This window comes from Furipterus horrens, unplaced genomic scaffold, assembly GCF_987537825.1.
Source record: "Furipterus horrens unplaced genomic scaffold, mFurHor1.1.pri manual_scaffold_13, whole genome shotgun sequence".
NCBI classification, from domain to species: Eukaryota; Metazoa; Chordata; class Mammalia; order Chiroptera; family Furipteridae; genus Furipterus; species Furipterus horrens.
In genome coordinates, this window is record NW_028327183.1 from 36,820,965 (window position 1) to 36,965,143 (window position 144,179).

Consider the following 144,179-nt stretch of genomic DNA (forward strand, 5'->3'; position numbering starts at 1 on the left):
CCTTCCATTGTAAATGATAGTGTTACGGTTACACAGGCGAGATTGAACACACTGAAGCAGTGTATAAAGTAAGCAAAGGATTTTAATAATTGCCGGCAGTCGGGCAGAGACTCTGAGCTAGTCTCTAACAAGCTCTGACGTGTAATGAGGTTTAAAAGCTGGGTTATATACTGGTGATGTTCCTTTGTTTCTTCTTTGGTGGGAAACAGCCTTAGGAAGAGGGGGCTGGGCAGATACTGCAGGAATGTCTTGGCAGTAACAGGAACAGAAATTTGCAAGGCTATAAGGTTATCTTTATCTTGCAGCTGCAGCCTTGTAGTTAGGTTGAATTCTTTGTAAACCAATTAATTTTGCAAAAAGGCTAGATACTTTGTAAGACATAACTTTACAAGAGTTACAAACAAGTTACAAGCAAATGGAAGGAGATAGGGGCTAAGCTGGGGTCTTTTAACTTGTAAATCACTGAGTGGCTGTAACATTCTTTTTTTAAGGCTTTTTAGCAGGCCTTTGCTACTTCTTACAAAGAACACCTGAAGCCCCTACATATTTACATATTTAGCAGACCTCTGAAGCTTTTTACAAAGAATATTTGGTGCCCCTACAATAGCTTTGCTGGATAGAATAATCTAGGTTGTAGATCCTTGCTTTTCATCACTTGGAATGTTTCTTGCTAGTCCTTTCTTGCCTGCAAAGTTTCCTTCGAGAAATTAGCTGATAGTCTTATGGGAACTCCTTTGTAGGTACCTCTCTTCTTTTCTCTTGCTTCTTTTAAGATTCTCTTTATGTTCAGACTTTGGCATTTTAATTATGATGTGTCTCGATGTGGTCCTCTTTGGGTCCAACTTGTTTGGGGACTCTCTGTGATTCCTGGACTTGTATGTCTATTTCCTTCATCATATTAGGGACGTTTTCCTCCACTGTCATTTCATATAAGTTTTCTGTTTCTTGATCTTCCTCTTCTCCTTCTGGCATCCATATGATTCAGATGTTGGCACTTTTGGAGATGTCTCAGAGTCTTCTTAAACTCTCCTCGTATTTCTGAATTCTTGTTTCACCATTTTGTTCTAGTTGAATACTTTTTTTTCCTTATGTTGTAAAAAGTTGACTTGAATCCTGGCTTCCTTCCCATCATTGTTGGTTCCTTATATATTTTTCTTTATTTCACTTTGTATAACCTTCTTTTCTTCCTTTATTTAGTGGCCATACTCAGTCAATTCTCTGAGCATCCTGATCACCAGTGTTTTGAACTCTGCATCTGATAGGTTGGCTACCTCCTTTTTGCTTAGTTTTCTTTATTGAGTTTTGATCTGTTCTTTCAGTTGGGCCATAATTCTTCGTGTCCTCAATTTGACAGCCTCCCTGTGTTTGCTTCTGTGTATTAGGTAGAGCTGCCTCACCTGTTCCATTATAAGGGATGGAGTATTCATTAGTTCGGGGTGACCTGTTTCACCATGTTGTGGTTCTGTATGTGGGAGAGCGGTCTGAGAGGGAACAATGCTGCCAGCACAGCACTCACCCCTTTTCTAGGAACTTCTCCCACTTCCGTATGGGACTGGCTGTTGCCCTGTCGTTCCCAGAGTGGGTGGGTCTGCAGACATTTTAGGACCATGAGGGCCCTTTAAACAAGCAGACTCTGCTGAGAGACCATCAGCTTCTGCCTCTGCCCCAAGCCCCACTGGTTTGCACCATCAGAAGCAATGAGGCTTGATTTTCCCCAGTGCTGGGACCGTGAGCTGTGTGGTCTAGTAAGGAGCAGGAATGCTCCCTAGATGTCCCTCCTGACTTATAAAAATGTGTTACTGTGCTTTCCGCTGGCCTGCTGCTGCCGCCACTCCTGCCACCGCCACAACGCATCCTCTCTGCCCTGGCTCCGCCCCTCCTGCCTGTCTGGATGAGTATTTCTTCTTTATATCTTTGTTTGTTGGACTTCCATGCAGCTTGCTTTACTGGAACTTCTGGTTGTTTCCGGTTTTGAGGTAGTTGTATTCCTTCTTAGTAGTGGAGGGAGATGCAGAGTGTCTGTCTATGCCTCCATCTCAGTCGGAAATCCAAACCCCACTTGCTTTCATAGCCAGAAGCTATGAGGCTTTATTTTCCCAGTGCTGGAACCATGAGATGAGTGGTCTAGCCTGGGGCTGGGTTCGTTCTCCAGGTGTCCCTCCCAGCTTTTATCCACCACACGTGAATACATATATGTGGGACTGCTAGTTCTGCTGGTCACAGCCACAGCCGCAACTGCTGCCTTGCCACCACTTCACTTTCAACACTCTGCATCCTCTCTGCTCCAGTTCCCCGGCTCCGCCCCTCCAACCCATCTGGATGAATATTTCTTCTTTAAATCTTTGGTTGTCAGACTTCCATACAGTTTGGTTTTCTGGCAGTTCTGCGGGTTTTTGTTTTTTTTTTTGAGGTAGTTGTTATCCTTCTTATGGTTGTGCAAGGAGGCAAATTGTTTCTACCTATACCTGCATCTTGGCCAGAAGCCCCAGAATGTTTCATTTAAGATGAGTAGAAGAAGCAAGGGCTCAACAAGAAGGTAGCCATTGACAGCCTCGGTTCCCATGCCATTCCCCCTCTCCCTGCCCACTTGCAGCTCTCTGGGAGTTTCCCATGATAGTGGGGTATATCAACCTGAGCTCCATTTGGCCTTGATCAGCCCTCAGACTCACAGCTGCGAGATAACGACTGAATTCAATAGTTTCTTTTTTCTTCCCCCTATAAAACAGCCCCTCCTTCCCTAGGACCCTGGAGTTGGGCCATTCGCAGCACAGCTTCCTCCCTCAATAAACTTTGTTTTGTCTGCTCGCTGCCTCCTCTTGGTTCTCTGAGTGACTCTGTTCTTACAGCCATGTTTCTAGGAAATCTGAACCCATGGGTGTGAAACCTCAAATTGTGTTGGAAAGAAAAAAAGAGCCTCTTACAGAAGTTTCACAGGATCAGCATTTGGAGGCACCTGAAGAATGGTTGAAAGGTCTCTAATCTCCAAGAAGAATTTGCATAACATATATACTGACATGCAAACCATATTCACTGGGTACATGTTGAACTATTTTTTAACAGTTCAGCTCTGTAAATATTTCTGATCTCTGAGGCATTGTTTGTCTTCTTTTAGTTCCTATTCCTAGGTTGTCATAAAGCTCAATATTATGGTTTGAAAGAAGCAGTTATGTAATCTTTTATGTTAGCGTGGTATTAAAAAAAGAATTCCATAACTGCTTATAAAGTAAATATACTTAAAAATTGTAAATAGCATGAGGAATCCATTATAAATATGAGGCAGGATGGTAAGAAGCTAGGGAAATTCCTTGAGAAGTGGAAGTAAGGGAAACCGAGACAAAAAATTAATTAAGGTCAAACAGTCAGCAATTTACAGCCAGCTAATGAATCACAAAGTTTTATCTTCCCTAACCAAGAACACTTAGGAGCAAGTGGTTTACACATTCCAGACCACCCTGGGGCAAAACGGATTAGGTCCTGGTCCCTCTCCAATGATGTTTTTGATGATGTTCTTTAAAAATGAATCCAGAAAATACCCCTGACCCCACACTATGCACATTTTGATGAATCAACATATTGAAGGACACCCTGAAAAGCTAATGAATATTCTGTTAAGACCCTCCCCCACCAGACCTCCCCTAAGTTTTGGTCTGGCCAAAGATAAAAAGGCTTAAGACAAAGAATCTCTGGTATGCTCTCACTAGAGCATGTCCATGCCTTGTATCTGCTGTTTTTCTCCTAAACTCTAAGGTAGCAAGTCCCCAACCTTCTGGCAACAAGGACTGGTTTCATGGAGGGGGTTGGGAGAGGGGAGACAGGAAGCAGAGCTCAGGCGGTAATTCTAGTGAAGCTTACCTACTGCTGTGCGACCTGGTTTCTAACAGGCCACAGACCTGTACTGGTTTGCAGCCCAGGGGTTGGGAACCCCTGCTCTAAGGGACCCCACAAGACTTGCACCCAGGGAGTGATGGGCAGTGACATCTTATTCCAGGCTTAACCCCTGAACCTGTTTGCTGGCCCTCTTTTCTCGGACTTCCCAGTGAGCTCATTTAAAATTTTTTTTTACTTATTTTTAGAGAGAGGGGAAGGGAGGGAGAATGAGAAACATCAATTCCCAAGAGACACAATTGTTTGCCTTTCGCACGCCCCCAACCAGGAACCTGGCCCACAACCCAGGCATGTATCCTGGCTGGAAATTGAACTAGTGACCTCTTGGTTGGCAGGCTGGCACTTAATCCACTGAACCACACCAGCCAGGGCCCAGTGACCTCACTTTTACTGTGACTTCTATTTCTTTTTTTTAAAAAAATAGATTTAAAAATGTTTCTATTTTTTTCTCTTGTGATTTTTAATTAAAAAATTTTAATTGTATTTTTCCATTATCATTTAGTCCCCTTACACACCCCATTCCCCCTATTTATTTTTAGAGAGCAGGGAAGGGAGGGAGAAAGAGCGGAGAGAAACATCAATGTGATGTTGCCTCTGGCTTGCACTCCAACCAGGACTTGGCCTACAACCCAGGCATGTGCCCTGACTGGGAATTGAACCAGTGACCTTTCAGTTTGTGGGACAATGCCCAGCCCACTGAGCCACACCAGTCAGGTCTATGACTTCTATTTCTTACAGAGCCAAAGCAGTCCGGCCTAGGCTCTAGGCTTTTCTATCTTAAGTGCTTCCTTTGTTTTACTGTCTCCAGCTTTAATAAACACACTCTCAAAATCAGCTGGATTCATATTGTAAAATCTTTGTACACATAGTCAAGAACCCACACACTACCAGTAGCCCAAGCAGACCCACTCTGGGTCCATAACCCACCTGGTAATAAGCATTGTTTGAATGGGACTCATTCTGAGTAGGTTTGCTTGGATTTTGGCGTTAACCTGCGGGCTGGCTACATTTGATTGTTTGTTATGTTTCTCTTCTCTGGATCCATCAGACTTCTATTTACATGTATAATGTGGTCCCTTGGTCACTGTTTCTGCATGCAGATAATCTTTGTAGTTTTTGCTACAGAACTATTGATTTTCAACTTGAGAGGCCAAGCTGACTTGTGTTTTGCAGTGATGAGGGCCTACTATTGAAAATAGCCTAACGCCAAAACTGGATTGAGTGTTCTGGAGACTATTAGCATTGGCCTGCACATAGTAGGCTGCTCAGTAAATATTTGTTGAATGATTACATCCAGCTGAAAACTAAATTCAGAAGATATATCCGTAGGTAACTGGATTACCAAGAGGGGGCCAGCCAATTTAGATGATGCTCTCCACCAGTGTCCACCTACATTCCTGGTGTTGAGGTGTGCTTGTAAGTCCTAATGAACTGTACTGCTTTCTTCATTTCCTTATCTTATACTAAATAAGTAATATATCCCTCTGAAAAAAGAAATCTATGTTAATTGTTTAGGTGTGATATGGGGTTATCCCTTAAAGATGCAATTTGAAGCACTTACGAAATTATATGATGTTTTCATTTGATTTAAAATTCATAGAGGGGAAAAGTGAATGGGAGTATAGATAAAGCAAGTTGCAGAGGCTGGGTGATAGGAATGTGTGTGTTAATTATTCTGTTTGCTCTATTTTTGTGTATGTATGACATTTTCCATGATTAAAAATTAAAATAAACTATGGCTGGGTAGCTCAGTTGGTTAGAGTGTTGTCCCAATATGCTACAGTTGTGGTTTTGATCCCCAGACAGGGCACAGATAAGCAACCAATGAAGGCATATACAAGTGGAACAACAAATTGATGTTTCTCTCACATTCTCCCCCCCTCCTCTTTCTCTCTCTCTCAAATCAATAAAAAAACAAAAACAAACAAAAAACCAACTCTGTGCCAGGCACTGTTTTAGATGCTGGAAATCAGTAGTAAACAACAGAAAAACCTCTACATTCATGTAGCTAATATTCTGGTGGGATAATAATAGCTAACATTTATTGAGAATGCTAGGCAGTATTATAAACTTTTTAGAGTTTTTTATATCAGTACATAAATATCTTCCTCACTCTCTATATTTCTTTTCCAGGTTCATAGTATTACAGTTTATGGATTTTCCCACAATCCACTTAACCAGCCAGTCTGTTAAGGTTAAGTGAACTATTAAAGTAGTTTTTGTTTAAGCAGTATTTATAAATTTTGTTTTTTAAATATCATTTGTCAGTTTTTGTCTTTATTTGGTCATTTACATTTAACTTGGTTATATAGTTGGCTTTAAATTTATTCTCATTTCTTTTACCTATCCTCTTTTCCCTTCCCCTTATTTTTGTCTTATTTTGTACTCATAAACAGTATTTATTATTCCATTTCTTGCTCTTAGCTACTTATTTTTCTCTTCTTAAAGGTTGCCCCAGGTATTACCTGATTAATCCTTTAATATCTTTTTAAAGTACATTTTCTTGATTATGTTGTTACAGTGGTCTCAATATTTGTCCCTTTGCTCCCCTCCACCTAGTAACCCCCTTCCCTCCAGCAATCCCACACCCCTTAGTTCATGGCCATGGCTCATGCATGTAAGTTCTTTGGCTTCACCCTTTCCTATATTATTCTTAACTTCCCCTTGTCTATTTTGTACCAACCGATTATGCTTCTTAATCCCTGTATCATTTCCCCATTTCTCCCCTCCCCTCTCCCAGCTGATAACCCTCCACATGATCCCCATACCTATGATTCTGTTCCTATTCTGGTTTGCTTAGTTGGATTTTGTTTTTATTTTTAGATTCAGTTGTTGATAGTTGTGTGTTTGTTGTCATTTTAATGTTCATAGTTTTGATCTTCTGTTTCTTAAGTAAGCCCCTTTAACATTTCATGTAATTATTAAATAACTTGGTATGATATTAAATAGCAATAACTCCCCTCACATTTGTGATCTCCTTTACCTTGCTTTTTCACCTTAGTGCATACAACCTTCTAACACACTACAAAATTTACTCAGTATGTTGGTCTCACTTCTCCTATTGGAATACAACGTCCATGAAGGTGGAGCTTTTTGTTTGTTTTGTTCACTGCTGTAACCTCAATGGCTAGAATAGTGCCTGGCACATATGAGGTGCTCAATAAATATTGTTGAACTGAGTCAAAATAAAAGTAAATGTGCTCAACCCTTACTATGTTTCAGGCATGTTCTAAGCATATATTATTTATATCCCCACAACAAAGCCATGACCTATAAATAAATTATGAAACTAGTTCAAGGTTACATAGCAAAAGCAAAATAGCACCACTTGGATTTTAACTGAGGAATTCTGGCTGGAGGGCCTATTACTCTGAAGTACCTTTCTTATAGTACTATGAAAAGGGTTATGTGTGTTTCAGAAATGTCCTAGTGGGTAGAAGCAAACTAGATTTCAAAATTATCAGGGATAGGGAGGCCAAGGATAATTCCTGGGCATTTGGCTTGGGGAACTGGTTGGGCAATGGAGCTATTTGTTAAAAGGTCAGAGAGGAACTCGTTAATGGGACTAGAAAGGGCTCAGTTTAAGTATGCCTGCAATCATTTAAGAAACTTTGAATTATGGGATGGCAAACTTTTCCTTTCTGAATTTAGGGTTGCTATGTGATGGAATGAATCTCTGCTAGGTGCATCACATTTGAGTTTTCATAATTCCATGAGGTACTATTATGAGCCCCAAACTAAAGCTTAGGAGCCTTAGGTTATCATTATCTACCTAGTGATAAGAGTCCAGATCTGGTTCTAAAGCTAATATTTTAGAAGTGGAAGATAAGGTATCAGAAGTCTTAGCTGACAGCTGTTTCTGGCTTGGGAAACAAGGCAGACTGTGACATCATTAAACAAGATATATTAGAAATATGAAAGAAAAAAAGGATTTCTGGTTTTAGATATTACACTAGAGATGCCTGAGGGATGCTAGATGGAGTAGTATAGCAAGCTGTTGCATTATTAATGTTATGAATCTAACAAAGAAACATTATTTCCAAAATTAAAATATGTGAATTCTTCAGAGTGATTTGTGAAATTCTTCAACTACAGCTTAAGGCAAGGTATCCCACCTATGTCTTCTTACCATAAAAATATTCTATCATTTGTTTAATTTTTAACTCAGTCACTCAACAAATATCTGACTGCCTTTTAGGAGCAAAGAAGCAGATACAATTCTCAATACATCAAGGATTTAGAGTTATGGTAAAGCTGTACCACTTCGGTCAATTCTGTTTAATACAAACAACAAAAACTCATTTACATTTCACAGCTGCACTTGAAAAAAAATTTTTTTGAAAAGAGAGAACTTTAGGAAAAAAATGTTCCTAGGAAAACCTTTTCGCAAACTCCCAATTCTCTTAACACATATGAAACAACTTTCTCTGCAATCACAATAAGAATCAGCATCAAGCCATATTTTGGTAGAAAATTTTATTGTTCTCCCTTCCAAAGGCTCAAGATTATAGATTCGTTTTTTGTTTTTTTTAAAAGTATCTTTTAGATTTCTTAGTATATATTCCCAGAGGTGGGGTTGCTGGGTCAAAAGGCAGTTCCATTTTAAATTTTTTGAGGAAACTCCGTACTGCTTTCCACAGTGGCTGCACCAGTCTGCATTCCCACCAACCATGCATGAGGATTCCTTTTTCTCCACATCCTCGCCAGCACTTGATTTATTGATGATAGCCATTCTGACAGGGTTGACGTGATATCTCATTGTGGTTTTAATTTGCATTTCTCTGATGATTAGTGATGTTGAGCATTTTAAAAAATATGTCTACTGGCCACCTGTATGGCCTCTTTGGAGGAGTGTCTATGCAGCCCCATTGTCCATTTTTGATTGAATTGTTTGGCTTCCTGGTATTGAGTTGTATAAGTTCTTTATACATTTTGGAAATTAACCCCTTATCAGATATATTATTGGCAAATATGTTCTGCCATGCAGTGGGTTTCCTTTTCATTTTGTTGATCATTTCTTTTGCTATGCAAAAGCTTTTTAGTTTGATGAATTCCCATTTTTTCCTTTTTTTCCCTTGCTCTAGAAGATATATCAGCTAAACAGTGCTATGTGAGATGTCTGGAATTTTACTGCCTATGTTTTCTTCTATGATTTTATGGGTTTGTGACTTACATTTAAGTCTTTTATACATTGAGCTTATTCTTGTGTATTACTTACAATAGCCAAGACCTGGAAACATCCAAGTGCCCATCAGTAAATAAGTGTATAAAAATGCTGTGGTACATTTACACAATGTACTACTACTTGGCCATAAAAAAAGGAAATCTTACCTTTTGCGATAGGATGATGGACCTGGTGATTATTATGCTAAGTGAAATAAGCCAGTCAGAAAAAGACAAATACCATATACTCTCACTTATATGTGGAATCTAATGAGCAAAATAAACTGATGAACAAAACAGAAACAGAGTCATGGACACAGGGAACAGACTGACAGCTGTCAGAGGGGAGGGTGTTGGGGACTGGATGAAAGAAGTTGAAATGACTAAGCAAAAAAAAACCCCAAAACCAACAACATATATATCTATCACAAAGACAACAGTGCGGTAATATATAGCCAGAGGGAAAGCAGGGTGGGGGTAAGGTGGAGGTGGGCAAAGGGAGGTAAAATAGGGATGGAAAGACTTTGCTTGGAACAATGGATGCACAATGTAGTGAGCAGATGTGTTACTGAGTTGTACACTTGAAATCTGTATGGTTTTGTGAACCAATGTCGCCCCAGTAAATTCAATTAAAATGTATCTTTTAGAGATAATTACTGAAATATTTACAGATGTCATCATATGACATCTGAATTCTGCTTTCAAAAGAATCCAGTGGAAGAAGTGGGTATGAGTATAGATAAAACAAGACTGGCCATGGGTTGATGGTTTCTATAGCATGATAAGAATATGAGGGTTTACTATATTATACTTTTGTGTATATTTGAAGTTTCCCATTATAAAGTATACATTTTTAAAACCTAAGTAACTAGAAATATGAAAACCGATCACACTTGTAGTTGAATGAAGGTACTAAAAATGTTTTTCCTTTTCTATGTTGTCAGTATTCTTTTATTTGAATGTTTATTTTTCATAAAGACAAAACAAATATTTTTATAAAAGATTCTTGTTCTTTCATATCTTTGCCACTTTCTGTGTTAGGACTATAAACTGACGGCATTTTTTCCTTTATAAACTGACAGATTTTTTTCCTTTTCAGTCACACATTCTGAAAGCTGTATACATGACACTCTACCCTCTGCTGCCCTTGTCCTTGAAATTAGGATTCTCCATTTAAGCAGCCTTGGACGAGCTACTTAATCTCTTAGTCTCTCAATTTCTTTATCTCTTCAAGTAGAAAAAAAAAGAAACATAATTGACAATGTATGCAAGTAACAAGGCAGGGAACTAATAGTTGGTAAATTTCAGGCATTGTGCTAGGAGCTTTATACACATTTACTCCTCTCAAAAACAGTTTAGTAAGAAAAATATGACTGCCCCCAATATTAAATGAACAAAGGCTATGAACATAAAATTTATTCAGTTGAAAAATATTTATTGAGCACCTACTATGTTTTAGGCACATGCTAAATGCAATACCATTGGTCAAGAAATAGGTAAACAAAAATTGTCATGTCTATAGTAATCACAATCTAAGGAATGCAAGTGAAAACAAAAATGACTTTTCCATTTTCATTTACCAAATGGTCTATGTTCAAAATAAACATTCTCTCTAGGGTTAGAAAAGCGTGGTGCTTTGAGATCTTTTACTGCAAGTAGATGCATAGATACATAATCTTCCTTAAGGCACTTGAGCAAAACGTATAAAATAGCTTACAATGTATATATTTCTAAAATATGTCCAACCAGGAGAGTGAGATTGCACTCCATTGTGGTTTCCAAATACCATTTGGGAAAAATACCAAAATATCAAAAAGAAATAGAACTCCTTAGAAATGGCTGCTTCAAGGTGAAAGGCAGGAAATAAACAAGATGAGCCTCACACATCTTAGACAGAGAGCAGGCAATTAAAGACTACTTTAGCCCTGTCTAGGTAGCTCGGTTGCTTAGAGCGTTGTTCTGATATGCCAAGGTTGTGAGTTTGATCTCCAGTCAGGGCACGAATGAGAAGAAACCAATAAATGCATAAGTAAGTAGAACAACAAGTTCATGTTTCTCTCTCTCTCAAATCAATAATAATAAAAAACTTGAAAGACTACTGTGGCCATCTCAAAAGGATACAGGAGCCAAATGAAAGGGCCATCCACACACCAAACATGGAATAATTTGAATATCAATAAAGTTAAATGGATTTAAACATATTAAATACACTTTATCCCCCTCCTCCCAACTCACTAGTTACCCACGGCAAAATGCTAGGGAACCATCTCATTATTTTAAAAATCAATAAAGAGTAAGAAAGAAGCATTTATCCTGCCTTTCATTAGGTAACCAAATAGTAGTTGAAGGGGTTTTTCTCTATAAAAATATTCTAGCTGACAAATGAAGAATAAATAATAGGATATCATTTTGCAATCCCTAATGAATGGATTTATCAATTGAATATCAGTGGCTGCTAAATCATATAAAGAAAGACATCTAAATATCGTGCCTCTTAACTACCTACAAGTGGTCTTAACAAAAAATTAATTTCAATATGAGTTAGCTTCTAGATACCAACTACCAATTAATAAGAAATACCAAGGATAGAGGAACATGTTGAACTACACCACAAGAATGCAGCCAGCAAAGAGCAGGCGCTGAAAATTCTACAAGGCAAATAACTTTGTTTCTTCAAAAATACATTGCAAGAAAAAAAAAAAGATGAGGGAGAGTGTATAGATTGAGACTTAAGAGACATGACAAACAACTGCAATTTGTGGACATCTGGTTTAAATTAACAGTTATAAAATAATTAAAAACTATCAGATATGTAATGACATTAAGGCAGTACTGTCAAATTTTTAAAGGACTGAGAATCTTTTCTAAAGTTTGATATATTTAGAGATGCATACTGAAATATTTATGGATGAAATAATGTATCTGGGATTTACTTCAAAAATATTGTAAGATTGCGGGAGAGGGGGTGGGTTGGGTGGGGGAGAGAAATTAGGGGAAAAGGGGACAACTGTAATTGAAAAACCAAAATGAAAAATATATATATTGTAACATGGAGGTAGGGGGAGTGAGACTACAGATAAAACAAGACTGGTGTGGTTCAGTGGGTTGTGCATTGTCTCACCAACTGAAAGGTTGTCAGTTCAGTTCTGCCAGGGCACATGCCTGGGTTGCGGGTTCGGTCCCCAGCTGGGGGCATGCGAGAGGCAAATGATCAATTTTTCTTTCCCTCGTTTCTACTTCCCTTCCCCTCTAAAAATAAAAATAAATAAAAATCTTTAAAAAAGAGACTGGCCATGAGCTGGTAATGACTGAAGTTGGCGATGCGGGCATTGGGGTACATTCTAATATTCTGTGTATTTTCATATATGTTCACATTTTCACAATGAAGTTAAAAAAAATACATTTTAATCTAGCACTTCCGCTTCTAAAGATTTATGTGCACGGACATTCATCATAGGATTGTTTGGAAGAGGAAAAATGATAAAAATTAAGGTTTAAAATTATGAAACACACACATGATGAAATACTGTGTAGCTGTTAAAAATAAGGCAGCTACGTATGTATTGATATGGTCCAATCTTCATGTGCATGGATAAGTAAAAATAGCAATGTATAGAGATTAGCTACCGTTTGTATAAATTTTTAATAGTGTGTTATATATAACCTTATGCAAATATAAAAATGAGGAAGTACATATAAGACCTCGATACCAGTGATTGCTAAATAATAGTGGGGTGAAAAGGGGGCACAGATAGTATGGAGACTTATGTCTGTATACCAAACTGTATTCAAAGTGACAATTTTTAATGTCATAGCTATGAGCCCCATCAACTATACATCCTAATCATTAAACTGCTTAAGGAAAAATGACATACAGAATGCTGATTTTTAATCCTGTGTAGGCAGAGGCATATGCAGATGATTTTATGGAACATTCAGGATTTCTGAGAAGATGGATGGTATTTGGGGTGCAACAGGCCCCTCTGCCCCCGAAGCTGCCTGGCTATTCCAAGGGCTGAGGGGACCTACTTCTTGAGATTCCTCAGATTCACAAGCCCTGATCCAAATGCCATTGGGGTTGGATCAAGGCTCTTTTCCCCATCATGTCATCACCTGCAGTTACAATACCAAAATTCTAAAGACATAATTAATTCAGAACAGGTGAAATCCTAGATATCTCATTTAAAATTAGCTTCTTCATTTTAACAGATTGGATTAAATTAGAAGAAATTTTACTTATATTAATCTTTACAAATGATAACCATCTACAGTTTGTTTTGTGAGCTATCCTTGTCATTTTTTAATAATAATTTTATTTAGCCTTGAAAATGAACTGACAGATAATCCCTTCTCTCAGGGATTATCTATTCCTTGTCTCGGTAGGTGAAACTACTTTCTCTGAAGGGACAGAGACTTTGAGGACTTTTTATGTCCTTTTACAATCACTGATTTATTCAGGTATTTTACATTTTCTTGAACCAATTTTGATATTTTTGTAAAAACAGGTTGTCTCTAGATTTCAAATATATTAGAATAAAGTCATGCATAGGAACTACTTTAAAAATCTGCTCCTACCTCATTTATAATGGTAAATGTGTTGTTTCTAGGTCAGACTTGTCAGTCGTCTTATATATCTTATTAAATAAACAACCTCCAGATTAAGTCTTCAGTTTTCTACTTTATTTTTTCTGTTATTTTCAATAATCATTTTTTTCTGTTGACTTGGGTTTTAGACAGTAATTTTTCTCTTACTTTTAGAGTTGACCATTCATTCCATGTGCTTGGTTTTGTGACTTGCAATGACTTGAAGTTGAAGATCAACATTTGGAGAACAAAACTCCTAACTTCAATCCTTGGCTTCTAACAGGAGTACAGCTTTGGCTACAATGAACTGGTTTTGATATGTAGAATTCACTGCTGTTTATTTCTAGTTTGTAATTTTAGTTTTGATTTTTCTTGAAATCAAGGTATACTTGGTTTTATTAATGGCAGATTTCTTTTGGCTCCTTTTCTGTTAACTTCTAATCTTCTGATTTTCTTTTTTTTTCTTTTAGTTAAAAGACAGGTGAGACAATGCTTTATTGACTTGGCTCTTATGAACAGATAGCTATAGGTACCCAGGACTAATCTGAATTTCTAACCTTTTGAATGAAATACTTCTCATGATAACCATAGTTTATTAGTGTTTCCCATAATGAATTATCCTAAAAAGTGGTTATAAGGGCTTTTTGATATTTGACACATTCACAAGGCCCTCCTTAATGGTAATAATGCTTATTAATGAGTAATAACTAGCATTTATTCAGCATAGGCTTTACATAAAATATCTGACAGTCCTCACAAAAACTCTATTAGGTAGGTGTAATTATCACTGCTTAAAAATAAGTAAACTGAGGAACAGACAGACTGCATAATTTGCCCAATGCTTTACAGTCATTAACTGGCAGAAATGAAATGTTAAGTTAGGTATATGCCATGGCAAAAGGCACATTCACAAAATATCTTAATGGGGTTATTTTCTGTTAGGAATTCTCAGAAGGTCAATACATTCTGAGTGGTAACAGAAGACTTTTTACATTCATATTAATATATTTTTTTCACTGTAAGTTATCTGATACATAGTAAGTAATGAGTGTGAGGCAAAAAGAATTCCCACATTTATTAAATTTTCTTCTGGTATGAATCGTCTGATGTTCCACAGTGGAAATGACAAATGAAGGTTTTCTGATATTATACTGCATTAGGCATTACCTAATATTCGTCGTTGGCGGCGGCAGCCGTCCGTCTCGAGAGACGATGGTGTAGCTTCTTAAGAGTCTATCTGCACCGCCGAGAATGGTTGTGCAGTCCGACTCGGGAGTGACACGGTATCTGTCTCCTCCCGTGTTGAATCGACGTCTTGCGATGACGCTGGAGTGTCCTCTCCAGTGAAGCTGAAGCTACAGAGCCTGGGCAGGGTGATATGGAGGGTCTGCTGTTGCCCATGCAGCAGACCCCCCCCTCTCTTCGCAGCTGAAGGGTCCAAGGGAAAGACGGAGTCAATACAGCTTGGCTTCAGGTGCGCCGCAGGAGTTGCCGGTGTTGACTACAACGTCAAACCGCCTTAGGGACTCCGGCTCCGGATTTTCTGTCGGGGTTTACTCCCTTAGCCTTTCCCCTGAAGAGGTATGCCGCAAGGCAGCGGAGGTTTTTTGGAGTCAGAGTTTTCCTTCTCTGATGTTAAGTCAGGTGTAAACGCCATATAAAAGCTTTCCTTCATCCCTAATATTCAAGGCTTTCTAACAAGTATGGATTCTGTAGTGTTCAATGAGCTGTGCACCAAGAATAAAGGCCTGCCCACATTCTCTACATTCATAAGGTTTGATACCAGGATGAATTCTCTGATGTTCAGTAAGTTGTGAACTACGAATAAAGGCCATTCCACATTCCCTACATTGATAGGGTTTCTCACAAGTATGAATTCGCTGATGATGAGTCAGTTGTGAAACACGAATAAAGGCTTTCCCACATTCCTTACATTCATAGGGTTTGTCACCTGTATGAATTCTTTGATGTTGAATAAGGTATGAACTACGACTAAAGGCCTTCCCACAGTCCTTACATTCATAGGGTCTGTCACCAGTATGAACTCTTTGATGTCGAGTAAGCTGTGCATGCTGTCTAAAGGCCTTTCCACATTCCTTACACTCATAAGGTTTCTCCCCAGAATGAATTCTTTGATGTCGAGTAACTTCTGAGCTATGAATAAAGCCCTTCCCACATTCCTTACATTCATAGGGTTTCTCACCAGTATGAATTCTCTGATGCACAGTAAGTTGTGAATGCTGTCTAAAGGCCTTCCCACATTCTTTACACTGATAGGGTCTAGCACCTGTATGAATTCTCCGATGAACAGTAAGTTGTGAGCCGCGAATAAAAGCCTTCCCACAATCTTTACATACATAAGGTTTCTCACCCGTGTGAGTTCTTTGATGCAGAATAAGTTGTGAATGCTGTCTAAAGGTCTTCCCACATTGTTTACAGTCATAGGGTTTGACACCGGTATGAAGTCTCTGATGTAGAGTGAGTTCTGAAGTACGACCAAAGGCCTTCCCACAGTCCTTACAGCCATAAGGTTTCTCACCTGTATGAACTCTCTGATGTTGAACAAGGTGTGAGGCACGACTAAAGGCCTTCCCACACTCCTTACATTCAAAGGGTTTTTCTCCAGTATGAGTTTTCTGATGTTGCATAAGGTGTGAACCACGGCTAAATGCTTTCCCACACTCATTACATTCAATTAGTTTCTTGCCAAGCTCATTGCTCTGATGTAGAGTGAGGGATGTATGATGCTCAAAAGTGGGTATGTTTTCATATGTGATTTTCACTTGCTTGAAATAACATTCCTGATTTACTTGTCTTTCAAATTGGTGTTTATATTCCCAGTCTTCTTTAAAACTAGAGCCTTCAAAACCACAGCATTTAAGGCTTTCCATTAGCTCCCAACTGAATGTCTTTAATTCAAAAATATCTTTTTGTGGAAATTTCTCACACCTGGACTCCAAGTCTGAAAAATAAAATAAAATAAAATAAAATAAAATAAATAAATAAATAAATACAAGCTATTCTCTTCTAAGAGAAATTGAAACCAAACAAAACAACTCTACAGACTACAGGGGAAAAAAATGAAAATAATAACTATAAAAGGTGAATAGCTTATATTGAGGCAGGATGGAAAGCAGTTAGGGAAAACTCCCTAAGTGGAATGAGAAAGTAGGAGTGGACATCGCAGGCCCATAGCACTAGGTCCTCTCACCAGAGCCCCAGGTTCCATGCATGATCAAAGGGAAATAGTTTATGGCAGGCAACTTCTGCTGTGGTAGTTGCAGAGGTCAACAAAAACCAAAACCAGCTAAAACTAGATCAATCCAAGATGAAAGAAAAACTGACCAGAGAAAGACCCATAATGAAAATTAATAGCACAGGTAAAAGGGGGGGGGGGGGGCTAAAGGGGCAAATGCCATGACACTTCCAGAAGTACATTAGGGATGAGGCCCCTCCAAACCAGAAGATGGAGTCAGAATTTGGTGCCACGAAGTCCAGAAACAACCTACCCCTGGAAACATATAAAATGACCCAGCATGCAACTTATTCCGGAGTTCACCCGTGCCCACTTGCATGCATACTTTTGCTTCTTTCACAGCAGTGTCCTGTGAGACTTGCGACCAGGGGAGTAACAAGCAGCTCAACCCCTGGTCCTGTCTTCAGGAATCCACATCCTACCCTATTTGTCTCTACCTGAATAAAATTTGCTTTTGCTCTCACTCACTCTGATTCGAACTTGTTCTTGAATTCTTTCCTGCATGAGTCAAGAGCTGGAGGTCTTGAACCATACCACCCCCTGGCATGAAACTGGTCTGGTCACAATGTAAGTCTCAGATACCACTGTGCAATTTCTAAAACGCACATGAAAGCACAAATATGAGAGTTTATATGATGCTAGAAGGGCATGAAAACGTATTAAGCCAGGGGTTCTCAATTTTGATAGGAATCAGAATTATCCTGGAAGCCTGTTAACAGTACAATGTCCAAGAACCACCCCAGACTGAATCAAAATCTCTGGGAGTAAGGCGAAGGTATGTGTGTGAATATTCCCATGTGCACATACCTGTGTACATTTCTCTATACTTTAGAAGTTAGATATGATTCATATAACATAAAAATTGTTCATTTAACCATTTAAAACAATTCAGTGCTTTGAAAAACACTCCTAATGTCATGCAACCATCTCAACTATCTAGCTATAGAAAATTCTCATCACCCCAAACAGAAATCCTGTGCTCACTGAGCAGTCACTTCCCATTCCTCTTGGTTCTGGAAATCACCAATGGTAAGGAACCACTAATTCTGTCTCTTATGAATTTGCTTATTCTGGGAATTTCCTATAAATAAGGCATCTATATTTTTAACCCTTCCTAACAAATGCTGATGCCACTTAAAATGAAATTCTCTGATTAAACTTTTTCACAGCCTTCCCACTTGCACTAAAAATAATTCTAAACACATTGCCATGTTCTCAGGCTCTTGGCAAAGCAGATCACTGATTTTCATTGCTGTTAACCCTGTCTCAACCAAAGACAGTGCATCTTCATACTGAACAATCCCCAGCCTCCTTTCTATGTACCTAAAACACAGGCTTCCTTCAAGAATCTAGACTGGACTTCCAGCCAAGATGGATACGTAGACAAACACGCTGCGTCTCCCTCCACAACTACGAAGGAATACAACTACCTCAAAACTAGAAACAACCAGAAGTTCCAGAAAATCAAACTGCATGGAAGTCCAGCAAACAAAGATATAAATAGAAGAAATACTCATCCAGACAGGAGCGACAGCTCTACCTCAGACATGGAGGCAAACAAACACAGGAGCCTGTCAGAATGAGAAGACAGAGAAGTATGGCCCAAAAGGGAGAACGGATCAAGGTTCCAGTGAGAGAACTAAGCGACGAAGAGATAGCCAACCTAACATATGCAGAATTTAAAACCCTGATGATAAAGATGCTCACAGGCTTGACAGATATGGTTGGGTATGGCAGACACATAAGAGAAGAAGTGAAGGCTATGCTAAGTGGAACAAAGGTAAATCCACACAAAACCAATGGTGAAGGGAAGGAAATCGGGGTTCAAATCAACAATTTGGAACGTAAGGAAGAAATAAACAGTCAACCAATGCAGAATGAGGAAGCAAGAATTGAAAAAAATGAGAAAAACTTCCCAAGTTTTGCAAAGGAGATGGACATACAGGTCTGGGAAGCAGGGATGGTCCCGGGCGAGCTGGACCCAGAGGGGACCACACCAGGACTAATCGTATTGAGATGCCAAAGGTGAAAGATAAAGAGAGAGTCCTGGGGACAGCAAGAGAGAGGTGGACAGTTGCCTACAGAGGGGTACCTATAGGACTATCAGCTGATTTCTCAAAGGAAACTTTGCAGGCAGGAAAGGACTGGCAAGCAGTATTCAATGTGATGAAAGGAAATCTGCAACCAGGATTACTCTATCCAGCAAAGCTATCATTTAGAATGGAAGGGCAGATGAAGTGCTTCCCAGACAAAGTAAAGCTAAAGGAGTTCATCATCACCAAGCCATTATTATATAAAATGTTGAAGGGACTTAGTTAAGAAAAAGAAGATCAAAACTACGAACATTAAAATGACAACAAACTCACAACTATCAACAACTGAACCTAAAAAATAAAAGCAAAATCCAATTAAGCAAACCAGAATAGGAACAGAATCATAGGTATGGAGATATTTGGAGGGTTATCAGCTGAGAGGGTGGAGGGGGAGAAATGGGGAAATGGTGCAGGGAGTAAGAAGCATAATTGGTTGGTACAAAATAGACAGGGGGAAGTTAAGAATAACATAGGAAAAAAGGGTGAAGCCAAAGAACTTATATGCACGACCCATGGACATGAACTAAGGGGTGTGGGATTGCTGGAGTGAAGGGGGGTACTGGGCAGAGAGGAGCAAAGGGAAAGAAATTGAAACTACTGTAACAACATAATCAATAAAACATGCTTTAAAAAAAAAGAATCTAGACTTAATCTCGGTCTTTTCCATCTTAGACCTCTCATCAGGTTCTTCCATTTATCACGAATCCTCTCCTGGACTCTTTGTATGGCTACTTTTCTCATCCTTCTGGCCTCAGAGTAAAAGGTGCACTTTCAAAAAAGCTCTCGACTTGATAACCCTAGGCATATACCTTGATTCTCTCTCCCACATCTTGTAACTCTTTTGTTTTTTTTAAACTGCAGTTAGCTTTCTTTTATCATGTCAAGTTTTTTCTGTACAGCTTATCTTTTTATTTTATTTATTTTTAGAGAGAGGGGAAGGGAGGGAGAAAAAGAGGGAGAGAAACATCAATGTGTGGTTGCCTCTTGCACTCCCCCAACTGGGAATTCAGCTTCCAACGGGGAATCTGGACCAGAACCCAGGCATGTGCCCTGACTGGGAATTGAACCAGTGACCCTTTGGTTCCCTGTCTGGCACTCAATCCACTGAGCCATACCAGTCAGGGCTTTGTAACTCTTTTATCAGTTGTAATTACATTTTCATTTACTTATTACACTGAGGAACAATTTTTAACATAATTCCTACTCAGTTAGATTTTTCAGCTGTTTGTCTTAAATAGGCATGCTGATTTCAAAACTGCAGTTAGTTTTCTTCTGTCACGTCAAGTTTTTTTTCTGTACAGCTTATCTTAATGTGACCACTCTAGGCTGGATCGAGCCTGGATTGAGGGAAGCACTAATGCTGTCCTATTTGCTGAGAGCAAACCTCCCTTGAGTGAGGAGGGGTGGGGGACAACCTTGGAGATCAGCAACAGGTTCATACTTGTCTAGGCTATTCAGTTACACACAAGACAGTGTGGTGAGAGGTTGTGTGCCGCTCTATATAGTGAATCATATTCCGAAGTGTAGTTCGAGTTCTTGTCTGTATACAAGGAGTTAGCAGAATTTATTTTTCTATTTACACACATACTTATTTCCTTCCTTCAGATCATGTCTGCCTCTGCTATTTCTCATCGTAAGTGCCTAAACAACTCTGATTTGTTTTGTTATATCTGTCGCAGTTTCACCATTCCCAAAGGACAAACATCAGCGCATTTGTCAGGCAAGGCTATTTTGCATATTTTAAAGTAAAACTTGGTGATCAAGATAAGTCTTGGGTCCTTCACAAGGTGTGCAGCAGTGTGTCGAGAGTTTACAGATGTGGATGAAGGGAACATGTGATAAATTGCCATTTGGTACACCTATGGTTTGGTGACAGCCCAGAGACCATTCAAGTGACTGTTACTTTTGTATAGTGAAAACGTCAGGATATAACAACAACAAAAAAAAATAAATGTAAAACGGAGTATCCTAGGCCACCATCAGCTATACGCCCAGTGCCTCACTCAGCTGAAATTCCAGTGCCAGTTTTCACTGAACTACCCTCTCTTAAGAAACAGGAGTATGGTGAAGAACTAAGAGACAGCAACGATGAAGATTTTGAAATTGAAGATGACTCAGTTTGTAAGGGATTTGATCAGCACGAGTTGAATGAATTGGCATGAGATTTGGGACTATCCAAAGAGGCTTCAGAGACTGCATAAGAAAACTTGCTTGAAAAAGGAGCAAAGGTATCCTACTTTCAATCCAGAGAAAGTGCATTTCTGGAGTACTTTCGAAGTGACAGTGGCTTTGTGTATTGCCATAACATAGATGGTTTAATGGAGGAATTGGGAATTCCAATCTATAATGCAACTGAATGGCGACTGTTCATTGATAGCTCAAAGCAGAGCTTGAAGTGTGTCCTCCTCCACAATGGCAATTTATTTGGTGCAGTCCCAATTGTCCATTCAGTCAGTTTTTGTGAAGAATATGAAGACAAAAAGAGAGTCATTGATCTGTTGCAATATCACAAGCACAATTGGATCATCTGTGTTGACCTTAAAATGGTCTGCTTTCTTCTTGGTCAGCAATACAGACACACCAAGTATCCCTGTTTTCTGTGTATGTGGGACAGCAGAACTCATTGGGTGGAGTCAAATTGGCCTCCAAGATCTGACCTCAAACATTCTACATGAGTCACTTGTTGACAGAAAGAACATTATATTCCCACATCTGCACATAAAACTGGGTCTCACAAAACAATTTGTTACAGCTTTGCCAACTGAAGGAGACTCTTTCAAGTATCTCATTTTGGCATTTCTTAGCCTGTTATTTGAAAAGATAAAGGCTGGTGTGTTTGATGGTCCACAGATTGGCAGCTCATTAAAGATGAACATTTCATCAGGACAATGTCAGAACTCCAAAAGAATGCTTGGTTGTCATTCAAAAACTTTGTCAGGGACTTTCTTGGAAATATATGAGCACAGAATTACACCGAAATTGTCCAGAAACTCTTGGAGAGCTTCAAAATGTTTGGCTACAACATGAGCATCAAGGTGCATTTTCTGCATAGCCATCTTGCTGACTTCCCAAAAAATCCTGGTGCAGTCAGTGATGAGCAAGGTGAACGACTCCACCAAGACTTGAAGGTCATGGAGGTACGGTATCAGGGTAGGTGGGATGTACATATGATGGCTGACTATTGTTGGAGCATCAGATGAGATTGTCCACAGACTGAACACTCCAGGAAAAGCTATAAGTGTAAAATTTTACCTTAATATGTATGTTTGGTAGCAGAACTTTATTACTTGTACAGAATTGGACTTACAGTAACAATATATAGCTTTTTTATGAATAAAATAACTCTAAATAAACAATATATTCAGGTAATTTTTTCTTTATTTTCCTTTGTATGTACATTTTGTATGATTTTGGGGACAAAGGGACGGTATCCTGTACCTTAAAAAGTTGACATGATAGAGAAAAACTGGGGTCATTTTTGAATTCAGATGCTAAAAGTTAGTCAAAAACAAGTGTCAGATCTAACTCACCCAAAATTGTGTTTCCCAGTGTTATCTGTTGACCTGTTTGCTTTCTTGCTCTTAAGTCTCCTCAAAGACAGAAACAATGTTTTTCTCATTAGTCACTGTCACAGAAATTTAGCATATAATTGGCTTTTAATAATGGATTGTTTGATGAATAAATACTAGTTTCTAGAGACAGACCAATGGAACACAAAAAGAAAAGCCAAAAGTAGAATGATGTTTATATGAAAATCAAATTTATTATAATGGTGGTATCTCAGAGGGGATAAGAATAGTTTTTGTAATAAATAATGGGGTAAAAGATAAAAGTGGCTCCATACATTATGCTACCATACACCAGAATAAACTCCAAATTGAGGTTTACTCTTAAAAGAAAATAGAAAAAAAAAAAAAAAAGAAAATAAAAACCATTTAAATACTAGAAGGAAACCTAATGGTGTTAACAATAAAAAGGCTTTTCGAATTGAGAGACAACAAAGTGTTTATTTGAGATCAGTGAGAATAGCTATTTGGAAAGGGGAATCATCAATCTAGGTAAAAGCCCAAATAATGGTGTTATTGAACTTAAACACATTGTTGCCTCTCACTTCAAAGGGCCTTTTTATTTTATTATTTTTAAAAAGATTTATTTATTTATTTTTAGAGAGAGGGGAAGAGAGAGAGAAAGAGGGAGAGAAACATCAATGTGTGGTTGCCTCTCGCATGCCCCCAACTGGGGACCTGGCCCACAACCCAGGCATGTGCACTGACTGGGAATCAAACCAGCGACCCTTTGGTTCACAGGCTGGATCTCAATCCAGAGCCACACCAACCAGGGCAGTCTTTTTATTTTTAAGTTATCATAGCTGGTGTAGTAAATAGGATCTAAATTGGCCTCATCTGCATGGTCCAGTGTTCCCCGTGAACCTGGAATGGTAACTGCAGAGCCTCTTTTTGTGGTCACCATTCCCATTGACTGCTGTGTCCTTGACTGTGAAGCCCTCTTACATTCAAACCTCCCTCCTTTTTGTTGTTGTTGCTGCTGCTGTGGTGCCTTTATTTGTGCTCAGGAGAGGTTTTTTCCCGGGGTGGAGGGAGCAACTGCTAGGTGCTAGCAAGTGAGGAAATACCATAGGAGTTTACTACTGTATGGAAAATCTTTTTCTCTCAGGAGGGAATTTTCACAGCCCACTCTTGTAAAAAGTGCCCTGGGCGGTGATGAACAACTCTACAGGGGGCTCCCTGATGGCTAAGTACTCATTTAATTTTGCATCTGTTTGTTTCCTTTTCTTGTCTCTATCTGTTATGTTGTTTGTCATAAAAAGTTTACATAAAGAGAGAAATCCAAAAATCTCATGGACAATAAAATACATTCATTAATTGATAAACAAAAGTTTTCAAAAGACAATTTCTAAATAAACCCTAAAAAAATACCTGTGGCCATCTAAACAGGTGTTTTAAAATCTCTTAATGCTTGTCCTACCTGAAACCTGACAAGATATTTCAAAAAATTTAATAACTCTATGTTCAGAAATTTGACATAATTAAGTCTAATAGAATTTTTTAAGTCTTTTCAGAAACTTCCAAAGACTTTCTATTGATCTCAGAAACGTAAACAGTCCACAACTGCTTCTGACTAAACACCAAAGAAAAAAAAAGGAACCCTGGCTAGGCATCTCAGTTGGTTGGAGCATTGTCCTGGACACCAAAAGGTTATGGGTTTGATTCCCAGCTGTGGTACATACAGGAGACAACTCACTGATGTTTCTCTCTCTCTGTCTCCCTCCCTCCCTCCCTTCCCCTCTCTCTAAAATCAGTAAGCACATCAGAGAAGGAAAACTCTGACTCCAAAAAACCTCCGCTGCCTTGCGGCATACCTCTTCAGGGGAAAGGCTAAGGGAGTAAACCCCGACAGAAAATCCGGAGCCGGAGTCCCTAAGGCGGTTTGACGTTGTAGTCAACACCGGCAACTCCTGCGGCGCACCTGAAGCCAAGCTGTATTGACTCCGTCTTTCCCTTGGACCCTTCAGCTGCGAAGAGAGGGGGGGGTCTGCTGCATGGGCAACAGCAGACCCTCCATATCACCCTGCCCAGGCTCTGTAGCTTCAGCTTCACTGGAGAGGACACTCCAGCGTCATCGCAAGACGTCGATTCAACACGGGAGGAGACAGATACCGTGTCACTCCCGAGTCGGACTGCACAACCATTCTCGGCGGTGCAGATAGACTCTTAAGAAGCTACACCATCGTCTCTCGAGACGGACGGCTGCTGACGATATTTAAAAAAACAAACAAACATAGGTGTCTGAAAAGCCTCCATTGATTAAGCAGTCCCTACGTTTCCAATCTCCTTAAAAAAACTTTATCAAGGACAAATAAAAATCTTTTTTTTTCTTTTTTTGCGTGTCATCCTTGCGCAGGGGCCATGCTAATCTTCTCTGTATCGTTCCAATTTTAGTACATGTGCTGCTGAAGTGAGCACAAATAAAAATCTTAAAGTCTTAGCCACCTAAATAAATAAACTTATTATAATATTATAAATGACAGCTTTTTCTTTTTCTTTTTTGCCATTACCTGTCTCATGGCTAAAAATAATTTCTTTTAAATACAGTTATCAGTATCAAGTCTCTGGCTGTGTCTGTGTGTACATATATGTGTATGTGTCTGTACATGTATCTACCTCCAAAAAAAAATTAATAAAATTGACTTATAAGAAAGCTGTTTAATTGGCTTAATAATTAAATACTTAGAGAAATTTAAAAAATTTAACAGAAACTAACCCAAATGTACTTCAGTATCATATTATCTAAAAAAGATTTAGCAAAACTGATTAAACTTAGTTGATTTGATTAAAACAGACAAGTCTTAAAATTATCAACATTTAATTAATAAAAAATTAATATATGTTTTCAATAAGACATATAATAAATAAAGATATGTTTTTATTAAAGAATAAAAATAATTTTGTACTGGTTATTTCAAAAATTTACCTTATTATTAAGCTAGCTTAAATTAAATAGTTAATATATAGGGTTTTTTTAAATCCTCATCCAAGGGCATCCTTATTGATTTTAGAGAGAATGGAAGGGAGGGACAGAGAAGGGGAGAGAAACATTGACTGGTTGCCTCTCATATGTGCCCTGAGGACCAAACCTGCAACCTAGATATGTGCCCTGCCAGGAATCGAATGATCCTCCAACCAACTGAGCCACACCAGCCAGGGCAATATGTAAAGATTAAAAAAAAAAAATTTAATATCAATGGTGTACTTCTGTAAAGCTAACACATATTATTTCTCTGCTAAAAAATCCAAAAATTTCATGTACTCTTGTTAGCATAGTTAGCTAGTTATTAATAAAGAAAGGGATCTAAGGGAATCCAACATTGAGCATAATAAACTAGGAAGATGAATCCAATATTAAACTTAATAAACTGGAAAGCTAAAGCAGGCTTGCTTCACCAAGAAGTTGCAGAATTCCATTGAGCTTGATTTACTAGGCAGTTATAGCTTTCACAGACTCATTCACACACTCTAGGAGACTGCTGCTACATCCTCTGCCCTTTGGACTTAATCCTCAAATGGCAGAAAGGGTCATTACCTGGGGAGAAATAAAAACAGCCAGGGACATTCTTCTGCTGGGCGCATGCCCAGTAGAAGCCAAGATGGCAAAGGGGGAGGTAGGTGCACTTTGGGGCACGTACAGCAGGAACATCTTAGGTGACCATAAAGGCCTGTCTGCCTAGCCTAAGAAATGGATCAGATTGGATAAGGAACACAGAATCCTGGAAGATCTAGGAAATGGATTGATTAGGGAGAAGAACCAGCAGAAGCCCATGAAAGACTGGGAAGTTGATCGGTTAGTTTGAAAGGGTGGCTGGTCCTTCCCAAGCTGAAGATAATGTAACCAAACTTAACAAAGCTCTCTCAAGTTCCTCCTCTCTCTCTCACCCAGTAACATGCACTTATCCCCATTAGTTCAAGAGTTCTCTCTCCATAGTAGCCATGAGGCCCTACCAGCTCCCTGGGACCCATGGCAGACAACATGGGTTTCAAGTGTGGGCCTGGGCACTGTGCCAGTCAGAGTGCAGCCAGGAAAGCAGACTAAACTAGCTGGGAGAGGACAAGTGATGAACTGAACCGAACCAATGGCACAGAATCTCTGGACCTTAGCCTTTGTACTGGGCTTGATGAAGACTAGGCTGGATTTTTTCCACAGTGGGAGAGATGGCAATGAGACACTGGGAGCCTAGGGGGAGTCCTTTGATTTGCTTCTAATCTCACTACTCAACCTCATCCTTCCTCACCTGAGTCTCTGGAAATGTTTTTCTTGCAGGCAATGAAAGGACACCATTTCCACCAGCAATACTCTTAATGAGACTATAAATAGACCCAAAGATTTTATCTTATTTAAATGGCTTCCTGTCTTTATCATCAGCTCTTTGTTTCAGTACACTGAGTCTTCTTAATACTAAAAAACTAAAATTTTGCTTACAACTATGTAACGTTCTATATTTGTCTTTAAAATCTTTTATTGTCATTTTGGTTAAATAAATAACTTACGTATTGTTCCACAATGACCTATAATTTTACTTGACCAAATATTTAAACATTGACAAGCTTCCTAAGATTAAAAAAATTAAAGTCTTTTCTTTGACCCTTGAGATTTTTTAAAAACTTCAGAGTTTTTTCAAAAGAAGGCCTAAATCATTTCAAAGATTTGTTCTCTTTATGAAAGAAAAAAAGTAAACTAATCAGGCCTATTTAGTATGTTAAATTACATGGGATGATTGTCAAATAAGTAATGCCAAAACACTTAGTCTTTCTCTGTCTCTTAAAGTTGTAACTCCTATCATGTCTTTAATATGTAAACACCTAGGAACTAACCAAACATTGCTAACAGAGACTGAAAAAAAGTGACCTTTTAAAAATACAAACTACTTGATAAATTCCTTTACAAACCTGATTTGTAAAAAGCTATGATTTTTTCTACAAAATTACTACAAAATAATAAAAAACAAAATAACTGTATATAAAAAATAAAATGTATGTTTTAGGTATAGAGAAATATATGAAACATAATGATGAACTTTTGTTGAAGAAAAAATGTTTCTTAGATAAAGAAAGATATAAAGTATATGGGTTTATTTTTAGGTAAAAAAAGAAAAATTTTGTCCTGGAGTAAAATTATTATTTCAAAATTTAAAAAAACGAAACTAAAAAATATATGTATGCTACAAAAGGTGTGTATACTTATAAAAGGTTCTTGGATGAGAGATCTTAAAAATATTTTATATATGGTTAAGCTAACTAGGATTAGAATAGATAACTAAGTCAATTACATTATTTATATGTACATATGTATGTAAACTCTCATCAAATCTTTAACCTTAGCCATTAAGTCTTTTGTCATTTACAGACAATTATTGTTTTACTCTGATGTTTTCACAAAAATGTTTCTACAAAGATGTTTTATCTTTAGAGATATTCATGGAAAAGCCTGTGACTCTAAAATACAAAACTTCAGGAACTCTTAACTGACTGATATGTAACCAAATTTAAAGATGCTGACTTGGACTCATGCTTCCCAATTTAAAGAAAGCTCTTATACCTAACTAGACTGCTCAGTCAACAGAGGATTTAAATTTTTTAAATTACTACAAAACAAAACAAACAATATCTATTATGAATGACTAACCCAAGATTCTGGATGAGGCTTATATAATCTGCACCTTTCTTTTCTCCTTTCCACTTTTTCCCTTCACTTTAGAATCTGCACCTTCCTTTTTTTCCATTTCCCCTTTTCCCCTCACTTTAGTCCCTTCTTATTGCATAAAAAACATGAAAGTCTAAGTACTCACTGCAATAGTTACTGTTTCCTTTTTCCTCTTAATTTCTATCTGAAAAGATAACATTGGACATCATCTTTAAACCTATTTCACAGGTCAAAATGTACAACTAGTTACACACATAGCCAAGGATGTTCTAATGCCTGTGATGTCAGCTGCAATGAAGGTACCAGATTTAAAAGAGTATTTTTTCCTCAAGACACAATGAAGAAAGAAAACTACAGGCCAATATCGCTAATAAACATAGATGCTAAAATCCTCAACAAAATATTGGCAAACAGGATCCAGCAACACATTAAAAAGATCATACACCACGATCAAGAGGTATTTAACCCAAGGATGCAAGGATGGTTTAATATTCACAGGGCAGGGGGAAAAAATGGGACAATTGTAATAGAAAAATAATAGTAAAAAAGAAGAAAAAATAATTTTTTTTCCTTAGGCAGGTATTATATTAACTGCCACAGTAATAGCCAACCCAAAAGAAAAATCTTTAAATTCCCTTACAAGAGTTATATTAGACAACAGAATTGCTCTTGACTATATACCTAGCTAAGCAAGGTGGGGTTTGCTCTATTATTAATACTTCTTATTGTACTTAGATAAAACACCTCTGATAAAATAGAGATAAAACTAGATAAAATCTGAACACAAGCCAAATGATTAAATACAATGCCCACTAACACCTCATGGTTATTTAATTCCTTCAACTAACTGCCTTCTGGTTCAGATCCAGTCCTCAAATTGACTTAACATTTTGTAATTATAAAAATTTTGCTTTTGTTTTGTTTGCACACCTTGAAGTTATAAAGACACTCTGATAATGTTGCTCAACATTTTGAGATGATCACTAAGGCCTATGAGATTTCATACTTAAAAAAAAGAAAACCTCAAAAAACTACAGATGTTTGCACTTAAAATGCCATAATGGTGAAGTCTTCCTCCTTCCTGGTGCACTTGTTGTTCAAATTAAGGCTCCTAAAAATAAAAAAATAAAGTATTTTCCCTTCTTCATGGAACATGACATACCAAGAATGACCTTTCCTGGCAATGAGAGGTGAATAATGGCATGACATACCTAAATGAGCCAATTGACAATGGAGGGCCAACTATGCTTTTAACAACTGATTAATGCTGCTTTCTGATGATTCATCAGTGATGCTTTCAAGGAAAAATCTCAATCAAAGAGGAAAAAAGTAAATAGTAATATAAATGAAACCACTTTAAAAGGGAGCCAGAGCTGCCATGCCAGAAAAACTGACATACAAATTTTATGCCTCACATCTTAGGAATGTTAAGACAGGACAAAATAACCTCTGGACTGGGCTTAAGCAATCTTGTGCCTTGCAGAAGAACTGCCTGCAAAATAACAAGAAAGCATTTATTCTGACTAATGGACTGATGGCTACTGGACCGAAAATTAAAAACATTGTTTAGAACTAATATCACCATGTTATGTTATCTGCTACAATAGAAATGCCTTCCTTATATTGATGTAATTGTTCCCCTTCCCTTTCTCATAAATACCTATTGCCTTTGTCTCCTAATGGGACATTACTTGGGCTTCTGTCTGAATTAATGATTCCCAATAAGTACCTACTGCCTCTCACTTTGAAAGGCATTTTATTTTTAGGTGAATAGTGGGATACTCTATAATCTAGGTATGGGAAAACCTAACAACGAAACAATGACTCAAAATCTAAAAGCCAGAAAAGACTGATGTATTCAACTATGTAATGGTGATAAACAAAACAAAGAAGCTTGCACATGAACAAAAAACACCAAAAGCAAAGTCAAAAAATGACAAATGACAGAGAAATTATTTGAAACTGACATTACTGATGAAGGCATGATCTTTACAAGTCATAAAAAGCTCTTGCCCTGACTGGCGTGGCTCAGTTGGTTGTCATCCTACAAAGTGAAGGGTCACCAGTTCAATTTTCGGTCAGGGCACGTGCCTGTCTGTGTTCCAGGTCCAGTGCCTAGTTGGGGAGTGTGAGAGAGGCAACCAATCAATGTTTCACACATTGATGTTTCTCTCCTTCTTTATCCTTCCCTGCGCTGCTTTCTAAAAATAAATAAATAAAATTAAAGAAAAAATTTAAAAAGTTCTTAAAAATTGAGAAATATCCTCAAAAGGCTAAACATATAGTTACCATCTGATCCTAAGTATACACACAAAAGAAGTAAAAACAGTGACTCAGATACTGTACACTAATATTCATAGCAGCATTATCCACAATAGCCAAATGGTAGAAAGAACCTAAGTGTTGTATCAGTAGATGAATGGATAAACAAAGTGTAATATATCACACAATGAAATATTATTCAGCCTTAAAAAGGAATAAAATTGTGATAAATATTATAACATCAATGCACCTTAAAAACATTATATAAGTGAAATGATCCAGATGCAAAAGGCTACATATTGTATTATTCCACTTATACGAGGTACCTAGGACAGGCGAATTCATAGAGACAGAAAGTAGAACAGAGGTTCTCATGGGCTAGGAGGAAGGGGAAATGGAGAATTATTGTTTAATGGGAACAGAGTTTCAGTGTGGGATGATAATTAAGTTCTGGAGCCCTGACTGATGTGGCTCAGTTGGTTGTGTGTTGTCCTGTAAAGCTAAAGGTCATGGTTCAACTCCCGGTCAGGGCACATGCCGGGGCTGTGGGCCCAGTCCCCAGCTGGAGCATTGGCCAGAGGCAATCGATAGATATTTCTCTCACATATCAAAGTTTCTCTCCCTCTCTTTCTCCCTGCCTTCCTCTCTCTCTAAAAATAAATAAATAAAATCTTAAAAAAAACAACTTCTGGAAATGGATGGTGGAGATGCTTGCACAACACTGTAATTAATGCCAGTGAATTGCATAGTAAAAAGCAGTCAAATGACTAAATTTTATGTAATGTTTATCATAATTTTAAAAAGATTTTTTTATCCTTGAACTACAAAGACTTGGAAAATATATCAACCAAATACTCCGTGAAAGATAATAATTATTACGAAGTAAACAGCAATGGGATTACTAGCAATATAATACAAAATTTCAGTGAAGTCATACTATATACACTGAATTTATGCATACTGAATGATATGTGTTCAAAAAACACAGCATGGTAGGCAAAATAATGACCTCCCTAAAGTTCTCCATGTTTTAATCCCTGCAACCTGTGAATATGTTATGTTACACAGCAAAGGGGAATTAAGGTTGGAGAGGAAATTATGGTTGCTGCTCAGCTGACAATGAGATGAGATCCTGGATTATCTGGGTGGGCCCAGTGTAACCACAGGGTCCTTATAAGTGAGAGAGGGAGGAGAATGAAGTCAGAGACAGAGATCTGAAGATGCTAAGCTGCCAGCTTTTAAGAGGGAGGGGGGCTATGACCCAAAGAATGCAGGCTACCTCTGGAAGCTGGAAAGGGCAAAAAAACCCGATTATCCTCTAGAGGCTCCAGAAAGGAATGCAGCCCTGCAGGCACCTTGATTTTAGTCCAGTGAAATGCATTTTGGACTACTAATCTCTAGAATTATAAAATAATAAATTTGGCCCTGGCTGAGGAGCTAAGTTGGTTGGAGCATTGTTCTGATGCACCAAGATAGTGGGCACATGCAAGAATCAACCAATAAGTGTATAAATAAGTGGAACAATAAAAATTGATGTTTTTCTCTCTCTCTCACCAATTAAAAAATAAAAAATCCTTTAAAATAATAAATTTGTGTTTTAAGACACCAAATTTATAGTAATTTGTTACAGAAGCCATAAGAATCTAATAGAAAGCCCGGCTGCTGTGGCTCAGTGGATTGAGCGTCAGCCCGCGAACCAAGTGTCGCTGGTTCGATTCCCAGTCAGGGCATGTAACTAGGTTGCATGTCAGGTCCCCAATTGGGGGCGCGAGTGAGAGGCAACCACACAGTGATGTTTCTCTCCCTCTCTTTCTCCTTTCCCCCTCTCTAAAAATAAATAAACAAACAAATTATTTTTTAAAAAAGAATCTAACAGATAAAGAAAAACTGAGTAATTCATCAATGTATCACACCTGTCCATTCCTTTTTACTTTTATTTATTTATTTTTAGAGAGAGGGGAAGGGAGGGAGAAAGGGAGAGAAACACCAATGTGTGGCTGCCTCTTGTGTGCCCCCAATTAGGGACCTGGCCTGCAACCCAGGCATGTGCCCTGACTGGGAATTGAACCAGCGACCCTTTGGTTAGCAGGTTGGCGCTCAGTCCACTGAGCCATACCAGTCAGGGTATACCTGTTCATTCTTATCCTTGGAGTGTACCCTCCCAAGGAAATGTAGACTAGAGCTAACGTACAAAGAAGCCAGAAAGTTGGTTCTTATTTTTGAACTTTGAAATGCAAATGTTTTGGTGATTTAAGGCTGGTTTAGGGTCATGGCAAGTGTAATTTTGATTCTACTGTATATACTTTTCAAACATAAACTTTCAACTCTATCTCCAAATCAGGGGATGGCAAACATTTTCTTTTCTTTTCCTTAAAAGGCCAGATGGTATATATTTTAAGCTTTGGGGTCTAAGAGGCAAAGATGAGGTTATTATGTAGGCTCTTATACAATGAGAGAAAAAAGTTACCACAAAGCTTTTATAGATGAAATTCAAAGTATAATACTAATTGATATTATACTTCATTTTTTTGCAATATGGGTGTATGAACGAGAAGAATAGAATTATTTTCTGAGAGAGATAACATTTCACTTAAGTGAAGTTCAAGGTTAGCGTTCTCCAGCATCAAAATTAATGGCAAATGTTCATCTGTTATTGCTGATCTGCAATGAGATTTTACATATTTCATCTTGAAAATGTTTCATATAGCTAGTACTGACAAATACTTATTTCAACCCATGAGCATATAATTTTAATTTTGTATATTCATCCCTTAGAAAGCATTTACAGAATTCAACAGGTTTATAGGTCACACAAAAACAGGTGGCAGGCTAGATTTGGCCCACAGGCCATAGTGTGCAGATAACTGATTTATATCATAAATGTTAGTGAAGAATAACACATACTATAAATTCATTAAATGTTACAAGAACAACAATAGAATGAAACTAAAATTCCAGATCCCTAAAACAAATAGAGCGGGGTGAGAATGGGAGTGAACTCGTGCAGAGGTCAAAAAGCTTTTTTCTTTAAAGAACCAGACAGTAAATGTTTTAAGCTTTGTGGGCCACATAATGTCCCTGTCATAGTAGGGGAGGACCCCCAAAAGCCTGGAATTATTTTCTGGAGGGCAGGCCCCTTGCAATACAAACTTCCCCCATTAGGTGAGTGTTCTAGGAACCCGTCTGTATCAGTGTACCAGCTGGTGTTGTGAGAAGCCGTGTTTGTCTTCAGTGATTTTTTTTTGGAAAACTTTCAACATTTGCCCATTTCAGGATGGGTGATTTAAGAGTGCACCTGCCCACACCGCGCTGAGTGTTCAGCAGTTTTTGACCAAAAACGGCATGACCCCTGTGCCCCATCCTCCCTGTTCACCTGGTCTTGCCCCGAGCAACTTTCTTTTTGTTTCCCCAGATTGAAAAAAGTCCTCAAAGGGAGAAGTTTTGCCAACGTGGAAGAGGTGAAACAAAAAAAGAAAGCAGAAACATTAAAAGGCATCAAAATTGATGCATTCAAAAACTGTTTTGAGCAGTGGAAAATGGTCTCAATAGGTGTTGCATCGAATGGAAAGTACTTTGAAGGTGACTGAAGTCTAAACATGTGAGAATAAATACATACTTTTTTATAAACAAATTCTGTTTTTTGTTTTTTGGTCCCCCCTCAAATATAATATTAAAACCTTTTCAAAATATAAAAACTGTTCTTAGCTGGTGAGTGGTACAAAAAACTGGCCATGGGCTGAATGTGACCCACAAATTGTAGTTTGCCAAATCCCAATCTAGAGAATAGGGAAGTAAAAGATGGTAGAGGTCCTACTTTGCTCAGGAAAAAAAAAAATCAAAGATACTATTTCATACCATTCTCCAATAAAAGAAACCAGGGCTACTTTAAGGAATGGCTGATTTCAGGGATGGGATAGAAAAAATATAAGATAAGCCTAAAATATGTTGTGGTACCAGAAAACACACAGTACTAAAGAATAAAGCCATGCTGAGAGAGCCCAGGAGTCAACCTGAAGGAGTTCCTAATGGCCAAAGCTTGAAATAACTGTTCAATTAATCAATGATAGTAGTGGCTACAACCCACAGACTACAATAAACACCCATAACCCCATACTGATAGAACCAAATCATTGAGTAAATAAATAAATGGAAGAGGGATGAGAGACAGCTCTTCTTTACAGAAGAATGCAAATTAATAAATGTAGAAAAAATAAGGGAAAGAAAATTAGCACTGGACAATACTATTATAATAACTGTTATAGACAAGATCCAACAATAGATGCTAAAATTCAGTAGACAAAATGTATAAACTGAAAATATCTCCTTGCAAGATAATTTCCAATTATAGATGGAAAAGTAAAACTTTACAGGGGAAAAACATAGGAGATACTGCTTTAACCAAGTGATCAAGATTAACACAGGCAATAAACCATTTTAACATAAAGTAAAAGCTGGTATGGTGCACAGAGGCTACATCGTATCATAGAGACATATATATCACTTCTGTGATATTTCTGCCAAAGATGAATAATCTCAATCTAATCATGAGAAAATACCAGACACACACTAGGTGAGAGACACTCTCAAAAATAGTACTCATCAGAAGTATCAAGGTCATTAAAGACTGAAAAACTGTCACTGATAGGAGTATGCTAAGGACACAAAAACTAAATAAAATGGCCCTGGTTGGTGTGGCTCAGTTGATTGAGTGCCAACCTGTGAACACAAAGGTCACCAGTTCGATTCCCAGTCAGGGCACATGCCTGGGTTGTGGGCCAAGTCCTGGGATGGGGACATGCGAGAGGCAACCGATTGATATATCTCTCACACATTGATGTTTCTCTCCCTCTCTTTCTCCCTTCCTTCTCTTCTCCTTAAAAATAAATAAATAAAATCTTTGAAAAAAACAAAACAAAACAAAAAAAGCTAAATGAAATGTGAGATCTGGGACTGGATCCTGAGACAGAAGAAGGACATTAGAAAAAAACCTGGTTGAATTCTAGTAAGATGTGCAGTTAATAGTATTATATCAGTGTTAATTTCCATTTTTGACAACTGTACTGTGGCCAAATAAAATGTTAACATTATTGGAAGCTGAGTGAAGGGTATATGGGAATTCTCTGTAACAATTTTGCAAGCCTAAAATTATTTCAAAATAAAAAAACATTAAAAAAAAAAACCCTTTAATACAAAGAGAAAAAAAAACTATTTCAATCTTGAGGTGAGTAGATAAATACAGGTTTAAGCATAATTTTAAAAGTAAAATTAAAGACTATTCTATTACAAAGCCCCAGGAAATACAACTTCAGAATCACCTGATGGTAGAATCATGGTAATAAAATGTGAGCAAAATAGGAATAGCTGGAAATAAGAATGAGGAACAGAAAATATAAAATAAAATGGCAGGAATGAGGACATACTAATTATCACAATAAATGAGAATAAACTGAATTCCCTTATTAAAGTCAAGGAATCGCAGACTGATTAAAAAAGAAAACTCTAGTAGAATCCTGATTACCATGGACACACTTAAAATAAAGTGGCAATAAGTTTTTTAAAAAGAGAAGCAAAGTTATTTCAATTTCAAGTCAACAAAAGGAGGGCATTTTTTATTAATATCAGAAAAATAAAACTCAAGGTTAAAAGCACTAAGTAGGAAAATAAAGGATGTGCTGATAAAAGTACAAATTGCATGAGGATCTTATTTCATTTTTACAAAAATGTAATTGTAGTAGCAAAATATATAATACAGTTCTCAGAATTTGCTAACCGAAGTACAGAGAAAGTTAAAGAATATGCAGATTCTGAATTATATATTCAAAAGATTTGTAGTTAAACAAAGAGGTGAGTGCCTTATCCAAAGAACTTTAGTTTTAAGTATGTATGACACATTTTCCAAAACTGGAACAATCTGACTTATCAACATTGGAAGAGAAAAGGAAGTGGAATGATTTCTTCTTTGAGATGAGAGAAAATTCCTGCCAAAACAGAATTTCATACTCAGTGAAAGTATCCTGTAATGAAGAATGAAGAATGTAGAATGAAGACATTTCCATGAGGTCAAAAACAGAGATTTTGTGAACTACCAGGCAAGATGGAGGTGTAAATACACACGCTGCTTCTCCTCACAACTAAGAAATGTACAACCACTTCAAAACTAAAAAAAAAAACAGAAAATCCAAAAAATTAAAACTATAGAGAAGTCCAGCAAGAAATAAAGAAGAAATAATCAACCAGAAAGGTAGCAGGGGTGGAGCCGGGACGGAGAGAAAGAGGAGCAGAGCAGCAGTTGCAGGGCGGTGCTTGGTGGCAGCATGGCTAGAGGTGATAGAGCTCGAGGGAGAGCAGTGGACAGGCATGGCTAGCAGCAGCTCTGACAAAAAACACAGTCATACCGCTTAAACCCAAGAAATGATCCCAGCCCCAAATTAGTCCACACAGCTTGCAGTTCCAGAGCCTGGGAAAATAGAGCCACATTGCTTCTGACTGTGAAAGCAAGTGGGGGCAGGGATGGAGGAAGAAGCTGCCAGTCTCGAAAAGGAGACAGCTTGCTTAGTACAGAACGGGGAAGGAGTGCTTGGAAAAGTGGCAGCAACTGGCACTTTTCCCTCTCAGACCCCTCCCCCACATACAGCACCAAAACACTAATGAATACCTAAGGCTCTGCCCCCTATAACGTAAGAGGCGCAACAGCCCTTGTCCGAATCACAGAGGTAAACACAGAAATATGAGGAGACAGAGAAGTACGACACAGAAGCGGAGGCAGGTCAAGGTCCCAGTGACACAACTAAGCAATGATCAGTTAGCACACATAACAGATGAGGAGACAGACAACTTAACAGATGCACAGTTTAAGGTATTGGTGATTAAGATGCTCACAGACTTGACAGCAAATATTAAACAGGACGGAGAAAGAATGAAGGCTATCCTCACTGAAATGAAGGAAAATCCACATGAAACAAGTGGTGAAGGAAAGGAAACCAGGATTCAAATAAACAAATTGGAACATAATGAAGAAACAAACAGTCAACCAGTACAGAAGAAGGAAATGAGAATTTTAAAAAATGAGGAGAGGCTTAGAAACCTCTGGGACAGCCATAAACATGCCAACATCTGAATCATAGGGTTGCCAGAAGATGACGAGGGAGAGCAAGAAATTGAAAATTTATGTGAAAAAATAATGAAGAAAAACTTCCCTAATTTGGGGAAGGAAATGGACATACGGGTCCAGGAAGCACAGAGAATCCCAAACAAACTAGACCCAAGGAGGACCACACCAAGATACATCATAATCAAAATGCCAAAGGTTAAGGATAAAGATAATCTTAAAAGCAGCAAGAGAGAAGAGGATAATTATCTACAAAGGGGTACCTATAAGACTGTCAGCTGAGAGACTTCTGGCCAAGATGGAGGCCTAGACTGACACGCTCCATCTCCCTCCACAACTAAGAAGGAATACAACTACAGCAAAACCAGAAATAACCAGAAGTTTCAGAAAATAAAGCTACATGGAAGTCCAATTTATGAAATTATAAACAAGTGCTCGTCCAAATGGGTAGGAGGGGTGAATCCGGGGTGGAGAGGTCAAGCTGTGTTAGCGGCGGCGGCGGCAGCAGCAGCGGCGATGGCAGCGGGACTGTGGTAAGCACAGACACCCGTATTTAAGGGGAGGCAAGAAGCACCTGGGAAGCAGCTGTAGCTGCAGATCAAACCCATCACCTCACGATTCCAACGCCGAGGAAGGTAGACCCCCATTGCCTTGGACTGTGAGGCCCAGAGGGTGTGGGGACAGAGGAGGAGGCTCCCAGTCTCTCAGTGGAGAGAGAACGGCAGGAATCCATCTTGGACCCCCGCCGCAACACGAAGGGCCACAGTGTGGTGAGAAGGGTCACCCGGTAGTGATGAGTGCATGGAGCTCTGCCCCCTATAGCATAGGAGTGTGACAGCCCCGCCCAGGAAGCAAAAGACTGCCAGTATGGCAGGGATAATGATAGAGATCCCAATCATACAGCTGACCAGAAAGCAAATACATGAATTAACAGACAGATAGATAACCTTTCTGAGGCTCAGTTCAGAGCTATAGTTATAAGACAACTTACAGAACTAACAGAGGGACTTAAGATGGGGAAGGAATGAAGGCTAGTCCTGCTGAAGTGAATGAAAACACATACGAAACTAGTGGTGAGGGAAGGAAAACCAGGGATCAAATCAACAAATCGGAACATAGGGAAGGAACAAACAGTCAACCAGTGCAGAAAGAGGAAACAAAAAGTGAGAAAAATGAGGAGAAGCTCAGGAACCTCTAGGACAATTATAAGAGAGCGAACATCTGAATCATAGGGTTGCCAGAAGGTGACGAGGCAGATAAGAAATTGAAAAATTATGTGAAAAAATAATGAAGGAAAACTTCCATAATTTGGGGAAGGAAATAGACATAAGGGTCCAGAAAGCACAGAGAGTCCCAAAAAAACTAGACCCAGGGAGAACCACACCAAGACACATTATAATCAAAATGTCAAAAATTAAAGATAAAGAGAGAATCTTTTTTTTTAAATAATTTATTTGTTTGTTTATTTATTTATTTTTAGTGAGAGAGGAAAGGAGAAAGAGAGGGAGAGAAACATCACTGTGTGGTTGCCTCTCACTCGTGCCCCCAACGGGGGACCTGACGTGCAACCTAGTTATGTGCCTTGACTGGGAATCAAACCAGCGACACTTGGTTCACAGGCTGACGCTAATAAAGAGAGAATCTTAAAAGCAGCAAGAGAGAAGAAGAGAATTATGTACAAAGGGGTCCCAATTAGACTATCAGCTGCTTTCTCAAAAGAAACTTTGTAGGCAAGAAAGGACTAGCAGGAAATATTCAAAGTGATGTAAAGCAAGGACCTACACCCAAGATCACTCTATCCAGCAAAGCTGTCATTCAGAATGGAAGGGCATACATAGTAAGTGCTTCCCAGACAAAGTAAAGCTGAAGGAGTTCATTATCACCAAGCCATTATTATATGAAATGTTAAAGGGACTTATTTAAGAAAAAGGATATCAAAACTACAGATATTAAAATGAAAACAGTATCACAGCTATCAACAAAAGAAGCAAGGAAATGGAAACAAAGGAAACTAAGCAGACAGCCAGAGTGGGAACAGAATCATAGGTATGGGGACCATGTGGGGGGAGGGCAGTTGGGAGGGGGAAGGGGGAGAGGGAGGGAAATGGTGCCGGAATTAACAAGCATAGTAGGAGGGTGGGGAATGGACAGGGGGATGTTGAGAAGAGCTTTATGCACAACTCATGGACATGGACTAAGGGTGGGGGACTGCTGGAGGGAGAGGTGTTGCTGGGTGGAGGGGAGTAAAGGGAAAAGAAATTGGGACAACTGTAACAGCATAATCAATAAAACATACAAAAGCAAAAACAAAACAGATTTTGTCAGCAGACCCTCACAAAAGAAAAATTTTAAGGGTGTTCTTTAGATAGAGAAAAAAATGATTCCAGATGAAAATAAATAATGACAAAACAGCAGATTAGTCGGGGGGGGGGTGTGGGTAACTGATAGTTAAGTATTCAAAAGTTCCAGTACTGTCTAGTAAGTGTCAATTAATACTTGCTAACATTTTTTTAGTAGTCATGATTGCCTGACACTATTCTGGAAATTTTCACATTATTATTAATGCATACAAAAGCCACAAAAACTACTTAAGACATTATTTTTATTCCATTTGCAGAGAAGAAAACTGAAGCACAGAAAATGTAAATAATTTACCTAAATTCACAGATGTGGTAAGTGGCAGAGCCAAGATTTGAATTCAGGCAGTCTGACTCTAGAGCTGTCCTCAGCCACTACAACTCTTTACCTCTAAAAGTTTATAGATGATGGGCAGAGGAGGGCAAAGGGGAAAAACTGGGACAACTGTAATAGAATAACAATAAAATGATTTAATTAAGAAATAAATTTAATAATAAATTAAAACATTTATAGATGAATTGATGAATGAGGTAAAGTGAGAAGCTGATTTAAAAAAATAAGTATTTTTAAAGGGATGAAGGGACTTGCAGAAAAATGGATCCAAAGTACAGGTAACACATTTGCCTCTGGGGAAGATGGGAGCACATCTCTTTTTGAAATGGGATAAAAATATGAGAGAAGATTTTTATTTGCATCTCTCTGATGGCTAGTGATGTTGAGCATTCTTTCATATGTCTATGGGCCCTCTGTATGTCCTCTTTCAAGAAGTGTTTGTTCAGGTCCTTTGCCCATTTTTTAATTGGATTGTCTGTCTTCTTGGTGTTGAGTCATATAAGTTTTTTATATATTTTGGAGATCAAACCCTTGTCTGAGGTATCATGGGCAAATATGTTTTCCCATACAGTTGGTTCCCTTTTCATCTTGCTGATGTTTTCTTTTGCTGAGCAGAAACTCTTTAGTTTGATGTAATCCCATTTGTTTATTCTTTCATTTCCCATGTCTTAGGAGATATATTGGCACAATGAGATACCACTTCACACCAGTCAGAATGGCCATCATCAACAAATCAACAAACAAGAGCTGGCAAGAATGTGGAGAAAGGGGAACCCTACTGCAATGCTGTTGGGAATGCAGACTGGTGCAGCCACTACAGAAAACAGTATGGAATTTCCTCAAAAAACTAAAAATGGAGCTGCCTTTTGATCCAGCAATTCCATTGCTAGGATTATACCTGGAGAATCTTGAAACCCCAATTCAAAAGAACCTATGCACCCCTATGTTCATAGCAGCCCTGTTTACAATAGCCAAGTGCTGGAAACAGCCTAAGTGCCCATCTGTAGATGAGTGGATCAAAAAACTGTGGTACATTTACACAATGGAATACTATGCAGCAGAAGGAGAGAAGGAATGCCTACCGTTTGCGACAACATGGATGGAACTAGAGAGAATTATGCTTAGTGAAATAAGCCAGGTAGTGAAAGACAAATACCATATGATCTCACTTAATACAGGAAACTAATTATCAACACAGACAAATAGGCAAAATAGAACCAGAGGCATGTAAACAAGGAGCAGACTAACAGTGAATGGGGGGAGGAGGGGGGAGGCGAAAAGGGGTAAGAAGGGGAAGGGTCTAGTCAAGGAACTAGCATAAATGACCCATGGACATGGACAACAGGGTAGGGATTGACTGTGGGAGCGGGGGGCAGGTTGGGGGGAGCAATGGGAGAAAAAGTGGGACAACTGTAAAAGAAAAACAATAAATAAATAAATAAAATACAAGAGAAGAAAGAACAGAGAGGAATTAACAGGGATAAGGACAAGGTTCCCTTGGAAGCTGAGGCTGACAAGGTCTTTGCTCTTCCTGTATTGGGCATTTATTTTCCTCAGTTTTTGGTAGGGCTTTGAGGGGAGTTTTCCTGACAATAGCTCAAATTACTGTTATCAGTTGACTCACCTACTGGGCTGTTACTTCCAATGACCTCCCCCACTGGATTAACCCTTGCTCACCTGAGAACCATGGTCCTGCTATATCATTTGCAACCATCCAGGGTTCTTTCCCTTGCTCCAGTAAGGAGATGACATCAGGCTTAGAAAAGGAAAGTCCTGTTTATAGGAAGAGATATGGGGAATGATCATGTTGTTCCAAAATGCAAACCTAGTGTCTTAGTTCCTGAGGAAAAGAGGCAATTACATAAAGTAAGGTGTGAAGGTTGTCCAAAGGATAGGAAGATGGAAGTGTCAATGAAACTACCCACTTACACTTCCATTCCTCGCTGTTCCTGACTCTGCTCTGTGCCCTGGACAGTTTCCTTGTACAGGACTATATTATACTGGTCCAATCATTTTTTACTGGGTTTGTCAGACGGAAAGCATCAGCAGATCAGCATGCAGGAGAAAACGTAGTTCAGGCTATTTCTTATCCCTCTCCCTCCATTGTTTGACTCAGGAGTTCTGGAAGTAGCTCAGCTGCTGCCAGCCAGGCCCTTCTCCACAATCTTCTACTGTTGTAGTCCCTGGGAGCCTTGTTTCTGTCTGGCCCTGTAGTATACAATATCCTTACCTAGTGAGACCAAGTTACTGAAGTTCTCCAAAGTTACATCCCTGTACAAGTCCCTCTGGGCAGGTTCCAGACACTTCCATTCTTCCTGAGAGAACTCTATGGCCACATCCCTGAATGTCACCAATCCCTGAAACAATAAACCCATGCATTACTAGTAAATGAAAGGGCTTTTTTATTTTTTCATTTATTACAAAAAAATTTCAAAATACACAAAGGTACAGAGAATAATATAATGACCCCCATAAATCCATCACTGCTTCAACAATTACTGTAAAAAGAGTTTGCATCTGGTTTCATCTCTTCCTTTCCATTTTCTACTCCTGGTATATCTTGTGGCAAATACCACATACCAAACATCATAGTATTTCATCCACAAATACTTTAGTATCTAACAGATTATATATTTTTAAGGCATAGCCAGAATATCATTATCATACTTAGTAACATTAACAATAATTACCTAGTAATCAGACCAAGTTTCAAATTGCCCCAACATTCTGAAAAGTGACTTTTTTTTTTTACTGTTGATTTGTTCAAATCAGGATTCAAACAAGGTTCACACACTGTGTTCAGCTGATTGATATGTTTTCTAAAGTCTCTCAAATCTCTAACAGTCCCCAAAGGTCCTTTAACATTTTTATTGATATCTATTTATCAAGAAACATTTAAAGCAGTAGAATTTCCCAAATTTTGGATTTGGCTGACTGCATCTTCATGATGTAGTTTAACACATTCTACTTCCATATTTTCTATGAAAGGTAGTAAGATCCGGAGGCCTGACTGATGTTATTTTTTGAGGAGGGCATGCATATGTTAGAGGTGGTTCTGTGTACTTCCTGTGGTGTCCCAATAGGAGGCACATAAAAACTGGTTGTCCCATTTTTAATGAGGTTAAAATTGATGAGTAGGTTCAGTCTTTAACCTGATCCATCCAGGAAAATGTCTTTAAGATGGAAAGAGAAGGGTGCTGTAGGAAGGAGGTGATGAAACAAGGTAGCTGGCTAGGGCTGAAAGTCTATGCCAGGAAGGATGTGTAAGAAGCAAATTTACATGATGAAAGGCCTGCATGCTTTAGAATATTCCTGTGGCTACAGATGAGAAGGATCTCCTCTACTATTTTCCAAAAGGTCTGGGAATGAGCAAAATCTAGCTAAGTGGGGTCTTATAAATAAACATATACAAAACACACAGCAAACGTGAGCCATTAAAAGTGCATCCCCTTTTACCATTTCTTTCTCCCTTGAGATAAAAGGAAGAAAGAATCCAAAACATCTTATAAATCTCTATCTTAAAATAGAGGATACAAAATTTCTATGAAGAAATTTTAAGTCTATCCTGAAGACTCAGGGTCATAAGTAGTCTGTAGATCTCAACTTAGGTTATACCTTCTCCTTCAGGATACACTTGGGACCATGCAGAGTGTGGGCTAGTTGTCACAATATTAGGGGAGATGAGGCTGGGGGGTGCAGTGTGCTAATGACATTAGTGCTGGCGGGCATCAGGAATGTTAAGTGTCCTGAATTAGCTGTGCTATTTACCCTGGACAGTCTCATACAACAAAGAACAATACTGCTGAAACTGACAACAGTGTTCCCACTATTTCTGTTTGCTGGACATCATGAGTAATTTTTGGTTATGGCAAATTTTATAATAAACACATTTTATTTACCTTATAATATTGCACTTTATGTCCTATAAGATGTAATCATTCCATTATCTGGAGGACACTGAGTTTAAACAGGATTTGTTAATATTTATCACCCTTCACTTCTACTTTTTCCTGAAACAGAGAGTTGAAGGAGGGTGTACTTCAGTCCTATAAATGTGGCCCATAACCAACACGGATTGTTCAACCTCAGTTTATCACTTTACAGTTATTCATGTCTCATAAATTCCCTTGCAGTGCTGAAGAACTTCTGATAATGTGAAATATTTTATGATTTTTAAAGAGGGGGTGATATTTAAAAATAGAAAAAAGAGAAACTACCCAGGTTAATGAAAAATATCAAAGTTATCTTATCTTTGGCCCCATTCAACCATGGTTCTAAGAAGGGAGGCTCTCAAGAGAACTTATTTCTGCTCCACTGGTGTTCTGGTAAAAGCACTGTGCCCATATGTGACCACTGGTGGAGAGGGCCACTAAGGGAGGGGAGGCACCATCATTCATTCCCTGGAATGGAGGAAATGGAAGCAGGTTGCTGAGTGGGGTTCAGCTCAGACAGGGAAGTTTTAGGGTAAAGAACACAAATGTTCACATAATCTGGAGGAAAGATAGGTTATTTTAAGTACAGAGGGAATTTCAACTTACCTGGGCCATGGCTTTTTAGAACTACCTGACCTGCTCAGATTTTTCTAGGTTCTTCTCTTGGACAAGTACAGAGTCCTGAAAAAGCAGAGTAGGGGGAGAAGGGGCAAATCTCTCATAAATTTAGCTTGCCTCAACAATCCGAAATAGATGAGCTGAAAAACAATTGAACTTCCAGTGTGCCTGCTCTACTTCCCCTGACCTCCCCATGTCTTACCACACAACATTAATTCTAAGAACAAAACCCAGCCCCTCCTTAAACCCAAGGGAAACCAAAAGATGGATTCAAGGCAGATGTGCTCCAGCACAGACAAAAAATCCATGCACCTCAGCAGGAGGGATTCTGGCCTGAATGTTCATTCATCTTGTTGCTGCTAATCTATACCCTAGATGGGGCCTAGATAGCTTCCACCTGTTCCAAGCAGATCTTCCTTTGCAGCTGCAGCAAGGAGGATCATAACTCGGACTCACCCACTTTACCCTCTAAGGATGAGGACAGTGTCAGAATAGCATAGCTGTGCAGGCCAAACCTTGTGAAAAAGACATTCTTAAACAAAGTCTTTCAGCTTTTGTGAGCTCAACAGGTAAAACCTTTTGGGTAGCTCCCTGACTACTTTCTCTTTCTAAGTCCAAAAGGGGGCCATACCACTCATACTGGAGGCTTAGTCAAAGCCTCCCGCTCCAGCTGCACTCACCAGACAGGAACAAGAGAACCACAGTAATATAGGTTATCTCACAAGAATACTTGCGCATCCAGAGTACTGATCTGAGTGGGAACTCAATTTGTAGCAGACTCTTTGCCCAGCACTTAGTTTTCAATTAAACCCTTCCTATTGCTTTTCTACAGAATGTCACTTCCTCACTGGCTGGCAGTTGCTGAGGCTAGAGTTCTGCAGAGAATGGCCTGTACCTCCAGGTACTGAGATCTCAGGGGTTTTAAGGAGGATAGCAAGGCTGGTTTTAATTAGAGGGGCAAGAAGCTTCCCATGGTGGGAGTGTCAGAAGAAAGACTAATTTAATCAATGGGGATGGTGTCATGGAAAATTTCCTATAAGTTATAGAACATGACCTGGACCTAAAAATCAGAAAATTTTAATAGAAAAGGGAAAGAAGGGCGTTCTGAGAAGAGTGAAGAGCAGTGGCAAAACAGTGGACCAGAAGTATATGGTGTGTTTGAGGAGTAAAGAATAATCTGGAATGACTTGTATAGTTTGGGCAAAGTCTAGATTAGTGTGTGTTGGACAATAAACACTCTGTGATGACTGAAATCTGTGCCATCAATAATGTAGCCATTAGCCTCATTTGACTGAGGAACTAAACTTTTTACTTAATTTTAATCATCCAAATTTAAATTTAATTAGTTTGAGAACCCACAGGAAGATACTGCTGGAGATTACATTAGGGGTTGGAAAATGAAGGTGTATGAATGAAATAAAATAAGAGCAAGGACCAAGTCTCATCATCACTGTGACTGACACTTGCCATGGTGTCTGAAGGATATAAGTGATCAATGAATACTGACTGAATATATAAAAGTTTGGTTTTCATTCATTAATAAATGGAAGGACACTGAAAAACTTAAAGAAGGATAAGGCCAATATGACTAGATTATTTTATTGGAGATAAGTAAAATTGAAGTCAGGAATATCAACTAAAAGGTGCTTATACTTTCCCAAGCATACCAAGGATCTGACCCCAGGATAGTTAATGATAATGGAAATGAGATGGAAGGGATGAATTCAGGTGTAGAGAAGAAGTAAAATCAACAGCCTCTGGCATCTAATTGGATATGGAGGGAGGCAGAGAGAGAAAGAAAGGGGAGTAAGGAACTCTCCCATATTTTACTAAGTTCCTACCTCAAATGGCATGGTCCCATTTGTGAGGAAGATAATAAATCCAGTCCCTGTCCCAGTGGATCCCACATTCTAATGGAAAAAGGCAGTAGCAAATACACTGATACTGCTATTTATATGCCAAGTGGCCACAGTATTATGGAAAAAAGAAAAAAGAATAAGGGGGTAGAGAGTTTGGGGGGCATGGAGGGTAGCCCGAGAAGGTTTTTCAGTGAGAAGGTGCCACATAAGAATGGAGTGAGTGATTAATGTAGATATCTAGGGGAGGTATATTCCTAGCAGAGGGAATAGCAATTGCAAAGGCCTCAAGGCAGGAGCAGGCTTTCTTTGATCAACACAGGAAGGAGACTAGAGTGGCTGAAGTGAAGTATATGAGAGAAAAGAAGGTCAGAGGCTCATCTGGCTCATAGAAGTAGCTGAAAGTTGGATCACATGGGGCTTGTAGGTCATTGTAAGACCTTAGGTTTTTACTCTTGAGTAAGACACGAAGCCACTGAACTGTTTTAAGCCAAGGAATGGCATGATCTGATTTAGATTTAAAAGGATTACTCATGGCCCTGGCTGGAGTGGCTCAGTGGATTGAGCACTGGCCTGCGAACCAAAGAGTTGCTTGTTCGATTCCCAGTCAGGTAACATGGCTGGGTTGCAGGCCAGGTTCTCAGTTGGGGACGCGTGAAGGCAACCACACAATGATGTTTCTCTCCCTCTCTCCCACCCTTCCTCCCTCTCTAAAAGTAAATTTAAAAAATCTTAAAAATAAAAGGGATCACTCATGAAAAATGTATAAAGAGGACAAAGGGGTGAAGGAAGCAGGGAAACCAGTGAGAAGCTTACTGCAGTAATCTAGGCCAAGGGTGAGTATGGTGGAGGCGATGAGAAATGATGAGATTCTAGATATCTTCTGAAGGTAGAGCTGACAAGATTTGCTACTTATAGGTATGTAAGAAAATAAAGCCAGGATGACACTAAGGTCTTCAGCTTGAGCAACTAGAAATATGAAGTTGTCATTTTTTAACACAAAAGACTGTGAGAGAAGCAGGTCTGGAGTGACTATTATGATTTCTGTTTTAGACCTTAATACTTGAAATGATTATTACATACCCAAGTGGAAATGTCAAGTGTCCATCAGACATTTGGTTCTGAAATTCAGGACTAAGTCCAAATGTGCAAATATAAAATTGGAGCCCTGGCCAGGTAGCTCAGTTAGTTAGAGTCATCACAGTACGCCAAGGTTGCTGTGGATTCAATCTCTAGTTACAGCACATACAAGAAGCAACAATGAATAAATAAGTGAACTGAATAAATAAGTGGAACAACAAATTGATGTCTCTCTTTCTCCCCTCCTTTTCTTTCTCTAAAATCAATCAATAACAAATATTTAAAATAAATAAATTTGTAAATTACTGATGTACAAATGGCATTTAAAGCCCTGAGATTAGATAAGTTCACCTACAGAGTGAGTGAAAGTAAGGAAAATGTAAAAATATAAACAAAGCCACCCGAAAATGGAGTCTGAGCTGACATCCCAGAGGAAGGGCTTTGTAGTCTTACTCCTCAAACCTTTGGAATGTTAATGCTGGGAGAAAGAACTTTTGGACTGGGCTTAAAGCAACACTGTATCACAAACAACTGTTTGCAAAGATAACAGTAAAGCAGGTATTATGATTACTGAACTGAAAATTAAAAACATTCTTTAGAATTAGCATTAGTATGTTAGCTTATCTGAAATGCCCTACTTCTGTTGATGTAATTTCCCCTTCTCTTTCTCATAAATTTTCCCCTGCCTCTGTCTCCTAATCAGAACACTGATTCAAGTCTTGGTTTGAATCAGTGCTTCCTGAATAATTATTCATTTGGATCTCAAATAAAAGCCTGTTGGCTCTTACTTTGGCCTTTTGTTCTTAGGTTAGAAGGTCCAAGACGTGAGCCCAGGGACTCAAATTTAGAGAACTGGGAGATGAAAAGGAAAAAAGGAATCTGAAAAGGAGACACCATTGGAATAGAAGAAAAAATAAGATAATTGGGCTTCACTAGAAGCCCAACGAAGAAAGTATACCAATAAGGCAGGTAAGAATCACAGCATGGCTTCCTCCCTGCTTGCTATTTTCTCTCAATAAACTTCTTTTCTTCTGCTTGCTTCGTCCTCATGGTTCTCTGAGCAACACTGTTCTTACAGAAAGTATACCAGTAAGGTAGGTAAGAACAGTGGCCAAATGAAAGATGAAAAATGTCCATTGGCATTACAGAGATTAGAAGTCTGGAGAAAAGCTGATTCTCTGGAGTGCAGGATACAAAAACTTGGCTGGAGTAGGGTTCAAGAGAGATTAGAAGGACAAGAAATGGAGAAGAAGAGTCATCTCTTTCAAGGAGTTGTGCTGAAAAACAGAGAAAACAGAGTTAGAGGTGGATATGTGGTCCAGGCAGGGTTGTTTGTATTAAATGTGGGACAAATTACAGCATGTTTCATAGTGATGGGAATAATGCAGTAGAGAGAAATTAATATGGCAGGAACATAAGAGACAATTGCTGGAGCAACAATCTTGACTAGGAGGGGATGGAAACTAGCACCCAAGTGTTGGGGACTGAATTACAGAAGATCACAGATAGCTTATCCTTGGGGAAGGCAGAGTACACAGGTAGAGAAATGATCTCCAGGATTCCAGGGTGAGGTGATGTGGTGCTATTCATATATACTTTTCATTTACTTTTATTTTTACAACTACCCTGTGGGTTAAATAAAGTTGACTGTATTCCCCACATCACACAGAAGAGAAACTACAATGCCTGAGAGGTTATGAGATTCACCCATGGCCACAGTGCTAGTAAAATTAGAGATGGGATAAAAACCCGAACGTTCTATGTTGATACCCATGGAAGTTTCCATCAGAGTAAACTGGCTCCCTGTGGTTGCTGCCATTAATGAAGGAATACACAATAAATCCCAGAGTAGCAAGGGACAAGTGAAAGAGTTGGGGGTTAATGGGAGAAGGAAACTAGAACCTTTTCTAAGTGCTTTGCTAGAGAAGACAGTTCTGACAATAGTTTGTTCTAATAATTATTAGAGAGGGTACCAGATGTGTTAGAAATTGGGGTTGAGGGAGCCTAAGAGAACATCTTAGAATTCAGAGGAAAAAGACACAGAAGAATGGATTCAGAAAACAAAGGTTAGAGATATGGGAGAGATCCAGAAGACATAAAATATGTATAAAAGTGGATAACAGAACAGCTGGAGAAATAATGAATAAAATGTTTTCTGAGGAAAATGAAATACTCGAACCTTTAAATGAAAAAGAATTCTTGAGAGCTTATAAAAATTTATAAAGAGCCACACCTGGATGCATCCTGGTAACGATTCTGAAATTGTACTTACTAATAGAATATTCATTATTCTTAAATGTACATAGACTATTTAGAACTCACCATATAATACCAGGCATGTTCCCTTTGGAAGCTTTGTTTGTTCTTTCTGGAATGTTCCCCCCCTAGATAGTCAAAGAGCTGGCTTTCTTCATTTATGAAGGTTTCTGCTTAAACTTCACCTCTGTAACCAAACTATTAAAATATTACCTATTGCCATTCTTTCTAGCCTTCCCTGCTTTATTATTATTTTTTTTTATAGCTCTCAGTGCTACTAAATGCTGCATTATATATTTGCTTGACAATTACTTGACTCTTTACACTAAACTTAAATGCAGGGATCTTGTTGGTTTTGCTCATTATTAATTCCTCAAGATATAAAACACTGCATGGAAGGCACTCAAATACTGCAATGAATGCACAAGATCACAATGAAAACCTTAAGAATTTATAAAAGTAGAAATTTCTCAGCCTTTTTTTTTGTGGTCATATCATAAGCCAAAAAGAAGTTCTATACCTGTGAAGTATTTCAGACAAATATAATGTATTTATATTTTGTGGACACATGACATAAAAGGCAGGAAAACAAAAAGAAAAAACATTTAATTGAGATAAAAAATTCTACCCCCAAATACTAAAATCAAAATGAAAAGGCAAATGATAAAGGAAAAAAAAAATCGTTAATTCACAAGTCAGAAAAACTACAAAAACCCTTCAAATCTAGTGCTTTTAAAATTAAAATTTCAGAAAAAATGCAGTAATTTTAGATAAATGAGCAAAGGCTATGCATGGGTGAATCACTAAATAATAAAGTGGCTCAACCTATCAAGTTGCATTAAAGCAACAAGAAAATACCATTTTACAGTGATCAATTTGGCAAAATTTAAGACTAATGACACTCTACAATAACATGAAATAGACACATACAGTAGGCTGCAGCTAGTGTAAACTTTCAACAAGGCAATGTTAGCAGACATTAAACCACTATGTGCTCTAATGAAGCAATTCCATATCTGAGACGCTATCCAAAAGATGTGTGTGTGGTATATAATGGAGACCCTGCTGACAATAGAAACAACTTGGAGAGAACTTAAATGTCCTGCAAAAGACGAATGATTAGAACCACTGCAGTGTATCCATACAATGGAAATACTGTTGCCTAAAAATGTTAAAGATGTTAAAAAAAACAACAGTGAATGAATGAGGCAGGTAATAATAAAACAGTAGAGGGTGGGGCAAATGTAGGTTTATAGTTATTTGCATGGAAAAGAATACAATAATTAATAAATAATAATATAAGAATAACTGTTTCTCATACTCACAACTGTTAACCTATTTTTGCCCCACTCTGTGTAATGAAACCCTATTTTATAGGAAAAAAATATACATACGAGGTCTGTCCGGAAAAAGTTCAGCCATTGTTAATATAACAAGAATGGTTTGTACAACACTGATGTAACCTGGCAGCCAAGAAGCGTGGACTGGAATGGGCATGCGTGAACCATGATGACTACATTGTACTGGTCAGTGGGGGTGTTAGATACCATTGAGTGAGCATGTGTACCGTGTGGCTGTCACATTCAAATGACTGAGAAAGTAGAGCAACAAATCTACATAAAATTTTGCATTAAGCTTGAACATCCCTCCTTGGAAACTATTCAGATGATTCAGGAGGCTTTCCAGGGTGATGCAATGAGTGCAGCACAAATAAAAGTGTGGCACAAATACATCAAACATGGTCGAGAATCTGTTGAAAGTGATCCACACTCTGCAAGGCCTGCAACAAGCAGAACACCTGAGAATGCTGAATGTGTATGGGTTGCAATCAACAAAGATTGGTGACTGACAGTGCAACTAGAAGCTGATCTGGGGATTCCAAACACTACTGTGTCCGAGATTTTGATGAAGGATCTTGGCATGAAATACATGTGGCAAAATTGTTTTGCGGCTTCTGCTACCAGAGCAGAAGGAACATTGTGCTGCAGTTGCTAATGACTTAAATCAAACCGCTACCAATGAACTAATTTCTTCAAGAAGGTCATACCAGAGGTGAATCGTGGGTCTACGACTATGATCCAGAAATGAAGGCCCAGTCGTCCCAATGGAAGTCACCTGGTTCTCCATGCTTGAAGTAGGCATGGCAAGATCAAGACCACGTCAACTGTGTTTTTCGATTGGGAAGGTGTTGTCCATCACCAGTTAACAAGGAGTACTACCTCAATGTTCTTTGTCAGTTGAGATGCGATATGATGAAAACGACCAGTTATAGGTAACTGGTGATTGGCAGCTTCATCATGATGTGCCTGATCACGTATCACGTCTTGTGCAGACTTTTTTGGCAGAACATAAATCACCCAGGTGCCTCAGGCCCCCTACAGCCCAGATGGTGCACTGAAACTTCTGCCTTTTCCCAAAATTAAAATCACCTTTGAGAGGTAAGAGATTTCAGACTGTTGATGAGATTCAGAAAAACATGATGGGGCAGCTGATGGTGATTCCAACAAAGGATTTTGCAGTGTTTTGAATGGTGGAAGAGATGCTGGGAGAACTGTGTGAGGTCCCAAGGTGCCTACTTTGAAGGGGACTGAGGTGTCAATGTCCTATATACAACGTTCCTTGCATCTTGTATCTTTGTTACAAAAAGGGGGTGTCCAAAAACCCCCAGAACTTGCGGCTGGGGGATGGGAAAAAGGAAGCAGCTTTCAGGATGCCTTCACATGCCTGAGGCTGGTGGCTGGTGTCTTTTTTTATACAAATAGCTTGGATGCTTCCAAGGCCTCAAGGAGATGGGAGGGGTCTTGGACTGGAGGATGGTATGGAAAAAGCACACAGAACCTGCGTGAGGTTCTGTGAATGGTCAGAACTGGGGACCATGCTGACTGCGTCACAGGACGCAGTCAGGGATTTAAAAATAAGCGGCATTTTTAACTGGGTTCTCCATACGGATTACAAAGGACTGACCATGTGGTTTTGGAAAGGAAAGGTTGGAAATTCACGCGGTTCTGGATTAAAAGCTGGTGAGCCCCTTAACAGACAAGACCTCCCCCAATCAGAGTCGAATGATTGGCAGCTACCAGTAAAGCTGAACTGTGTCTAGGAAGTAGGGAAACGGTTTCTCTAACTTTTCTAAAACTAGCCTGGTTTGGTAGGGGGAGGCTGAATTATGTATTTGTGGGTGTTTTAAGGAACATAAGACTTAATGGCAGAAATCCGCAAATAATCTAAATCTATATAACTGTTAAATATAACAACTCTTTTTCTTTTCACTAAACTCTGGTATTAAGAGTTATAGTTCTGGCGGCGGGCAATCGGGCCCCTAACTAAACAGCCCGTGGGTGCTAGGTTTCAGTTGGAGCAGCCCAGGGGTTCTGTAACATGTTCAGTAAATGTCTCTTTTTTATAGTACATGGCTGGATACCTTCTGGACAAACCTCATGTATGTATGTATGTGTGTACATAGAAGATGGACTGACTTTTTAATTCAATTTTCATAACATTTGTCTCTAGGTAAATAATTATGGGGGATCTTTGTTTTTTTCTGTGTTTTCAAGTTTTCCCTTAAGCATGTTTTGTAATAATAAATAATACAATTAATCCCTTCCTTCTCAATGGGGGTGTTGTATTACAAAAGTAAGTATGAACTGAGTGATTCATGAGTGACAGTGAGGTAGGTGACTTTGGGAACTTGTATGCTGAAGGAGCTTGATTTTCTCCAAAGCCCTAGAGCCTCTCAGGGGAATATTCTCAACTAACCAAGTTTCTGACTTCCTACAGAGGAGGTGAACTTTCATGTGAAAGGCTTCCTGATTCCTAAACCCTCTCCCTCACCTGTGCACAGGCCTCTTGTTAGTCCTCTTTCATAGTCCATGATGTCCTTGCTACAAAGAGAAGTCACACCCAATTTGCAGAAGCAACTTTCTACATATAGAAAAAGAAGTGGGTCATAGCCAGAGTGGTAGATATTAATAATTTTATTACTGTTTCATCACCATTGTCCAGTTTTCCAATTATCCAGTTTTCATCTCCTTCTGGGCACATAGAAGATAACATTTTTCAGACCCTAGCAGTTAGTCAGGCAAGGCCATAAACTGATTTTGGCCGATTAAATATGAGCTGATATTTTACTAATTGTATTTCTGAGTTTGAGGCATTGGAAAGACTGCACGGTTTCCTAATCTTTCTATTCCATGATGTGGTTGGTGGCTGTGTGTTACAAGTGGTACAGCTATAGGTTGGTGGAATTTCCTTTGGTCTGGGACCCTGTAAATGCTGGCTCACACTGGACATGTAACATGAGCAAGAAATAAAAAATTATTTTTAAGTCATGAGATTTGGGGTTTGTTTGCTAACAGAGCATAGTAGCTTGTCCTAACTAATATACTAATTGAGTTATACTCTGGCTATATCTAAATTCATACTCGGCACCTTAGTCAATGAGAAAAAAACAATTTAAAAAAAAAAAAAAAGAGGACACTACAGAAATAACAGAGCAGAGCTGTCCATTTCTAACTCTACATATCTCAAAGGGATTTTTCACGAACCCACAATGTAAAACAAAAGGCCCAAAAAGGCAGTTTAGGAATAATGGGACAAGTTGATCTTAACCTAGCAAAACCATACTCATCTAGATCTCTAATGTCAAATCTTTGTACAGTACAAATCCTTTTGAGAAAAATTCAGTCATCTATATAACACCTAGTAAAGCTTGAAACTATATCACTGGATTTTACCCTATCTCTAAATTGACAGACAGTTTTACTTTTTAAGAGACCATACATAGGTCCTACATCACACAGGATCTGGGCAGGGGGTACTGGAAGACTGGCGGAAGTTGCCAGGTCACGAGAACTAAACATTATATACATCTCTCCACCTTAACTATTCCTGAAAAAGCAATTTTTCTGAGTAAAAATTCTAACTGGAGGCCTTTTCCCCAATATTTAAAATGTGAAAAATATAATGCATCACATTTAATGCAAACCCCTCAAATTATTTCCTAAAACATAATTAAACACAAGAAAACACCTAGGCTTCCAGAATCTTCTTCCTGACCTGCTGATCTTGGTCTTTATGTATCAGAGCCGCTGATAGCAAGATGTCTCCCGGAAGTGCTAAAACTGGGCACCCTGCCCCCAACTTCAAAGCCACAGCTGTTATGCCAGATGGTCAGTTCAAGGATATCAGCCTATCTGACTACAAAGGAAAATATATGGTGTTCTTCTTTTACCCTCTTGACTTTACCTTTGTGTGTGACTTTACCTTTGTGTGCCCCACGGAGATCATTGCTTTCAGTGACAAGGCAGAAGAATTTAAGAAACTCAATTGCCAAGTGATTGGTGCTTCTGTGGATTCTCACTTCTGTCACCTGGCCTGGATCAACACACCCAGGAAACAAGGAGGACTGGGACCTATGAACATTCCCTTGGTATCAGACCCCAAACACACCATTGCTCATGACTATGGGGTCTTAAAGGCTGATTAAGGCATCTCATTCAGGGGCCTCTTTATCGTTGATGACAAAGGTATCCTTCACCAGATCACTGTAAACAACCTTCCTGTTGGCCGCTCTATGGATGAGACTCTGAGACTAGTTCAGGCTTTCCAGTTCACTGACAAACATGGGGAAGTGTGCCCAGCTGGCTGGAAACCTGGCAGATACCATCAAGCCTGATGTCCAGAAGAGCAAAGAATATTTCTCTAAGCAGAAGTGAGCACTGGGCCATTATAGGGTCATGGCAGCAGTGTACAGCCATGAGAACAAAACCTCTCTTTTACTGTTGTCATGCTTAAAACACAAGACCTTAGATTTAAGCCAGATGTGGTATGGGACAGGACAGGCTTTTCCTGCAGGATTTGGGGAGGCCAGCTTTTCTTTTTCTGGAGGAAATGCACTGAACTTAGGGAGCAGGCCAACTGATGTGTACACCAGTGGGGCATCACCTCTTATTTTTTGTAGTTTCTATTAAACTTGAACTGAGAAAAAAAAAAGAAGAAGAAAACACCTACATCTAAGTTAACAGACTATTGTATTTGGACAAAAATTTCTTAAAACATCACTTGCTAATCACCAAACATCTGATTGCCAAACAATATTATGGTTATTAACAGCTCGTTGCTTTGTGTGCAATAACATGGCCTCTCTTAGTATCATGAACATCTGCACATCCCTTTTGTTGATATGCCATTCTATATACTGATCAAAATATTTACATAACTGATATTTTACTAATTGTATTTCTGACGTAATTTGAAACTTTTCCTATATGTCATATTTTAAAATGCTATATTGAATTATATGGATGTAAACAAAATTTTCCAGTATACACATCAACCAAAAATCAATATATTTAGTGATGTGTACATTCTCAGGCAATGTTCAGTATTCTGAGTCATACAACAGCAGGTTAAAAAAAATGAAAGATTTCCATAAAACAGTAATTCTGAGAACTTACAAATTTAGTAGTAATGGAATAGTCAACAACATAGAAATTGTTCAAAATATTACTAGTAGGAAGAAAGTAGATTACAAAACAGCTGACCCCGGCCAGTGTTGCGGGTTTGATTCCCAGTCAGAGGACATGCCTAGGTTGCAGGTTCAGTTCCCAGTCTCACATTGATGATAATCTCCCGCTCTCCGCCCCCTTCTCCTCTCTCTAGAATAAAAAAACAAAAAACAGAAACAAAACAAAAACAAAAAACAAAAAAAGGACTCAAGGACATGGACAACAGTATGGTAATTGTGGGTGGTGGTGGGAGTAGAAGTGGAAGAGGATATACGGGGATAGAGAGTAATAGAAAAAATACAATTAAAAAAAAAATTCCTCTGGTTACTTCTGGGCTGTGATCTTCAATTTTCTTAGTTTTACTTAAGTGTATTTTTTTCAATAATCATGCATTAATTTTTTAATGTGTATTTTTTAATTCTATAAATGTAAGCTATACCCAAATAGCAGAGAAAAAATACTTTGTTTTAAAAACAATTTTCCTTTGAACATGAAGTAATAGCTCAGTATATTCTCAAAACAGTTGTATTTTTATAGATGGTTTTTGTTGTTTTTGCTTCATCAGCTTCCAATAGTTGAAAACGTACGATTTGGTAACTATATTCATGTGTACTGAAGTCCTGCCTGGAAAAGAACTAAAAGTCACGTGCCTACGTCCTCTGTATAAGGGATGCTTCATTTCAGCCCTTCTTGCCAGATGGGCTTATTAAGTTTCTGTACCTGTCCTATTTGTCCCAATGTTCTCCAAACAGCTATAGAATCATCATATTCCATCCATTTCTGGTAATTAGAATGAAAAGTGCAGGGAATATAGGTTAATTCAAGGAAGTGAATGCATCTCCACAGAATTCTTATTTAATCAGCTGACTTAGATATTATTTGATATGACAACAGCTACTCTTGTCATACAAATATCTCTCTTATGAATTCTCAAAGCATACTATCAGGATAAACTAGTTCCCTTTATCATCCTTTACTTTGGACATTTGTATACAAGTTTTATCTCCCCTATAACATTATTTGCATTTTAAAAATAGTGAACATAGCTTTAAAAAAATATATTGTCTCACCCTGTCTTGTGGGGCTTAGTGGATTGAGTGCCGGCCTGCGAACCAAATGGTCACCAGTTCAATTCCCAGTCAGGGAACATACCTGGGTTGCAGGCCAGGTCCCTAGTGAGGGGCATGCGAGAGGCAACCACGCATTGATGTTTCTCTCCCTCTTTCTCCCTCCCGTCCCCTCTCTCTAAAAATAAATAAATAAAATCTTTAAAATATATATATATTCTCCATGAATTCTAGATTTTTCATATTTACACATTCTTAATAAATATGTAATGCCCAACCCCAAAGGACTTCATTATAAAAACACAAAAAGTTGTATGCACAGGAAAAATTTGGGGTACGATCTGGGCAGTGGGATTGCTGGACCAAAAGGCAGTTCCGTTTTCTCGGAATTTCCGAGAAAATTCCATACCATTTTCCAAGGTGGCTGCACCAGTTGCATTCCCACTGACAATGCACTAGGGTTCCCATTTCTCCACATCCTAGCAGCACTATTGTTTGAGTTGTTAATCTTGGCCATTCTGACAGGTATGAGGTGGTATCTCATGGTGGTTTTAATTTGTACCTCTCTGATGGCTAGTGATGTTGAGCATCCATTCATATGCCTATGGGCCCTCTGTATGTCCTCCGTGGAGAAGTGTCTGTTCAGGTCCTTTGCCCATTTTTTAATTGGGTTGTTTGGCTTCCTGGTGTTGAGTTGCATAAGTTTATATTTTGGAGATCAAATCCTTGTCCGAGGTATCATTGACAAATATGTTTTTTCCATATGGTTGGTTCTTTTTTCATTTTGCTGATGTTTTCTTTAGATGTGCAGAAGCTTTTTAATTTGATGTAGTCTTATTTGTTTATTCTTTCCTTTATTTCCTTTGCTCTAGGAGATGTACAGTATTCCCTCATTTATTGCAGGTACTACGTTCTAGACACCCCCCCACGATAGGTGAAACTCCATGAAGTAGGAATCTTACATTTACTTTAGTATTTATATATATTTTAAGGCTTTATAAACCCTTCTCACACACTTATAAACTGTTCCCAGTCCCTTATTAACCTTTCCCACTTTCTTATTAACCTTTTCCACACTTTTTCTAAAGTATATCTTATTGATTATGTAGTTACAGTAGTTCCAATTTTTTCCCCTTTGCTCCCCTCCCCCCAGTACCCCACTTCTCTCCAGCAATCCCATCCTCTTAGTTCATGTCCATGGGTCATGCATATAAGCTCTTTGGCTTCACCCTTTCCTATATTATTCTCAACTTCCGTCTATTTCGTTCCAACCGATTATGCTTCTTAATCCCTGCACCATTTCCCCATTTCTCCCCCTCCACCCTCCCAGCTGATAACCCTCCAAATGATCCCCATACCTATGATTCTGTTCCTATTCTGGTTTGTTTAGCTGGATTTTTTAATTTTTTAGATTCAGTTGTTGATAGTTGTGAGTTTGTTGTCATTTTAGTGTTCATAGTTTTGATCTTTTTCTTAAGTAAGTCCCTTTGACATTTCATATAATAATGGCTTGGTGATGATGAACTCCTTTAGCTTTAACTTGTCCAGGAAGCACTTCATCTGCCCTTCCATTCCAAATGATAGCTTTGCTGGATAGAGTAATCCTGGTTGCAGATTGCCTTTCATCACACTGAATACTGCTTGCCAGTCCCTTCCTGCCTGCAAAGTGTCCTTTGAGAAATCAGCTGATAGTTCTATAGGCAACCCCCTGTAGGCAACTCTCCACCTCTTGCTGCCCCCAGGACTCTGTCTTTATCTTTCACCTTTGGCATCTCAATCATGATGTGTCCTGGTGTGGTCCCCTTCTCCAGCTCGCTCAGGACCCTCCATGCTTCCCGGACCTGTATGTCCATCTCCTTTGCAAAATTTGGGAAGTTTTCCTCATTTTTTTCAATTCTTGCTTCCTCATTCTGCACTGGTTGACTGTTTTTTCTTCCTTATGTTCCAAACCATTGATTTGAACCCTGGTTTCCTTCCCTTCACCATTGGTTTTGTGTGGATTTTCCTTCGTTTTACTTAGCATAGCCTTCACTTCTCTTATGCGTTTGCCGTACTCAAGCATATCAGTCAAGACTGTGAGCATCTTTATCACCAGTGTTTTGAATTCTGCATCTGTTAGGTTGTCTATCTCCTTGTCACTTAGTTCTCCCACTGGAACCTTGATCCGTTTCCCCTTTTGGGCCATGCTTCTCTGTCTTCTCATTCTGACAAGCTCCTGTGTTTATTTGCCTCTGCGCCCCATGTAGAGCTATCGCTCCTGTTACGTTGTAAGGGGCAGAGCCTTAGGGATTCGTCAGTACAAGGCGACCTGTTTCACCATGTTGTGGCGCTGTATGTGGTGGAGGGGTCCTAGAGGGAACAATGCCGCCAGCCCAGCACTCGCCCCTTTTCTAGGCACCTCTCCCACTTCCACACCGGACTGGTGCCCCTCTAGCTTCTGCCCTGGCCGTCATTCCCAGAGTGGGTAGGTCTGCGGACTTTCTAGGACAGTGGGGGCCCTTCAAACAAGCTGACTCTGCTGAGAGACTGGCAGTTTCTGCCTCTGCCCCAAACCCCACTGGTCTGCACAGTCAGAAGCAATGAGGCTTGATTTTCCCTGGTGCTGGGATCGTGAGCTGCAAGGTCCAGTGAGGAGCTGGGAATGCTCCTCAGGTGTCCCTCCTGACTTTTTAAAACATGTGACTGCGCTTTCTGCTGGCCTGCCGCTGCCGCCACTGCTGCTGCCACCACACTGCATTCTCTCCGCCCCAGCTCCGCCCCTCCTACCTGTCTGGATGAGTTTTCTTCTTTATATCTTTGTTTGCTGGACTTCCATGGAGTTTGATTTTCTGGAACTTCTGGCTGTTTCTAGTTTTGAGGTAGTTGTATTCCTTCTGAGTTGTGGGGGGAGATGCAGCGTGTCTGTCTATGCCTCCATCTTGGCCGGAAGTCCTGCTTTCCCTTTTCCACACTTTTATAAACACTACTTATGTTCTTAAACATATTCTGTACTCTTAAACCTACGTAACTTTAACAACATATGTATACAGTATCGCAAAATCCCGCGAAAGAGCGAAAAATCCACGATAAATAAATACAATATATACTTTAAATAATTTAATTGTTTGTGTATTTATTTATTCATTTTTAGAGAGAGTGGAAAGGAGAAAGAGAGGAAGAGAAACATCTCTGTGTGGTTGCCTCTCGCGCCCCCAACTGGAGATCTGGCGTGCAACCTATTCATGTGCCCTGACTGGGAATCGAACCAGCGACACTTGGCTGCAGGCCAACGCTCAATCCACTGAGCCACAGCAGCCAGGGCTTAAATACAATATTTTAAAAAATCTTGTGATACAGTGAGGCCACAATAAGTGAACCGTGATATAGAGAGAGACCTCTGTATAGGTGAAAATATTGCTGTGTGCGATATATGAAATTTCACTGCCTATGTTTTCCTCTAGGACTTTCATGGTGTCATGACTTATACTTAATAACCCTAAACACCAATTCAAAAGCGCCTATGCACCCCAATATTAACAGCAATATTATCTACAATAGCCAAGTGCTGGAAACAGTAAATCAGTGGATCAAAAAACTGTGGTACATTTACACAATGGAATACTACGCAGCAGAAAGAAAGAAGGAATTCCTACCCTTCGCGACAGCATGGATGACACTGGAGAGTATTATGCTAAGTGAAATTAGCCAGGCAGTGAAAGACAAATACCGTGTGATCTCATCTATAAGTGGAACCTAATGAACAAAAACAAACAAACGAGAAAAATAGAACTAGTGACAAGGAAATAAGAAACAAACTGACAGCGACCAGAGGGGAGGGGGGGAAGCGGATAACAGGGGGAAGTAGGGGAAGGGTTTAATCAGGGAACAAGTATAAAGGACCTATGGACGTGAACAGAGTGGGGATTGACTGTGGGAGTAGGGGGTGTGTGTGTGGCAGGGGAGAGCAACGAGGGAAAAGTGGGACAACTGTAATTGAATAATAAAATAAAATAATTATAATAAAAATAAATAAGTAAAAGAAAATAGACATTCCTATCCTGAAAATATTTCTATTTTTTCATGCTAAATTAAAAAAATAAAAAAAACAACACACACATAGAAATCAAAATGGAGGACTTCTGGCCAAGATGGAGGTGTAGGTAGACACGCTGCGTCTCCCTCCACAACTAGGAAGGAATACAACTACCTCAAAACCAGAGACAACCAGAAGTTCCCGAAAACTGAGCTGCATTAAAATCCAACAAAGATATAAAGAAGAAATGCTCATCCAGACAGGTAGGAGGGGTGGAGCTGGGCAGAGAGAATGCGTTGTGGTGGCGGCGGCAGTGGTTGTATTAGTTGCGGCAGTGGTTGTATTGGTTGCGGCAGCAGCAATAGCGGCTGTGGCTGGCTGGCGGAAAGTGTGCAGTCACACATTAAAAAAAGGAAGGAGGGACACCTGGGAGCACTCCCAGCACCAGACCAGATACAGGGTTCATGGTTCCAGCACTGGGGAAAATAAAACCTCATTGCTTCTGACTGTGAAAACTAGGGGGGATTGGGGCAGAGGAAGAAACTGCTGGTCTCTTAGCAGAGTCCATTTGTTTAGAGGCTCCCATTGTCCTAGAACGTCCACAAACCCACCCACTCTGGGAACCACAACCAGGACAATAGCTGGAGAGGCACCAGTCCCATATGGGAAGTGGGAAAAGTGCCTGGAAAAGGGGCAAGTGTTGAGCAAGCAGCGTTGTTCCCCCTCAGACCCCTCCCCCACATATAGCACCAAACATGGTGGAACAGGTCGCCCTGTACTGATGAATATCTGAGGCTTGGTCCCTTACAACGTAACAGGTGTGACAGCTCTACCTAAGACACAGAGGCAAACACAGTAGCCTGTCAAGTTGAGGAGACAGAGAAGTCGGGCCCAAAAAGAGAGAACAGATCAAGAGTCTAGTGGGAGAACTAAGCAACAAGGAGATAGCAAACCTAACATATGCAGAGTTCAAAACACTGATGATAAAAATGCTCACAGACAAATGCATAAGGGAAGAAATGAAGGTTATATTATGGGAAACGAAGGAAAATCCACATGAAACCAATGGTGAAGGGAAGGAAACTGGGGTTCAAATCAATGATTTGGAACATAAGGAAGAAATAAACAGTCGACCAGTAGAGAAGGAGGAAACAAGAGTTGAAAAAAACAAGGAGTGGCTTAGAAACCTCTGGGACAACTTTAAACGTGCCAACACAGGGGTGCCAGAAGGAGAAGAGGAAGAGCAAGAGATTGAAAGCTTATGTGAAAAAATAATGAAGGAAAACTTCCCAAACGTGGTGAAGGAAATAGACATACAAGTGCAGAAAGCACAGAGAGTCCCAAACAAACTAGACCCAGGGAGGACCACTCCAAGACACATCATAATTAAAATTCCAAAGGTTAGAGATAAAGAGAGAAACTTAAAAGCAGCAAGAAAAGAAGAGTTACCTACAGTGGGGTTCCTATAAGACTATCAGCTGATTTCTCAAAAGAATCTTTGCAGGCTAGAAGGGAATGGCAAGAAGTATTCAAAGTGATGAAAAGCAAGGACTTAAAATCAAGATTGCTCTATCCAGCAAAGCTATCATTTAGAATGGAAGGGCAGATAAAGTGCTTCCCAGACAAGGTAAAGCTAAAGGAGTTCAACATCACCAAGCCCTTATTATATGAAATGTTAAAGGGACTTATTTAAGAAAAAGAGGTAAAAACTATGAACAGTAAAATGACAAGAAACTCACAACTATCAACAACAGAACCTAAAGAAATAAAAACAAGAACAAATTACGCAAAGAATCAGAACAGGAACTGAGTCAAAGGTATGGGGATCATTTGGAGGGTTATCAGTTAGGAGAGGGAAGGGGGAGAAATGTGGAAACTGCAGGGATTAAGAAGCATAATTGGTAGGTACAAAATAGATAGGGGGAAGTTAGGAATAATATAGGAAGGGGTGAAGCCAAAAAACTTATATGTATGACCCATGGACAATGAACTAAGTGGGGTGGGGTTGCTGGAGGGAAAGGAGATACTGGGCTGAGGGGAGCAAAGGGAAAAGAAGTTCGGACCACTGTAACAGCATTAGCAATCAAATATTATCTTTAAAAAAATAGTAAAAAAAGAAGGAACTCAAGATGGAAAGGAGAATTCAAGTAATTTTATTATCATTTCCAAATGCATTAATACAAGCAAATAAATTGCTAAGCTGATGTTAATAAAAAGGAATACTTTTGGGTTATTTCACAATTAAAATATAGAAACATAAGTACTCTTTAGTAGTATTTAATGAATACACTAAAGTATATCTTAATAATGAAATACTATACAGTGATTTTAAAATGTAACTACTTCCCTGGCCAAGTAGCTCAGTTGCCTAGAGTGTATCCTGAAACACCAAGGTTGTGGGTTGGATCTTCAGTCAGGGCCCATACAAGAAGCTACCAATGAATACGTAAATAAGTGGAACAACAAATCAATGTTTCTCTCTCCTTTCGTCTCTCTCAAATCAATAAATAAAAAATTTTAAACAGTATCAAAAAATGTAACAGTACCATAATCAATGCATTATTAAGTGAGGTAGGCAGGTTACAGAATTTATAAAGTGATACCACAGTGATGTCAGCAGCATGACTGCATGAGAGGTCCTCCAGCTCTTTGCCCTTGAAGTTACAAGTTGGACAACTGTATTTCAACAAAGAATTCCCTGTTGAATACACAAACATGTCTGAGACATCCTTCCATTAAAACATCTGAAGGTGGGCATATTTGAGAGAACAGAGGAGGATGGAGACGGGTGCCACAGATCTGCAGTGTGGAGCACACTGCAGCTCCAGAAAACTCAGGAGCAGAGGAGGGGTTCGGTTACAGTGTACACACTTTGCAGCCCTAAGGAGCAGGGGGTAAAATCAACATTCCTGCCTGAGTAGTCAGCACATACTGCAATTGAATCCAGTGATGGGGGCAGAGAGGAACATAAAGGTGTAGCAGCTGTGATCTAGCAGCTGCCATTACCAGGCAGAAAACAAAGCCCCAGATTCCTAACTGCCTCCCCTCACCTCCCAGAGAAGTGCCCTAGCAGATACTGTAGCTGCTAAGTGTTGGGCTGCAACACACTCTCTAGGCAGCCCAAAGACTAGAGAAGCGGAAACATTTATCCCCAAGCAGCAGGCACACTCTATGGCTAAACCCACTGACAGGGGTGGAGACAGGTGTGTCAACTGAGGTCTGGTGGCCACCATTACTGGGGGGAGAACAAGGTCAAAACTGCAGGACCAGGTCCATTCTGTCCCCATCCATTGCAGTTGAGCCCAGTGGGGGCACCTGGGACACCTCAGATAGTACAGCACTGCTGGAAGCACTTAGTTGCAGGAAGTAGCACTGGAATCTCAGGAGCCCCATCGCCCACTACATTTCCCCACCAGGGTAGAGCCCTGAGGCCAAAGTGACCTATTGATAGAGGGGATGCCCACCTCACCAGGGCATACAGGGCATTTTCCACAGCTGAGGCAATGCCATCCTACAGAGATCCCAGAAGCCCCAGCAGAGCAAGTTAGAAGTTAAAACGTGTGCCACCTACTGGAAAACAAAAGACTTTTACTTAACCAACCTCCTAAAATAGTGAAGCATCCAATACATGTAAAAAAGATTTCATTCCCATAAAAGCTGACACATAATCCATCAAATACCATGAGTAATCAAGGTAACAAGGTAGCTGAGAAAGAAAATAAGAAACTCCAGAAAATAAGTTTAAAGACATGATTGAAATGACAGAATTCAAGATTGCAGTTCTGAAAAACTCAACAGGATACAGAAAACTCAGAAAGACAGTTTAATGAACTCCAAAATAAAATCAATGAACAAAACAAGTACTTCACCAAAGAAACTAGAATTATAAAAATAAATCAAACAAATTCTGGAATAATAAAAGAGGTGAAGAATGAGCTGGTGAGCTTAGGAAACACAGCAGAACAGATGGAGAAAAGAATTAGTGATATTGCCCTGGCTGGTGTGGCTCAGTTGGTTAGAGCATTGTCCCCATACACCAAAGGGTCACTGGTTCAATTCCTGGTCAGGGCACATACCTAGATGGCAGGTTCCATCCCTGGTCAGGTTGCCTACGGAAGGCAACTGATCAATGTTTGTTTGTTTTTCTCTCTCCCTTCCCCTCTTTCTAAAAATCAACAAACATGTTCTAGAATGAGAATAAAATAAACCTTAAACAAAATAATTAGTAACATCAAAAATAGAAATCTAGAAATGACTCAGATGAAGTGAGAGATCTGAGAGTAAAAAAAGAATAACTCTAGGAGAAATACTTGACTCCTCCAGAAAGAGCAATATAAGAATAATGGGTAAACCAGAAGGAGACAAGAGGGAGGAGGGAACTAAGAGCCTATTGAAACAAATAACTGACAAGAACTTCCCAAACCTATGGAAAGAACTGGAATCTGAATTCAAGAGGTAAACACAACACCTAATTACATCCAAAAAGGCATTCTCCAAGGCACATTGTATTAAAACTGTCAAAAATTAATGACAGAGAATTCTCAAGGCATCCATGGAAAAGAAGATGGTAACCAAAAAAGTAAATCTCATTAGATTAGTAGAGGGTTTTTCAGCAGAAATGCTACAAAAACTAGGGAAGAGTAGATTCAAATATTCAAATTACTGAAACAGAGAAATCACCAGCCAAGAATAACTTACCCAGCAAAGTTATCCTTTAGGTACGAAAGAGAAATAAAGGCTTTTTCCAGACATACAGAAGCTGAGGAAATTCACAAGACCCAAATTACAGGAAACTCTGAAGGGTGTTCTTCTACCTGAGACAAAAAGACAAAATAATACAAAGGTATAAATAAGGGGACTAACACACAGACAGAAGCAGAAAATTGTAACCTTTGTTTAAAATAGGATATTAAATAAATACACATAAAGGTTAAAGGAGGTAAAAACATTTAAAAAAAGAACAGTATCTATTGCAAGTTGGAAATGATCTGAAGGCATAAAAAGAGATAATCTGTGAAAACAAAAACATAAAAGAGGAGAGGGTAAAGGTCTGAATTTGCACAAGGGAATGGATAAGATATGATCAGAAGAAAAAGGACTACTGCGTATCTGAAACTAAACTTTCTTTTATATAAACCTAATGGTAACCACACCCCCTCACACACAAATTTAGAACTGAGACCATAACAACAACAACAAAAAAAATAAAAGGAAACAGGAAAAATCATAGAATACCACCAAACTAAAATCACAGATAGAAACACAAGGGAAAAGAAACAATGGAAACACAAAACTACCAGAAAACAAAAGATAAAATAGTTAAGAAATCCCCATATATCTATAATCACCTGAAATATAAATAGACTGAACTCACCAATAAAAAGGAACAGAGTAGTGCGATTAGTAAAAAACCATCACTACCACTACCACCAACACCATCACCACCGCCACCACCAATAACGGCAACAAGATCTATATGCTCCCTTCAGTAGATACATCTTAGCTGCAAAGACAAATGCATAATCAAAATAAAGGGGTGAAAAATGATACTCCAAGCAGATGGCATCCAGAGAAAAGTGGGTGTGGCCACACTTCTATCAGACAAAATAGATTTCAAGATAAATAGGTAAGAAAAGACAAAGATGGATGTTTTATACTGATAAAGGAGAGAATACATCAAGAAGACATAACACTTATTAATAATATGCACCCAACCTGGGAGCACCAAAATATACAAAGAAATTATACTAATAGAAGAACTAAAGGGAGAAACAGACAAAAACACAATCATATGGGGGACGTAACTGTTCCATTGATAGCTGTGGATAGATCATCCAAACAGAAAATCAATAAGAAAATATCTGCCTTAAATGACATATTAAACCAAATGGAGATAATTGATATTTACAGTTTCTCATCCCAGAAAACCAAATTATACATTCTTCTCTAATGCACCTGGAATATTCTCAACGATAGACCATATGCTGAGAAACAAAACCAGCCTTAACAAATTTAAGAAGATTAAAATCATACCAATCATATTCTTCAGCCACAATGCTTTGAAATTGAAAATCAGCTGCAAAAAGAAATCAGGAAAAAGCACAAATATGTGGAGGTTAACCAATGACAGGGTCAAAGAAGAAATTTTTAAAAAGATCAAAAGATACATAGAGATAAATGAAAATGAGAATGTAACATATCAAAATTTTTAGGATGCTGTAAAAAGTGGTAATAAGAGGGAAGTTTACTGCATTATAGGCCCACCTCAAGAAACAAGAAAAATCTCAAATAACCTAACATTTCACTTTTAAGATGTAAAAAAAAAGGAAGAACAAATGAAGCCTAAGGTCAGTAAAAAGAAGGAAATAATAAAAATTAGAAGAGAAAGAAAAGCATTGATGTGAGAGAGAAACATCGATTGGTTCCCTCTTGTATATGCCTCAACAGGGATCAAACCTGCAACCTAGGTATTTACCCTGACCAAAATCGAACCATGACCTTTTGGTGTATGGGAAGACACTCCAACCAAATGAACCACCCGGCTAGGGCCAAAGAACTTGTTCTTTAAAGAGACTGATGAAATTGACAAAATTCTGGCTAGACTCACTAAGAAGAAAAAAGACAAACAAAACCAAAAAAAGAGAGAGAAGTTACAACAGACACCACAGAAATACAAATAACTATATAATAATGCTATGAAATACTTATATGCTACCAAATTCAATAACCTAGAAGAAATGAACAAATGCTTAGAAATATATAACCTTCTTAGGCTGAATCATGAAGAATTAGAAAATCTAAATAGACCAATTAACAGTTAAGGATATTTGAAACAATCATCAAAAACCTTCCCAACGTAAAAGTCCAGGACCAGATGGCTTCACTTGTGAATTCTACCAGACATTCAAAGAATATTTAACACCTAACCTTCTTAAACTGGACAAAAAAAAAAAAAAAAAAAAAGAAGGGAAAAAGAGGCAATACTGTTTAATTCATTTTATGAGGTCAATATTACCCTAACACCAAAACCTGGCAAGGATAACACACCCACACACAAATTACAGACCAAAATCTCTGATGAATATAGATACAAAAATCCTAAAGAAAATACTAACAAATTGAATACAAGAATACGTTAAAAAGATAATACATTACAATCAAGTGGGGTTCACTCCAGGGGGGCAAGGATGGTTCAACATATGCAAATTGATCAATGTGATACACCATGTTAACAAAATAAAGAATAAAAATGATATGATCATATCAATAGATGCAGAAAAAGCATTTGACAAGATACAATATGCATTTATGATTAAAATGCTCAATAAAATAAGTATGGAAGGGAAGTACCTCAGCATAATAAAGCCTATATATGACAAACCCTCAGCTAATATCATACTCAATGGTGAAAAAATCAAAAGCATTTCCTCTAAGATCAAAACAAGACAAGGATGCCCACTTTCACCACTCAACATAGTATCAGAAGTCTCAGCCAGAGCAATCAGGCAAGAGAAAAAAATAAAAGGCATACAAAATGTAAACAAAAAAGAAAAATGTCACTATATTGCAGGATTTTGCAGTACTGTATATGTATGTTGTTAAAGTTACATAGGTTTAAGAGTGTAGAATATGTTTAAGAACATAAGTAGTGTTTATAAAAGTGTGGAAAATGTTAATAAGGGAGTGGGAAAGGCTAATAAGGGACTGGGAACGGTTTATAAGTGTGTGGGAAGGGTTTATAAAGCCTTAAAATATAAATACTCAAATAAATGTAAGGTTCCTACTTTGCGGATTTTCATCTATCGCAGGGGTGTGTGTGTGTGTGTCTAGAACGTAATACCCACGATAAGCGAGGGAATACTGCACAGGCATTATTAAAAGAAATTAAAGATTACTCAAAGAAATGGAAAGAGGCAAATAAGACTTCTGGCCAAGATGGAGGCATAGGTAGACACGCTGTGTCTCACTCCCAACTAAGAAGGAATTTACAACCACTTCAAAACTAAAAAAACCCAGAAGATCCAGAAAATAGAACCACACGGAAGTTCAACAAAGAAATAAAGCAGAAATATTCAGTCACACAGGTAGGAGAAGGTGGAGCCAGGACCGAGAGAAGCTGCAGCCACGGTGAAAAGCGCAGTCATACATTTTAAACCAGGGAAGTGATCCCAGCCCCAGACCAGACTGATGCCAGCCGCAGACCACACTGTGCAGCTCACAGTTCCAGCACTGGGGAAAACAGAGCCCACTGCTTCTGACTATGGAAACCAGTGCGGGATGGGGGTAATGGAAGAAACTGCTGGTCTCTCAGTGTAGGCAGCTTGTTTAGTATGGAAAGGGGGAGAAGTGCCTGGAAAAAGGGTGAGTGCAGGGCAAGCAGAATGTTCCCTTTCAAACTACCCCCCCCAATATAGCGCCACAACATGTCGGAATGGATCACCAGCACTAACGTACACCTAAGGCTCAGGCTCTTACAACAACAGGTGCGACAGCTCTACCTAAGACACAGAGGCAAACACAGAAAGCTGTCAAGATGAGGAGACAGAGAAGTGTGGCCCCAAAGTGGGGGGAAATCATGGTTCCAATAGGAGAACTGAGCAACGAGGAGATAGCCAATTTAACAGATGCACAGTTCAAAGCACTGGTGATAATGATGCTCACAGACTTGACAGAAAAGATTAAGCATGACAGGGAAGAAATGAAGGCTATACTAAGTGAAATGAAGGAAAATCCATACAAAACTAGTGGTGAAGGAAAGGAAACCAGGTTTCAAATCAATGAATTGGAATATAATGAAGAAATAAACAGTGAACCAGTACAGAAGGACACAAAAATTGAAAAAAATGAGGAGAGGCTTAGAAACCTCTAGGATAACTTGAAACATGCCAACATCCAAATAACAGGGATGCCAGAAGAAGAACAGGAAGAGCAAGAAGTTAAAAAGTTATGTGAAAAAATAATGAAGGAAAACTTCCCTAATTTGGGGAAGGAAATAGACATACAGGTCCAGGAAGCACAGAGATTCCCAAACAAACTGGACCCAAGGAGGACCACACCAAGATACATCATCATTAAAATGCTAAAGGTTAAGGATAGAGAATCTTAAAAGCAGCAAGAGAAAAGAAGAGAGTCACCTATGAAGGGGTACCTATAACACTATCAGCTGATTTCCCAAAAGAAACTTTGCAGGCAAGGAAGAACTGACAGGAAATATTCAACGTGATGAGAGGCAAGGACCTACAACCAAGATTAGTCTATTCAGCAAATCTATCATTTAAAATGGAAGGGCAGATCAAGTGCTTCCCAGACAACGTAAAGCTAAAGGAGTTCATCATCACCAAGCCATTATTATATGAAATGTTAAAGGAACTTGTGAACATTAAAATGACAACAAAATCACAACTATCAATGCAGAATCTAAAAAATAAAAACAAAGTAAACTAAGCAGACAACCAGAGTGGGAACAGAATTTAGGTATGGGGAGCATGTGGAAGGGTATCATCTGGGAGGGGGAAGGAAGAAGAAGGAGGGAAATAGTGCAGGAATTAAGAAGCATAGTAGGAGGGGGCAGAATTGACAGGGGGATGTTAAGAATAGTACAGGAAAGGTTAAAGTCAAAGAACTTATATGCACAACCTATGGACCTGAACTAAGTGGGGTGAAACTGCTTGAGGGTGGGGGGCTGCTGGATGGAGGCGAGCAAAGGGAAAAGAAATCAACAAAACATACAAAAAAAAAAAAGAAATAGATATTATATGTTCATGGATTACAAGAATTAAAATAATTAAAATGGCAATATTACCCAAAGTAACATACAGATTTAATGCAATAACATTAAAACCTAAGTGGCATTTTTTAAAAGAACTACAACAACAAAACAATCAAATTTGTATGGAACCACAAAAGACCCCAAATAGCCAAAGCAATCCTGAGGAAAAAGAACAAAGCTAAAGGTATCACACTACCTGACTAAATTATACTACAAAGCTACAATAATCAAAACAGCATGGTACTGTGCTCACTTCAGCAGCACAGATACCAAAATTGGAACAATACAAAGAAGGTTAGCATGGCCCTTGCGCAAGGATGACACGCAACTTCGTGAAGTATTCCATATTAAAAAAATAATAATAAGAAAGAACATGGTATTGGCAGGAAAACAGACACACAGACTAATGAGATAGAATTGAGAGCCCAGAAATAATCTCACATGTATACAGATAAATAATTTTCAATAAGGGAACCAAGAACCCATTGGGTTGGCCAAAAAGTCTGCTTAGTTTTTTCCATAAAATAAAGATATGTTTTTCATTTTCACCTGTAACTTTATTGATTTGGGTATTTTGAATATGTTGGCTATATCCCACTATTGGTTTCTAGTGGGTAGAAGCCAGGGGTGCTGCTAAACATCTTCCAATGGGTAAGACAGCCTCACAGCAAAGAATTATTTGGTCAAAATGTCAATAGTATCAAGAAACTTTGCAAAGCACTTTTAACACATTCAATCAGTCACAGTACCTTCTCCATATACTATACAAAAATATTTTTTTTACATTTCAGTTGTGTTTTTTTACCTTTCTTGAAAAAATAAAACAATATGCTGAAAATGTTGCGTATTTTCTTCCATCTTCAGTATTAAAATAGCTGCACAAAAATTCACCAATTTTGCCAACTTTTAAAAAATGCACACTGATACGACAGTTGTAACAATACAATCTAACATAATTGTTTCACATGAAGTTAAAGACAACTAAGCACTATTAGTGCCACGGTAAGAAAAAAACTAAATGAACTTTTTGGCCATCCCAATACTGTGAAACTCTTAGAAGAAAGCAGAGAAAGATCTTTGTAAGATCTTTGTATTTGGAAATGATTTCTTGGAGATGACAAAAAAGCACAGGCAAAAGAAAAACAAACATGCTGTGGACATCACCACAATTAAAACCTTCTGTGTTTCAAAAGACACTATCAACAGAGTGTAAAGGCAATCCACTAAATGGGAAGAAATGTTTATAAATCACATACTTGGTAAGGGATTGATATTCAGGATACAGAAGAACTTTGACAACTCAACAACAAAAAACAAACAACGCCATTAAAAAATAGGCAAAGGCCAATAAGCATGAGAAAGGATTCCCAATATATGCAAAACCACGAGATACCACTTCGTACTCAGCAGGATCGCTATTATTTTAAAAACGAACAAACACACACAAAACAGAAAGTAAGTGTTGGCAAGGATGTGGAGGAATTGAAACCCTTGTGCATTATTGATGGGAATATAATATGGTGCAGTAGCTGTGGAAAATGGTATGATTCCTCAAAAAATTAAACACAGAATTACCATATGACCCAGCAATTCCACTTCCAGGTATATACCCCAAAAGAAGTGAAAGCAGGGACTCGAACAGATATTTGTAAACCCATGTTCTCAGCCATATTATTCACAAGAGCCAAAAGAAAGAAACAACTCGAGTGTTCATTGATAGAAAAACGGATAAACAAAATGTGGTATATACGAACAATGGAATATTACTCAGATTTTAAAAGGAAGGAGATCTGAAACATGCTACAACATGGATGAATCTTGAAGATATAATGCTAAGTCAAATAAGCCAGTCACAAAGGACAAATACTGTATGAATCCACTTACATGTGGTCCTTAGAATAGCCTAATTAATAGAGATAAAGAGCAGAATAGTGGTTTCCAGGGGCTGGAGGATGGGAGCATTGGGGAGTTATTGCTTAATAGGTATAGAGTTTCAGTTTTAGGAGATGGAAAAAGTTCTGGAGATGGATGATGGTTATGGCTGTGCAACAATGTAAATGTTCTTAATGCCACTGACCTACTTAAAAATAGTTAAATAGTAAATTTTGTGATATGAATATTTAGTCACAAAAACCCATAACAAACAAAGGAGACTGGTTACCTACAATGGGTGACTGGTTACAGCACAGAAAAAAATGGGGCAATGGGACTTGGAGAGAAGAAATGATGAGTGACTGAGTAGATCTTTTTAATTTTGACTTTTAGAACCATATTAATGTTTCACATACTCAAAGACTAAAGACAAAAAGAACTGTATGAGGTATGGGGGTGTAGTTAGCAATTCTTAAACTTTCTTCTTAAGACTGAGCAAATAAATATATTGCGGTTAATTAGAATCAAGTTTTTCAATGTCAGAGAAAGAAATTGAATAAGCCCTGTGGTGTTGAAGCAGAATTGAAGACATCATATGAAATCATGAATCATTTGTATAGGTATACATGTAGATAGATACAGATGTGAATGTGTGTAGATATATACATATTTCATAGCTGAGAGGGTCAAGAAGCAATAACATCCCAATAACAATGAGCACATTTAATCTTGATTTTTAAACATCACTTTCTAATAAAAAGAGCCAGTGTTCCCTCGGAAATTGGCTGATTCAGGGTTGGGGCTGGTGAAGTACAGTATCAGCTTGGTACATTTTGTGGTGTATGAAAATAAGAAAGTACTAAAAAAAGAAAAGTAATAAAGAGAAACATTGAAAGGACATAGGAGCCAATTGAAGAGGCTCCCAGGGGCCAAATTTGGGAAAATCTGAGCAACAAAACAGTCAGTCTAATGGACTATAACCTATAGAATAACAAAAACAAATGCAGTCTATACGTATATATTTTAATAAATAAGTAAATGGGAGAGAAGGAAAATCTCTAACAGTAGGATTCTAATTAATAAATAAAGAAGAAATGATGGAAACAAACAAAAAAGACAGCAATAGGTAAAGAGCTGGTAATAACATTTTCAGGCAAGAATTATCAATGGATTAAAATTAGTAGGTGAAATTAGAATGAGAAACAGGATTTTTAATATAGATTTAAAGTATTTTTCCATAAAACACATTAATTATAATGGGAAAAATAGTGGAAACACCACATTAATCAACTGACTAGTTAATACACTAAAAATGAAACAAATGACTTCATGGGTCTCCTGATGTGGTGTACTGAAAACACATTTTTTTAAAACACATCATTTTGGGGATATTCTTGCCTCAAATGGATAATCCGAATTTAATCACGAGGAAGCAACAGACAACCTCAATTTGAGGAACATTCCACATTACAAAATTTACAAAATAAATGGCCAGTTCTCTTCAAGTGTCAAGGCCATGAAAGACAAAGAAAGACTGAGGAATTGTGCCAGATCAAAAAGGATAAGGAGACTTACCAACTAACTGCAACATATGATCATGGATTGGATCCTGGTTCAGAAAAGGGACACTAAGGGACATTGATAAAAATTTGAATAAGGTTTGTAGATTAGTTATTAATAGTGTATCAATGTTAATCTCCTGGTTTTGATCATGTACTGTGATTATGCAAGATGTTAACATATGGAGAAGGTGGGTGAAGAGTATACAGAAATTCTATTTTTTTGCAACAGTTTTAAGTCTAAAACATTCATAATGAAAAGTTTAAAAAGTTTTTTTAAATGAACATTAGCTGTGCAGTGAGCAGGAAAGCACTTCCAGGGCACCCAGTAATTTACTTCAATGGCACATACTGAAAACCAGAGCATGTTGGCAGGGGGAAGGATGGTGGTGTTAGGCAAGAAGTTTCAGAAGAAGGAAAGAAAAGCACATCTTGGAAAACAAGAAGGGTTTCAGGTAAGTTAAAAGAAAACCTGATACACCTTGAACTTGGCTTTCAGATGTGCAATAGCAATTCTTTCCTTCTCTCAAGATCTCTCTTGTAGAAGAGTCAAGAAAAAGGAATCACGAGGTTCCAAGATATTTTTGAAGGGTCTTCTCTCTACTTTCTACACAGGAGAGAGAGGTCAGGGAAGAGTTGCCATCCTGCCCAATCCCAAGTGTTACAGTTTAAGGCTGAGGTTCTCAGTGTCTAAGGCCACAGTCTGTTCTAATTTCATAGGTTCTGCAGTAATTAGAGCACTGGAGTCACAGACACCTCACTCCCACACAGTTGGTGCTGCACAAATGGTCAGTGTCACACAAACACAACCACACATCCACTCTTGAGACACATAGGACACAACCACACTAATCACAGATACCTCTACATCCTTACACAGTTATAATCTCACACCTACTAAAAAGACACAGTCACAAAATCTCATCACTGTAACACACACACTCTCATGTAGTCAGTCACAGGTTCCCTACACCAACACTCACAAATGCCCTGCAGAGAGACATCACATACCTACTTAGGGGATACACACAACTACTGGCACTCTACTCTGGCCAACTCAGTGTTAACCAGTCAACATTCACTCTGGAGACACACTGTCACACACTAACAAAGACATACCACATCCGCACAACCCCAGGGATACAACTGGGATGTACACGCAGTGTCACTATACAGTCACAGGCACGCAATTGCACATGGTACCACACACGGTCATAACATCATGCAGCCATACATTCACCTTGGAAACATGCAATCATAACCCAGATACGTACACCTATCACACAGTTACAGCCAAACTCACATTTTCAAGAACAAGGCGTGTGGTCATACATACACAACAGGGACAGAAGTATTACTCACACAATCACAAGGACCTCCCCCCCCCCAACACACACTCCAACACAGTATGTTACACGTGGTTACAAAAACACAACCAGACACACACCCTGGAGACAGGAGATCACAACCGCACATTCGCAGGCATCCAACCACAGCCACAAAGACTCATTCAGAATCTAGCAACCTCAGCTCGCTACCGCCAGCCCACAAAGACCCGAAGCTCTGGACACGCCCCATCCCCCCGGGGATTCCCAGACCTCTCACCTTCTGCCTCCCCTTAGTTGTGTCCCGGTCCCTACGGAGATAACGATCTCGCCACCACTTTGAGAGACTTAAGGTCGGGCCGCTGTGGACTCTGGGAAACGTAGTTCAGATGCCGACCACCCAGATAAGATGGCGTCCTTGTACCTCAGAATCTTTGCGTGGTTCGTTTGACACTGCTCTCGGGAGACTTCCGAGAGGGAGTCCCCACTCCAGACCTCTTACCAGGTTTGAGCTGATATTCCTCCAAGGCAGGACCACTCATCCCGAGAGCGCCATAGTCACAGGATGAAGCAACCAAGTTCTTGTAGGAGACAGAGACAGCGTCGACCAGCAAGGCCTTAAGGGAAATGTAGTCCAAGGCCGGAAAAGCCGCATTGCTGTTGATAGAAGGTAATCTAGCCACCCTGGGCCGGCCGTGACGAAAGTGCGTGCTGAGTCGCGGAGACTTGTGGGATTGCTCGGTGGCCCACCGAATGCGCAGGCGCAGCGCACCGAGTGGACATTTTGGTCTTTGTCTGCTGGTCAGTCTGCCCCTGGATCCACGTGGCGCGAAACTAGGAGGTGGGATGTCGTCGTCTTGGTCCAGTCGGGTTCGGGAGGTAGAAGGGGAGAATTCCAGATATACTGGGATGCGGCGCGGCCCGGCGGGCGGGGGTGAGAGTGAGTTTAAGAGCCTTTGGCCTACGTGTGGGGTGGGGTTGGGGGCTTCTGAGGAGGGTTCGAGAATGTGTGACTCCTTTTCACCACATGTTTGAGGTTATTGAGTGAGAAACTGGGGGCAGGGTTGTGTATGGCCGCGTTTGAGAGGGAGCTATAGGAGACCAGCATTGAAGTAATAACGTTTGAGCCGCACTTCCCTTGTCGAAAGTGCTGATAACTGTGCCATCTTCTTGGAGTATCAGTTTTACTTGAAGATTTGGCGGGGGGAGGAGGGGAGGTGCGCTACATTGTAAATTATTTTAAAGAGGATTTTTATATAAAAGAGCATTTCTTTTTAATTGGTGTAGAATGCAATTCACCATGATTTCTTCTATTTTAAATAATCAAGACTGTTTCAAAGGAACTTTTTGTTTGAGAGAGCCTGCTTCAGACGGTTTCAGATCCCCTGATCTTTTGGGGTACTTAAAAAGGGCTGCTATGAAGCCCTAGACCAAAATATCAGCGTTACACTTTGAGAAGCAGTGCCATACAACACAGAAAGCCCAAGATTAGGGGACGCAAGCGGTTGGGGTCCTAGGTTAAACAGTTACTTTCGTTCTTCGAAGAAAACTTACTTTTGTTGTAGTCTTTGTTCATGAGTCTGAACTAGATTCTAGATGTCCTAACTGCTAAGTGAATCGAAGTATTCTCAGGTTGTGTGGATTTTGTGAAGTAATGAATAAAATCACTTCTGTCTGCATAGATGCTTTCTATAAGGAATCCACGGACAATTATCCTTCACATAGTTTTTGATAAGAGAGTTAAAGTTACTGGGTTCCAAATTCAGACAGACAACAATTACAAGACAATAGAAAAACACTATTTATAAGAGCAAAAAAAAAAGTATTGAGGAATAAACTTAAGAAATAGACAAAACTATTAAAGAAGGATTTTAAAGTACTAAGGGGCATAAGATGTGAAAAAATAGATAAACCATGTTTTTCAATAGGAAGCTGTAAAGAAATGTGTGCAAATTTAAGAACATTAATTTAATGTGATCCTAGTAAAAGTATCTACAGTTTTTCCCCACTTTGGACCTATATAAACTGATGCTGCACTTTCTATGGAAAGATAGACAAGCTAGAATAGCCAGTAAAACTGAAAAAGAAAAGCACTTATGTGGGGAAGTGGGTGCCCACTGGTAACATGTGGAAATATAAATCCTTGGAAATTAAATAGCATTGGTATTAGCATGAAGCTGGTCTAGGAATAGCAATTTGGCAATATCTATAACAACTATGGTATTCTTTTGAGCCGGCTATTTTATATCTGGAAATTAATCCTACAAGTGTACTTGCATTTGCATAGAACGATACAGGTACGAGGTTGCTCATTGTGTTAGTGTTTGACATAAAAGATTAGAAACAATTCTTGCCCATCGTTTAGAGACTGGATGGATAAAATTATGGTACACCTATATAACAATAATATGCAGTTGTATAAAAGAATGAAAAGGAAGTTTTCTGTATGACACTTAAAATAACTCCATAAATAAGTAAAAAAAGCAAGATGCAGAATATATGGTATTCCTCATTTGGAGTAAGAAAAGGGAGAAATAAGAAAAGTGGGTTTCTCTGTTGGGGTGGTGGTACAGGGATAGAAAGGGCAAAGGCAAATACCTTTTCTTTTTAAGTATTTTTTATGATTATGCTATTACAGTAGTACCAATTCTTTTTCCCTTTGCTCCCCTCTGCCCAGTACCCCCCTTCCCTCCAGTAACCCCACCCTCCTTAGTTCATGTCCATGGACTGTGCATATAAATTGTTTGACTTCACCCTTTCCTATAATATTCTTAACTTCCCCATGTCTATTTTGTATCAACTGATTATGCTTCTTGATCCCGGCACCATTTCCCCATTTCTCCCCTTCCCCCTCCCAGCTGATAACCCTCCTAATGATCCCCATACCTATGATTCTGTTACTATTCTGGTTTGCTTAGTTGGATTTTGTTTTTATTTTTTAGATTCAGTTGTTGATAGTTGCCACTTTGTTGTCATTTTAATGTTCATAGTTTTGATCTTCTTTTTCTTAAATAAGTCTCTTTGACATTTCATATAATAATAGCTTGGTGATGATGAGCTGTGTTAGCTTTACCTTGTCTGGGAAGCATTTTATCTGCCCTTCCATTCTAAATGATAGCTTTGCTGTATAGCGTAATCTTGGTTGTAAGTCCTTGCTTTTCATCACCTTGAATACTTCTTGCCAGTCCCTTGCCTGCAAAGTTTCTTTTGAGATATCAGCTCATAGTCTTACAGGCACCCCTTTGTAGGTAACTCTGCTTTTCTCTTGCTGCTTTTAAGATTCTTTATCTTGAACCTTTGGCATTTTAATGATGATGTGTCTTGGTGTGGTCCTTTTTGGGTCTAGCTTGTTTGGGACTCTCTGTGCTTCCTGGATTTGTATGTCTATTTCCTTCACCAAATTTGGGGAGTTTTCCTTCATTATTTTCTCAGATAAGTTTTCAATTTCTTGCTTTTCCTCTTCTCCTTCTGGCACCTCTATGACTTGGATGTTGGCACGTTTAAAGCTGTCCCAGAGGTTCCTAAGCCTCTCCTCATTTTTTTCAGTTCTTGTTTCCTCATTCTGTACTGGTTGACTTTTTTTTCTTATGTTCCAGATCATTGATTTGAACCCTGGTTTTCTTCCCTTTACCATTGGTTTTGTGTGGATTTTCCTTTGTTTCATTTAGAATAGCCTTCACTTCTTCCCTTATGTGTTTACCATACTTAAGCATATCTGTCAAACCTGTGAGCATCTTTATCACCCGTGTTTTGAACTCTGCGTCTGTTAGGTTGGCTATCTCCTTATCGCATGGTTCTCCCACTGGAACCTTGACCCGTTCCCCTTTTTGGGCCATACAGTACTTCTCTGTCTTATCATCTTGACAGGCTCCTGTGTTTATTTGCCTCTGTGTCTTAGGTATCACTGTCGCTCATGTTATGTTGTAAGGGAGGGAGCCTTAGGAATTTGTCATACAGGGCGACCCATTTTACCACTTCTGGCGTTTTGTGCGGGGGAGGGGTCAGAGAGGTAACATTGTTGCTTGCTTAGCATCTGCCCCTGTTCCAGGCAGTTCTCCCACTTCTTGTATGGGACTGGCACCTCTCTAGCTGTTGCCCTGGCCCTCGTTCCCAGAGTGGGTGGGTCTGCAGATGTTCTAGGGCCGTGGGGGCCCTTTGAACAAGTGGACTCTGCTGAGAGATCGGCAGTGTCTTCCTCCGTCCCAACCCCCACTGGTTTGCACAGTCAAAAGCAAGGAGGCTTTATTTTCCCTGGCACTGGGACCATGAGCTGTGGGGTCTGGTCTGGTGCTGGGAGCGCTCCCAGGTGTCCCTTCTGACTTTTTAAAACCCTTGACTGCACTTTCTGCCGGCCTGTGGCTGCCGCCACACCACCACCACCACACCACATCCTCTGTGCCCAGGCTCTGCCCTTCCTACCTGTCTGAATGAGTATTTCTTCTTTATATCTTTGTTCGTTGGACTTCCCATGCAGCTTGATTTTCTGGAACTTCTGGTTGTCTCTAGTTTTGAGGTAGTTGTATTCCTTCTTAGTTGTGGAGGGAGACTCAGCATGTCTGTCTAGGCCTCCATCTTGACCGGAAGTCTCGACAAATAGCTTTTTATGTTTTTGTTTTTGTTTTTTTTTAACTATATGAATTTAGTATATACTCAAAAGTTAGTGTGTGTTGTTTGTTTTTTTTTTGAAGGAGGAACTAGGTCATGGAGCTAGACTGACTCTGCTAACTTCTTTCTCTGCCACCTTGTATCTTGGTGTCCTTAGGGAGGCACTTAAATCGTGTGCCTCGGTTTCTTATCTAGTAATATAGACAAAATAATAATATTTGATTTACAGGGTGGTTGTATAGATAATGGAGTTCTAAATTCTATAGAATAGTGCCTGGTATGTAGTAAATACTGGATAAATGTTAAATAGTGCTGTTAGTACTATCTGCAAAATAATAATTCATCAAAAATAGTACAGCCATTTGTACTGTGGTAGAAATTTCTGAAAGATGCTCTTTCCTTATTTCCATTTTTAAACATTTTTGGGTACAGGGCATTTCTTTTTATAATTGGAATGAGGAAGTTAGCTCTCTGTGTTCATTACATTCATCTTAGAAACTGATCACCACTGCTTTCATGAAGTTCTTTGATTTCTGTGATGGTCACTTTATTATGGTTCTAATTCAGAACCTCTGATGGTAGTTTTTAAAAATCCCAATTGTCACTTTTAGGGGGCCAGCATACATGGGAGATGATCTTCAAATTGCATAATATCAGGAGACATACTGTATGACTTGGCCACCATTAATGATTGTATTTTTCCCTTTATGACAAAAGTCTAATGTGTGTGGTTTTACTTTGGTACCCTGCAAATGTCCACTCCCCACCAATCATTCAGTGGATCATTTTAACACCAGTAAATAATTCTTCGCTAATCAATAATTTCTTCAGGGGTTGCAAAGTGATAATTTTCTATTTTTTCCATTCCTTTTACATTTATTTGATTGCTACCTCAAATTGTTTCAAAATTTTCCTGCCTTTTTCATATTTAAGCTTCATTTTAAAGTTGTGTTCTGATAACTGAAACTAGTGTTCTTTGCTACACTCATCACAGTTTTAGCTCAGGGATGTTCTTTCAACTGATTCTTATTTCATTCTGACATGCCACCTTGTAACCTCCCTCCAAGACAAGGAAATGGCCATGTCTCCAAGGAGCTCTGGTTTCTTTTACTGGAGAATGGTGTTCTGGATGTTTTCATTGCTGCAGGAGTAACATTGTTTCAAGGCCATTTCAGTGACAGAGCTAGGAAATAGATTTTAAAAAAACATTTCATACTAGTATCTCTAATTCAGTATAAATAGTACAGTATTTTTACCTAATAATTAGCTCCTAGCTATATTTTATAGTAAAAATTCTGAAATGTTAACACACGTTCTTATTTTCTTAGCTTTGTCCTGCAACATAAAGAAAATGGTTTCGCAATAACAATACTGATATTAATAGTAACCATAAACACTGTCTCATGTGAGAAATTTCTTTATACCTATTTTTGTGGATAGAAAGTATACCACTAAAGATGTGTAGTGAAGTTCTCTGTTCTTAAACCATTTGAGATAAATCTTTTCTTTGAGGAATTACATTACCAAGTTAACAGTTGGGTTCGTTTGTTCAATTTGTTTTCAAGTTCAAGGACTGCTTTTTAAAAAAATGAATTTGATTATTTAGAAAAATTACTTTTAGGATTTAAGTATATTTCAGAGACATCTTGTCTCATTCTGCTCCACTCCCCTATCACATTCTTCAAGTATTTTTTCTTGTTTCATTTCTTGTTTATCAAGTGAATTTTTTGTTTGTTGGGTCACTAGTTTATTTTTCCCTCCTATCCCCCACCCTGTTTACATTAAAGGTAGTGTACTGTATATATCTCTTCCTTACTTTCTTCATTTAACAATATGTCCTGGAGATCTCCTTTAATCATTTCTTTTCTTCTTACAGCTGAATAAATAAGATGTTATTGTGTGCATGTATCATAGTTCATTCTGTTGTGGAACATTTGGGTTATTTCCAATCTTTTGCTATTAGTAACGGCAGTAATGAATAATTTATTTTTTACCTGTCATTTTGTGCTTAATGCAAAAGTATCTCGGAGAGAAATTAGGGGAAAAGGGGACAACTGTAATTGAAAAACCAAAAAAAAAAAAAAAAAAGTATCTCTAAAGTAGATTGGTACAAGTAGAGTTGCCCATGTAGCTAAGTATTTAATATTTCCATTAGCAATTAGCAAAGTACAAGAGTGTCTTTTCTCCCATAACCTTACCATCACAATAGTGTTGAATGGATGATTTTTTTTTTTTTCTTTTTGCCAAAGGCATAAATGAAAATCTGTATTGTTCTAGGTTTAATTTTTTAATCCTCATTATGCGTGAGGTTGAGTATTTTCCATATTATGTTTGTGCCTGGAAGAATAGGGGAGTCAGATGGACCAGTTTAAAGCCTTTAATGAAGGATGTTCAGGCAGGTGGGCTGAGTCTGAATGGACTGCAGCCCCGAGCAGAAGCAGGAGTTGGGGTTTTAAGGGGTGGGGGAGTTGGCAGGACTTTCAAAAGTCCAGATGGAGCTACTGATGGGGAGGTAGGCTCTGAGAACAGGGAAGTTGCTAAAATCTTGTCAGCAGATAAGGTTACCTTTGAAGGACATAGGCAGTCACTGGCACCAGCAGTTACTGTGCGTGAGGGCTTGCCAAAATTTGACCTGAATTCCCGAAACCCACGTCTAAGACATATGTTTAAGGGTCACATATGTTTATCTGAGAACTGTTTGTTCATATCCTGTTACTCATTTTTCCCTGGGGGTGCCTTTTTCTTCTAGGACCTGTTACAGTACATTAGAAAGTTTAGCTGTATATGAAATGAGTTGCAGGTTTTATTTTCCTCAAGTTTTTAATTTGTATTTTTTTTTAAGATTTTTTATTTTTAATTTATTTTTAGAGAGAGGGGAAGGGATGGAGAAAAAGAGGGAGAGAAACATCAGTGTGGTTGGTCGCCTCTCGTGCGTCCCCAACTGGGGACCAGCCTGCAAACCAGGCATGTGCCCTGACTGGGAATCGAACTGGCGACCTTTGGTTTGCAAGCCGTGCTCAATCCACTGAGCCACACCAACCAGGGCTAAATTTGTATTTTGATATTGTTCATGGTAGTCATTTCTTAAATTAACAGTGCAGAATCTGGAGGTTTTTATTTTTATGTAGTTAGATATGTCAATTTTATTTATGGTTATAGAATGCCTTTCCCACTCCAAATTCAGCTGTACTTTGAAATCCTTTTAAGGCAATAATTTTTATAGGGTTTTGTTTTCATATTTATATTTTAAATTCAGTTAGGGTTTATCCTGGTATATGGTGTTAGGTTTATATTCAGATTTATCTTTTTCCAATTGGCTACTCATTTATTTAAGGCCTTAATTATTTTGAGATTATATTTTGATCATATGTGAAATTCTAATATGTATTTAATCTATTTCTAGACTTTATATTCTTCTCCTTCTTTCAATCTATATTTGTATAGCAATAATTATGTCCTTTCTGTTTTTTTTAATCCTTACCTGAAGATATGTTTATTGATTTTAGAGAGAGAGGAAGGGGGAGAAAGAGAGAGAGAGACAGAGACACAGGCAGAGACATTGATTGGTTGCCTCTTGTACATGCCCCAACTGGGGATGGAACCTAGGTATGTGCCCTGACTGGGAATTGAACCCTCAACTTTTTTGTGCAATGCTCCAAACAACTGAGGAACCTGGCTAAGGCCCAGTATTTATGTCTTTATTATTGAGGCTTTATACTTTTGCTTTATTATCTGCTGTAACCAGTCTCTTACTGCTTGCCCTTTGCAGAGTTTCCTAGCTATTCTTATTTGTGTTTCTGTGTGAACTTAAGAATCAGCTTGTCGTTCTAGGGGGAAAATACCTTATTTTATTGGTATTTCATTAACCTTATAAAATAACTTAGGGGAAAGGAATATTACATCTTTATGATGTTAAATATTTCTGTCCATGTACATGCTTTGTACAGTTTTCAGCCCTCTGGGTATTTTTAAATTTTATATAGGTTTTAGACACTTTTTACTAAAATTTGTTTCTAGGTGCCTAATCTTTAATATTGCTATTATGAATGGAGTCCTATATAGGAAGCTTGTTGATATCTATAAATTAGTTTTATTCTCTGCTTAACTTACTGAACAATTGTTTTTATTAAATAATAATTGAGGCAGTGGGCATCCTATCTTAATTCAGAATTTAATAGAAATGCCTCCATTGTTTTTAAATAAGATGATGGTTTTTGTGGTCTGATAGATTATAATTACCTATATAGATATATAGATTACTCATGCAGTATATGTCTCTGGGGATGTGAGTAGAAACAAAAAGATTAAGGTTGAGGCTACTGCTGTGTCTGAGAAACAACAACCAGGAAAGATCATGTTAATCAAGGGAAAAAAATCCCTCCAAACTGTGATACTGCAGTCTTTAAAAAAGAAAAAATCAAACAGAAAAATAAGATGCCCAGTAAAATGTCCACTCCTATTCTGTTTTCTTTCCTTGCCCTCCTCCATTTTTAAAAGCAGTTTTTCTGTTTATCTTTTGTGTTCTTTTTATAGCTTTGTTTAAATTCTGTCTTTTTAAAAGCTCATTTTGTTGTGTTTCATTTTTTACCTGCTTTGCGTCAGTATTTTTCAGATGAGTTTAAGTGTTGGGAAATTATGCTGTTTATTTGCACTGTTTATTATAGCATCCTTTTATGGACACAGTCAAATTATTTTTGACGACCAGATAGATTTTCGTAGATTGTTACGGCTACATAGGCGAGATTGAACACTCTGAAGCGGTGTATAAAGGAAGCAAAGGATTTTAATAATGGTCAGGAGTTGGGCAGACCCTGAGCTGGTCTCTAACATGCTCCAACCTACAATGGAGTCTAAAACGCTGAGTTTTTATACTGATGAGGCCCCCTTTGTTTCTTCTTTGGCGCGGAACAGCCTTAGGAAGAGGGGGCTGGGCAGGACTGCAGGAATGTCTTGGCAGTAACAGGAACAGAAATTTGCAAGGCTATTAGGTTATCTCCGGTGGCAGCATAGCTCTTCAGCCAGGGACGAACTCCCTGAGAAGCAATCTTCCCTGAGAAGCAATCTATCTTCAAAGGGCTAGACATTCTGCAAAGCACAACCTTCACAAATTTTATTAACCAGACAAAAATAAATGGAAGGTGATAGAGGCTGAGGTCCTTTTAACTTGTAAATCACCAATTGCTACACTCCTTCCTACATTCCTCTCTTCAAGGCTTTTTAGAAAGTCCTTTTTACTTTTTACAAAGAACATCTGAAGCCCCTACGTATTTACATATTTAGCAGACCTTTAAAACTTTTTACAGGGAATATTTGGTGCCTCTGCAAGATGAGTAACAGGAAAATGGAGGCATAGTATCTTTCTATGGTTCAATGCTCATGTGCCTCTTCTAGTTTTTATTTTATTTATTTATTTTTAATCCTCACCCAAGGATATGTTTATTGATTTTGGAGAGGGAGACAGACAGACATCGATGTGAGAGAGAAACATCAATTGGCTGTCTCCCACATGTGCCCTGTCCAGGGATCAAACCCATACCCAAGGTATATGCCCTGACTGGGAATCAAGGGTGCACCAACCAACTGAGCAACGCAGCTAGGGCCTCCTTCTGGTTTTTAAAGCAAAGGACTTGTGCATCTTCTCTTCTCTTGCTCAATGATCCTAGCATGGTTGAAGCAGACATCTATCGTTCATAGTACTTGTCTTTTAGTGTGTGATGTGTTTAGAAGTTACTAAATCTGGGGACACCCCACTCCCAAGTACAATAGGTCCTGGAATAATGTTGTTTCCTTCAATGTTGTGTTTGTATGTGTGTGATAATGTTGATGAGATTCCATTGGAACTGAACTCTTGTTTATATTGATTAGCCTATGGTAAAATTGATTACGTTACACATTGTTTTGCTTAAAGTTGCAGAACCTACTGATGATATCAAGTAAGGAGTTACTATATTTTTTAAGCCTACTCTTTCTGCTACCCCTCTTCAGTCCTTTTCTGTTTAATCTAGTTTTTGCTTTCATTCTATAAGGAAATTATCTGCACATTTTTGAACTTTGAAGACCTTAAGAGTCCCTCTCAGCATTTCCAGTATTTTCTAGGCTTCTTTGTAATTTCTTGTTTAGGTCTCCTATTTGGATCTGACTTTGGCAGAGGTTGGCCAAAAATTTCATTTGTGTTTTTCTGTAAGATGGCTCTAGTAGCACTTAGTTGTCTTTAACTTCATTAGAAACAATTTTGTTAGATTGTATTGTGACAGCTTTCGTATGAGTATGCATTTAAAAAATAAACTTATTAAAATTGGTGAATTTTTGTGTAGCCATTTTAATATTGAAGATGGAATAAAATACACAACATTTTTGGCATATTATGCTTTATTATTTCAAGAAAGGTAAAAACACAACTGAAACACAGAAAAAGATTTGTGCAGTGTATGGAGAAGGTGCTGTGACTAATTGAACGTGGTCAAAAGTGGTTGTGAAGTTTCGTGCTGGCGATTTCTTGCTGGACAATGCTGCACTGTCAGGTAGACCAGTTGAAGTTGATTGCGATCAAATTGAGACATTAATTGAGAACAATCAATGTTAATACCACACGAGAGAGAGCTGACTTACTCAAAACATCCAAATCAATAAAGTTATTAGGGAAAATGAAACGTGTCTTTTATGGGGAAAAAATACAGACTTTTTGGCCAATCCAATACATGGTATTTGGGAGGTTATTTTGTCCCTAGTTTAGTTATTCACTCAGGGTGAATGCCTTATCCTGAGAATGATGTTTGCCAGTTATTTCTGAGAACTGTTAAGTTAAGGACTTCTCAACATTATCTAGCCATTCTTGCTACGCCTACCACACTATTGTGGTTCCTGTAGCACCTGTTATTTTGGGTGTTTTGTATCACACTTACATATAATTTAGAGTTAACATATATTCTATTAGTTTTACTAAAGAGGTAGTCTGTGGATTGGCTGGTTGGTGTTATTCCACCCTGTTTATTTTTGAAGTTTGTGTGGTTTTCAAGAAGAAGTATCTGAAAGACTCAAAACCAAACAGCCAGTGTTTCTGTCAAACTTTTTCTTGCCTTCTTGATCATTGGTATTCCTAGGATTCTCTCTGTCCTTGACCATCTTTTTTACATAATGTGTATATTCTCTTTAAGTAGTCACAGTAACATTTCATCTATGTCTTCAGCAGCAGTGACATTCTGACAAATTCCCATTTTGATTCTAGGCCTCCTCTGAGCTCATCTACGTATACAATTGACAAATGGATTTATCTGTTTATATGTTCCTCAGAAACCTGACACTGAATTTCTAGAATATCAAACTTGGTCTCCTTCCTGTTACAGTTGGTCTTCAGCCAACTCACCCTCTGATGTACATTACTGTTTAAAGAAGGCTGTAAGCCTTCCATCTCTGCCATACCCAGGTACAGATTGTTGACCAAGGCTTTTCAGTGTAGACAGTGTGTATGTAAGCGATAACAATTTTTTTTTAGAATTTTGCTTTTTAAATATGATTTCAACATTATAGAAATATGAAGAGTAGTGCAGAAAAGTCCTGTATACCCTTTACCCAAATTCACTGATCATTTGCATTTTTTCACTTTACTTTTTCTTCTCTCTTTCTCTTAAGTATGTAATTCTTTTTCTGAAGCGTTTGAGACTAAGTTGCATATTGCTCCCTTTATCTGTAAATACTGTAGTGTGGATTTTGTAAGAACAAGGATATTTCTTTTTTATAACTCAGAAAATTTAATACTGATACATTACTATCAATTCATCCCATATTCAGATTTTGTCAGTTGTCCTTCGAATAATCTTAAAAATGTTTTTTGAATGAATGGATGAGCATATTTACAGGACATTTCTAATATGTAGTTTTACTCAGAGTATAATGCAAACAAAGTAAATATTAGGATTCTAGGAAGACATTTTGTGAGGTTGTTTTTATTCCTGAATATTGTCAAGAATAACTTCCTACACATTATATACATGCGGCTTAGTTCTGAATAGGTATATGTTACTGTCATAGATACGAGTATTGAATTCATCCAGGAATAAGAGCCACAGTTAACACATTGCGTACGGGTGGCGAGAATTCTTGTCATTTCTAAAAGGCATTTAAATTCCCCGGTATGCAACGTGTTATGATCCACTCAGGACTATGCAGGTATGTGGTACTAGAGAAGAATAGCAACTAGACATACATAAGTAAAATTCTGAAAGTAAATATCCTTTCTTTTGCCCATTTCAGGGTTTGTGGAGGCTTATATGGTATGGCTCTGAAATTCAGGATTCAAATAGTCTTAGTCCCTTTGCTCATATAAGTGTACATTTTTTAAAGATAAAAGGTCATTACTTTCTTCTTTTTCACAGGTCCCTTTTCTTATGCATCCCTGGAAATTGTACCTACCTCATCCTTCAGAAAGCCCTGAGGCCCGAGGGCTCAGGCTGAGTTCTAGAATGGTATTTTGGCCCCAGCATTAACATTCTAGTGGTGTGTTGTTTTCCCAGTAGCAGGTTATAAACTGACCGAGCTGTACCTGATCCTCTGTTGGAGCAAAGAAAAAATTGGATGGTGGAGAAAGAAGTGGAAAGGAAATTTGTTCAGGTGAGTGAATAACCAGACAGGTTTCAGTTGTTCAGTAAGCATTGACCCATGAAATGCTTTTAAGTATGTTTTCTTACAGGCCCTAGTCTTGGGGTATCGCTTGATACGAATTCTTTAGATACTTGAATGCCATTTTCAGTCACCATTTTTTCTGTTTCGGTATTCTACCTCTTTATTTAGATTCTAGAGGACCTGGTTCCCCTGTTATCCTTAATCTGAATATCCACATTTTGTACTTCATTTACATTGCTTCTATGTGATTGTTCCCTCTTTCATTGGTACCTTCAGTCTCGTATATCCCAATGTGTATAGATTGTCTTCTATAGGTTTTGAGTCTTTACATGTTTTGTCTGACATTGAAGTTTTGTTTGTTTGTTTGTTTTTAACTGACCACTCTCATTCTCTCAGTGGTTAAATGCTTCAGAATTATATTTTATACCTGTGATCATGCTTCCTGTTTTCTCATCCACCTCCTCCATTATACAGCAATAAACTGCCTCCCTTCCTTCTGCCCCCATATACCTCTTTCAAAAGTTGTTGCCTTAGAAATCAGTTCTGCCTTTCTGCTATGTGTGTGTGTGAATGTGAATATATGAGTCTGTATTTCTTTTTTTACTATAATACATGAACTTGTCAAAAAAATTTTAACATTAAGGTAAAAAATGAAAAAGTCTTACTAATCTCTGAGCCCTGTTAATATACTTTTTCAGAGATGCAGACACTTAAGAGTTTCACATGTCCTTGAGGTAGTTTATGAATAAGCCTGCATATATTATGTATCTGTGCTGCAAATAGGAATATGTAAGCCCTTAGTTTTCCTTTTTATATAAATGGTGGTATGTGTTATGTATATAGTTTTGTTTTGTCTCCTATTAATGGCCATTTAGGTTGTTTCCAGGTTTATGCTATTGAAGACACAAGCTCATATGCTTGTTCATATCTCTGCAGAAATATGCAGACACACCTACATAATAAATTTAAGTGGAAATGCTGGGTTAAAGTTAGTGAGTAGATTTGGTTAGAAAACAGAACAGATCATTGACTTTGGCTTTTGTTCTGAGTGATTTGGGAGACCATCAAAGGGTTTTGAGCAGAGGAGTGATTAGGTCAGAATTACATTTTGGCTGCTGCATAGAAAATAATGTATGTGGTTGGGGCAGGGGGCAAGACTAGGAGAGTAACTGGAGGCTATTGCAGTAATCTAGGTAAGAAAATGGTTGGAGCTGAGCTAGTGACAAGTAGTCAGATTCGTAAGATATGTTAAAGGACTAGCTGACAGGATTGGCTGATAGATTGATGACTCCAAGGTTTTAACCAAAAGAGAGTAAGTTATGTACTGAAGGAGGAAGACTTCAGTAATTTTGGAGATAGATCAAGAGTTTTCTTTTGGACTTGTTAATTGTGACATATCTACTGATCATCTAAGTACTTATTCAGGTAGGCAGTTGAGTATACAAGTCCTGAATTTGGGGAGATGGAAAGTTCTAACTTTTTCTGTACTGCTGTACTCACAAGCTGCTTTATAAAATGATGGTGTCTCTGCATTTCCTTGCCCGGTCCTACTTTTTCTATTATTCAGGGATGCCAGGTGGCCCACCATGTCTCCTGTATTCAGCTGGCATTCCTGGATTGTGTTGTTAAAAAAAAGGCTTATGTGGCACTTGAGGCTGTGCCTTATGTTTTTGGAGAGCATGGTGCGTGAGAGGCCTCTTTCTAAAAATAGCAATGGCAGCTGCCCACTCATGACCTTTCTCATAAGATGTGAGGATTATAACTTAATTCCTACTCTTAAGAACAATGATGTTTTCCTTTTTCTTTCTTTTTATGCTTTTTTTCTTCACAGATACAGAAAGTGGGCAGAAATGTCTTAATCTTACCATTGTATTAAGTATTTATGTGATATTTGAGTTAACTCCTCTAGGAACTCTCTCCTACTTCTTTCTGCTTGATTGGTGTTTTGATGATCTGAGATGTTGCTTCATCTTTCTCTTATTTCATCTTTTGCTTTTGTTTTTTTCCCTTTTCTCTCTCTTGCTGGAGGTGGCTCCTAGAGCACTGCATTCTACTTTTCCTTTTTCCCTGTATAAATTGTCAGAAAGGACTCATCCATTTTGAAGTTAGAAGTAATTCTTTTTATAATATCAATTTTATTTTGGCACCTCTAATTTTTTTGTCTTGCCTATCATAAATTTTCCTGCTTACAGGATAAAAAGCTGTCTGATTTCATTCTCATTGTGTCAGACAGTGAAATCATTAATATCCTACCTAAATTAGTGATTTTTAGCTTATTAATATCAGGTCCAGAGGTCACTCCAAACCAGTTTCATATTATGTCTGGGTTATTTCTTTTCCTCATGGTCCTTGTGATATGATCAGTCAAGCCTTTAAAAAGATAAACTTCGGTCTAATCAAGAAAGGACATATTAACCATATGAATATAAATGTAACCATATTTCCTTCTCTTTATAAAATTCTTTGACCTTGATCTCTGATTATGAAATGCTCTACCTGTTTAGGGCCTACGTTTTTTAAAACTGTTACTTCCTCTTTTATTGATCTCTCCTCTGATCATCCCTGCTACTTAATTTCTGCAGAAATTCAGAAGTTCTTCATAAACGCTATCATATATTTTTATATTTTAATGTCTGGAGGTTATATTATAAACTTCCTAAAAGGAAGGTCTATGTTTTATTCTTACAGTCTGAAGTTTTGATTACATATGAGATGTTTGTTAAATGATCTATGAATTGTGGATTTGTTATTAATTCTCAATTTTTGATGAATTTTCATACATTGAAAGAGTAGTGATTTTTATATGCTCACCACATATTCAGTAAATAATATTTTACCACGTTTGTTTTTTTATGTGTCATACACCTGTGCATGCATATCGTGTGCTGAAATATTGGGATACTTGACTCCTAAAAAATTTAAGTATGCATTTTATAAAAATAGTGGCATCCTCCTGTATAACCAGAATATCAGCATACCTGAAATGATTAGCCACAATGCCCTAATATTATGTAATATTTAGTCTACATTTCTCTGGTTACTTCCCAAATACTTTATATACCTTTTTTTTTTTTTTTAAGTGTCAGAATCTAATCAGGGTTTAAACTTTGAATTTGGTTGTCTTTTTCGTTTTTAAAATATAAACTGTTCTCCCTTCCTACCCCCGCCACCTCGATCTTGCTGCCAGTGTTTTAAGAATATTTACTGTCAGCCATTCAAAGAAAAGAGTAGAACTGTAAATTCAATCCAGCATTTCAGGCTATGTAGTTAAGATGTTAAGACTTAATTACATAGAAATTTGGGTTTAAAAATATTTGACATGAAACACTTATTTTAGAAAAAATGGATCTAATTGTGATTCAGAGTTCAGGGGAAGATGCTTCCAGGAGGTTTTATAGATTCAAAGAAGGAATAAGAGGAGTCAGAAGTACATGAGGAACATGCTATGTATAAATGTGACTGATTCATTTATTACATACTTAATATGCTTGGCAGGCTCTTCCTCTGGTCCTGTGAACTTGTTTAATTTCTGTTTAGAATGCTCTTAGCTGGTTAATTTCTGCTTAGAAATGCTATTACTTGTAAGTATCCCTCCCTTCATATATTGAATCTTGCCTTTTTAGAGGCCACTCTTTTCTAACACTGAAACTCTTTACCCCTTCTGAAATTTTTTTTATAGCAATTATAACTTTTTAACAGACCGTCTTCTTTAATTTATTATTTATCTCTGTCCACTAGAAGGTAAACTTGATGAGGGCAGAGAATTTTGTCAGCTTTGTTCAATACTGTTAATTCCTAGAGCTTAGAACTATGTCAGGCACATATTGAGAGACAAAAGTATTTGTTGAATGAATAATGAGAAATGTTTTGAGCAGTAGTCCTCAAACATTTTGGTCTCTTTACATTCTCTTTTTTAAATTTATTTTTAAATAACAGCTTTTTTGAGATAATACACATAAAATCTATCTTTTAGTGTGTACAGTTGTTTTTGGTGTATTCAGTTCACAAAGTCGTGTAGCCATCACCATTATCAAATTTTAAAATATTTTTATTATCACTAAAGGAAACCTAATACCTATTAGCAATATATATATATTTTTTTCATTGTTCATAGCAATTTTTTTAAAAGTATATTGATGATATTGTTACAATAGTTCCATTTTTTTTCCCCTTTGCTCCCCTCTTCCCAGCATCCTCCAACCCCCAGCAATCCCACCCCCCTTAGTTCATGTCCATGGATCGTGCATGTAAGTTCCCCAGCTTCACCCTTTCCTATATTAGTCTTTTAATATTTGCTTCACTGATAAATTATTTTCTCATAACTATGATTGGATTTAGGGTTCTGTTGTTTGCTTTGCCTTTTATTTCCTTAGAGTTTCTTTTTTTCTCTTGATGTGGATCTTTCATGTTAGTGGGATTTCTCAGATGTGTGTGGAATATTGGCCGCACAGTCATATTTAAGAATAATTCGCTAAAAGGTAAGTTCTTGTGCCTGGATGCTTCTTGTTATCTGTTAGGCTTCAATGGATGAAAACTGAACTGCCGTATGGACCCAGCGTGTCCTCCTTGCAGAGAAGAACTATACTGCTTTACTCCCATGAACTTAATCGTGGCCAGGTCCTTTGTTTTGGTAAAGAAATTAATACAAGCAACAAGTATTATCTTGGAGTGACATCCTACTGAGGTTTTTCATGGGCCTGTTAGTTTTTCCAGAGAAAGATCCTTTCATATTCTGCTCACAGGTTGCCAGCTTTTTTTTCCCCCCCTCATTGTGCAGAAGGGTGCTAAAGGTCTCATCATATAATATACAGATTTAATCACATTGATTTCAGTATAGTACTTCTGTGACATCTCATTTGCTGGGTGTCCCCTGAGTCAGGAACTTCTCTGATTAAATTTTAGCAAAGTATAACTTTCATTTCATATAAAGGGGGGTGCTCCTTTTTCCCCTTCACTGGGTGAGTAGAGGTCCAACTGTACCTTTTAAAATATTTTTTTTCTTTTTCCGCCTCCTTTATTCCTTGTTTTGAGGTATTTGATTTCCCTCCATTTTCTGAGTCTTTTTGATAATTTATGGCACAAATTGTCTTGCTTAACTTGGCATCCTCTTCCTTAGTACTTTTATGTTGTTTGGACTTTCTCAGTTTTCTGTGTGTTGAAAATCTTCCATTTGCTTCATGTTATCAAAAATTTGTTAATATCTCTGTATATTGATGTCCCTTTTTCTTGAGAGTTTGGGCCATTTTTTTCCCCTTTGTCATTTAATGGAGTTTAGGGAGGAAGCAATGGTTGGTTATTCCTTTCCCTTTTTTAAGCATCACAGGTAGATTTTCTCAATTTTATGTGGTCTTTTATCTTATTTACTAATTCCTCATTGTTACATTCATTGCTTAATTATGAAATGAGAAAGGTTATTTTTCAAAAGTATTCTAAGCTTTGTGTACCAATGAATGTTAATTTTCTACCTAGATATCCTTCACAAGGGTTTTCTTTTCAAAATTTAGTTGGAGACATTGGTCATGAGGCTTCATTAATATTGTGAAATGAACTAGCAGAGTTGATCCCAAAAAGCACAGTCAGAAATTTTATTTCTAGTAATGGGAAATTCATAAGTAATGACAATAACATAAAGCTAACATTTATTTTGAGTGCTTATCATGTGCCAGCCACAGCTCTAAGCACTTTATACATTAAATCCTTGAAATGATGATTCTTTGTACTCCATTTTAGAAGCCTGAGAAGATGATGAGCATATAGAGAGGCAACAAGACTTGGGAGGCAAGTTGCACCCATCTTCAGTAAAGTACAGACCAGGGGAAAAAAGCAGTGAATATAAGAAAATTGGAAAAATACTTCCTCTGATCTCAGACCATATGTCTTTTAAAGCAACACCCTTTCAACTTACCTAGAAAGAGTTTGAAACACAATTTAGACTTAATCATGAGGGATGTTGTATAGGAGCAAATCATCAGTCGTATTAATTTTGAAATTCTGCCGCAGGTTATTCCTTATGGTAATAACCTTCTTTAAGTGTAATTCAGTGTGGAAATGCCTTCAGTTCTAAAAGTTTGGACTCCCATCTACTACCATAATTTTCATACTGGATTTGTACTCTATGAAGTTACTGAGTGTGGGAAAACTCACTCATGTGTCACACCTTGTGAAATGTAGAAGGCAGGCTGGAGAGAAACCTTTTGATTCTAAGGAATATTGAAAAGCCTTTACTTACATGACATTTCTTTGAGCAGAAGGAAATTAATACTAGAGAAAAACCAATGAATGTAATAAAACTTCATTGAGTTCTAGAAAATTTATACTAGAAAGCGATAAAGTTTTCTCTCAAACATATCTTCCTTTACATTTGAAAGGTCATACACAGAGAAGCCCTACAAATGTAAGAAATGTGGAAATACCTTCAGCCAAATGTAAAGCCTCATTCATCAAAAAATTCATACTGGAGAGAAATCTTGTGAATGTGGGAAAACTTCCTTTCAGATGTCACACCTCAGTCAGCAGAGAAGTTGTAGTGGGGAAAACCCCTTTGCCTGTAAGGTATGTGGGAAGATCTTCAGCCACAAATCAAATCTCACTGAGCATGAGCATTTTCATAATAGAGAGAAACCTTTTGAATGTAATGAATGTGGAAAAGCCTTTAGCCAAAAGCAGTATGTCATTAAACATCAGAACACTCATACTGGAGAGAAGCTTTTTGAATGTAATGAATGTGGAAAAGCCTTTAGCCAGAAAGAAAACCTTCTTACTCATCAGAAAATTCACACTGGAGAGAAACCTTTTGAGTGTAAAGATTGTGGGAAAGCTTTCATTCAGAAGTCAAACCTCATCAGACACCAGAGAACTCACACAGGAGAGAAGCCCTTTGTATGTAAAGAGTGTGGGAAAACCTTCAGTGGCAAATCGAACCTTACTGAGCATGAGAAAATTCATATTGGAGAGAAACCCTTTAAATGCAGTGAATGTGGAACAGCTTTTGGCCAGAAGAAGTACCTCATAAAACATCAAAACATTCACACTGGAGAGAAACCCTATGAATGTAATGAATGTGGAAAAGCCTTCTCTCAACGAACATCACTTATTGTACATGTGAGAATTCATTCAGGTGATAAGCCTTATGAATGCAATGTATGTGGGAAAGCCTTCTCTCAAAGTTCATCTCTTACTGTGCATGCAAGAAGCCATACAGGTGAGAAGCCCTATGGATGTAATGAATGTGGGAAAGCCTTCTCTCAGTTCTCCACCCTTGCTCTGCATTTGAGAATACACACAGGTAAGAAGCCTTATCAATGTAGTGAATGTGGGAAAGCTTTCAGCCAGAAGTCACATCACATTAGACACCAGAAAATTCACGCTCATTAAAAACCCTGTGAATATTTTGAAAACTGGAAAGCGCTCATTAGGAATTTACATCTCATAGTACTTCAGAAATAATCATTCTGAAGGAGACCATCACAAATAAGGGAAACAGAAACTAAAAACTTATGGGACACCAGAGAATTCGTACTGAAGAGAAAGACATTTGTATTATAAAAATCCGGTGCCCAATAAAACAACCTACGGCAAAGATAATGCTGAAACTTTAGATGCATTTTCACTAAAATTGGGAATGGAAAACATGCTTGTTATTACTGTCTACATAGATCTGAAGATCTTCACCAATGTAAGTTTAGAAAGGAAATTATGGTATTGTTTTAGCAGAAGAGATTCTGGAAATACCTATGCATTTGTTAGAATTTAGACAAGGATAAAAATGGAATCAGGAGGTGAGAAGATAATGAGACTGTTTAAAAATGATTTGGAGATAATTTGTTCTTCAAGAAAAAATGTAGACCATGAACTATGCACAAAGGTAGGATCTATGAGGAATAAAATCAGGAATATGAAAAAGGTATATATACTAAAATGATTATGACCTTGGGAGTAGGAAAACATTCCTTATAATGAATTGAAAAATACCTAGCATTTGTACTCTGAGTTTGTATGCTCAGGAAATATGTACCAGGCTATTTACTGTGGCATGATTTGTAGTAGCCATAAATTGGAAACAACTTAAATGCCTATCAGAAATAAAGTCAAAAGTACTGAATGATGGGATGCATATATGTAAAATGTAATAAATGAGATCTATGTGTATTACAGAGAAAGATATCAAAAATGTTGGGGAAAATGAAGTTGCAGAATGATATGTCTAATACTATGACATTTTTGTATATTTGAATTAAAATTTGCCTCACAAAATTCAGTACTATATATTGGTAACAGATACATATATGTATGTATGTTTTTTAAAATGGTTTTGAAATGGATTGGAAGGATACAGACTAAACTTAATAGTGGTTGCCTGTGAAGAGTTGAAAAGGGAAGGGGATAAGTGTGTGGGGGTGGTGGGGGTGGATTGGGGATTGGTTAAAGGGGACTTGATTTTTACATGTAAATATCCATTTCTCTTAAAAACAAAAGAGACTGCAAGTAAATATATATATCAAAATACTGAATAATTCTGGATTGCGGTATATGGAGACTTGTCTTATTTTTTGTATTTTTCTGTAATTTTAAATTTTCTCAGAATAAGAATGGGGTGAAGTTGGGAACACTACCTATAGAAATCATGTTCAAATGGATTTATTCCCAAATACTCAACTTTTTATAGAAAATATTTCTAAAATTTTATCAATGATGAGTGGGTGGATTTGTTCTCTATGTAGTATGAAATTATCTATTTTATTAAAATTAAAAATAGCATAATCCAAATTTTTTTTAACATGTTATGGTGCACACTCTACGGTTGATCTACACATTTGTAACATTTTGTAACATATCATTTAAGCTTAATTTAACTGTTAGTTAAAGATACTCACACAGACTTCATATAACTTGTTTTAGATAAACCTTCTGGAATGTCAAATTTTCTGTCTGTAAATTTTCATGGGAACAGATACGCATTAATATGTTTTTGATAGTTTTATTTAAAAAAAGAAAATCAGCTTCCCACAATGTCCACAATCTGAGTTAAATGTTAACACCTGGATCTCATTTATAACCAACCTACAGACTATTTTATTCCTTCCCATGGTTTGACAAAACATCCCTTTGGGTTTTCTTCCCCTGCTTTATTGAGATGTAATTGTGTAATTGACAAATAAAGTTGTAATATATTAAAAGTGTACAATGTGATGATTTGATATACGTATGCATTGCGAAGGGAATTCCTCCCATCAAGTTACTGTTTGTTTCTTTTACAAAGATGTAAAGAATGGGATGGGTATGAGAAAAACTGCCCAGACCCTAAACAGAATGACTTCCTGAAGATGTTTTTTCTTTGTCCATATTTACAATGTAACTTTATATGTTATTAAAGGTTTTCTTGAATAACAGTGAACATCAGCAATACAGCATTTGAGGTTCATTTCAAAAGCTGCTTTTTGAAAAGCTTTTAAGTCCTGACTGGTGTGGCTTATTTGGTGTTGGGCATTGTTCCCCAAAGCAAAAGGTCACGTTGAGTTCTCGGTCACAGCATATACCTGGGTTGCAGGTTCAGGTCCTGGTCAGGGCACGTACAAAAGGCAACTGATCCATGTTTCTCTTACACATTGATGTTTTCTTTTTCTCTCTCTTCCCACTCTAAAAATAATTTTTTTTAAAAAAAAGCATTTAAACTTGTTAAATGCCACAGCATTACTGTGTATCTTTTGTTTGCCTTTTTGGAGGAATGAAAATGAATTATATACTTAGTTATCTAAATGAAACTTAGTGCTTTCTAACATGTAGTCCCCACTGCTTTTTTAAAAAGGATGTTATATACCAAGTCTACTAAGAAATTATGCCAGATATTTGTACACCATTTAAAAATTGTCTGCATTTATCACTCACAGTAGGTAAAACAAAATTATTAGTCAAAAGATAGGTTTTCCTAAATTATTACTTTTCTCCTTAATCTCTAATGTTTCACTTCTCTCTCAACTCTGCTCTTGTGTTTGTCCAACTTTGAAATCAACAGAATACCGTACTTTTTGCACTATAAGATGCACTTGACCATAAGATGCACCTAGGTTTAGAGGAGGAAAACAAAAAAAAATATTCTGAACAAAACGGTGTACTAAAATATTTAATAAAATATAACAGTAATACTTCAACTATGTAAAGTGAACAGCAGTCAACAGCGGTATTGAGAACCATCATCACTGTCATTAACAAATGAGGAGAGACTTTAAGGTTGAAGTACTCTTCTAGTTTTCTGGGAACCCCAAGAACTCATCATCACTAGTGTCAGAATTTATGGGGGCCTTTAATAACAGGCATTGAGGGAGTTAAGAGGCATCACTAGTTGTAACAATCACTGAGAGTATTACTATCCTAGTTACAGGTTCTGGTGGACTACCCCCAGTGCCTGTTATGGCTAGTGATAGACTTTAATCCCCTCAGTGCCTGTGTTACTACTAGAATAGTGACTCCCTTTGTATACTACAAACTTCAGCATTTATGGCTGTTCACCTAATTACTACTGGCCTCAGAAATCTGGTGTGCACTGTGAACAGTATGGAGGTAGACGAGACAGCTGTAGCATCTAACTTATTAGCCAGTAGGCATTGAAGAATGTTACTTAGGCTCCACCCATCTGCCTCGTGATTGACAGAGCTTAAGACAGATTGGTGATTGGGTGAGCGGTTGTAGCTGGGAGTGTCAGGCGGTTCTCTGCACTCTCCCACGTCCTGGATGATGGGCAGAGGCAGATGGCAACTGACCAGACGCCCTGAGATTCAGCAATAAAGTGGGACATTTAAGTGTCCCCAGGGGTTTCACGTGGGCCCACTTCTTTCTCTTCTAACAGCTGTCGCCACTGCTGACAGGTCAGGTAATTCAGATCATGGTCTGTGACACAATATTTGCTCCATAAGACGCACAGACATTTCCCCCCACTGTTTGGGGGAAAAAAGTGTGTCTTATGGAGCGAAAAACAAGGTAAGTTAGTGACTGGAGACAAAACCAGGGAATACTTTTAATATATATTTATGGGCCATCGCTTAGAGCTCCCCTCCCCTGCCCAGCAAGATTGTTGACTCATAGAGGAAAGTTGAATTTAAAATTCAGAATTATTTTACTCCGCGAATTAGGAGGCATATGATCTAAACCCACTGAGTACATCTATCTTACTCCATTTCAATTGATAGAATATAGATATAAGTGACTTGAATGTTAGACACCGAAGCTGGCAATCTTGGTTAATTCCATATAGTCTGGATGTGTAGTACTAGCTATCTTATATAGTATCCAATCCATGTGAGGGACTCCTAAACAGCCTCCTTTATTCTCAATCAAAGCCAGATAAAATCTCTAAAATGTCCTAATATAAGTCATAGTCTTGATAGTTGTGTCTGTTACGTAAACAATGCTATCTTTGCTTTCCTTGCTTGACTGCATATGCATTTCACATTAAAGGTATTTTTTGTTTAATAGGAACCAACAGAAGCTATTTTTTGGAAAATATGACATTGTAATTTTACTAATTACCACTGATGACTAACATGTGATTTTTGTTATACAAGGTAATAATAACCTGACATTTAATTTAGCTCTTTTTCTTTTTTCCCCCCAGTTTTTTCATCTAATTCAGGAGTCCTCAGCCTCCCTCCTCCCCTTCCGTGGCTGCCTTTGCGTTACTGCCTGAGCTCCGCCTCCTGTCTCTGACCACCCCCTCCCCTGACCTGAGCTCTGCCTCACATCCCCTTGCCCCTTGTCTGTGGAAAAACTGTCTTCCACGATTCTTGAACCTCACGTTCATTAGAATCACCTTGAGAGCTTGTTGCTGAGCCCCACCTCCAGAGTTCCTGATTTGGTAAGTCTGAGATGAAGGCTGAGAATTTGTGTTTCTAACAAGCTCCCAGGTCATGCTAATGTTGCTATGCCAAGGATCACACTTTGAGACTAATGATCTAAACCATTTTATCTTCAGAACATCTCTGTTGGGTAGTATACTATACATATCCTCCAATTAATACCTAGAAAAGTTGAGAGGTAAATGACAAGTTTACTGTTTTACATCTATTTAGTGGGAGAGCCAAGACTAGAGCAAGTTATGGCTTACGACTTTCAGTGTAATGGGAGAAAAGGCTCTTGTAAACTTCTTGGACAAATATTTGCTTACTACCTATTACATGCCAGGCATTTATATATGTAATAAGTATCAAAGCAACATGTTGCTCCCCTCTTGAGATTTTACTAGTGCTCTTGTAAATGGTCGGGGGAAGAGTTAATTTTCTTGTTTTGTGAAAAATGAAGTCTTTCCAGAAAGTATCCAGCCATGTATTATGAAAAATAGAGGCATTTATTAAAGAAGGTATAAGAATCATTGTACATAGGGCACTTAACATCTCAGTCCCCTTCAAAGTAGGCACCTTGGAACCTCACAGTTCTCCCAATCTCCACCAGCTTCCCTGGCATAATTTCCTGAATTTCGTCAGTGGTCTGAAAACTTCCCTTTCAAAGGTGATTTTCATTTTGAGAAAAGCCAGGAATTGTAGGGCGCCAAATCTGGGCTGTAGAGGGGCTGAGTGACCCTGGGTGATTTGATGTTTGGAAAAAAACTGCACGAGATGTGCATGAGATGTGATGCATGAGCGGGCACACCATGATGAAGCTGCCAATCACCAGTTGCCTATAGGTGTGGCCTCCTGAATCACCCAAGTAGGTTCTGTGGAGGACTATTAAAGCTTAATGCAAAATATTTTTTTTCTAGAACTTTAAAAAAAAATTTTTTAGAGAGAAGGGAAGGGAGAGAGAAAAAGGGAGAGAAATGATGTGAGAGAGAAACGTCAATCAGTTGCTGCACGTATCTTGATGGGGAACTGAACCCACAGCCCAGGCATGTACCCTGGGTTGAATTGAACCCATGACCTTTCAGTCTGCAGGAGAACGCCCAACCAACTGAGCCACACCATCCAGGGCAGTGTCAGCTATTTTCAATGGGAGGCCCAGGCCTTAGGGTTTTCTGCCCTGCATGCTTCATTTCCTTATGTAGCCATGTACCCAGGTCTTCTAGCCATCAAAGGGAAGTGAGAGTATCTGCTTTATCATTCCCTCAACACTGTAACAGTCGATGTCCTGAGACGTATAGGGTCGCCTCAGTCTGCAGTTGTCCATATGTCACTCCACATGGTTTGTTCCCACAGTGGTTTATTATTGATAGACCAATCCTGAACATGCTATTGCTCTAACCATAGGCCAGGCCTTTGAAAACAGTATCCATATAGATGAATATTGAACTTGGTTCATGTACAATTGGTCCATTCAGCCCATTGACTACTGCATTTTTCCCCATCCTCCATACAAATGTCTTCTGTGAGGGGTTGGTATACAATGGCTTGCCACTTAGGGGACTGTCCTTTGTATGAGCCATCAGTGTATAATGTTTCAGATGTTACTGGAACTGTACTTGCTTTCCCTGGTGAAAGCATCTTTCTGACACAAAGGTGACTGGCCCCAATGTCTGCGATTTCTAACTAAGGGGATGTTGAATGGATGTGCCTCTGCTATAGGTAAACACTTCATTTCATTATAGTTTGTCTCTGCTACACCAAACTCCAAAGTTGAAGACATCATGCAATGACGCTGTGATGGAATAGGTGTTCTGTGCTGTTACATCAGAGCTTCAAGTTATAGGCTCTGTTGCTTGCAGGGCTTGTTAAGTGGCATAGAGCTGTTTCTCTATTAAACTATCTTTAGCCCCTTTCCATACCTAGGGCCAAAACCCTACTGGGGTGCGGAGCCTCCCCTGTCATTGCTGAAGACCTCGTTGACATCCCTCCTGGGTTACGTGTACATCCAGTTCTCCAGGTAGGGTAGGATAACAGATATCAAGCACCTTTACCTGTTGAATGGATTTTTGCTTCCTCAAAAATCCGCCGATGCTTCTGCCAATACCACTGTTGCCCTTTCCTTACAAAAGCATACAAAGCTTTCAGTATCTGGGCTAAATGAGGGATAAAGGCTCTCCAATAACCTAGTAACCCAACAAATTCTGGCAACATTTTTTTTTTAGTGGATAAGGGATAAACTTGTATTTTATAACAACATTAGATAATACTTTTGTGTTACCAGGCCAGATAGCACCCAAGAACTTTACATATAGCCCAGGCCCTTGAATTTCGTTGGGGTTTATTGCCCAACCTTGTGCATCTAGGTGTGCTACCACCTGTGGAGCACACTGGTCTAGACTTCGGAGAGAGAGAGGTTAGCATGTCCCTTTCTAGCTTGACATCTTGGAGTTTGATTAGATAGAGCTTGCCTTAGTTGCTGGCTCTGCCTCTGTAGCATATTGTACTGCCTGTAGGAGGCCAAGTGACCACCACTACAGCTGCTCCTTTCATTTTGCCAGTGGCAGCTTCTGTACCACTAATTCCAGGACCAAAAGTAGCCCTGCTGGCATTTTTGGAGTGTCCCTGTACTCATGCAGTGGTCTCCAGCTACCAATTAGGGTTGCTACATCATACCATATGGAGCTTCTTTCAATCTAGGATTTCACTCATTGCATACACACTGCCTCTCGTTTTGTCTTCACCAGCTGTGGACTCTGCAGGAATTTCTCTGGAATCCTGTTTACTATGCCAATTGCTATGCAAAGAGCCAGTGTCCAAGAAGGCCTCACAGTATTGCCTGCCAATTCCAAAGAAATAATCCGGAGTACTGGTTGCAAAAGACATGAGTTTACTAGGACTCATGTGCGCACCAGGGGAGACCAGCTGGTGAAGTCTCCACAACACAGGCTTTCCTAGTACAGGGTTACAGAGAGTACAGAAAACAAAACACTCAGGGCATGCAGGGTAGACATGCTCACACACAAGCTGTATGAGATCAAAATGCCAGCTATTTACAATCCAGGCTCACATTTGAGACCAGTTTCATTTTGGCCATTTCTTGACCATGAAGCCGACCAAGTTCCCAAGGTCCCACAGCATGCTTACAGGTAGGTGGCCTTCATATATTATCACAGGGTGGGAGGGGAAGTTGGAGCTTGGGAAGGGGGCCGTGTTTTCACATACCGCACACACAGGTAAATATGCAAAATTTTTAAATATTTTTAAAATATATTTTTTATTTTGGGAGGGCAGGGAGAAAGAGGGAGAGAAACATCAATGCACGAGAGAAACACCAATTGGTTGCCTCTTGCATGCCCTCAACTGGGGACCTGGCCTGCAACCCAGGCATGGGCCCTGACCAGGCATCAAACTGGTGACCTGTCAGTCAGTGGTTTGATGCCCAGCCCACTGAGCCATAGCAGTCAGGACATATAAATGTTTTGATTAAAAGGATAGTGACTATAAGGCAATTATAATGTTTATTTTGTAGAGTTAAAAGAGCTAAAGTTTTGGGAAACAAATGGGAGTTATTGGGTTAAAGCAGTGATTTTCATACAGCGTGCCTCAGGAGTTTTTAAAACATGTAATGCCTGACTAGTCAGGGGTACTGACCTCTTTTTCCCTTGGATTGTCAAATAAAAAAATGACAACAGCCAGCACAACAGTAGCTGTCTGGGGTGAATGAATCAAGATTATACCCATCTTTTTGCCAGATTGGCAAAAAATTATATTTTGGGTGTGCTGCAGAATTTTAGTAATTTATGTGTACCATGAGAAAAAAGGTTGAAAATCGCTGGGTTAAAGTTAAAACATTGTAAGGTCCTTTTATTTCAAGAGATTTGCAGACATATTGATTTAAGTGTATACAGTACGTGCTAAAATAAGGGTAGTCACTAAGAAAGAGGAAGGGACAGATGGGCATCAAGTAGAGAAAACTTCCAAACTAGAAAAAAATAATAGAATGAGAAAAAAACCAACCCAAAGAAAGGCAGGAAAGTGAGGAGGAAACAAAAAACAGAAAACAAGTAGAAACCATATAAATATTTTAAGTACATCATTAATCCTAATAAATGGAAATGGACTCAACTAATTAAAATTAAAGATTGTGAAATGAGAGTTTTATTTTAAAGCAGCACAAAGGACACATCTAAAAAGATAAGGACTCAAGTGAAAAAATACAGAAGAAGGTATACCAGGCAAATAGAATCCACAAGAAAGCTATTGTATTTAATTACAGGACAAAATAGTCTTTAAGGCAAACACACTGCTAGAGATAAAGTCACCAAAAAAGGTACAAATTTCAATTCACCAGGAGGATGTAATAATTCTAATCTTATATGTTTCTAAATAATATAGCCTGAGAATATTCACAAAGCAAAAATTAAAAGTAGAGTGAAATTAACAAATTTACCAAATACTTTAAGATTATGTGGAGCAAAGCTAATTCAAGATAAACTCATCAGCCCTGGCTGCTGTGGCTCAGTGGATTGAGTGTCAGCCTGCGAGCCAAGTGTCGCTGGTTCGATTCCCAGTCAGGGCACATGATTAGGTTGCATGACAGGTCCCCAGTTGGGGGCACAAGTGAGAGGCAACCACACAGTGATGTTTCTCTCCCTCTCTTTCTCCTTTCCCCTCTCTCTAAAAAAAAAAAAAAAATCATTTCTATAATTTTTAAATTTCTTATGCCTGAATGTCTAAAAAGGTGGGAGGTGGAGTATTTTTTGGAAGCGGTGGGAACTGGGTCCTAATTGTTATCATGGCCTTGACCTTGATCTTTCTACTCAGGGCACTATTTTCTCACCAATTATGGATTCGGGCTGGTCTTCTCATAGGACTGTACATAAGCTGGAAGGCTCACACCCTTTCTGAGAACTCTTTCATCAAAAGTTTCCTTAAAGGAGTTATCTCTGTCTCTCAGGAGTGCCAAGAAGCATGAAGAGTGGAGTGGGAAAGTAACATGACATATTTTTTACCCTCAAGTCACTTTTTCTATTGCCCTTACATCATTTTACAGTGCAGTAAGTCTAATTTCTGGCCCTGGCTGGTTTGGCTCAGTGGATTGAGCGTCGGCCTGCGAGCTAAGTGTCGCTGGTTCGATCTTCCAGTCAGGGCACATCAGAGAAGGAAAACTCTGACTCCAAAAAACCTCCGCTGCCTTGCGGCATACCTCTTCAGGGGAAAGGCTAAGGGAGTAAACCCCGACAGAAAATCCGGAGCCGGAGTCCCTAAGGCGGTTTGACGTTGTAGTCAACACTGGCAACTCCTGCAGCGCACCTGAAGCCAAGCTGTATTGACTCCGTCTTTCCCTTGGACCCTTCAGCTGCGAAGAGAGGGGGGGTCTGCTGCATGGGCAACAGCAGACCCTCCATATCACCCTGCCCAGGCTCTGTAGCTTCAGCTTCACTGGAGAGGACACTCCAGCGTCATCGCAAGATGTCGATTCAACACGGGAGGAGACAGATACCGTGTCACTCCCGAGTCGGACTGCACAGCCATTCTCGGCGGTGCAGATAGACTCTTAAGAAGCTACACCATCGTCTCTCGAGACGGACGGCTGCCGACGACGACGAAGTCTAATTTCCTAGGGTATGATAGGAAATTTTGAATAGGTAGGATTATGGGTAATTCGGGCTTTTTTTCCCCTTTTACTACATTTTTTCGTTTAAAAATGTAGACTTCTGGCGAAGATGGAGGTGTAAATATACGCGCTGCTTCTCTTCACAACTAATTTACAACCATTTCAAAACTAAAAAAAAAACACACCCCAGAAAATCCAAAAAATCAAAACTACAGGGAAGTTCAGCGAGAAATAAAGAAGAAATAATAAACCAGAAAGGTAGGAGGGGCGGAGCCGAAACGGAGAGAAAGAGGAGAGGAGCTGCGGCTGTCAGGGCGGTGCTTTTTGGCAGCATGGCTAGAGGCGACACTGCTTGCAAGAGAGCGGCTGGCGGGCGCCACTAACAGCAGCCTGACAGAAAACACAGTCATACTGATTAAACCCAAGAAATGATTCAAGCCCCAAACTAGACCACAAAGCTTGCAGATCCAGAGCCTGGGAAAATAAGAGCCGCATTGCTTCTGACTGAAAGCAAGTGGGGGCAGGGGTGGAGGAAGAAGCTGCCAGTCTGGAAAAAGAGGCAGCTTGCTTAGTACGGAACAGGGAAGGAGTGCCTGGAAAAGCTGCACTTTCCCCTCTCAGACCCCTCCCCCACATACAGCACCAAAACACTAATGAATACCTAAGACCCTGTCCCCTATAACGTAAGGTGCGACAGCCCTTGCCCAAATCACAGGGGCAAACAAAGATGAGGAGACAGAGAAGTACGATCCAGAAGCCGGGGCAAGTCAAGGTCCCAGTGACACAACTAAGCAATGAGCAGTTAGCACACATAACGGATGAGGAGATAGACAACAGATGCACAGTTTAAGGCAGCGGTTCTCAACCTGTGGATCCCGACCCCTTTGGGGGGTCAAACGACCTTTCACAGGGGATGCCTAAGACCATCCGAAAACACATATATAATTACATATTGTTTTTGTGATTAATCACTATGCTTTATGTTTAATTTGTAACAGTGAAAATACATCCTGCATATCAGATATTTACATTACGATTCATAACAGTAGCAAAATTACAGTTATGAAGTAGCAACGAGAATAATTTTATGGTTGGGGGGTCACTACAATATGAGGAACTGTATTAAAGGGTCGCGGCATTAGGAAGGCTGAGAACCACTGGTTTAAGGCATTGGTGATTAGGATGCTCACAACTCTGACAACAAAGATTAAACAGGACAGGGAAAGAACGAAGGCTATCCTGGATGAAATGAAGGAAAATCCGTATGAAACAAGTGGTGAAAAAGGAAACCGGGGTTCAAATAAACAAATTGGAACATAATGAAGAAACGGTCAACCAGTACAGAAGGAGGAAATGAGAATTTTTTAAAATGAGAGGCTTAGAAATCCCTGGGACAGCTATAAATGTGCCAACATTTGAGTCATAGAGTTGCCAGAAGGTGATGAGAGAGCAAGAAATTGAAAAATTATGTGAAAAAATAATGAAGGTAAACTTCCATAATTTGGAGAAGGAAATGGACATAAGGGTCCAGAAAGCACAGAGAGTCCCAAACAAACTAGACCCAGAGAGGACCACACCAAGACACATCATAATCAAAATGCCAAAGGTAAGGATAAAGATAATCTTAAAAGCAGCAAGAGAGAAGAGGAGAATTATCTACCAAGGGGTACCCATAAGACGTCAGCTGATTTCTCAAAAGAAACTTTGCAGGTAAGAAGGGACTGGCAGGAAATATTCTAAGTGATGAAAAGCAAGGCCCTGCAACCAAGATCACTCTGTCCAGCAAAGCTATCATTCAGAATGAAAGGGCATACATAGTAAGTGCTTCCCAGACAAAGTAAAGCTGAAGGAGTTCATCATCACCAAGCCATTATTATATGAAATGTTAAAGGGGCTTATTTAAGAAAAAGGATATCAAAACTATGAACATTAAAATGAAAATGGTATCACAACTATCAACAACAGAAGCTAGGGAATAGAACAAAGGTAAACTAAGCAGACAACTAGAGTGGGAACAGAATCATAGATATGGGAGGCATGTGGAGGGAGGGCAGCTGGGAGGGGAAAGTGAAAGAGGGAGGGAAATGGTGCAGGAATAGACGGGGATGTTGAGAAGAGCTTTATGCACAACCCATGGACAGGTACTAGGGTTGGGGGACTGCTGGAGGGAGGGGGGTCACTGGGTGGAGGGGAGCAAAGGGAAAATAAATTGGGGCAACTAATAGCATAATCAGTAAAACATACAGAAAATGTAGATGCATTTTGTAATAAAAGTAGACAACAAAATTTGATATTGCATTCCTTATAGAATTTTTGCTTGACCAACTAGGAGTCCGACTGGTATAACTTTGGTTATATTTAAGCTTCCAAATCTGATTTCATAAGTGAAACTGATATATACTTTCATCTAAACTTAAGTTTAATACACATGATATGTTCTTATTAATTACTATTCTCTACTGTTGTAAAAATATATGTGTGGAGGATTAGCCAGTTGGTTAAGTTTTTCATGCAGATAATTATTTTTTAAAAGTAGAGGTAGAAATAATTTAAAAACTAGTGTTCAAATTCTCAGTGAATGGGGTGTTCGTTTCCTAGGGCTGCTATGGCAAAGTACCATAAAACTTAAAACTAGCCATGAAGTATTTTGTTAACAAGCCACCAAGTTTGGTATCTTGCTCTTGTCTCACAGTTCTGGAGGCTAGAAGTCCAAAATTCACAAGTATGATCAGGGCTATGATCACTCCAAAGGCTCTAGGAAAGAATTCTCTTTTTCCTCATACAACTTTTGTGACTCTATGCATTCCTTGGCTTGTAGGTGCATCACCACTCCAGTCTCTTCACATGGCCCTCTTCACCTTGTTTCCTCTATGTATGTGTCTCCAAACCTCCCTCTATAAGGATACAAGTTATTGTCTTTAGGGCCTTCCCTAAGTATGATCTCATTTTAACTTCATTACATCTGCCAAGATCCTGTTTCCAAATGAAGTCACATTTACAGGAACCAGGGTTAGGACTTACACATATCTTTTTGGAGATATAATCCAACCCACAACCAGGAGATCTGTATACTTAACTGAAAGAGCAGATTCTGTGAAAATAAGCTTAAACAGACAAGTCCTTAATATTACCAGCATGAATTTGAGCAAATCTAGATGGAATGCAACTTTCTTTAAAAAAAACACATACAAACTTGGATCCACGAGTTTTCTCAAAACTATTCCAGCATGAGTTTTCAGCAAGTTACAGTGTAGGAAGTTAAGTCGTCGTCGTCGGCAGCCGTCCGTCTCGAGAGACGATGGTGTAGCTTCTTCAGAGTCTATCTGCACCGCCAAGAATGGCTGTGCAGTCCGACTCGGGAGTGACATGGTATCTGTCTCCTCCCGTGTTGAATCGACATCTTGCGATGACGCTGAAGCTACAGAGCCTGGGCAGGGTAATATGGAGGGTCTGCTGTTGCCCATGCAGCAGACCCCCCCTCTCTTCGCAGCTGAAGGGTCCAAGGGAAAGACGGAGTCGATACAGCTTGGGTTCAGGTGCGCCGCAGGAGTTGCCGGTGTTGACTACAACGTCAAACCGCCTTAGGGACTCCGGCTCCGGATTTTCTGTCGGGGTTTACTCCCTTAGCCTTTCCCCTGAAGAGGTATGCCGCAAGGCAGCGGAGGTTTTTTGGAGTCAGAGTTTTCCTTCTCTGAGGAAGTTAAGTAAGATAAGTATAAGCAAGTTAAAGGGTAGAAAGGGGTATAATCATTGACATAGCTTTCGTTGAAGGACTTTTATTTGAGAATGAAGTATAGAAATGTGTAGGCAACAAAAATAACATGCACACTTCTTTCTGGGATCCATGGGATGTGAGGCATGGGAAATGAACAACATCCACTCTAGAGTACTATAGGGGAAGGCGAGTCTTTAGAAAATGCATGGCTAAGTTAAAGCAGGAAGTGGAGGTACAACCTGGTTGGATGGCTCGGTTGGAGAGTCGTCTTGTACACCAAAATGTTTGTGGGTTTGACCCCCTGTCAGGGCACATATGAAAGGCAACCAATTGATGTTTCCCTATCACATTGATGTTCCCCCCAGCCCCTTCAAGTCAGTAGACATATCCTCAAGTGAGGGTTAAAAAGAAGAAAAAAGTGGAGGTAGAACCTTTAGTGTTGAGGTTTAGCACATTAGCTGACTTTGTGTTATGACTGGCATTTCCAAGGGCACAGTAGCAGAGGGGAAGTGTAGTTTAGGATGGCTGACTGCATTGGCTGTGCCCACAGGCCTGAAAAGTGGGGCTGAAGAGGTCTCACAGTGCTGTTTGGCTTTCTGGAGTAAGGTGTCTATTATTTCAGACAGAGTTATCTCTTTCACATAGAAACAAAACCATTAAAATTTTTTCCCCTAACTCACTTAGTTAAAATGGTTGAAAGTCTGATTTTCCTGAGTTGCTGAGATAATTGGAGGATTCCATACCAATGTGTAAACCAGGTAGGGAACGGCAAAGAGAAGCAAATTTTCTCAGATGAAAGAGCCATGCAGAATATAGTCATTGAGTAGACATGCAATTTTCATTTATCTCCCAGAGAAATAAAAAAGATAATTTTAGTTTTCTGATTGCCATATGAAGAATAAAGGTGTATCATTCTTCAGTTCCTATAGAGAAAAATCTGAGTTCCTTATCTCGATATTTAAGCTTCTTTACATTTTCTCTTTTTAAAATGTATGTACTTTATATATGATATTAACTAAAAATACAGTAAATTGCTTGATGGTTTTATAACTTGCTTATGGTTCCCAGACTGGGTGGGTCTGCAGACATTCTAGGACCCTGGGGACCCTCTAAACAAATGGACTCTGCTGAGAGACTGGCTATTTCTTCCTCTACCCCAACCCCCACTGGTTTTCACAGTCAGAAGCAATGAGGCTTTATTTTCCCCAGCACTGAAACCGTGAGCTGCATGGTCTGGTCTGGTGCTGGGAGCACTCCCCTGGTATCCCTCCCTACTTTTTAAAATGTGTGACTGCACTTTCCACCTGCTGGCCACAGCTGCTATTATTGCCATCACCTCCACACTGCACCCTCTCCACCCCAGCTCTGCCCTTCCTCCCTGTCTGGGTGAGTATTTCTTCTTTATATCTTTGCTTGTTGGACTTCCATTCAGATGAGTTTCCTGGAACTTCTGATTATCTCCAGGTTTGAGGTCGTTGTATTTCTTCTCATTTGCAGAGAGAGATGCAGCACGTCTACCTATGCTACTATCTTGGCCGGAAGTTCCTCACTGGTTTTCACAGTCAGAAACAATGAGGCTTTATTTTCCCCAGTACTGGAACCATGAGCTGCGTGGTCTGGTCTGGGACTGGATCACTCCCAAGGTGTCACTCCTGACTTTTATAATGTGTGACTGCACTTTCTGCTGGCCAGCCACAGCCACTGCCTTGCTGCTGCTGCTGCCACTACTGCTGCTGCTGCTGCCAGACCATGTCCTCTCTGTCCCGGCTCCACCCCTCCTACCTGTCTTTATATCTTTGTTGGACTTTCATGCAGTTTGATTTTCTGGTAGTTCTGGTTGTTTTTAGTTTTGAGGTAGTTGTATTCCTTCTTGTGGTTGTGGACGGAGGTGAAACGAGTCTACCTACACCTCCATCTTGGCCAGAAGTTCCTGTATGTTCTCTTTGTAGAAGTGTCTATTCAGATCCTTTGCCTATTTATTTATTTATTTACTTTAAACGATATTTTATTGATTATGCTATTCCAATTGTTGTAATCCTTCCCCCTTTGCACCCCTCTACCCAGCACCCCCACTCCCATTTTTTAATTGGATTGTTTCTTTGGTGTTGATTTTCTTAAGTTCTTTATAGAGTTTGGGTGTATAGACAAATATCTTCTCCCATTCAGTGCGTTGTCCTCATTTTGTTGATGGTTTCTTTTGCTGGGCAAAAGATTTTTAGTTTGATGTAGCCCCATTTATTTTTTTCTTTTGTTTTCCTTGCCTGAGGAGATATATTTAATAAAATATTGCCATGAGTAATGTCTGAGATTTTGCTGCCTATGTTTTCTTCTATGATTTTTACAGTTTCCAGTCTAACATTTAAGTCTTCAATCCATTTAAAATTTATTCTTGTGTGTGGCATAAGAAGGTGCTCTAGTTTCATTTTCTTTTCTTTTTTTTGTATGCTATCTGTCCAAATTTCCCATCACCATTTGTGAATGAACTATCTTTAGCCCATTGTATGTGCTTGCTTCTTCTGTCAATTATTCATTGACTATAAAGGCATGGGTTCATTTCTGGGGTCTCTGTTCTTTTCCATTGATCTATGTGTCTGTTTTTATGCCAGTACCATGCTGTTTTTATTACTATGGCCTTACACTATAGCTTGATATTAGGTGGTGTGATCCCTCCAACTTTGTTCTTCTTTCTCAAGATTGCTGTTGCTATTTGGGGTCTTTGTAGTCCCATATCAATTTTTAAAATATTTGTTCTAGTTCTGTAAAATACATCATTGGTATCTTGAGAGGGATTGAATCGAGTTTATACATTGCTTTAGGTAGTATGGACATTTTATGGTTGTTAATCCTCTCTATCCATGAATGCTGTATTTGATTCCACTTATTTGTATCTTCTTCAGTTTCTTTCTTCAGTGTCTTATATTTTTCCAAGTAAAGGTCTTTTGCATTGTTGGTTAAATTTATTCCTAGGTGTTTTATTCTTTTTGAAGGATTGCGAATGGATTTGTTTTCTTAATTTCCCTTTCTGATAGTTCATCACTGGCTATAAAAATGCAACTGATTTCTGGATATTAATTTTGTACCCTGCTACTTTACCTAATTTATTTATTAGTTCTAGTAATTTCTTTGTGGAATATTTAGGATTCTCTATGTACAGTATCATGTCATCTGCAAATAATGACAGTTTTACTTATTCCTTTTCAATTTGGATGCCTTTTATTTCTTCTTGTCTGATTGCTGTGGCTAGGACTTCCAGTACTATGTTGAATAAGAGAGGTGAAAGCAGACATCCCTGTCTTGTTTCCAATCTTAAGGGGAACACTTGTAGTTTTTGCCCATTGAGTATGATGCTGACAGTGGTTTTGTCATATGTGGCCTTTATAAAATTTAGGTATATTTTCTCCATTCCCACTTTGCTGAGAGTGTTTTTTCATCATACATGGGTGCTGGATTTTATCAAGTGCTTTTTTATGCATATATTGATATGATTGTGTGGTTTTTATCTTTCATTTTATTTATTTGGTGTGTCACATTTATTAATTTGTGAATTTGTACTAACCTTGCCTCTCCAGAATGAATTTCACTTGATCATGGTGTATAATAGATATATGTTTTTAATAATTTATTTATTTGTTTGTTTGTTTGTTTATTTATTTATTTTTAGAGAGAGGGGAAAGGAGAAAGAGAGAGAGAGAAACATCACTGTGTGGTTGCCTCTCACTTGCACCCCCAACTGGGAATCTGACGTGCAACCTAGTCATGTGCCCTGACTGGAAATCAAACCAGCAACACTTGGCTCGCAGGCCGACACTCAATCCACTGAGCCACAACAGCCAGGGCTGATATTTTCTGATGTATTGTTTTATTCAGTTTGTTAATATTTTATTGAGGATTTTATCATCTATGTTCATCAGGGATATTGGCCTATAATTTTTTGTAGTGTCTTTATTTGGTTTTGGTTAAAATAATGCTGGACTGATAAAATAAGCTTGGGAGTCTTCCCGTCTCTTGAATTTTTTGGAATAGTTTGAGAAGGATAAGTGTTAGTTCTCAGAATGTTTGGTAAAATTCATCTGTGAAGCCATCTGGTCCAGGGTTTTTGTTTGTTGGGAGGTTGTTTTTTTTTTTTTTTTTTTTTTATTACTGCTTCAATTTCACTAGGCTTAATCTGACTATTCATATTCTCTGAATCCTCCTGGTTTAGTTTTGGAAGATTGCATGTTTCTAGGAATTTATTTCATTCAGGTTTTCCAATATGTTGGCGTATGGTTGTTTGTAATATTTTCTTACAATCCTTTGTACTTCTTTGGTGTTAGTTGTTATTCCTCCTCTTTCATTTCTAATTTTATTTATTTTGGTCCTTTTTTTTTTTTTTTTTCTTGATGAATCTGGTTTAAGGTTTGTTAATCTTGTTTATCTTTTCAAAGAACAAGCTCTTGGATTCATCAGTCTTTTGTACTTTTTTTTTTTTAAGATTCTGTTTCATTTATTTCTGTTTCAATCTTTATTATTTCCTTCTTCCTGCTCACTTTGGGCTTTTTCTTCTTTTTTTGTCAACTTCCTATAAGTGTAGAGTTAGATTATTTATGTGAGCTCTTTTGTTTTTGTTTGTTTGTTTGTTTGTTTTTGAGAGAGGCCTGTAATGCTATTATTTTTCTTCTTAGGACTGCTTTTCCTGTGTCCCACAGATACTGGGTTGTTGTGTTCTCATTTTCATTTGATTCAAGGTATCTTTTGATTTCTCCCTATGTCTCATTGTTAACCCATTCATTGTTTAATAACATGTTATTTAGCTTCCATGTCTTTGTATTTTTCAGTTTTCTTTTTGTGATTAATTTCTAGTTTCATAGCACTATGGTCAGAGAAGATGCTGATATGATTTCAATCTTCTTAAATTTATTGAAACTTGTTTTGTGTTAACATGTGGTCTCTCCTAGAAATGGTTCCATGTGCGATTGAAAAGAATTTATATTCTGCTGCTTTGGGGTGAACTGCTCTGAAGATATCAATTAAATCTATTTGATCTAGTGTGTCATTTAAGGTTGCCATTTCATTGTTGATTTTCTGTCTGGAAGATCTACCCTGTGGAGTCAATGGGTTGTTAAAATCCTCTACTCTGACTGTATTTCTGTCAGTCCCTCCCATTATGTCCATCAAGATTTGATTTACATATTTAAGTGCTCCCTTGTTGGGTGTATAAATATTTACTATGGTTATATCCTCTTGTTAAATTGTTCTCTTTATCTTTATGTAGTGTTCTTCTGTGTCTATTACTATAGCCTTGGCTTTAAAGTGTATTTTGTCAGATATAAGTATTGCTACCTCAGCTTTTTTTTTTTTTCTACTTCCATGAAATATTTTTTTTAATCTCTTTTAGTCTGTGTGTATCTTCTGTACTGAGGTGGGTCTCTTGAAGACAGTATACATATGGGTCTTTTTTTCTTATTCATTCAGCTACCCCATGTCTTTTCATGGGAGCATTTCTTAAAACCGTTTTCCTCTTGCTGATAGCTTGACTGGGTAAAGTAGCCTTGATTTTAAATTCTGCTTTTCATCACTTTCGATACTTGAGAAATCAAATGACAGTTCTGTGGGGGCTCACTTGTAGATAACTAACTGCTTTTCTCTTGCAGTTTTTAAGATTCTCTTCTTGTCTTTAAGCTTTGCCATTTTAATTATGACGTGTCTTGGTGTGGACATCTTTGTGTCCAGCTTGTTCGGGACTCTGTGTTTTCTGAACATGTATGTCTTTTTCCTTCAGGTTAGGGAAGTTTTCAGTCATTATTTCTTCAAATAGGTTCTCAATCACTCACTCTCTCCTCCTTCTGGTATCTCTATGATGCAGATGTTGTTATGCTTCATGTTGTTTCAAATGTTTCTTAAACTAGCTTCATTTTCTAAAACTCCTTTTTCTTTTTGCTGCTCTGATTGGGTATTTTTTCTACCTTGTCTCCCAAATCACTGATTTCATCCTCTGCTTTATCAAACCTACTCTTTATTCCTTTCAGGGTATTATTTTTTTCAGGTATTGCATTCTTTATTTATGACTGGTTCTTAATGGTTTTTATGTCTTTTTTTATGCAGTTGAGCATCCTTATAACCATTACTTTGAACTCTACATCTGATACATTGCTTGCCTTTATTTCATTTAGCTCTCCTACTGGAGAATTCTCTTTTTCTTTTATTTTGGGCCTGTTTCTTTTTCTTCCTATTTTGGATGGCTCTTTGTATTTGTTTCTGTGTATTAGGTAGATATCTTAGATGTAGTATTATTATATACAAATAAATACACAGATTCTATCTTGAGCCAGTTTTCATGAGAAAGAGATATTAGACAAAACTGAATTATTGAAAGCATTTTTAGGCCTTATATCTAGCTGATTTACATCATAGCAACCAGTTAATTTGGCAGCATCTATGAGCTCTAGATGGTAGTGAGATTGAACTTTTTATTTTTATTTCTTTAAACGTTTTTTATTTTATTTATAGAGAAAGGGGAAAGGAGAGAGAAGAGAGAGAGAAAGAAACATCAGTGTGTGGTTACCTCTCACACGCCCCCAACTGGGGACCTGACTTGGCCCACAACCCAGGCATGTGCCCCAACTGGGAATTGAACCAGCGACCCTTTGGTTCGCAGGCCAGCGCCCAGTCCACTGAGCCACACCAGCCAGGGCGAGATTGACCTTTTTAGACTTATGATATCTTTACAGAGATATAGATTTATTCATAATTATATCAGGTTTGATGAAAAACTTACTTAGAATACCTGAAAGTGGACAAATTAGAAGCTGTGAGAGACATTTTCTCAGCATTTGTAGAAAATTCTAAATTATGTTATTCTATGGGACAGAATGTAACAATAGATTAAATGTTACCTGGATTTAGAGGCAAAAGTGGGTTTAGACAATGTATTTCATCCAAGCCCAGTAAATAAGGTATAAAATTTTTTGCTATGGTCAATTCAAAAGCATTTTGAATAGAAAATCTTGAAATATATGCCAGTAAGGAGCCCAAAGGTCCTTACTTGATTAGTAATAAACCAGCAGACATAATCAAGAGACTTCCAGAACCCATTTACTCGTGAGGACATAATACTACAGCAGATAACTGGTTCACTGATATAAATCTTATCTCCAACTTAAAGCAACTTTCATATATAGGTACTGTTTATAAGAATAAATCCCAACTACCCTCTGAATTTGTATCTTCTGAAAACAGGCCTGAAAAAGCAAACTTATTTGCTTTGATGTAGATTGCACACTTGTATCTCATAACCCCCAAACTGAAAAAAAAACCTAGTTTTAGTTTCAAATTTGCATTTTGATGATGCAATAAATTTAGGTTCACAAAAAAATTTTAGGTTCTATCACTGATGTAATAGAATATTACCACCAAATGAAGTCAAGAGTTGACACTGTGGACCAAATGATAGGTACATATAATGTGGCCAGGAACACCAGAAGATGATTTATGGTTATATTCTACATAATTTTGAATTTTTAGAAAGAAATGATCAGACTATTCAAATGCTGAACAGCAATGTGCAAAAAGGTCCAGAATATGTATTAGAAATTTTGTAACACAGTCAGTGTCACAACAAATAAAAAGGCATTTAGAAATCTCTACAATTGTGCATAAGTTTTTACACCAGAAACTTCATCAGTTTCAGACACAAATTGAAGGAAATTCTAATGATGACATAAATATGGCTCCCTCAACAAGCAGAGAGAGAAAAAGATGTGTTAGGTGCTATGTACCCAAAATGAGTTGCTTATCACAATATTTTTGCAAGTGTTGTGAAAAGTATGTATGCCTCGAGCATAGCAATATTGTTTGCGATGACTGTTAAAAATGTTTTGCAAAGCCAACTATTGAAGATTCTGACTAATTAATGTTGAAGACATTTTTGGTTGTATTTTTTTTTAGTAATATCTATGTTTCTGTTATTTGAAAAGAAAAAATTTTAAAGATTTTATTTATTTTTAGATAGAGGAGAGGGAGGGAGAAAGAGAGGGAGAGAAACATCAATGTGTGATTGCCTCTTGCATGCCCCCAGCTGGGGATCTGGCCCAAAACACAAGCATGTGCCCTGACTGGGAATCAAACCTGTGACCCTTTGGTTCGCAGGGTGGCACTCAATCTACTGAGTCACACCAGCCAGGGCTGAAAAGAAAATTTTTATTTTTTATGTTTTTATATTTCTTCATTTAATAATTTCTAGGTTGTAACTGAAAATAAATAAAAATCATGTATTTTATCATATAAATAGAATGAATGCAAACATACAGTGTTTTTTATTTTTTTTGCATTTCAGCACACACTCGTAATAAATGTATCTCTTGGATACATGCAACCTACTCTATAATTTTTTTGACCACGACCTCTGCAGGGTTAAAATATCAATACATGCCAATAGAAATAACAGAGATGTTATAATTATGTGACAAAGGTTTTAAGGCAGCCATCATAAATATGCTCTAATGAGCAATTGCTAACACATTTGAAACAACAAATAGAAAGTGTTAGCAAGAAATGAGGCATAAAAAAATTTTCAAATTGAAAAATATGATAACTGAAAAATAAATTTAAATGGATGGGCTAAAGAGCAGTATGGAAGGTACAGAAAACAACTCAGTGAATTTGAAGACATTCAACAAATAATTTAGTATTACAGCAGAGAAAATAGATTAAAAACTAAAACAGAGCCTCAGAGACCTGTGGGATTATAAGAAAAAAACTAATATTTATGTCATAGGAGTCCTACAAAGAAGGAGAAAAAGGAAGGGAAGGCTAAATAAGTAGTTGAAGAAATGGTTGAAAAGACCCCAAATATGACAAAAGACTATAGATTTAAGAAGCTGAGAAAAACTCAAAAACAGTAAAAACCAAAAAAAAATCCAAGCCAAGACATACAATCAAACTTCTGAAAAATAAATACAATAAAATTTATGAAAGCAGTGAAAGAAACGACACCTTATTTATAGGGGGAAATATCTGAATGTGAGAAGATTTCTCATCAGAAATCATGGAGGTAGTAGAACAATTTTTTTCAAGTGATGAAATAATATACAAGCTGTTAAACCTAGTAAACCTACCTAGTAAAATATCCTCCAGGAATGTCTATTCAAATATAGAAATCCTAAATGTGTATGTACTAAACAACAGGGCTGTCAAATATGTAAAACAAAACTTCATAGAAATGGATGTGATGTCGCTGATAATGGTGGAATAGGGACCTCCACAAATCCATCTTGCCACTAAAGCAATGATTAAGCTGGCAAAATGGTCAGAATCAACTTTTTCAGAACTCTGAAATTTAATTTAAAATTTCAAAACCAGACGTACAGCCAAGATGGAGTGTGGGTAGATATACTACATCTCCCTCTACAACTAAGAAGGAATACAACTACCTCAGAATTAGAGACTACCAGAAATTCCATAAAACCAAGCTGCATGGAAGTCCAAAAAACAAAGATATAAAGAAATAGTCATCCAAGCAGAAGGAGCAGAGCGGGGGTGGAGAGGATGCAGTGTGGAGGCGGCAGTGGTGGCAGGGACAGCAGCTGTGGCCAGCTGGCAGGAAGCACAGTCACACATTTTAAAAAGTAGGGAGGGACACCTGGGGAGCAATCTCAGCACCACACCAGACCATGCAGCTCATGGTTCCAGTATTGGGGGAAAAAAAGCCTCATTGCTTCTGACTGTGAAAACCAGTGGGGGTTGGGGTACAGAAAGAAACTGCGAGTCTCTTAGCAGAGTTCGTTCTTTTAGAGGACCCCCACAGTCTTAGAATGTCTGCAGACCCACACCAGGGCAACAGCGAGAGAGGTGCCAGTCCCATACAGGAAGTGGCAGAAGTGAGTGCTGAGCAAAGGGCATTATTTCTTCTCAGACCCCTCCCTCACATACAATGCCACAACGTGGTGAAATGGATCACCCCGAACTGATGAATACCTAGGGCTCCACCCCTTACAGCGTAACAGGGGGCAGTTCTACCTGACACACAGGCAAACACAGGAGCCTGTCAAGTTGAAGAGACAGAGAAGTATGGCCCAAAAGAGGTAATAGATCAAGGTTCCAGTAGGAGAACTAAATGACAATGAGGAGATAGCCAACCTAACAGATGAAGAGTTCAAAACACTGGTGATAAAGATGCTCACAGATTTGGCAGATATGTTTGAGTATGGCAAACGCATAAGGGTAGAAGTGAAGGCTATGCTAAGTGAAACAAAGGAAAATCCACATGAAACTCATGGTGAAAGGAAGGAAACCAGGGTTCAAATCAATGATTTGAAACATAAGGAAGAAATAAACAGTCAACCAGTACAGAATGAAGAAACAAGAATTGAAAAAAATGAGGAGAGCCTTAGGAACCTCCGAGACAACTTTAAACATGTCAACATCTGGATCACAGAGGTGCCAGAAGGAGAAGAGCAAGAAATTGAAAACTTGTGTGAAAAAATATTAAAGGAGAACTTTCCAAATTTGGCAAGGCAAGTAGACATACAAGTCCAAGAAACACAGAGAGTCCCAAACAAGATAGACCGAAAGAGGACCACACCAAGACACATCATCATTAAATTGCCAAAGGCTAAAGATAGAGAATCTTAAAAGCAGCAAGAGAAAAGAAGAGAGGTACCTACAATGGGTTTCCTATAAGACTATCAGCTGATTTCTCAGAAGAAACTTTGCAGGCTAGAAGGGACTAGCAAGAAGTATTCAAAGTGATGAAAAGTAAGGACCTGCAACCAAGATTACTCTATCCAGCAAAGCTATCATTTAGAATGGAAGGGCATATCAAGTGCTTCCCAGACAAGGTAAAGCTAAAGGAGTTTTTCATCACCATGCCATTATTATATGAAATTTTTTTTTTCCAGGTTCATAATTTATTGTACAAATTGAGTATCACATGATGAGTTGACTTTAGCTTCTCCAGGCATGGGAAATTAACAGACGAGGTACAGTTTAGAATCCTTTTATGTTGCTTTCACAGCTGGATTTTTTTTGGGCTTTAACTTGAAGTATAAAACTAGCAAAGCAATGCCTCCATATGTGGCCAGTACACAATTCATTCTACCTGTGAGAGTGTAAGAGTTGAAATATTTTTTGATACCAGTGAACTGGAACTGAGCATCAGCTTCTGGACCTGCCATGATTTCAAGCTTGCAAAAATCACAAATTCCGCAGGCTGTGTCCTTCAACGTACCTATTATATGAAATTTTGAAAGGACCTATTTAAGAAAAAGAAGAAGATCAAAACTATGAATATTAAAATGACAACAAACTCACAACTATCAACAACTGAATCTAAAAAATAAAAACAAAAAGTAACTAAGCAAAGAACCAGAACAGGAACAGAATCATAGATATGAGGAACATTTGGAGGGTTATCAGCTTCGGTGGGGAAATGGGAGAAAGAGGGAAATGGTGCAGGGATTAAGAAGCATAATTTGTAGGAACAGAATAGACAGAGCGATATTAAGGATAGTATAGTAAGGGTGAAGCCAAAGAACTTACATGCATGATCCAAGGACATAAACTAAGGAGGGAGACATTCCTGGAGGGAAGGGGGTACTGAGCAGAGTGGGACAAAGAGGGGAAATTGGGGAAAATGTAATATAATCAATAAAACATACCTAAAAAATAGTCAACCTGATTAAAAATGGGCAAGTAACTTAGAGTCCTTTTTCTCCAAAGAAGATATATGGATGTTCAGCAAACACATGACAAGATATTCAACATCACTAATCTTTAGGGAAATGCAAAGTAAAACTACAGTGAGATACCACTTCACATCCTCTAGGATAGTGATAGCCAAAACAATGGAAAATTAATAATGTTGACAAGGATATGGAGAAATCGAAACCCTTATATATTGCTGGAGTTAATTTAAAATGGTACTGCTCCTATAGAAAACATTTTGGTGGTTTTTCAGTAAGTCAAACAAAGAATTACCATGTAACCCAGACAGTTCACTCCTAGGGATATACCCCCAAAATAGAAAATGGATATTTAAACAAAAACTTCTGTAAAAATGTTCATTGCAGCAGTTTTCACAATTGTTAAATTCCAATCTATTCACTAATGACTGGATAAACAAAATGTGGTTTGTTTATCCATCTGTAGGGGAAGTGAAACATGCAATATGGCTCCAACAGTAATGGTGCCTGGGAAATGTTGGACTCTCTGTTTAACCTTTGTAGCCTCAGGCTTGGCTGACTACTCAGAAAGCTAAAATGCCACCTTAAGATAAACCTCTTGCCCCCAGGAAGGACGTTAAAGAATGTGTAGAATGTAACTGCCTGATGTTATCTGGTAACTTAGAAATGCATTATTCTTTCTGGTGGTCTATGTGACTACCCACTATATGGTTTTACTATTAACCCTTTATAAAAAAGAGACCCTGTCCTGGGAGAGTGTGGATCTCTTCCCAGCCAGCCACCATTGGGAGCAAGTGACTCCTCTGCTCATGTATGTAAGTTTCTCCTATTAAAGCTCTAATGAATGTGAATAAGTCTATGTGTCAGTTCTTCAGAATTGATTCTGAGTTAGACTTTTGGGGCTTTCCCCCAGCAATTGATGCTGTGAGCAAGATTCCGAAGAACTTATGAAAGCCAAGGGCAAAATGAGGGAAAAACAGGCTCTGTGGAGGGATATTTCAGGATGGCCAAGTACTTATGCTTTGAACCAGCTGGCTTAGGCATTGGAGGCTTGAGTATAAGGATGCATTTAAAATGTCTGCCAGAGTAGTAGAGTTATGGGAGAGGCTGAAAGTAGGTAAGTAAAAGAGAGCTGTTAAGGCTACAGTGGTCAGTCAGAACCTAGGGATCTCCCTCCTGGCCAAGATGGCAGCAGTGAGTTTCTTACACTGAGCCCATGAAAAGGCCTTCCCACTGTCTTTCCAGTACCACATTGGGGGTGAGACCTGGTAAAGGCAGACACATGGCCATAAAAGTCAAAATGCAGCAGAGGAGAGGTGCTGGACCAAACAGGGCTGTCAGTCTAGCCTGAGCAAAGAAGGTATTGGTTGGGAGGTGGACCCACTGGGTCACCCACACATCCTACTGCTTCTGAGGCCCAGGCCGCGCCCCGCACAGGCGCCTTCAGGCTCAGAGGCAGGTGCCTGTGGGTGCCGCTGGGCTGGACTCCCTGCGCAGTGTCATCAAGTTGTCCCCCAAACGCCGGTGCCAGCATGGTCACTCCTGCCTCTGAGGCGCACGGGTTCTGGGAGGGGTGTGGTGGGTGACCCTGGGAGTGACCGCGCTGGGCAGCTGTGCTGGCCCTGCCGTCCTGTCCCCCAGGCCCAGGGCTGCAATCGCGTCCCGAAGCCCCACAGCTGCCCATCTGTGCTCGGAACCATTAAAGATGCCGGCGCCTCATGGCTGTGTGGTGGGCTCTTTTTGACTAAAATTCGGATGGTTTTGCTGCCAGCGGTTAACGGAACATGTGAAGATTTGGAAACTTGATTGGAAATTTTGAGAAAGCACCTGGCCTATTTCATACCCAAGCTAATATAAACCAGGAACAACTCTCTCTCTCTCTCTCCCTCTCTCCCTCTCCCTCTCTCCCTCCCCCTCTCTCCCTCTCTCTCTCCCTCTCTCTCTCTCCCTCTCTCCCTCTCCCCCTCACCTCCCCCTCTCCCTCTCCCCCTCCCTCTCTTTCTCCCTCTCCCTCTCCCTCTCCCTCTCTCTCTCTCTCTCTCTCTCTCTCTCTCTCTCTCGTGGCTGGCTTCCTCATGAGCTACACACACACAGTGCATTAGCCCGTTTTCTCCATGGGTCATGTAGCATTGGGAGAAAAACACCTTTGGCACCTGAATCCCACAAGTGCAGTACCCAGCCCGCTACAGACTCCTTCCCTTTCTGTCTATATCTGTTTCCTAACTCTCCTAACTCAGCTGAGGTATTCCCTCATGAACACAAACTGACACCTCTCCAGTAGAGTGAGAGCTGCCAGGTTCATCCACTGTGGCCATGGTTGCTCTCGAAACAGAACTCCAGGCTGTTTAGTTATGAGGGGCTCGATTGTCCCCTGCCAGAAAGCATAACTCCCAATACCAGAGTTTGGTGAAAAGGAAAGGAATTATTTAGTTAAAGGTTTTACAGATTCATGATAATGGCAAGTCTCTGCCATTATTTCTCACTCCCTTTAAAACACCCCAAAACATATAGTCCTGCTTCCCCATGCCAAAGCAGGCCAGTTTCAGAATACAACAGTCAGGTGTACCATCTTTCAGAAAAGCAGTTCACAGCTCAGCATTCCTGGTCCCAGCTCAGCTTTCCCAGCAGCTCCCATTCATCCATGCGTGATTGGGGAGGTTCTCCCTGTGTTGCGGTGTTTTCCAGCTCTTAATCCAGAACTGTGCTGCACCTTCTGACACATCAGACTTCCTAGCAGGCTGGTGGGGTCCCTCTACATCCTTTCAAACTGTGTTGCTCTGCTCCCTAAATGGCTACTGCCTTATTTTTTAAATCCTGACCATGGCCTGTGATACAGTCAGTGTGGTGACCAGTCATGGCCACTTGCAGAATCTCAAGCAGGTCTCATAGCTTTTTTGTCACCATTTTTTTAAAGTATATTTTATTGATTATGTTGTTACAGTAGTTCCAATTTTTCTCCCCTTTGCTTCCCTCTGCCCAGTACCCACCCTCCCACTGGCAATCACACCTCCCTTAGTTCATGTCCATGGGTCGTGCATATAAGTTCTTTGACTTCACCCTTTCCTATATTATTCTTAACAACCCCCTGTCTATTTTGTACCAACTGATTATGCTTCTTAATCCCTGCACCATTTCCCCATTTCTCCCCCTCCCCTCTCTCCCAGCTGGTAACCCTCCAAATGGTCCCCATACCTATGATTCTGTTCCTATTCTGATTTGCTTAGTTGGATTTTGTTTTTATTTTTTAGATTCAATGGTTGGTAGTTGTGACTTTGTTGTCATTTTAGTGTTCATAGTTTTGATTTTCTTTTTCTTAAATAAGTCACTTTAACGTTCCATATAATAATGACTTGGTGATGAGGAACTCTTTTAGCTTTACCTTGTCTGGGAAGCACTTCATCTGCCCTTCCATTCTAAATGATAGCTTTGCTGGATAGAGTAATCTTGGATGTAGGTTCTTGCTTTTCATCACACTGAATACTGCTTGCGAGTCCCTTCTTGCCTGCAAAGTTTCTTTTGAGAAATCAGCTGATAGTCTTATAGGCACCCCTTTGTAGGTAACTCTCTGCTTTTCTCTTGCTGCTTTTAGGATTCTCTCTTTATCTTGAACCTTTTGCATTTTAATTATGCTGTGTCTTGGTGTGGTAGTTTTAGGATCTAGCTTGTTTGGGACTCTCTGTGCTTCCTGGACTTGTATGTCTATTTCCTTCACCAAATTTGGGAAGTTTTCCTCCATTATTTTTTTACATAAGTTTTCAATTTCTTGCTCTTCCTCTTCTCCTTCTGGCACCCCTATGATTCAGATGTTGGCACGTTTAAAGTTGTCCCAGAGGTTCCTAAGCCTCTCCTCATTTTTTTCAATTCTTGTTTCCTCATTCTGTGCTGGTTGACTGTTTTTTTCTTTCTTATGCTCCAAATTATTGATTTGAACCCCAGTTTCCTTCCCTTCACCACTGGTTTTGTGTGGATTTTCCTTTGTTTCACTTAGCATAGCCTTCACTTCTTCCCTTATGCGTTGGCCATACTTAAGTATATCTGTCAAGCCTGTGAGCATCTTTATTACCAGTGTTTTAAATCCTGCATCTGTTAGGTTGGCTATCTCCTCATTGCTTAGTTCTCCCACTGGAACCTTGATCCGTTCCCCATTTTGGGCCATACTTCTCTGTCTCCTCATCTTGACAGGCTCCTGTGTTTGTTTGCCTCTGTGTCTTAGGTAGTGCTGTCACTCCTGTTACATTGTAAGGGGCGGAGCCTTAGGTATTCATTAGTAGAGGGCGACCCATTTCACCACGTTGTGGTCCTGTATGTGGGAGAGGGGTCTGAGAGGGAACAATGCCACTTGCTCAGCACTCACCCCTTTTCCAGGTACTTCTCCCACTTCCGTATGGGACTGGCACCTCTCTAGTTGTCATTCCCAGAGTGGGTGGGTCTGTGGATGTTCTAGGACCATGTGGGTCCTTTAAACAAGTGGACTCTGCTGAGAGACTGGCAGTTTCTTCCTCTTCCCTAACCCCTACTGGTTTGCACAGTCAGAAGCAATGAGGCTTGATTTTCTCCAGCCGTGGGACAGTGATCTGCGAGGTCTCTTGAGGAGCTGGGAATGCTCCCCAGGTGTCCCTCCCGACTTTTTACAACATGTAACCATGCTTTCTGCCGGCCTGCCACTGCCACCACTGCTGCCACCATCACACTGCATCCTCTCCGCCCCAGCTTTGCCCCTCCTGTCTGGATGAGTATTTCTTCTTTATATCTTTCTTTGTTGGATTTCCATGCAGCTTGATTTTCTGGAACTTATGGTTATCTCTAGTTTTGAGGTAGTTGTATTCCTTCTTAGTTGTGGAGGAAAACCCAGCGTGTCTGTCTAGGCCTCCATCTTGGCCAGAAGTCTGTCACCATTTTGTGGTCAAAGACCCTCCCATCGCCTTGGCACCATGGAGCGGCCATAACTATTTGCATAACTAAGAAACTAGGTCTCTCTCAGGAAAATGGCTGTACTCCACTGAGTCCCATCCCTCAAATCCTGAGGCTTCTGTTCTCTCTCTTACATTGTCTTAATCTTTTGTAATCATTACTGCTCATGCTTGTAACTCAAGTATCTCTATCACATCCCACCCCCCTTCCTCCTCCAACAATGGGGAAGAGAGGGATGAATCCTCCATGAAATCCCAAGTTTTCGAATACCATTTTGCCCTGACCATATCTTTCTAGATCTGGCATTGTGATATTCACTTTCCTTTCTGTTTCGAAGCCCTGCAGGCTAAGGTTTCTACCTTATCATTATCCTGCAGCCACTGTGAGAGCCCTTCAGTAGTAGCCACCTGTACCAGGTGGGCTTCCCTTTCTAATAGAGATCCTCTTCCAAACAGCAATTCCTTGTGACCAGTGCTAGTGCCTCTTCCCCCAAAAAACTTCCAACTGTTACCAAACAAAAAAAAGGAGAGTTCATCTAACCAGCTACTGTCACAAAAGTGAAATTCATAAGGTAGTTGCTGATGAAAAAATTAAGATGTTTTATTCAGGTGCTGTACAATCTGGAAGAATGGCAGAATCTTGTCTCAAAGTCCATTTCCTTAGGTAGACCCAAACAAAAGGCAGTGTCCAGAGTTCCTGTGTCTTTGGAGATTGCAGGTGGCTGCTAAGTAGTCATCCCTGTAGCTTAGCTAGTTCCTAGTTGCTGTCTGTTTCAGACTCCCTCTTGGAGTCCGTGTGTGGGACCCGTGCAGCCATGGGGCATGTGGCTGCTAGGGCTACAATGTCATGTGAATGCACCAGCTAGTGCATTTCCAGGTAAGCAAGACACGGGGAAAAGTGTCAAAATTAGCCTTGGTAACCATACAACCAACTATGAGACAGCACCTTTATGAAGCTGTGAACAAAGAGTGGGTGTTCTTTTTGCTGGAATAGATAGATACAGGGGGCATGCCAGGGAACTTGGTCAAATGTGGGTGATCTTCCCTCCTCCCTATTCCACTGGCAACCATAGAAGAGCTTCAGGAATTAATTAGAGAACTAGGAGTGAGAATGCTATTTATGCACAGCATTTCTAGGGGCCTGATAATGAGCTCTTTACCTCTGGCATAAACAATATTATACTACTATCTTTCCCCAATCAGTGGTATGGACCCCTGCTGTTTATCCTGAAACCCATGGTTAGACTGCTGGTAAATCTGGCCCAGGCTACTGCATATTTAAAAGAAATTGAGATAGCCAGAAGATGAGCTAATATTCAGGCAACTGGCAAGACAATTGAATGATTTAACAAAAGTGGGCACACCATTAAAGAGACTTGACAAATAGCCAAACGTTGTTTTGGTACAATTGTGGCAAAAACTAAAACCTGAACACTAATTTCAGAAGCTGCCATCTAAGAAGGAACCACACAGGGATGGGAACCATGGGGCACCATCCACTCCTCAGTCTGCTCCTCTTTTATAGGAGGAGCCTGAGCAGCTGGACTAGGAAAATGGCTGACATCCCTCTGTAAGGATGGTGCAGGGGACCAGAGGTCCCATGTAGAGCTAATCATCCACTGGACACCACAAAGTAAACAATGAGTCTTGGCTGTAGTAGGTACTGGAGCAGAATGCACACTGATCTATTGTAATATCATAAGTTTATGAGCTATGTTACTGATGTAGATGGCTGTGGAGGTAGTTCTCTAAAGATAAAAGACGTTTTTCTCTTCATGCAGATTGGTTGGTTGCCTCTGAGGTCCTATCAGGTGTTTACTTCACCCCCTACCCACCTATATGCTGGACATTGACATCTTAGCTCAATTAGGTCCAATATCCACAACAATAAGAGTTCCATTTGCATATATGATCAATTAAGCCCATGCTCAGGGGAAAGGCAAAATGGATGCCTGTGAAGCTGTTGGCACTAATGTGGGTTATATCAGTGAGACAGTATCAATTACCTAGGGTGGGGGGCATGCAGAGATTACCAACGTGGTTTAAAAGCTATAAAGAGTGGGCATAACTTGTTTCATCCATAGTTCCTTTAAAAGCCCTGTCTGGCCAGTCTGTAAACCAGATGGGTCCTGGTGGATGACTGTGAACTACCAGGAGCTTAATAAAGTAGTCCCCACAGTCCATGCTGCAGCTCCTAATATTGCCCAATTATTGAATGAAGTCAGTGAGTCTCTGGGAAGATATTTTGTATTAGATCTTGCTACTGCTTACTTCAGTATTCTCATACATGCACAAAGCCGAGGCCAGTTTGCCTTCATCTAGAATGGAGAATACTGGACATTTCAAGTGCTACCACAAGGATACCCACATAGCCCCACCATCTGCCATTGTTTAGTAGCAAAAGATATATCTATGTGCAAGAGTGGGGAGAGGGTAGCATTAAATTACACCGATGACATACTAACTGGTAATGACCTTGCTATTTTACATAAGGTGCCAGAGAGTCTGCTGGAGCATCTAGAAGTATGGGGATGGGTTGTAAATTGCAACATGGTGCATGGGTCTGGGTCCCTTGTCCAATTCTTGGAAGTTGTCTGGTCTGGTAAGACAAAAGTCATTCCAGCTGCTATGTGAATAAGATTCAAAATTATCCTATGCCAGAACCAGTGAAACAAATGCAAACATTTTGGGATTGCTTGGATATTGGAGGCCTTTTATTCCCCATCTAGATCAGCTGCTACATCCCTTGTATAAATTAGTAAAGAAAGGAGAAATTTGGGATTGGAGGCAAGAGCACAATGATGCCTTTACTGGTGCAAAGGTGGTAGTAAAACAAACTCAGGAATTGGGGGATAGTGGATGCAACCGACCCTTGTGAATTAGATGTTTTGGTCTATCCAGAGAGTTTTGGGTGGAGCTTCTGGCAAAAGCAGGATGGGATAGTAAGTCTGTTCGCCTCCAATCCCTGTCCAGCAGAGATCTCAGGATCACGGGTAAGAGAACAGATCTATCCAGGACACTGTATTTTGTCTGGAGGGATGGGAGGTGGCAAATCTCTGTAGGGGAGAAGTGCATTGAACGCTTTCTCCTGGTCCCTTTTATTGAGGAAGGGATTTGGAAGATACAAGGTTAAGACTTATGAACCATCAATAAGCTTTATATGCCTGGGTTACAGTTGACAGTTACTGATCACAGATATCAATGTAAAGAACACAGTGACCAGTCTGTGTCAGGGTCTGCTAAACATCCTGATGCCATGCTGACATCAGGTGCAAGGCCTCATACATTTTTAGCTACACACTGTTTATAGTTAACTAAGAGATAAGAAAAGCAGAGCAAGCTCTAAAGCATAATATGCATTCTTTAAATCCAATTCCCATGGGAACCCTCTGAATGGCCTTCAGTCCTGTCTGCCTCTGCCTTCCTGGTGTTCAGGTTGAGTCTGATGAGGCCCCCAGCAGAAACCCGGCTCAAAGCTTCTGGGGTACAATTCTCAAAACCACACAGAATGGTCCCCTACAGAATAGAAGTACCCCAGGTTTCTGGCTCCAATTATGGAAGGAAGCTGAACAGAGCTATAGTCCTATGGAAAAGCAACTGCTGGCAGTGTACATAGTCTAAAACATGTAGAGAGCATCACAAAAGCCTTGCCAATGATGCCATGGACACAATACCCCACTGCTGGATGGATCCAGGAATTTGCCAAATGCCAATCGATGGTGGCTCGGTCCACTACCCTGCATAAGTGGTATGCTTACTTGCAGCAATGATGTGCTCTATCAACTAATTCACTTAGTGCTGAGCTGTATTTTATTTTGGGCCTAGTCATGTATATTAGTGAAATGCCTGCAAACACTGACATGGGTATGAGGACACACCCACCATTAGAGTTGCATATTAAAGAAGGTCAGGCACCAATCCCTGTGACTGCCTGGTATACCTTTGGATCTTCTAAAGACAACCCACCCCGCTGGACTGCAGTGGCCATAGAGCCAAGTACAGACACTATATGGCTGAATGGAGGAAGCCAGCAAAACAGCCAGAGTAGAGCTGAGTGGTTTGGATGGTACTAATGTATTAAGCGAGCTCTATTGCTCTAGTGACTGGCCGTTGGGCTGGCTACAAATGCTTTACTCTGTGGATATGACAATGGAAAAAGGACAACTGGGAAGTTCATCATCACCCATTATGGGGAGCTGAAATGTGGAATGAGGTCTGGGAAAGGACAAGAGGCTTGGAGGTCAGTGTACCATGTACCGGCCCACAGTGTTATGTCCCCTCCCGGGAATCAGGAGGCAGATCAGCTGGACCAGATCCAATACATAGAGGAAACCAGTGACTCTCAGTAAGTGGCCTGCTGGCTACATAGAAAGACTGGACACAAGTGGGTACATACTCTTTGGGAAGTTGCCAAACAGATGAGCATGAACCTTACCCAAGCCCATATTAAGGAGGCATGGAAGGAGTGTACCCATTGTTCCCTGAAATGCAGGAGAGAATTGCTCTGACACCTTTGACAGACAACAAGGGCAAGAACACCAGCCATGAGATGGCAGGTAGACTAAATCAGACTCTTGCCCCTGTCTCAGAACTGTAGATATGCACTGACATGCACTGATACTGCCACTGGCCAGTTGCAAGCATATCCTTATAAGAAAGCAGCCAAAAAGGCTACCACACAGGGACTTAGGAAACCGTATGCTATGTTTAGATTGCCCACAGACATTGACAGTGGCCAAAGGATTCATTTCACTGATCACAAGTTGCAGGAATGGACTGAGAACAATATAATATACTACTTCCACCTGCCTTATAATCCTAAAGCCACTGGATTGATTGAGAGAGTGAACAGGCTCTGTGAAGAGAAACCCACTCCTTAAAGGGGTGAGCACATAGGTTCCCAGAAGTTCTTTTTTTTTTTTTTTTTTTTTTTTGGTTTTTAAATTACACTTGTCCCATTTTTCCCCCATTGCTCTCCCCCACCCAGCCCACCCTTTCTCCCACAATCATATCCCTCCCCGTTGTCCATGTCCGTGAGTCATTTATACACGTTACTTGACTAAACCCTTCCCTTTCTTATCCTCCTTCTCTCCCTCCCCCCTCCCCCCTATTGACTGCTATTCTGCTCTTTGTCCTATTTAGTTCGTTTGTTTGTGTTCTTTAGTTTCCTGTATTAGGTGATATCATATGGTATTTTTCTTTCTTTGCCTGGCTTATTTCACTAAGCATAATTCTCTCTAGTTCCATCCATGTTGCTGCAAATTGCAGGAGTTCCTTCTTTCTTTCTGCTACATAGTATTCCATTGTGTAAATGTACCACTGTTTTTTGATCCACTCATCTACAGATGGGCATTTAGGCTGTTTCCAGCACTTAGCTATTGTAAACAGTGCTTCTATGAACATAGGGGTGCATAAGTTCTTTTGAATTAGGGTTTTAGGATTTTTTGGGTATAATCCTCACAGTGGAATCGGTTCAAAAGGCAGTTCCATTTTTAGTTTTTTGAGGTAATTCCATACTGTTTTCCATAGTGGCTGCACCAGTCTGCATTCCCACCAACAGTGCAGTAGGATTCCTGTTTCTCCACATCCTCGCCAGCACTTGTTGTTTGTTGATTTGTTGATGATGACCATTCTGACTGGTGTAAAATGGTATCTCATTGTGGTTTTTATTTGCATCTCACTGATGGCTAATGATATTGAACATTTTTTCATGTGCCTATGGACCTTCTGTATGTCCTCTTTGGAGAAGTGTTTGTTCAGGTCCTTTGCCCATTTTTTAATTGGGTTGTTTGTTTTCTTGATGTTGAGTCGTATAAGCTCTTTATATATTTTGGAGATCAGTCCCCTGTCTGTGATGTCATTGACAAATATGTTTTCCTATATGGTTGGTTTCCTTTTCATCTTGCTGATGTTTTCTTTCGCTGAGCAGAAACTCTTTAGTTTGATGTAGTCCCATTTGTTTATTCTTTCCTTTACTTCTCTTGCCTTAGGAGATGTATCCATGAAGATATTGTTACGTGGGATATCTGAAATTTTCCTGCCTGTGTTTTGCTCTAGGACTTTTATGGTGTCATGGCTCACATTTAAGTCTTTGATCCATCTTGAGTTTATTCTCGTGTGTGGTGTAAGTTGGTGGTCTAGTTTCATTTTTTTGCATGTCCCTGTCCAGTTCTCCCAGCACCATTTGTTAAAGAGGCTCTTCTCACTCCATTTTATGTTCCTTCCTCCTTTATCAAATATTAGTTGACCATAGAGGCCTGGGTTTATTTCTGGACTTTCTATTCTGTTCCACTGATCTATATGTCTGTTCTTATGCCAGTACCAGACTGTTTTGATCACAGTGGCTTTGTAATATTGTTTGATGTCTGGTATTATGATTCCTCCTGCTGTGTTCTTCTGTCTCAAGATTGCTTTTGCTATCCGGGGTCTTTTTTGGTTTCATATGAATTTTTGGAGTATTTGTTCTAGGTCTGTGAAATATGTCATTGGTATTTTAATAGGGATTGCATTGAATCTGTAAATTGCTTCGGGTAGTGTGGCCATTTTGATGATGTTGATTCTTCCCATCCAAGAACATGGTATTTGCTTCCATTTATTTGTATCTTCCTTAATTTCTTTCTTCAGTATTACATAATTTTCAGACTACAGGTCTTTTATCTCTTTGGTTAAGTTTATTCCTAGGTACTTTATTTTTCTTGTTGCTATAGTAAGTGGTATTTTCTTTTTTGTCTCTGTCTCTGATATTTTATTGTTAGTGTACAGAAATGCCTTAGATTTCTGTATATTTATTTTGTATCCTGCTATTTTGCCAAATTCACTTATTATATCGAATATTCTTCTAGTGGAGTTTATAGGGTTTTCTATGTATACTATCATGTCATCTGCATATAATGATAGTTTTACTTCTTCTTTCCCAATTTGGATGCCTTTTATTTCTTTTTCTTGTCTGATTGCTGTGGCTAGGACTTCCAACACTATGTTGAATAGGAGTGGAAAGAGTGGACAGCCTTGTCTAGTTAATGATTTCAGGGGGAATGCTTTCAGTTTTTGTCCATTGAGTATGATGTTGGCTTCAGGCTTCTCATATATAGCCTTAATTATGTTAAGGTATGCTCCCTCTATTCCCATTTTGCTGAGTGTTTTTATCATAAATGGGTGTTGTACTTTATCAAATGCTTTTTCTGCATCCATTGATATGATCATGTGATTTTTGTCTTTCATTTTGTTTAGGTGATGTATTATATTCATTGATTTGCGAATATGAAACCATCCTTGCATCCCTGGGACGAATCCCATTTGATCGTGGTGTATGATCTTTTGGATGTATTGCTGGATCCTGTTTGCCAATATTTTGTTGAGGATTTTAGCATCTATGTTCATCAGTGATATTGGCCTGTAGTTTTCTTTCTTTGTTGTGTCTTGACCTGGTTTTTGGATTAGGGTAATACTGGTTTCATAGAAAGAGTTTGGGATTTTTCCCTCTTCTTGGATTTTTTGGAATAGTTTGAGGAGGGTAGGAATTAGTTCTTCCCTAAATGTTTTGTAAAATTCGCCTGTGAAGCCATCCAGTCCAGGGCTTTTGTGTGCCGGGAGATCTTTGATTACTGTTTCAATTTCCTTCTTTGTTATTGGTCTGTTGAGACTTTCTACCTCTTCTTGATTCAGTTTTGGAAGGTTATATGTTTTTAGAAATTTGTCCATTTCTTCTAGGTTGTCAAATTTCTTGCCATACAGTTGTTTGTAGTAATTTCTTACAATCGTTTGTATTTCTGTGGTATCAGTCGTGTTTTCTCCTCTTTCATTTCTGATTTTGTTTATTTGGGTCTTCTCTCTCTCTCTCTTTTTTTTTTTTTTGATGAACCTGGTTAGAGGCTTGTCGATTTTGTTTATTTTTTCGAAGAACCAGCTCCTATTTTCATTGATCTTTTGGATTGTTTGTTTAGTCTCTATGTCATTTAATTCTCCTCTGATCTTGATGACTTCCTTCCTTCTTTTTGCCCTAGGCTTTGTTTGTTGTTGTTGTTCTAGTTCTTGTAGTTTTAGGGTTAGATTTTTTATTTGAGCTTCTTCTATCCTTTTCAGATATGCCTGTATTGCTATGAACTTCCCTCTTAGGACTGCTTTTGCTGTGTCCCATAGGTTTTGGGCTGTTGTGTGTTCATTATCATTAGTTTCCAGAAATTTCTTGATTTCTTCTTTGATGTCATTGTTAACCCATTCATTATTTAATAGCATGTTATTCATTCTCCATGAGTTTGGGTGTCTTTGATTTTTTTTCTCTGAGGTTGATTTTTAGTTTTAAGGCATTGTGGTCTGAAAAGATGCTTGATATGATTTCAATTTTCTTGAATTTGTTGAGGCTTGTTTTGTGTCCTATCATGTGGTCTATCTTTGAAAATGTCCCATTTGCATTTGAAAAGAATGTATATTTTGCTTCTTTGGGGTGAAAAGTTCTATATATATCAGTTAAGTTCATGTGGTTTAGTGTGTTGTTCAATGCCTGTATATCCTTGGTGTTTCTTCGCTTCAATAATCTGTTTATTGTGGATAATATAGTGTTGAAGTCCCCTACTATGAGTGTGTTGTTGTTAATATCCTTCTTGTGGTCTTCTAGTATTTTCTTTATGTATTTGGGTGCTCCTATGTTGGGCGCATATATGTTTATTAGTGTTATATCTTCTTGATGGATTGTTCCTTTAAGTATTATGAAATGTCCTTCTTTGTCTCTTTTTATAGCCCTTGCTTTGAAATCCATTTTGTCTGATATGAGGACTGCTACCCCAGCTTTTTTTTAGGTCCGTTTGCTTGATATTTTTTTATATCCCTTTCAGTCTATGTAAATCTTTTGTTTTGAGGTGTGTTTCTTGTAGACAGCAAATATGTGGGTCCTGTTTTCTTATCCATTTGGTTACCCTGTGTCTTTTAATTGCAGCATTTAATCCATTTACATTTAAGGTTATTATTGACATGTATTTATTCATTTCCCTTTGTACCTGTGTTCCTCTCCTCTTTTTCTCTTCCTTTTTCTTAGAGCATTCCCTTTAGCATCTCTTGCAATGCTGGTTTGGTGGAGATGTATTCTTTTAGTCTTCCTTTGTCTGAGAAACTCCTTATTTCACCTTCCATTTTGAATGAGAGCCTTGCTGGATAGAGTATTCTTGGTTGTAGGCCTTTGTTTCTCATTGCTTGAACTATTTTTGACCATTTCCTTCTGGCTTGTAGTGTTTCTGTTGAGAAATCAGTTGATAGCCTTATTGGAGCCCCCTTGTATGTTATTTGCTGTTTTTCTCTTGCTGCTTTAAGGAGTCTCTCTTTGTCTTTGAATGTTGCCATTTTAATTATGATGTGCATTGGAGCGGGTTTTTTGGGGGGCGGGGGTGGTCCTTTTCATTGGAACTCTCTGCACTTCCTGAACTTGCATAACTTTTTCTCTCATCAGGTTGGGAAAATTTTCTGTTGCTATTTCTCCTATCAGTTTTTCTCTTCCTTGTTCTTCTGATCCCTCTTTAAATCCAATGATTCTGATATTGGTTTTCCTTATGCTATCCTGTAATTCCCTTACTTCTTGGTACTTTTTCAGTCTTCTTTCATTTTGCTATATTGTCTGGGAATTTTTTTCTTCATTATCGTCTAACTCACTAATCCAATCCTCTGCTTCGTTTAGTCTGCTTTTGACTGATTCTACTGTGTTTTTCAGTTCAGAGATTGAATTTTTCATTTATTCCTGGTTCTTGTTAATAGTTTCTATGTCTTTTTTTTATGCTGGTGTAGTTCTTTGCAAGTTCCCTGTAATCTTCTTGGAGCTGTTGTCCTTGGAGGTTGTCATAGTTATTTTTAAGGTTGTTGAGTACATTGAGCTTCTTCACCACCATTGTTTTGAATTCCGTGTCTGACATTTGGGCTATGTCTATTCCATCTACCTCTGTTTCTGGGGATTCCTCTTTTCTTTTCATTGAGAGGTTGTTTCTGCATCTTACCATGTTGGATTCTTCTTGTTTGTTTTTGTTTTTTGGATTTGTCTGCTTTGACTTCCCACCTTTGTGGTATGAGATTCTTTATAGGAGATCTGGGGGTTTCAGTGGTGCAGTCTCTTTGATCTCCTGAGCCTGATGTTCTTGGGTTACCCTTTATGTCGTTTGTTTATGCTGTCTGTTTATGTTTCAGATACTCTTTGGTAGGATCTTCCTTCTGGCTAGTTGATTGAGAGTCACTCTATCCACTTTGTCTTGAGTTCTTTTGTGGAGATGCTGTTAAAAACGTAAACACACAGCCCAGGCAGGAGACCCACACCCTCAAAAATATTCCCCACCCTCTGTCCCGCTATCGTCAGCCAACGAGCCAGTATTAATATAACTGTAGAGAGATTAGAGCTTTTAAAATATAGGAAGAATAGATAAGTGTTGTTTTTAGGGAGGAAAAATATGATTTTTGAGAGAGGGGATGATAGATTAATAATAGTTGAGACTATGCAAGACAGTAGGTAATATTTGCATTGTATGTTAATAACAATAGAAGAAAAGGAGGGAAGAATGCAGAATATAGTAAGAAAGTGGGATTGTATAGTATTGGATTTATATAGTAGTTATATTCTATTTATTTAGCGTGAAAGGGAGGCTAAACTAGACCCACAAACAAATAAATAAAAATTAAAGAGGAAGGATGAGAAGGAGAGATTGTATGAAACAAATTAGAGATATAATTTTTTTTCCTTTCAGGAAGAAAAAGAAAAAGGAAAAAAAATAAAAGGAATGTTTTTACTCAGTTCAGCCTTTGTGTGTCCTCTTCTTTTTCTGCATCCACAGCTGGTCTAATGTGGCGGGTCAGAGGTTCCTATTCCTTGCAGCAGCGGTGTGCGCTCTGTGGCCGGCTTGGCGCGTTCCTTTGGCGTCCCGTTGGAGCTAGCTGAGGCGCCCTTGCGCGCAAGGCACCCGAGAGCCCACCTCAGGCCTGCCAAGCCGCTCTCCAGGAGTTGGTCTCTCGCCTCCTAGGGCTGGGCCCCGGACACTCGTGCACAGTGGAAGTGAGCAATTGGCGCCTATTGAAGCAGGCGAGGTGCTTTTGCGCTCACGCGCCCGTGCGCACCCAAGGTGGCCGGGGAGCTAGCCTCAGGCCTGCCGAGCCGTGCTCCAGGAGTTGGTCTCTCGCCTCCCAGTGCTGGGGCCCAGACACTGTGCACAGTGGAAGTGAGCGATTAGTGGGTGCTTTTGCGCTGACACACCTGTGCGTACCCATGCGTGCCCAAGGCGGCCAGGGAGCTAGCCTCAGGCCTGCCGCGCTGCTTTCTGGGAGTTGGTTTCTTGCCTTTTAGGGCGGGGTCCCAGACACTTGTGCACCGTGGAAGTGAGTGTCTGTGAGTCACTGCTGGCCGCTGTTCCCACGAGGCAGCCACCCACTGTTCCTGGGCCCGCCTGGGTGGGCACAAGCAGAGCCTGAGCAAGTGCTCTGCGCTCCAGCCTGGCACTCTGGCCTGGCGTCCACTGGAGCTGGCCAGGGGCAACTGCGCACAGTCTTCTGCGTGTCCAGAGGGCCCTCCTTGCGCCCGTTGGGGCACTGATCTTATGTCTGTTGGGGTCTGTCAGAGGGGCACCTGGACGCGCAGCCCTGCGCACCTGGGCCAGTGAATGAGGGCACTTCCCTATGCGCACCTGCGAGACCCGAGGGGAGGGTTGGGGAGTGGGCGAGCGCACTTCTGCGCCTGCGGTCCTCAAGAATGTCCTATCACCCCCAAACTTTCCTCCCCCTCTCCGCAGTTCACAAGAGAAAAATACAAAGGAAAAATTACAATTTCACTTGCTCAGCAGCACGTTGTCTCCCGTCTTCCAGCGCCAATGCCGCCTGGTCGAGTCCCATCTCTGCCAGCGGGCAGAGATCCGCTTTCCTCCTGACTCCCCTCTGGGGAAGCCTGTGGTCGCCAAAAAGCCTTTGTGTCCTTTCAGCCACAGCTCGGGCAGCCATCCCAGTCAGGAATCCTGTTTTGTCCCTTTTTCTTCCACTATCCTCACTAAACAGGTTGTTCCCAGATGGTTTTTTCTCTAATCCAGCAGTGCCAAGGCTCGACTCCTGCCAGTGTCCAGCTGCTCACTGAGATGTTCTGTCTGCAATTAGTCCAAACTACAGACGGGTCTTGGGAGCCTGAGAGCGCAGCCTCCCCTCACTCCTCCGCCATTTTCCTCCGCTTCTAATCCATAGATTTATATGAAACCACAAAAGGTCCAAATAGCTACAGCAATATTGAAAAGAAAAGAACCAAGTTGGTATATCAGGAAACCTGATATTAAACTGTACTACAAGGTTATAGTAATCAAAACAGCTTAGTACTGGCATAAAAACAGACATATAGATCAGTGGAACAGAATAGAGAGCCCAGAAATAAACTCATGCCTCTATATCCAATTAATATATGACAAAGTAGACAAGAACATAAAATGTAATATAGTCTATTCAATAAATATTGTTGTGATAATTAGGTACATGTGAAAAAATAGACCATTTAAAAAATTATATACAAGAATAAGCTCAAAATGGATTAAAGACTTAAGTGAAAGACTCAAGACCATAAAACTTCTAGAAGAAAACATAGGCAATTAAGTCTCTGACATTCTCTTAGCATTTTTTCTCCTGACATATTTTCTTGGGCAAGAGAAACAAAAGAAAAAGTAAACAAATGGGACCACATCAAACTAAAAAATTTTTGCACAGCAAAACAAAAACAAAAACAAAAAACCCATCAACAAAACTAAGACAGCCCACTAAATGAGAGAAGATATTCACTGGTCTGGTATTACATCCAATAAGGGATGTATATCCAAAATGTGTAAAAACTCAAACAGCTCAACACCAACCCTCTGCCCCCGACCCTGCATGAAACAATTCAATTCAAAAGTATGCAGATGACCTGAATAGAAACTTTTCAAAAGAGGATATATGGATGATCAGTATAAAAAGATGCTCGATGTCACTAATTGTCAGAGAAGTGCATATTAAAACCACTCTGAACATAGGAGGAAAGATGGTGGCAGAGTAAGTAGCAGTCTTGTTTGCTTGCTCCCATTGTGGAAGGACTTGGAGTACAAACATGGAGTGAAGAGTGAGTGAGAGCGGCTTTCAAATAGGGCAAACAGGGACAGGAGGGTGGGAACAGCATGGGAGAGAGCAAAAACCATGGCCCACACTCTCCAAGTGAAGTCACTGGGCTTCCCAACCCAGCACCTTTGCCACACCATATAGGGTCAGCTGCTGACCAGCTCATTAGCCAGGAACTGCCTGCAAACTGTGCTTCTGCTGTAGGTGCCCTGTCCAGTGAGGTTCTGGATGGAATCAGCGAGAAAGTTTGGTAAAACAGTTGGAGACACAGAAAGGCAGAGGCCAGCCCTGACTGTGAGAGACTGTATGAATTTTGGAGTGATGGAGAGCATGGAGAGCAGGCTCCCTAGGAACTGGTGCTGAAGCATGGAGGCCAAACTGAGACTCTTAGAAGGAAAGCTGAGGTGGGACTGACACTTGGCAGAGACCCATGGCTTGCAAGCCGGCACACAGGCACAAAGGCTCTGCTAAACAAAAACACACAGTGGAGCCACAGAGAGGGGCCTACAGAGGGGGAAGCTGAGGCAGGACCAGAGACTTGGTAGGGACCCCCAGGCTGACGAGTCCATGCACGTGCACAAGGGCTCTGCTGAACAAAAATGCAGAATGGAGTTTCAGAGAGGGAGCTCACACAGGGGAAGGCTGAGGTGGAACCCAAGACTTGGTAGAGACCCCCAGGCTGGCAACCCAGCATGCATGCACAAGGGCTCTGCTAAACAAAAACAGACCAGTGCAGCAGTTTGGAAGCCATGCAGAGACTTTTTTGGAAGAAGATATGAAACAAGACCTGAGACTTGGCAAGGATTATGGGTGTGCACATCAGCTCTATGGCATAGTAGTGCTGCTAAACAAAAATGAGGAGGGCTAGAGGGTACCACAGGACCAGTCAAGGGGACCCAACTCAGTGCAGCTCACAGTGGAGAGCTTCAGTAAGGGGAAAGGTCAGCAGACCCACTAGTGGGAGTATAGAAGCCACAGAATACAGCTAGATCTCATCACAGAGATCCATAAAGGGAAGAAAATGGTAAAGAAAGGATATTACTGGGACGAATGCCACCACACACTTCCACAAAAGAATTCAAGATGTGGTGGGTGGAGTGACTCTCAGTCAGCTAGCCAGAGGGAAGGTCCCACCAAAGAGCAACACAACAACACAATCAAAACTGAAATACAACCAGACAGCCTAAACAAATGGTATAAGGGGCATCCCAAGAGCATCAAGCTCAGGAGATCAAAGAGGGTGCACCACTGAATCTCACAGATCTCCTATTACAGAAGGTTGCACTACAAAGGCGGGAAATTAAAGCGACAAATCTAAGAAACAAAAACAAAAAGAGGCACCTGAAATGGGGAGACGAAGAAATAAGCCCCCAATGAAAGGAAAAAAGAAATCCCCAGAAAGAGTGCTAGATGAAACAAGGCAAGCAAACTATCAGACATGGAATTCAAAACAATGGTTATAAGGAAGCTCAATGAACTTGACAAACTCAGAGAAAAATACAATGAACTTCAGGGGAATTACAGAGAGCTCCAGGGAAGCTACAAGAGACTTACTTCAAACTATACCAGCATTAAAAAGGGCATAGAAACTATCAATACGAGCCAGGAGGAAATGAAGAATACAATTTCTGAACTGAAGAACACAGTAGAAGGAATAAAATTCAGGCTAGAGGAAGCAGAGGATCGGATCAATGAGCTGGAGGACAACATAGAAAAAAGTCCCCAGACAGTGCAACAAAATGAAAAAAGCAAAACAAAACACTGAAAAAGGATGAAGAGGGTTTAAGGGAGCTGAAGACAACATGACACATAACAATATCCATATCATAGGGATACCAGAGTGAGAAGAAGCGGAGCAAGGGATAGAAAATCTGTTTTAAAAAGTAATGACAGGAAACTTCCCTGACTTGAGGAGAGAAAAAGTCACACAAGTCCAAGAAGCACAGAGGGTCCCAATCAAGACAAAACCAAAGAGGCTCACTCCATGATGGATCATAATTAAAATGTCAACATTCAAAGATGAAGAGATAATCCTAAAGACAGCAAGAGAGAAACAGCAAATAACATACAAAGGAGCTTCAATAAGACTATCAGCAGATTTCTCAACAGAAGCACTACAAGCCAGAAGAGAATGGCAAAAAAATATTTCAAGCAATGACAAAGGCCACAACCAAGACTACTCTACTTGGCAAGGCTCTCATTCAAAATAGAAGGTGAAATAAGGAGTTTCCCAGGCAAAAGAAGGCTAAAAGAATACATTTCCACCAAACTAGCATTGCAATAGATGCTAAAAGGAAGCTTTAAGAAGATGAGGAGAGAGAGACAGAGAGAGAGAGAGAGGTGGGGAGGGAGAAGAACACACGTACAAAGGTAAAAAAAATCACAGTTAATGAATACCTATCAATAATAACCTTAAATGTAAATGGATTAACTGCCCCAATAAAAAGGTTGGGTAGTTGAATGGGTAAGAAAGCATGACCCACATATATGCTGTCTATAAGAGACCCAACTGAGAACAAAAGAGCTACACAGACTGAAAGCAAAGGGATGGAAAAAGGTATTTCAAGCAAATGGACATGAAAAACAGGAGGAGTAATACTTTTAGCAGACAAAATAGATTTCACAACAAAGGCCATAAAGAAAGGAATACTATGCAGCAGAGAGAAAGAAGGAACTGCTGCCATTTCTGACAACATGGATAGAACTAGAGAGAATTATGCATAGTGAAATAAGCCAGGCAATGAAGGAAAAATACCTTATGATATCACCTGACACAGGAGACTAATGAACAACACAAATGAACAAAATTGAACAAGGAAGAGAATAACAGTTATCTGGGGAGGGGGGAGAAGGGGGTAAGTAGGGGAAGGGTTTAGTAAAGGAACTAGTATAAATAACCCATGGACATGGACAATGGGGTGGGAATGACTGTGGGAGAAGGGGTGGGCTGGGTGGGTGGGAGCAATGGCGGAAAATGGGACAACTGTAATAGAAAAACAATAAAATTAAATTTTAAAAAAAGATAAAGAAGGACACTTCATAATACTTAATAGAACAATCCATCAAGAAGATATAACTCTTATAAACATATATGCACTCAACATAGCAGCACCCAAATATATAAGAAAAATCTTGGAGGACTTAAGGAAGGATATCGAGAGCAACCCACTCATAGTAAGGGACTTTAACACCCCATTGTCAACAATGGACAGATCTTCCAAACAAAGAAACAGCAAGGCTATTGAGGCATTGAACAACACTCTAGATCAAATGGACTTAATTGCTATATATAGAACTTTTCACCTCAAAGAAGCAAAATATACATTCTTTTCAAATGCTCATAGAATATTTTCAAAGAGCGACCACATGATAGGACACAACACAAGCCTCAACAAATTCAAGAAAATTGAAATTATATCAAGTATCTTCTCAGATCACAATACTTTGAAACTAGGAAACAACCTCAAGGAAAAAACTCAAAACATCCAAATTCATGGAGAATGAATAACATGCTATTAAATAAAGAATGAGTTAACCATGACATCAAGGAAGAAATCAAAAAGTTTCTGAAACAAGTAATAATGAACACATAATAGCCCCAAACCTATGGGATACAGTAAAGGCAGTCCTGAGAGGTAAGTTCATAGCACTACAGGCCTATTTAAAAAGGACTGAAGAGACTTCCGGCCAAGATGGAGGCTTAGACGGACACGCTCCATCTCTCTCCAAAACTAAGAAGGAATACATCTACTACAAAACCATAAATAACCAGAAGTTCCAGAAAATAAAGCTACAAGGAACTCCAACATATGAAGTTATAAAGAAGTGGTGCTTGTCTGGATGGATAGGAGGGGAGAAGCTGGGGTGGAAAGGTCAAGCTGTGCTGGCAGCGGTGGCTGTGGTGAAGGCGGTGGGACAACGGTAAGCACAGACACCCGTACTTAAGGGGAGGCATGAAGCACCTAGGGAGCACCCCCGGGTGCAGACCAAACCTGTCACCTCGCGATTTCAGTGCCAGGGAAGGCAGACCCCCAT

General features: G+C 39.2%; 3 protein-coding genes, 2 non-coding genes and 1 pseudogene across 5 annotated transcripts; 3 read left to right on the plus strand and 3 right to left on the minus strand.

The window, feature by feature from the left end:
- Window positions 1–15,277: 15,277 nt before the first annotated feature.
- ZNF565 (zinc finger protein 565) lies at window positions 15,278–76,774 on the minus strand. Its single transcript, XM_090260704.1, has 5 exons — window positions 76,391–76,774; window positions 44,797–44,871; window positions 42,489–42,615; window positions 41,936–42,031; window positions 15,278–16,594 (listed from the first exon to the last, which is right to left on the minus strand). Exons 2-5 carry the CDS (start codon window positions 44,803–44,805, stop codon window positions 15,327–15,329), a joined length of 1,500 nt encoding a protein of 499 aa, XP_090116830.1. The 5' UTR covers window positions 44,806–44,871; window positions 76,391–76,774; the 3' UTR covers window positions 15,278–15,326.
- Window positions 24,859–24,965, minus strand: LOC149994556 (U6 spliceosomal RNA). Its single transcript, XR_016507974.1, has one exon. It is a non-coding gene; the product is annotated as a U6 spliceosomal RNA (small nuclear RNA).
- Window positions 55,099–55,883, plus strand: LOC149994557 (peroxiredoxin-1 pseudogene; annotated as a pseudogene).
- On the plus strand, window positions 71,600–71,706 carry LOC149994558 (U6 spliceosomal RNA). The gene has a single exon (XR_016507980.1). It is a non-coding gene; the product is annotated as a U6 spliceosomal RNA (small nuclear RNA).
- An 11,917-nt stretch (window positions 76,775–88,691) lies between the features above and the next one.
- Window positions 88,692–98,737, plus strand: ZNF146 (zinc finger protein 146). The gene is made up of 2 exons (XM_090260697.1): window positions 88,692–89,322; window positions 95,703–98,737. The coding sequence occupies exon 2, from the start codon at window positions 95,830–95,832 to the stop codon at window positions 96,706–96,708; it is 879 nt and encodes a 292-aa protein (XP_090116823.1). The 5' UTR covers window positions 88,692–89,322; window positions 95,703–95,829; the 3' UTR covers window positions 96,709–98,737.
- A 22,623-nt stretch (window positions 98,738–121,360) lies between these two features.
- LOC149994560 (ATP synthase F(0) complex subunit k, mitochondrial) lies at window positions 121,361–121,694 on the minus strand. Its single transcript, XM_090260701.1, has one exon. The coding sequence runs from the start codon at window positions 121,642–121,644 to the stop codon at window positions 121,468–121,470; it is 177 nt and encodes a 58-aa protein (XP_090116827.1). The 5' UTR covers window positions 121,645–121,694; the 3' UTR covers window positions 121,361–121,467.
- Between the last annotated feature and the right edge of the window lie 22,485 nt (window positions 121,695–144,179).

What these genes read in the sequence shown, in the direction of transcription:
- ZNF565 (XM_090260704.1), bottom strand. An exon ending in CAGTAACTTGGTCTCACTAG is followed by an intron (nt 42,032 to 42,488) that starts GTAAGGATATTG and finishes TCCTATAAACAG; the next exon opens with GACTTTCCTTTTCTAAGCCT. An exon ending in AGCAGGACCATGGTTCTCAG is followed by an intron (nt 16,595 to 41,935) that starts GTGAGCAAGGGT and finishes TTTATTTTTCAG; the next exon opens with ACTTGGAGTCCAGGTGTGAG.
- ZNF146 (XM_090260697.1), top strand. Translation starts at nt 95,830, where the DNA reads ATGTCACACCTCAGTCAGCAGAGAAGTTGTAGTGGGGAAAACCCCTTT.
- LOC149994560 (XM_090260701.1), bottom strand. Translation starts at nt 121,644, where the DNA reads ATGGCAGGTCCAGAAGCTGATGCTCAGTTCCAGTTCACTGGTATCAAA.